Source organism: Crocodylus siamensis, chromosome 2 (assembly GCF_052110815.1).
Source record: "Crocodylus siamensis isolate JL-2025a chromosome 2, ASM5211081v1, whole genome shotgun sequence".
NCBI classification, from domain to species: domain Eukaryota; kingdom Metazoa; phylum Chordata; order Crocodylia; family Crocodylidae; genus Crocodylus; species Crocodylus siamensis.
The window spans coordinates 266,741,919-266,886,097 of record NC_143396.1 but is presented as its reverse complement, the minus strand read 5'-3'; the positions used below and the strand labels follow the sequence as shown (position 1 = coordinate 266,886,097).

The window sequence follows — 144,179 nt, the reverse complement described above, 5'->3', positions numbered from 1 at the left end:
GAGCTGGGTAGACTGTGATCCGCTGCATGCATGTCCTGGGCAGGGGCATGCAGGCAGCAGATCATGGCTCTGCCCCAGCTCTGGACCATGCTGTTACCACCGCAGGATCCCAGTCCCAGCCCTGGAACAGCTCCCTGCCCAGCCATGTGCCCTGCCAGCGCTGCTGGGCCCAATCTCCATGAAAACCCAGGCCCTGCACTGTCACAGCCCCACCGCTGCTGGGGTCTCTGTGGAAACCACCTGCAGCATGGAGGCTGCTGGGAAATGGAGTGTGGCTGCTGGCCGGATCTGACATCTTGCCCGCCCTTGTTCTAAGCAGGACTGCTCTATGAGCTGAAAAGGATGAAGTAGTTGGCACAAATACATTTGAAAATACTGCTGTGATTGCAAAAATCAGTTGTCCTAAGGCACTTGTAAGACACTGGGTATGTCTACATGTGCATTAAGACACTTTTTCTAATGCACATTTAGTACCTCCAATGTGAGGTACTACAGAAATGTGTGTTAGGCTGCCTTCATGTACAGTAACAAATGTGCATGCTTTTAAGTGATGCATAATGCATAGTATCCTATTTTACTGTACATTAGCCTAATTACATGATTTTTTACATGACCCTTTAATGCACAGTAAAATAGGCTACTACACATTAAAGTGCATGTGCAGATGCACCCACTGACTTCACTCCATTTACATCAATAGAGCTACTCTGGCTTTGCACCTGCTGCATGAGAGCAGACTAAAGCCCCAGAAACCATTATGATTTAGAAAAACTTCCCTTTAATGACCTCAGAGACTTGCAAATGCAGTCCTAATTCTCCTCCTTTGAGTAGCCAGTTAAAGTCTATTGGCCTGATCCTCTGCTTTAGTCCAGTTTCATCCAAACATTACTTCACTGAAATCAGTGTAGTTACACTGGTAGAAACATAGAATAACAAGTGATGAATCGGACTTTAGAAGTTGTTCAAAAACTTACTGCTAGATATAGTACCTTTTACTGTATGTACTGTATGTTACAAGCAGTGAGAGTCAGTGAAGCTACACATGGTAATAAACATAAGATCTAGTAGCATGTGTTTTCAGACTGGGGCTGTGAGCCTCATATTCAGATACATGGAAATATAAAGCAATTTTAATTTTTATAAATGAAATTAAATATTATACTTTCCAGTATCAGGAGATAACATGTACAGCAAATTGGTTTCAGAGAGATAGAATATTTAAGATGGAAATTCTGCTGAGCATGAAGGCAAGATAAAAAATTACAGCTGATGCCTGAAAACCTGGGAAGGGTGGCAAAATAAGGGTGTATAAATAAGTCTCAGGGCTGTCAGCATAAACACGAATCAAGTCAACTATTAAAGTAGCGAGCAGTAAAGTAGTTAAATGCCAGTTGCTAGTGTAAAGTCTTAAGAAACAGCCAAAAAAATGAACCAGTTGAGGCTTTTATAATGCAATAGGAATGAGCCAAATTCCTGAACAAAGTGTGGGTTAAAACACTCAGTATCATGGAGCTAAATTTATACAAGGAAGGCAAAATTTTAGTATTCCCACAATAGTTTCAAGCTCAGTTCCCTCTAGTATCTCTGTCTCTTGAAATGTAAATTAAAAAGCAAGCTGAGTTTGTTGATGCAGACCTGACTGCAGCAGGTATAAATAGAAGAAAATATAAAAGCTGTACAGAAAACAGGGATTTCCATTAGCTGTCCTGTTAGGCCAGATTTATAGTCCTTTGCACCATGCTGGCAATTTAATAAAACAAAATCAGGGTTTAGAATATGGCCCTTTGCTTTAAAAAAGCACACATAACACTAGTAACCTAATGACAATTCTACTTTTCAGACACTTTTTCATCTGTGATTCTCTGAGTGCTTTCAAACATTAATAAATTCAACCCCCATGAGAGCTCTGGTAGGTACTCCATTTCACAAATGGAGAAAAACAGACTTCCTCAGGGTCAGAGCAAACCAGGCTCAAGACTCAGGAGGAACCGTTGGTCCTAATCACCACCTTTAAGCTACAGGCTACACAGAAGTGTCTTCACAATATCATGAAATGGTCTCTTGATAATAAATGTAATTTGTAAACTATACAGCCTGTGTGTGCTTGGGCGCTTCTGAAGCAAGTCATTAAATAATATGTGTTTTCAGTGAGAAATTTAAATGAGTTCATCATTTATAACATTACATCATTGTGAGACTTTTTAAAAGTTAAATTTAATGAAATTACTGTCAATTTCAAGCAAGAGGTTGAGCCTGTGATTCATCAAAGGGCATATCTCTGTCAGATTTACAGTTCTATGTATTAAAAATTGATCTACTTACATGTATTTTGCTGTAGTTGAAGTTATCAAGGTTATAAATTCTGTAACCCAGCCAGGCATGTGACATAGTCATACCTATTTAAGAATGTCAGTACTTTGGCTGACTCTTCTTTTTAAGTGGTCATGAATGTATTTGTTCCTGGGATATTTCAGCTTTAACCTATGAGCTTTTCTCTTCACAAAACATGAGCTCTTGTATTTAATAGATCATGAAGAGATTGTTGAACAAGCTATTCTTTTTTTTTAAAATGAATGAACGTCTTTGAAATCACTTTAGCTGCCTGGTATGAAATGCCTCTGGGCACTGGTGGTGTTTCCTAATGAATTTAGTCTTAAGGAAATAGCAGAAATTCTAGTGCAAGATTTTTGAGTTGTCTTGAAGAGATCTAATTCAGATGACAAGTGCTCAACAAGCTACACATACCTATACACAGACAGATACAAACACGTGAGTTACGGTCAGAACTGAAGTAAAATCCCAGGATCAAACGCATCAAAATTTTGTGTGGTTTCATAGACTTCATAGACATTAGGGCTGGAAGGGACCTCAGATCATCGAGTCCAGCCACGTACCCAAAGGGCTGCAAGCCAGCTGGGGTCATAGGATCCCAGCAAGACAAGCATCCAATTTACTCTTGAAGGTGTTCAATGTAGGTGCTTGAACCACCACTGGTGGCAGGCTGTTCCAGACCTTGGGGGCTCGGACAGTAAATAAATTCTTCCTTATGTCCAGCCTGAAATGGTCTTGCAGGAGTTTGTGACCGTTCGATCTTGTTATCCCTTGGGGCGCTCTGGTGAACAGACGTTCCCCCAGATCCTGGTGGCCACCAGATCGCCCCTGAACCTGCGTTTTTCCAAGCTAAAGAGCCCCGTGGCTCTCAGCCTGTCGTCATAAGGTCTGTTTTCCTGACCTCTGATCATGCATGCGGCTCTTCTCTGGACTCTCTTAAGCTTCTCCACATCCTTTTTGAATTGTGGAGCCCAAAACTGGACACACTACTCCAGCTGCAGCCTCACCAAGGCTGAGTACAAGGGGAGAGTGATGTCCCGGGATTTGTTTGAGAAGCATCTATGGATGCAAGCCAGCATTTTTGTCGCTTTACTTGTCGTAGCATCACATTTAAGGCTTATGTTCATCTTGTGGTTAATGACGACCCCCAAGTCTCTTTCTTCCATAGTGTTAGCTAGTGTAGCACTGTCAAGCCTAAAAGGATGCTGCAGGTTTTTCCTCCCAAGGTGGAGAACCTTGCATTTTTTAGTGTTAAACACCATCAGGCTCTCATCCGCTCATTTGCTGAGCCTGTCCAGGTCAGCCTGGATCACCCAACTGTCTTCTGGTGTGGATGCTTTGCCCTAAAGTTTGGTGTCATCGGCCAACTTGGCCAGTCTGTTTCTGACTCCAATGTCCACATCATTAATGAAGATGTTGAGCACTATGGGTTCAAGAACAGAGCCTTGGGAGACCCCACTGGTCACAGGACACCATGATGAGTGACTTCCATCAATTACTACCCTCTGGGTCCGACCACGGAGCCAATTTCCAAGCCAGGGGATCGTGATGGACCCAAGGCCACAATTGGCCAGTTTCACCAAGAGGTGATCGTGGCATACCAGATCAAAGACTTTTTTGAAGTCAAGATATACGACATCAATGTCTTCTCCCTTGTCCAGGTGTTAGGTCACCCGGTTGTAGGAGGAAATGAGATTGGTCACGCGAGACCTACCTGCAACAAACCCATGTTGGCTATCCCTCAGGATGTTGGCGTCCACCGGTCCATTATGGATGGCCTCTTTAATAAACTTTTCTAAGATCTTCCCCAGGATAGAAGTCAGGCTGATGGGCCTACAGTTTGCAGGATCCACTTTCCTTCCTTTCTTGAAGATCGGCACCACATTGGCCTTTTTCCAGTCTGCGGGCACTACACCAGAGTGCCAGGAGTTCTCAAAGATCCATGCCAGAGGCTGGGCTATGATGTTCATCAGCTCCTTGAGTACCCTCAGGTGTAGATTGTCAGGGCCAGCTGACTTGAAGGTATCCAGCCTCTCAAGATGTTCCTTCACGAGGTCAGCATTGATGGAGGGCAGGGGATCTCCCTCACCCAGACCCCTCTGTCCCATAGCAGGCATGGGTGTCCCATGGGACTGATGAAAGACCAACGCAAAGTACTCATTTAATAGGTTGGCTTTTTCCTGGGCATCATTTGTCAGTTGTCCCATCTGGTTCAGCAGGGGTGCAATGTTGCCCTTGTTTTTCCTCCAGCTCCCCACATATCTAAAAAAGGACTTTTTATTGTCCTTGATGCTCGAAGCTAGTTGGGGTTCAGTTGCAGCCTTGGTTTTCCTGGTTTGCTCCCTGAAGGACTGGACCAGTGCAGAATATTTCTCCTTGGTCCCAGAATATGAATCTGGATCCTGAGTCAACTACTACATCTGTTCTCATTTTTAAATTGAACTGAGCAAAAACAGCCTTAAACTTTGGCAAGGACTGAAATATGGATCTGCATTTCCATCTTTTCCAATAATTATTATCTCCAGTAACCTTAGTGGTTTCCTAGGAAATTATTTCACTTCTGACACAGAAACCTTCTGCATTGCCCTGACTTTTCCATACAGTACTGTCATGCAGTACTTATCAAGCCTTGCTTACTCTGTCAAGTATATCAGGATCTTATCACAGAAGAAAGCAATATTGCTGCAAATTGTGTATGTGTTGGTTGTATAATTCTGAGGTCATGTGTTACCAGACTGGTGTGTTCTTTTAAAATTAAGTTGATTCCATATTTCTGGTGACACACTGGAAAGTGGTGTAGGGACAGAAATTAGGTTGTTAGTATGCAGTTGAAAACAGTTCTCTGGTCCATCCAAGCTATGCTGAGTAAGAACTGGTGGGCCAAGGGACATCAGACTTGATTTTATACCACTTCTATATTTTTCCCATTCTATGCTTGCCCTCTAGCAAAGGCCACATCAAGGCTGCTGTATCTTATGCTTAAATAACTACAGTTTCAAGGGACAATTCCAGACCTATACCTTCCTCCAAAACTAACTTCCTATGCCAGGCATTTTAAAGAGGATAGCATCCTAGAGTCATGATTTTACTTCTATGTTACTATTTATGTCAGAAACATTTGGGGGTTGGTGGAGTGGGTGCAGATCTCTTGGATATCAGATAATTGAGCCCTTTAAGTAGAATCTCTAAACCTTGAATGTGCAGGAAACAGTTTGATTTTTGAAGGAAGCTACAGGTTTCTTTTAAGTGTTTTTCATAGAGTGATAGGTTTTTTCATCCATAGGTCCACTTTAACGAAATTTCTTCCCTATGGTGTATAATCAGTGCCCTTTTGATAAGAGTACACTCCAGAATTATAAGAAAGCTGCTTTAAGGCCACATGATGATAAATTCTCCATAATCTTGACTATATACTAGGCATAGAACACAGCCCTCAAGAAGTGTTATGGACAGCATTAGTGTCAACAGTCTGAAGAGAACTAGAAAGAAAAAATGAAGTCCCATCAGTGAATAACATTCCAAATTGTGCATAAGACTGAAAGAAACATTTCTAGGGTGGGAGGGGTGCATGTGAAATATGGCAAAAAAAAGACTGATAAACATAGAACCTGTTCAATGTTAAAGGCTTTAAACGGGTAATATTGATTAAAGAATAGTCTTTAAAAATGTCTGCATCCAAAGATAAGCTCAAGCGAAATCCAGTAATGAAATTAAAACAGGACGGGAGGAAGGAAGGAAGGACTTTTTGACTTTTTAACTACTTTATTCAGGGGTTCCGGGTACAAAAAGTTGGCCCCTCCAGGCTCCAGGTCCAAAATACAAAGCAGAGACAAACAAATTACCATCAAACCAAGAGCACCATGGCATTACATTCATAACGTTCATAACGCTGTGACAGACACCTTCATTGTATTGCATGTTGTGCCTAACCTGCCATTATGCGGTCAGGACACTGGCCACACGGTCGTATAGACCACAGCTCTCTATAAACAAACTATTCCTACCCTGCTGTATCCAATCATGCACGTGACAACACCTTCAACTTCCCACACAAAGAAAAAAGAAAAAAACAGCCTGGTGAGGGCCCAGGGTCCCGCATGAGCTGGGAGTTGCAGTCTAATCTGTATGGTCACCCAGACCGGTTATGACATCAGAGCACGTATTGAAGACGGCTGTCCTCCATGTGGCACAGTGCTCCCTCAAAGGCCTAGTGTGCCTCAAAGGCAGGCAGTGCCCGCCACAGCACAGCGTGCTCAAACTCCAGCAAAAGGCATGCTTGTACCAGAAGGCTGAAAAGCCACAGGGTATTGTCTGAGCTGGTCCCGGCAAGCCATTTGCAGTGGCTCTGGAGAACAGCCATCTTGGCCTGACCCAATAGAAAGTTGGCCAGGTAGATAATGCACCACTTGGCCACCCAGTACAGATAGGAGTACACATAGGTGGTTTCTGAGAGGCTTCTGCCCAGAGCCCGCATCAGTGGCTCGTGGGCAACAAAGAGTGGCCGCAGGCGAGGACAGTCAAGGATAGCATGAAAGAAATTCTCCTCATGACCCCAGGGCAGAAGGGGCAGGCTGTCAAGGCAGTGGGTCAAAGTGGGATACAAACATGCCAATGGCTAGGATGCCCTGCAGCAACAGCCACTGCAGGGTGCCAGTCTTCTTGGTGGTCAGTGACTTATACAATGTATGCCAAGCCGGGTGGGATGGTGGGGAATCTGATGGCCCCAGGTGCCGTCGTCATGCTGTATCGGGGCGGCCCACCAGCACCTGGGCATGGTGGATGTGAGCCACTCAGGCATATAGGTTTCTATGTGACAGAAAAGCAAATGGGCGACCCATGTCACTGTCAGGAGACACAGGGAGCATCAGCAGGGTGCCAGGCCCACTGGCCAGCTCACCGGCCATGGCCAGGGTGACTGGCAGCATGGGAAAAGCCTCACTCAGGGCATCCATGGTGCAGGGGACGTGGCATGCCCAGAGATGGTCATCCAGGATGGCTGCTGCCTCCAGTGGGAGGGCAGCCTGGATGTCATACAGGAGATGGCCTACACTGCAGATGGAGCACATGTCTAGCCAGGAGGTCAGGGCCTTGGGTGAGAGCCAGGCCACCTGATCGGGGTCAAGGAGATAGCTCTGGTGGAGGACACATGCCTGGATGAGAGCTGCCATGAGGCTGGTGGAGGCCAGGCTCAGCATGGGGCACCTCAGGGCTGGGTGGTGCACCAGGGGCTCCTTGAGCAGCTGTGGGGACTGCACGTGCTGGGCCTGGGGATGGAGATGGAAGGTAGCCTACCAGGCTCATACCACACCACAGCAGAAAGCCAGAAGCCCCATCCAGAGGTCCAGCAGGAAGAGGTTCCAGTTGAAGCTTAGGGCTCCCACCCTCTACAGGGACCAGCACACCAGTTGTTGCCAGGGTAGGTGCTCCTCATCGTATAGGAGTCACTGAAGGGCTTGCAGGCATAAGGTGGCCACCTTGCTCGCCATGTTGACCAGGTACTGGCTCCCCTCAGTGACAGGTAGGTACAGGACAGCTCTTGCGAGCCAGTGGCACCCATCCCAGAAAAAACCTACCAAGAGGCGCTAGAGCCTCTCGAGTAGGTCCTGTGGTGGGTTGAGTACGATGCACCAATGCCATAGGTTCACTGCCACCAGGTTGTTTGCGATGACGACACATCCACAGTAGAAGAATCTGGGTAAGTGCCAGCATCACCATTGTAGGCAGGCCTCCACCCCTTCCTCAAGGCCATCCCAGTTATGCACCATGACGGTCGGTGGCCCCAGGAACATGCCCAGGACCTTGAGGCCTTCATGGCACCAGGTGAGGCCCCCTGGCAAATCCAGGGGGGTCGTGCTGATCCACACGCCAAACAGCAGGGTATCACTCTTGGCCCAGTTGATATGAGGCAAGGAGGTGCATTCATAGGCTTGCTGGCAGTCTGTCAGGGCCCACACGTCTTCCTGGGTATTAAGGAAGATGGACACATCATCTGCATACGCTGACAGCTAGAGCGGAGGGCCAATGGATGGGCTTGTGGCCGATGGCAAGGCCACACCACTCAGGCAGTGCCACAGCACATGCAGCAGCAGTTTGATGGCCAGGGCATAGAGCATGCCCAACACGGTGCAGCCCTGACAGATGTCCCTGTGCATGGGGAATGGGGCGCAGCACACGCTGTTCACCTTGAGCAAGTTAGAGGTGTCTTGATACAAGACTCAGAAGGCCCTGGTGAAGAGGGACCCAAAGCCAAAGGTCTCCAGGGTGTAGAAGAGGTTGGCACAGCCCACCCAATCAAAGACCTTCTCCCGGTACAGAGAAATGAAGCCAATGTCTAGGCAGAAGAGTTCACTGGCTGTGAGTAGGTCACACAGTAGGAACAGGTTGTCTTAAATGGTCCTGCCCAGCCCACAGTAGCTCTGCTCAGGCCTAATGACAGAGGCCATGACAGTGTGGAAGCAGGTCGCCAGCACTTTGGCCAGAATCTTGTAGGCTGCACACAGCAGAGAGACTGGCCACCAGTTAATGCAGCCAAGGTCTCCCTCCTTGGGCTGCAGCGTAAGCACCGCTCAGTAGCAGCTGATTGGCCTTACCTTGTCAGCAAGGCTCTCCTGGAAAACGCACAGGAGGCAGGGGCTGAGGAGAGGCCAGAAGGTCTTGTAAAACTCAGCAGATAACCTGTCGAGGCCTGGGGCTTTCCGGAGGCGAGGCCAGCTGTGGCAGCTGCCAGCTCCTCCAGAGACAATTCCTGCTCAACCTCACTGGCCTCCAGGGCACAGAGATGTAGCAGGCCCTCGTGGAGTTCCTGCATGGCTTCAGGGCAGGACGGCTCATCTGCAAACAGGTCATGATAGAAGGCGATGGCATGCTCATATACTTCACGCAGGACTGTGATTACCCAGCCCTCAGGGGTCTTGATGTGATCTAAGACTTTGTTTGCTGCCTGCTGCTGCTCCAGGTTGAAGAAGAAGCAGGTTGGGGTGTTGGTTTCTGCCAGTTTTTGGCAGTGGGCGGGGAGTCTCACTCCATGGGCCACGCTCTCTGCCAAGCCGTGCAGACATTTTCTGCAGAATCGGAGGCTCTTGTGCAGCACTGCATTACTGCTGGCAGCCAGCAGGGTAGTCTCAAGCTCTGCCACATCTTCTTCCAGTTCTCAGATATGGTGGCACGGTTTATTTGTGGCCAGCTGGGTGTACTGCTGGCAAAAGGCCTTGATCTGTACCTTGCCCACTTACCACCATAGCTTCCAGGAGGAGTAGCTCAGTCTCATGGCCACCCAGCGCTGCCAAAAGTTGGTAAAGCAGTCCAGGAAGTAGGAGTCTTGAAGCATGCTGACTCTGAAGCACCAATAGTACGCCCACGCACAGGTTCTCCCCAGCAGGCTCAGTTCACAGCAGGCTAGGCCATGATCTGACAGGCGCAAGGGAATGATGTGGCAGATGGTGCCTGGTGACAAAGGTGGTCAAGGTGAGCTATGGTGAGACCACTGGCACTCATCCTGCCCCAGGTGTACTGGCATGCATCAGGATGCAGGGCTCACCAGACATCAACAAGACCTGCTGTCTCCAAGGCAGACTGCAGCTTGTGGGCTGAGGGCAGGTGAGGCTCAGGCCCCATGGAATCGAGCAAGGCTTCAGTGGTGCAATTAAAGTCCCTGCCTACGAGGAGCAGGTCATCATCTCATTAGTGTTGTGCAGGAGGGCGGCCAAGGTCTCAAAGAAAGCGACCCTCTCCTGGCCATCAGTGGTTGTGTAGATGTTGACGAGTAGCAGGTGGTGTTGTGCTAGGGTAATGTGGACAGTCAGCAGGTGGCTGGGGATGTCCTCCCATGCCACCACATCATACTGTGGTTGTGGTGATAGAGTCATGACCCTGGCACTAAGGTTGGTGCCATGGCTCAGGAACAAGTGGCCTTGCCAGGCAGCGTGCCAAGCCACCTGGTTGAACCCATCAGAATGTGTCTCCTGGAGGAAGGCAATGGCCAGCCGCTTGTGGCGCAGGAGCTCCAGGACAGCCTCCCATTTTACTGGCTCTCGAAAGCCGTTGATGTTAAAAGTGCCAATGGTAATGGCTGCCATGGGTGTGGGTGTGGGAGAGGAAGAGCGAGGTAAGGTGTAGGTGAAAGAGTGAACACCCAGGAGTAGAGCAAAATAGCAGAGACAGGTCAGGGAAGGCCTATCATGCCTTATTCTACTCCAGAGATCCGCCCCCCCCCAGGCCCCACTCATCTCTCACCCACTGTGCGAGCTTCTCCAGACAGTAAGCCATCTGCCAAGCGCCTAGATCTTGTTGCATAAGTTTGGATGCAGCTCTGGCAGCCTTGACAAAGAGTTTAGGATCTGTGCACCACTGGGTGATGCACCCTGCTACATTCTTCTGTCCTTTGGTCTGCTTCAAAAAGGCCAGGAGACCCCCCATAGTCAGGCCTGACCCAGGGCGGGGTCTGTCAACATGGGCTGGACATTTCTGACAGAAGTACAGTGAGGCTGCACCCCAGGTGGGAGCTTCTACACAAATGCTGTGTCTACACCCTCGGTGTCTAGACACATCAGCCTCCTCTCATCGTCCAGGTTGAGGACTGACTCCAAGAGATCGATCCCTGACTTCTTGTGGGGAGAGAGGCCATCCTGCTCTTGAGGTCACTTGCGACAGTCAGAAAAATGGATCTCCGTCTCACTAGCCTCCTCATCCAATTTGGTAGGCAGGGATGTGAGGTTAGAGACTCCTCTGCAGCCCCCTGGGTCGAGCCTCCAGAAGAGAGGCATTCTGTGTTCCTTTTACTTCAACCAACTCCAGTGTCACAGGCCAGCTGGGCAGTGTGAGTGTATCAATTTTATCACAGGCCAGCTTAGCTGTTGGATTCAATTTCAGATCGAGGAGGCAACGTTGGGAGTGAAGTAAAGGCAAAGTTATTATAGCTTACACACACACAACAGTTAACAGAAAGATAAATGCAATAGGCAGATAATGCAGTATTAAAGAGCTAATAGTAAATAACAAATAATAACAACAGATAGATAGATCAATTCTGTCACAGGTCAACTGCGCGCTGAGAGGGTATTAGCCACTAGGCTGTTCAAAACTACAGATAGACAGACATGGGCTGGCAACTTATCGATAGTCTCTCAATGCCAGGTATGTGTCAAGTGATTCCAGCGAAGTCAAACATCCCCGATCAACGCTGTCAGAGGGATTACCAGGGAAGATCCCTTGATCAGGATCCGATCCTCATTCACACCGGGAGTCCAGGGTTCAGGCGTGGAGCAGAAATGACTGCTCTGTTTCCTCCTTCCTGCTGGTTACCTGATGCACGTGCTTTTTATACCTAGTCTTATGCTAATCTGTTGGCGTTAGAGCCACTCACAATGTTGCCCTATAGCTGTTACCCTATGGGATTGAAAGGTGTTAAAAATTATCATAAAAGGTTACTACCCAGACTCGGGTTTATCCAATAAGCAAATTATAATGCAACACCTTTAGGTTTGAAATTGAAATTGTCTGCCTAAGCCCCAACCCCTTTTAGGTTTTATTTGAATATGCTTTCTTGGGATGTGCTTTCCTGGAATGTGTTGGGTGTGCTAGGCAGTTGGATCCAGTTTTTTTATTGTCAAAGCTGAACCCTGAGCAGAAACTGTTAGGTCAGCTAATCTCACAGCTACAGCTTTGCCTATGGGACCCAGTCAGTTCCACGAACAGTTAATTTTATCATTTTAGTTAAACTTATGACAGACAACTTACATTTGCAGTTTACAAACTTTATATTAACTAATATTACCTGTTTAGGCAAAATACCAAATGTCTCTAAGAAGCACATATTTATTGCTTATTAATCCCTCTGGTTCTGACCGTCACACTCCAGGAGCTAGGAGACAGGCAAGGGGTTGGTGACCCCCACCGTCACCTCTCCTGCCTCCAAGTCATCCCTATCTGCAGTCAAATGCAACAGGGTCACTGGCATAACAGCCGGAGCAGGGTTAGACTCCCTAGCAGCAACCAACTGAGGAGGGTCCCCATGGGGATGGGGTGTTCTGAGAGGCCCCCTTCACCTTCCTGTCTTTGTTCATCTTCTTCCTAGTGGCAGGCAGCCCACCCTTCATGGGGATGGGCAGAACTGCTCCTGGCCCACCCCACTAGGGCCAGCCAGCTCAGACAAGGCCGTGGGGGAAGGCAGCCAGGAGAAGGCCCGAGCTCCATTGTTCAACAGGGCCTTGGTGCTACAGTCACCTGCCACCCCAGCCGCCTCCGCCAGGGTGGTAGGGGCAGGCAGGGGGCAAGTGGAGACATCAGCCCCTCCACCTGGTGGGGTCTCTGCACTGTGGGGGGAGGCACCATAGGTGGAATGGGTGGGGGAGAGGGCTGAGCTTGTCTGCTGGATGATGCTCTCACACCAGAGACTCCAGCCCCCTCAGATAGAAGAGGGGTGAAAGGAGTTCAGGACTAGTTCCCAGACTCACTCAGTGGAGCCTATGTCTCATCAGTCACTGATGTTCCAGCTGCTTTCCCCCACGGGCACTGGGCTGCCAGGTGGGAAGAACTACCACACTGGAAATACGTGTTCTCCCCTAAGGAAAAATAAATCACAAATCTCCTCCCATCATGCATGAGGTTTAAGGAGTGAGGTAGAGACCGAGGGCCCTCCCTGAGGAGCATGAAAACCTGCCTTTGAAAAGACAGGACATGCTTCAGCTTTGGGTCCTTGCTTCTCATTGTCAGCTGGAGAAAGGGACTCATAGGAACCCCATAGGGCTCGAGTCCCTTGGCCAGCTCCTGGTTGGTCACTTGTAGGGGCACGCTGGAAATCACCACCCTCACTGCCTGGGTGTCTAGGGGCGTGCCAAGATAGTGTACACCCGCGATGTCTAGGCCCTCCGCACACACCCTGTTGACCAGGGTGGAAGCATTCCGGTAAATCACTGGGACCGTGTTAACATGACCCGTGGAACATACGTTACGCTGTCCCAGGAGACCAGCTAGGGCACCTACGCAGACCTCAACCCCGACATAGGAAGGGGTGGGAACCCTCAAGCCATGGTTAAAAGGGAGGTCTTGAGAGGCATCCCCATGCCAACTGCTGGGTGTAGGAGCAGCCATTCCTGCTAGGACAGGGTTAATTTCAAAACTAAAGCTAAGGGAACGAAAAATGAAGATGTGTGTATTAGCTACAAAGATAAGTGTCTGGGAATGCAGCCATAAAAAACCGGGGGGGAAAATGTAAAGTGCCTGGAGGGGGGTGGGGAAGGGAAGGGGCAGAGTGAAAAGAGTTGTGGGGGGAGCTTATGGGGTTTAGGAATAAACCAGAAACAGAAAAATAAGGAAAAAAAAGAAAAGGGGGGGTTAAGAGCACCCCTTGAAGGGCAAGATATAGAAAAAGATAACTCTTCGCAACAAACAAGCAAACAAGAAACAGTAAGGAAAACAAACTCTGAAAGTAGCAACTTGCAGACAAAGAAACCAGAAGTAAAGGGAGAGGGGACAGAGAACAGCGAAAAAGAAGGAAAAACTGCAAAAATGCAAGAAAAAATCAGAAAGGGAGATAAACAGAAACAAGAGACTTTTAGACAATTGGGAGTCAGAAAAGTAAAGAGATAGGAAGTCGGGGAGTCTTACACTCAGGATAACCCCATGCAGCTCCAAGCGAGCCTAGACTGAAGCATCCAAAGTGGAAGGAAGGAAGGGAAATCTATCTTTCCTTCTGCAACAATTATTTGTAACATGAATCTACAGAGGTAGCTAGCTAGCTAGCTAGCTAGAACAGAATGTTAGGCCAAGCCTATGCATGAGCATTGTTATATGGAAGCAGTCAGCTCACAAATTTTCACAACTATGATAATATATATATATTATTGTAGTTGTATAATACATATATTACACAACTACAATAATACATATTATCATAGTTGTGAAAATTTGTGAGCTGACTTTGGTTCCATATAACAATGCTCTTGCACAGACTTTGCCTAACATTCTGCCTTGTAAGCAGCTTATTAACCAACAATTTTGCACAGATTCTCTTGTGCCATTTTCAAAAGGATTTGATTAACCACAAGGCCCTTGTAGATTGCTTCCTGTATTCTTGCCGATGAGCAGAGTGTTAATAAGCTGCCAGGTGAGATTGCTAAACCTCCTGTTGAGCAACTGAATGGAAACTGAGCATGCTAAAAATATTTGGAGAGATTGGTTTGATTTCTCCCCACGACATCCTCTATAATTTATCGTTTCAGCTCATGCTTATTCTGTTTTCCTCATTTTATTGTGGAAGAAGCCTTTTTCTCTTGCCTTTTACTCTAACCACATCATGGAGGTGGATCCAACCTGAATCCCTTGATGTTTGTCAAAGTTTATTAGGCCATATGTTTAGCAGTCTCTTTTTGCCATCTGATGATCCAGGAGATGTTGCTGAATATTCTGCTGAACACCATACATTGGTATTCAATACATCACAAATTGCTGGGTTAATGAACAAGTAACCTTACAATTTTTGTTTTGAGAGTTTGTGTGTAATTTGCATATGCAACCACACCTCTGGCAAATGGAAGGTTTCTGTCTTTATGAGTGCAGAAGAAGACTTTTCTGCTTTGCTAAACTGCAGTGAAGCAAACCCTACATTGAATGGCTAATTAACTTAACTTCGGCAGATTATCTGGACCAGACAATTTTCTATGTGAAGACGCTGAAAATAAAATCTAACATGACATTTTGAAGTATTCATCAAGAGTAGAGATAGAGACCAACATTTCAATATTCAAGAAGGGAGACAGGACATATTTAGGAAATTATAAATCTGTCAAGTTTTACGTTGTAACTTGATGACAAATGGAAGGGATAAGAATATGTACAAAGTGCTGCACCTGGGCAGAAAAAATCACCAATACACCTATAGACTGGGAAGTACCATTCTATTTACCACATCAGTGGAAAGGGATCTCAGAGTCGTAGTCGACACAAAAATGAACATGAGTCACCAATGTGATAAGGTAATAAATAAGGCTAACTGCACTCTGTCTTGCATTAGCAGGTGCATCATGAGCAGGTCTAGGGAGGTGATACTTCCCCTCTATGCGGCATTGGTGAGGCCGCAACTGGAGTACTGCATCCAGTTTTGGGCGTCGAACTTCAAGAGGGATGTGGATAACCTGGAAAGGGTTCAGAGAAGGGCTACTCACATGGTTGAGGGCCTATAGTAAGATCCTATGAAGACAGACTGAGGGACCTGAATCTTTTCAGCCTCAGCAAGAGAAGGCTGAGAGGTGATCTTGTGGCTGTCTACAAACTCATCAGGAGGGGTCATCAGGGAATAGGGGATACTCTGTTTACCAGGGCACCCCTTGGGGTTGCTAGAAACAATGGCCATAAACTGAAGGAGAATAGATTTAGATTGGACATCAGGAAAAAATTCTTTATGGTGAGGGTTGTCAACGTATGGAATGGACTTCCAAGGGAGGTGGCGCTTTCTCCTAGCTTGGAGGTGTTCAAGAGGAGATTAGACAAGCACCTGGCTGGGGTCACTTGACCCCAGCACTCTTTGCTGCCCAGAGCAGGGGTCAGACTCAATGATCTAACTGGTCCTTTCTGATCCTTGAAATCTATGAAATTTATAAAAGAATATTTGAAATTTAGTTTCTACAAAACAGTCTAGAGAAAGCAGCAACAGTTAGAAGTTGCTGATAACTTTAAGCTCTTCAGCTTTTGTACACAGATTTGTATATTAGATATACCACGGCCACTGCAGTTAGCAGCTCTCGGATATAATAAAAGCAACCATTTTGGACACAAAAGTGCGTCACTGGCCACAAATTGCAAAGAAATGCAATGGTAAAATACATGACTGAATGTACCATTAGAGGACAAAGCTCTGATGATGATGAAGAAGCAGAACTTTTTGTTGAGTCTCTTACTAAATCTGCAAAGCAAGGTTTACAATAGATTTCCTTGTGCCACACAGTGATTTTCAAAACAGAAACATTGAAACATGAAGATTCATCTAGGACTATATTGCAGAACAAGCAGCAAATGCAAATGATCAAGCAGCTATGTAACTTGTCTACTGAACAGAGTATAAAAGATATCCTTAAAGAATTTTTATGCATGATTTAATGGACTAATATGCATTAAGGATACATCATATTATAGAGCTCATCAACTTCAGTGAAACCACTTGTAGAGAAATAATAAAACACATGTATAATAATAAAAAGCAGGGAGGAGAATATTATCTTGTGGCAGTGCACTTGCAGTGTCTGCCACTTCAAGGGCTGAGTCAAGCAGTCAGCAGGTGCTTGAGTGCAGCAGTCATTTTAAAACACTGGCTGCCTATATAAATACAGCAGTTCGTTGCTGGCTGCCCAGGTAGAAACATTGCCTGGCTGAAAGGCTGTATGAAACATCTTGTAGGTAAGAGCAGGAGGCTCTTGGTCCTGGGCATGACCTAAAACTGCACCCTGCTGAGGATGGGCGGCCTGGTGAGGTTCTTGGTGGTGTGGGCGCCCCCAGGAAATGCCAGGCCACTTACCACTCCAGGGACAGGTGGGTCAGGGCACCTTAACCCCTAGCCCCCACAACACTGTGGGTACAAGGAGGCCAGGCATGGCTATGGCGACCTGAGACCAAAGAGGTTGTAAGACCCAGGTGGGGTCAGGCATGGCTGTGGCCACTTGAGCCTCCACGGGGGGGGGAAACCCCAGAGTCCCAAAGGAAGGGATAGATGTGTAACCCCAGAGAGGGGGTGGTAGTGAGGGCCCAGACGAGGGTTGAGTAGGGCTGAGGGTCAGCCTGAAGCGCAGCACATGGGCCAGCCCCCTGGAGAGCAAGTTGAGGGAAGCATGGAGCCCCAGTGATGGGGAACAGAGGCCTGGGGGCCAAGTACATGGGGCCAGGGGCCCAGTGTGTATTTGTGTATGTTTATGTAAAGCTGCCCCAGGAGGGGCCAGGGCAAGCTTGGGCCAGGTCAGGAACTTGGCTGGCCACTATCCAGGTGAGGGTCGTGGGAGAGGCCCAAGAGACTGTACATCTGCCACCCAATGCATGATCCAGAGAAAGCCTATGACCACTCCAAGAGGGAGCAGGGCTGAACAAGTTGTCGATGTGAGAAAGAGACCCTGTGAGAGGGGGTGGAGTGGAAGAGGCCCTAGTGAGAGGAGGGTGGAATGAATATGTGTGTGTGAAAGAGGCCTGAGAGTGAGGGCTAAGCTTGGCCTGGCTCTAGGCCAGGAACATAATGTCACCATGGATGCCATCTGCAAGGCATGGGCTGTGGTGTAGGGAAGGTTCAGAGCCGCAGATAATGTCCCCTGGCATCAGGGCATGTAATGGGCAGTCTCCTGCATTTTCCACCAGGTTATGGGAACAGCAAAGTCATGGCAGGAGAGACTGGGCAGACTGCCCCATAGAGACAGGTGGGTAGGCTGGTGTGAGCCCTGGCCCTGAGAGCAGCCCCCTGTCACATAGCTATATATCAATTTATTCATAGTACATAGGTGCCTAAGCACTTTTATACTAGATGGTTGAAGTGACTCATCCATTAAGTTTAAAATGTGTTTGTATTAAAATCTAGAGGTACACATCCTAAGCTCTTGTGTTTTGTGAGAAGATAATCGTATAAGATTGCAAGAATCAAGGACCAAGCATGTGTGCTACCAATGAGAAATAAAGGTGGCTCTAACTTTGTTTGCAACTGAAGTTGGTCTCACTGTATTATGCAACTAATAATGTATTCAGAGATTATTTCTTTTTATAGGCTCGACTTTGAAGATTGCGCCTGGGACATAAAAAGCTCTGGTAAAATTATGCATAAACTAATATTTTTCATACTGACTAAAGGTTTTGTTGCCTCTGTTTTTGGGTGCTCAGACTGGGCCTGCTTTTCAGAGGATAAGTTCTCAAACCTTTCTGATAATCAGGCACCAATACGTTGTCTCAGTTTAGGCATAAAAAATGGAGACACCCAAAATCGCTAGCTGCTTTTTTACAACTTTGGTGCTTATGGCTGTGTGTAGACAAATTGAGGGGCACGCGGTTGCGCGACACTTTAAAGTGGGTTAAATGCTTTTGCGCCACTTCAGTGGTGTTGGTGTTTGCACGTGTTGGCGGCATATTGCGCTCTAATTCCAGCTACTATAGAAAATTCGGCAGCGTAATGCACCTTAAATGACTTGGGGTGCAGCAAATTAAAACTCCTTTGAGGAGTTTTAGTTTGCTTCCCTACAGCCATGGAGTGAAGCACTGGGCTCTGTTCAGCTCAGGGGCTCTGCAGGAAGCCCATGCAGGCAGCCTGGCAGCATTCTGGGAAGGCTGGCTCCACCCAAGAAAAGCAGCAAGACTGATCCTTTTTTATTATTGTTATTCCCTGAAGCCTGCCTGAGCTGTGTGGGGGCCTAGTGCTTCCCTCCATGGCTGTGGTGCCCTCTGGAACCGTCCAAACCAGGTGCCTATAGGCAGGTGCTGCCTGGTGGGGGCTGCTGCTGCTGCAGAGGAAAGCACACCACCCCCCTCCCTCTGCATCCCAGGGACTCTGCCTGCCAGCAGCTTGTCTTCCCCTCCCCACCACAGAGAGGGAGGTAAATTGGGGTGTGTGCATGACATGGGGGTTTAAAGGCCACTAAATTGAAGCAGTATTTTTAAAAAACTACCACTTCAATTTAGGGCCCCCGTTTCGTCTACACGCATCCCATATCTTGGATGGAGGCCTATGGACAGGGGCAGCTCCAGGAGTGGGGGGAGGGTTGGGGTGCACAGCCACACCCTTCTTTGGTTCATGCTCCACTTAGCATTTAAAACAAATTGCCCAGTAGGGACAGCCATGCTTCTATTCAGGTAGAGCTGAGGGAATCAATTCACTTCATGGCTCATTATTATATACTTGATTTCTGCTAACTGCTTCACTACATAGGTCTTAGTAACCCAGATTTTCCTTTAATCAAGCCAGCCTTTCTTCTATAATTATTCTGTCTGTCATCCTCTCCTGGTAAAGTTTCTTTGCTCACTCCTCATGGGAATCTGTACTGGATAGCTTTGTTTCTAGGTGTCCCAGGAAGGGACGTGCAAAAGATAACAAGCACTTACCCACAGCAGAAGGCACAGCACACCAGGGGTGGAAGGAAGAGCCTGTGTGGCTCATCAGCCGCATATTTATCCAATTAAGGCTGGCCAGTGATGTCAGCCATGAGTGCCAGCCAGCGATGATAAAAATGGCGGCTGATGCCGCGGAGGAGGGAGGAGAGAGGGGCGGGGAAAAAGGACCCCAGCCAGCCTGAGGAAGAGAGGAGACCCCTGCTATGGTTCTTGCAGAACCTGGTGAACCGGGAGGAGGCTGGAGCAGGGCAGCCCACCAAGAGCCAGGGATGGGAGTCCGTCAGGCAGCAGGAACCCCGGACCTGAACAGGGGCCTAGGGATGAACCGAAGACTCGGCAGGATCCCAGGTGGGAGTGTTGGAGCGGCCAGGGTGAGAGGGGAACCACACCAGAGGGAAGGACCCAGAGGAAGCCCCAGAGTGGTCACAATTGGGGCGGGTATCGCTGCCATTTTTGGCCAAGTCAGCAGCAGCGCAGGAAGAAATCTCAGGGACGACTGATGACAGGAGGAACATCCCCGAGCTAAAGTAGGGGTGGAGAGAAGTGTAGAAGTGGGGTGTGGTCATGTCAAAGAGTGGCCCTGTGTTTAAGGTTCCATTAATGAGTTGTTTTTCTGTTTCCCTGAGTGAAGGGGTTGAGGAGGGGAGGACCTTTTGAGTTTCCCCCAGTATCAGGGCTGAGGGGAGAGCCTCGGAGATTTTCTTTATGTTTCCCTGGGAGAAGGGGCTAGAGAGAAGGAGGAAGGCAGAGTAGGGTCAGAGCTGATGGAATAGGCCCCACGTTGGCCAACAGTCAAAGCAGGCGGCCGCAGAAGGGCGCGACTCCACAGAAGGGGCCAAGGCCAATGGGAAACAATGCACACAAGGTGGAGTGAGGCCAGGGTATAGGGGTGACGGAGACCCGTGAATGACCACCGGGTGAACCGTGGGCCACCAAGCGAACCAGACGACCGACCCTGTCCACTGAGGAACCAACGAGTTGTGGCAGATAGAGCAGGGCTGGCGAGTCATGGAGGGGACACCTGCTATGCCATGGCACAGCAGTCAGATGCAGGAGGGAGTTGCCAAGGTGAAGTGAAGAAGTAAGTTACTGCAGGGACCCTTGGCAGTTATTCATTGCAGCAAATGATAGAGGTTATGGGTGGCTGAATCAGCAATGCAACCAGGGCAGCAAACAGATAGTCATGGCTGGATGAGACGGGTTGGTCTCTCTGAGGAAGAGTGTTATCTGCAGCTGAAGTGACTCTCAAATTATTTGTTCCTGTATGTGAAGGGTGGAAGGCAGTAAAGGGCAGCTAAGGGCAGTGGTGAGGTGGTGAGGAGAAGTGAAGGAATCATTTACAGTTGTGTCCCATGTTTGAGGGCTGAGGTGGTGGAACTATTTGGGAGATATTTTGAGGAGGAGTAGGCTAGAAACTTTCACAGATGCTGCCCTTCAAATGCAGTGTTGGTGATACACACACAAGGCCTTGCACACATACAGTTTAGTTTGCTAATAAAAGCCCTGGATTCTGAGGTGAAAAGCAGTTGATAAGGGGGCCTCATGATCTGGTTTCTGGCACTATGGGGCATTCATGTACAATGCACAATGCATTTTACTTCCAAGTTATAGGAATTGATGCCAGGAAGAGATTAAATAAGAACTTTTTTGAGTGTTTAGACAAACTTAATGAGCACAAAGCAAGCACTAGGCCATTTTGTTTCAAGAAAGATTTATCACTGCTGTGGAGCTGAGGCAATAAATACCCTGCAAATGAACTTTATACTCACTTATAAAATAAAATCCCCATTAATCTCAACTATAAGAGACAACTGTAAATTCAATGAAAGTGAATCAGAGCAAAGACTTTGAAAACAGAGCACAGGCACCTGGGCAAATGTCAGGACAATGTTGATCATACTCAATAATCAAAACACCCCTGGAAATATTCTCAGATAGGTCACATTTGACCAGCGAGTCATGAAACTTCAGTGTCTGCCCTGAAAACAACTGGGGAGAGAATAGCTATCAACAGCATCCATTCTGAAGAATTCTGTAGTACAGTTCAAGTATTTTGTTACTGGGGGCACGAAAGTCAGTCACTGCAAGAGGAACATGTGGAAATGAGCAGCAGATTTAAATTTTAATTCAAGCTACTATAGGCCCTCACAGGTCAATAGAACCAAGTAAGTTCATGCAGTGACTGTTTGACGTGTGTGAGTCATGGATGTGGATATTGTAAGCATGAGTTATGTTAGTTCCATCTCTCGGCAGGCAGCCTTTTGGGGGAATTATATTATTTAAGCCTTCTATAAATAACTGGCATTAAATCTCCTTTGTTGGGTAAAAGGTCAATACTGTTCTTGTCAAGCTGACTCTTCAGTTTAGCTTGAAGAACCATCAGCGTAACTAGCTACCTTACGCTACATACAACTTTCTTTAAAACCAATGCAACCCTACTGAAGTCAATAGGAGAGCACTGAGAACTCAATTTCTCTCTAAGATTGTGGAAGGGGGAGAGTGTAATCTTCTGTGCCATTCACCAGTGTGCCTTGTTTGTATTTTTTTTCAGACTTCGCTGTCGCTTGGGGAATGGACAGCTTGCTGCTGGGTTAGATTTCTTGTAAGGTCCTCAGGGATTCTATCCTCCCATGTCTTGCTGGAATAAGCTTGTTTAATTGGGAGGAAAATGGTACGTCCCACCTTTTCTGGCACCCTCCTTCAATCTTCCCATCTGTCTTCCCATTTTGGGGCTCTGCCTCTCCTACACCCCATCTAGCACCATCCAAGGATCTTATTTCCCAATTCTCTAGGGCTGGTCACAGTATAGCCTTTTTTTATTTTGGCTTTTTGAGTTATAATAGTCATGTTTGGACAGCATCTCATCCAGCTTGTTTTAGGCCGTATTGGAACTGGTCTAGACTCTTTCCTGACCCTGGAGTACCTTGCTTCCCAATGTATTTTTCCCTCTCTCCGGTTTGTCCAAGCGTCCATCTCTCCCTCTCTCCTCAGGTTCCTGGTTGGTCCACTCCTGTCTGCAGAGGTCTGGAATCCATGGCACCATCTCAGGTAAGTAGTTTAGCTCTCTTGAGCTTAGCTTATTTTCAGAGTCCCATTCCTGGTGCTGCCACCACTTTCTCTCAGTGGGGCTATACTCTGCCCCAAGCTACCCTGGGCCGACCGGGGAACCCATTTCTGGTTCCTCCTGCCCCCAGTCCATCGGGGGGTTTATTCCATTTTCAGGGAGCCAGCTGGAGAATTGATGCCAGCATGCCACCATAAAGCATGTTCAGGCTGGTGTGGGAGCTGGTTCTGGCTCCTCCCAGAACCGTTGCTCTTTTTATTTCTTCTTTCTCTGGCGTGGCAGTTTTTCCTGCTGCACTTCCAGCTTGGCACAGTGTCCTGCTGGCTCCACTCATCTCTCTTCAGGTGAGCTGTTCTCCATGGCCTCATCCCTGCCACAGAGAGGAAAAAGAGAAGGAATGAAGAACACATATATGTTTTTAACTTTTAGTAACTCTTTCCTATTAGATTAGAAAAAGTGGATAGTTAGAACTGCTGTGGTGGGGGGACATCAGGGGTTATCCAAGCCCCCACACAAATGCAGGATTCACTGTTCCTAAACCATTCCAGATAGATGTTCATCTAGACTTTTCTTGGAAACCACTGTGAAAGATGATTCTACATCTTCCCTACACAGGTTTTTTCAGTGTCCTACTGTTCTACAGTTAGGATATTTTTGCTGAAATTTAATATAAACTTGATTTGCTTTGCTTCACCTCTAAACTAAATATACCCGTGAAAAGGTGAAGAAAAGCCCCTTTTAAACCCACAGCCACAGAGGGAAACAACTGACCTACCCCACCAGAGCTGGCAATAACAAGGGACTGGAAGTCACTGTGGGAGACCCACTTTACTAGCAGCTTCTTCATCTGGATTGGATCTCTCTGCAGCTGTGCTGGTATTTCTGGCCCGCTGCCAAGACCAGAGAGGGGGCAAGATGGACTCTAGAGGGGAACTCAAATGCTGGAGTGTTGGGACACTAGAGCAGAAACCCTAGAAGATGGGGAGAGGGCTGATTCTCAGCCCAGGATCTCAGAGGAGCTCTGATAACCTGGGACACCAATGCTGAGCCTGAAGCAGTGAGAGTGGCAAGGAGAGCCTATAGAAAGCTGACCCAAGAGAATGAGGCTGCCATGAGAGAGCTGGCAGCACTCCTGTTTGCATTTCTATTTACTTTCCTTTCAGACCAGGTGGAGTCTATTAGGCTGAGTCCCCACCAGCTGGAGAAAGGAGAAAGAAAACCCAGCGACAGTCCTGGGCCAGAGAGACACTCGGGTAAGAACTGTATTCCTTACTTGAGCAAAGTAGAGTTAATAAAGGGACAGTAAAAGGGGCTATCCCTCATCGGGAACTGACCTGTGCCGTAGAGGCACTAGGGACCGATGCCAAGGTGTCTAAGGCCAAGATAGAGGCCCAAACATGGAGGCAACTGTGCACATCTAGCATCAAACAACTACTCCCAAGCAGCTCAGGGCTGGGTGACCTTGCTCAGGCTTGGTCTTTCTCTGGCACTTGCTGCCACCATTTGCCGCCCCCAATACTCACGTGCCACATCTTGCTCGTAAGTTAAGATATGAGAGGTTCTCATCAGACTTGGACTTGCTTGGAAGTATAGCATATAGGCGCTCTTGAGGCTCCACCTTCCCTACACCCCATCCATGTACCAACCTGATGGTCTTGGCCATACAGATGATGACTCCAGCTTCCTTGGGCACTGATGTGTGTTGTCACCCCAGCTGGCTCTCTAGTGGATTTTGGTATGTACAGCTTCTGTCCACATGCTTGCCACTGGCCATTTAGTCTTCCTGCCATGTTTGTCTATAAAATGCTCAGAAAACATGGGAGAACAATCCTTCTTACAACCATTTTCTCTTGGGTTGGGCAGGCTAGCCTTCCTAGCTAATCCAGTCTTCTGCCCCAGAGTCTCAGAAGGCTCCTGGTCCCTTAGCCTGGGGGGGATATCAATTAAATGTGGCCCCAGTCTCTGGCCCCAGAAGCTATGTAAAAATTACAAAGAAAATCAAAAATCAGAAAACCCCCCCAGGGATGCAGTGGTCTTTCCTCCAAACTATGGGTATATTTAGTTTAGAGGTGAGACACAGTAGTCATGCGTCTCTGTGCATCACTGTGCCATCCATCCCTTGACATCCTTCTCTTGTCTTGTGCTGGACGTTATTCCTCAGGGAGGCAGGCTTCTCTTTGGGACTGTCCCTGATGTCTCTGGCTTGTAGAACAGCTGGGTATGCCAGCCGGGAGCACCCAGCTGCAGTGTTGCTGTTGCTCCCCAACTACTCCCTGGCAGCCAGCTTTTGTAGCTGACAGCTGGTGCTGATTGATGATGATCTTCTCTCATCAACCCAGTGCCTACACCCAGTATATCTTCCTGTGGTTCCCTGCTCCTTACCACCATGCCTGCATCCAGTAAGTTTTCTTGGCTCATGTGACTTTAAGGGTTGTTTTCCTGCTGCTTCTCTGCCCCCAAGAAAAGACCCTCCACCAAGGTTCCCTCTAATGTGCCTGCGTGTGCAGCCACACACAACTGAAAGTCTGGCCATGCACAGACTTTTCAAGGCCGTGCACTGGGAGAGGAGCTGAAGGTCAGCTCCTAGGCAAGGTAAGGGTGGGAGCCTGGGGCAGGCTCCGCCAGCTCCGGAGAACTGCTCCACTCCCCCGCTTCACCTGTGTATGAAGCATGTGGCATGAGGGCTCGGGAGTGGAGCACTTCCCTGGAGCCAGTGGAGCCCACGCTAGCCCCCCGCTCCAGCCTCCATCCCTGCCTTGCCACACCTCGGGAAAGAGCTGCTGCCTGCCCCAAGTGAGGCTCTGCTGGCTCTGGGATACTGCTCCGCTCTCCGGCCCTGACACCACATGCCTCCTCCTCACTCCCTGAGGCAATGCAGGGGAGTGGAGCAGTGTCCCAGAGCTGGTGAAGCCTCACTTGGAGCAGGCAGCAGCTCCTCCCTGAGGTGAGGCAAGGCAGGGATGGAGGCTGGAGCTGGGAGCCCCCACTCCCTGGCCCTGATGCGGGGAAGTGGAGCACTTCCCCGGAGCCTGTGGAGTATGCTCCAGCCTCTGGCCCCCAGCCTCTCGGCTCCAGCCTCTGGCCTCCAACCCCAGCTCTAGCTTCTCAGCTCCATCCCCTGGCCCGCAGCCTCCAGCCCCCAGCCTCTCACCTCCGGCCCAGCTGTGGCCCCCAGCCCTAGCCTCCGACCCCAAGCCTCTCAGCTCCAGGCTCCGGCCCAAGCCTCCAGCCCTCAGCCCCCTTCAGTAAGTGTCCCACACCAGACCAAGGCAGCATGCTCACAGACCGAGGTGGCATGCTCATGGACCGCTACTCCTTAGAGGAAGCATTGGTCTTCACCCCCTCAGGACTAACTTGCATTGTTGCAGGAGGTTGCTGCCAGTGGCCATAATGGCCCTATGGGTTGGAAGACTTACCCGAGTTCCAGTTTCCTGCTTTGTGGTGTTCTTCATTTCTCTTCTATTTACCAAGCCTTGATAGAATGACCATTGGGGCCGGCTTAGCTGCCATATCAGGCCTGAGACAACCACAGGTCTAAGGGATTGAAGAATAAAAAGAGAACACCCATTGGGAACCAAGGGCATGACTGATGCTTTAACAGCTGGGTGGTGCTTGGATGGGATGTAAGGGAGGTAGGAGCCCCCAAAAAGATTTGGACCTGGCATATCTGGATCAACAAGCAGCAGATTAGACCACCTCTGACAAACAAACTTTCAACACCAAGGCATGACAAGCGAGAATCAGGTGACTTTCTGAGTGTTTGAACTGGGTGAAAATAAACATCTGTGTGTTGTCTTAACCAGACATTTACATCTCATGGCAGGGTCTTCTGCATGCTCACACTTATGACTGGACAGTTTGACCGCAGGTGTTAAATGCTTATGGCGCAAACCCTCTTTTTCTCCTGCCACGCTTGATGTTTATGAACTGAAGAGAAAGACATTTTCCAATTCCTCTGCACCATGATTTGCTCAGTCGAATGATATTCCTTGATATCATTTAGATATATAGAGATATATCATTTGGGGAGTTTTTCATAGAATCATAGAATCAATGAGTGGGAAGGGACCTAGACAGATCATCAAATCTGACACCCTGCCATGGGCAGGAAGGAGCACTGGGGGTGGCAGGGGTCATAAGACCCCAGCCAGGTGCCTATCCAGTCTCCTCTTGAAAATCTCCAGGGAAGGTGAGAGCACCACCTCTCTAGGAAGCCTATTGCAGGCTCTGGCCACCCTTACTGTGAAGTAGTTCTTCCTACTATCTAACCTAAACCTATCCACCCTCAGCTTGTGGCCATTGTTCCTGGTGACTCCAAGGAGGGCCCTGGTGAACAGACTTTCCCCAAGTCCCTGCTGGTGGCCCCTGATAAAGTTGTAGGCAGCCACAAAATCCCCCCTCAGTCTCCTCTTGCGGAGACTGAAGAGATTCAGGTCCCTCAGCCTCTCCTCATAGGGCTGGCCACAGAGGCCCTCAACCATATGAGTGGCCCTCCTCTGGACCCTCTCCAGGTTCTCCACGTCCTTCTTGAAGTGCAGCGCCCAGAACTGGACACAGGGCTCCAGCTGCGGCCTGACCAGCACCGCATAGAAGGGGAGCAAGACCTCTCGGGACCTGTTAGTGATGCCCCTGTTGATGCAGGACAGGGTGCGGTTGGCTCTGCCTATTGCTTCATCGCATTGGCAACTCATATTCATCCTGGAGTCAATCCTGACTCCAAGATCCCTCTCTGCCTCTGTGCTGCTGAGAGGGTCAGCCCCTAACCTATAACCATAATGCTGGTTCCCTCTCCCCAGGTGCAGCACCCTGCACTTGTCCTTGTTGAACCGTGTCCTTTTCAGATCCGCCCACTTCTCTAATCTATCCAGGTCTGCCTGGATGCAGTCCCTGCCTGCCGGTGTATTCACTTTATCCCACAGCCTGGTGTCATTTGCGAACTTGAACAGGGTGCTCTCCACACCCTCGTCCAGGTTGCTAATGAAAATGTTGAACAGCATTGGCCCAAGGACCGAGCCCTGGGGGACTCTACTGCCCACACCCTCCCAGGTTGACATTGACCCATCCACCACCACTCTCTGGGTGTGCCCCTGGAGCCAGTTTGCCACCCATGTGACCGTACGTTCATCAATGCCGCAGTCCCTCAGCTCGCCCACCAGAATTGGGTGGGACACTGTGCCGAAGGCCTTCTGGAAGTCCAAGAAGATGACATCGACTTCCTCCTTCCCATCTAAGCTCTTTGTTACCTGGTCATAGAAAGAGACCAGGTTAGTCAGGCAGGATCGGCCTGGCACAAACCCATGTTGGTTACCCCTCAACATCACTTCCCCTGCAGGGCTCTCACAAATGTGGCCCTTGATAATTTTTTCAAAGACCTTCCCCAGGATAGAAGTGAGGCTGACTGGCCTGTAGTTGCCAGGCTCTTCCTTCCTCCCCTTCTTGAAAATAGGACCACATTGGCCCTTTTCCATTTCTCAGGGACTTGGCTGGAGCACCAGGAGTCCTCGAACAGCCGTGCCAATGGCTCCACAATGACACCAGCCAATTCCCTCAGCACCCGTGGATGAAGGTAATCCTGCCAATTTTGACACAAATTTTTGTTACTTTTATATCTTACTTAATATTTTATCTGCTCTTAAAAGTTTTTTGTTTTTATGTTGTAAGCTGCTGAGTTTTTTTTTGAGAAGTGTGACATATAAATGAAATAAATACATATGAGCAGCCTTATAGTAGTTAATGGGAATAGTCTACAAGGAAAGTAATGCACCTAGTTAAATGTTTGCAAGATCAGGGACTTAAGTCAGCAGTAAAAAAAAAAAGAAGACAGAATACATTAAAAATTTGAAAGACAGCACAAAAAGAGGTTAAAACATTCACCACATCACAAAATAGAAAAGTAATACAGCAATAAAAGCTGTACATTAAAGCATATTTATAGCTGAATTGGGGAAAAAAATAACTTCAAATTTTCCCCTGCCTAGGAACAGATCGCACAAACTCAGATTAGTGATGCATATGCTATTGCAGATGAAAAAAATACAGGGCCCAATTATATCTCATGTCAATGAAAATCTGGAGTGACTTCAGTGAAATCAGATGCATGTAAAACTGGTATAAGTTATGAGATAATCAGACCCCTTTTTATCCCCATGAGTATGTTAGCAAGAGACTAAAGATGAGCCCAAAATGCTAAAATTAATCAATAAGGGCAACGGCAGATGCAGTACTGCAACACTTATCTGCACACACATCTATCAGACATGAGATTTTCACCTGATGAGATGTGCAGTTAACCATAGTGGGATCGTTCCTGTGTAAAACTACTCACATGCATAAGTATTTGCAGACTCAAAGGAGGAAATAATCAGTCTTATTATAACTATCCTATTTCTCCAGCAGGACAGTGGATTCTTTTCGGTATCTGGCAATAGTACTTTTCGTTTCCTAACACATACAGACACATGGGAGGTGGCAACCATTTGAGATATTTGGAGAGAAGATTGCTAATTATATTAGTTTTGAAGTAAGAGAAAGTTCAAATCTTGAATTTATGTGATGGGTAATCATGGTCCAGAACCATAAAAAGAAAGGACAAGATCATTTCCTACAGAGAAAGTCTCTCCACAATTTCTGTAGTTCACAGAGGCAAGTGTAGCTGATACAGCTGACCAGTAATAAGATTGACTCTGAACATTAGCTTCATTTGAGTGTTGTAGGTCAGGTCTAATGCTAATCATGTAACCAGCGCAATTTCATAAAGCATTGGAGAAATCAGTTTTGATTACATAACCTGATTTTTTAAATCTCCTACACCAGATTTACAATGATGGAGTTGAATTTGCATAAATATGATGCAATAAATGCCCTGGGTGCTTTGTATTTCTAATATATCAAATAAAGTTGCTAGAGTCTTGAATACATTGCATTTAGTTGCATCAAAACCTGGAAGACAATGCTGTTACTCATTATCAGTCTATTTACTTAATGAAAGAGAACTGTAAAATAACAGCTAAATAGATTGGTAGGCAAGAAACATAATGCCGCCAAAGCAAATTATGCCGTCATTTCCAAGGAAAGTTATTCCAATGGCAAAAACTGTTTTAAATGCTATGACTACTAATTATTATTGTTTGCATATTATATCTCTTTTCCCTATCAATGCTTTGTTCATGTACACAGTAAGGTCTTTGGGGCTCAGGCTGCTTACTGCTCTACCTTGGTATGGTACCTGATAGACTGGGACCCTGATTTGGGGCAAATAAAGTTGTCATGTTAACTCTGGATGCTGATAAAGCAACTGGTTGCCAAAGGGGAAGAACTGGTTTGGTTGTGTCTATCTCAGAAAAATACACATTTGGGGTGCGTCCTGATGAGCATGCATGTGAGGTTTGTGGAGCCTCAAAGTAGCTTGAGATGCTGCAACCCACATGTGGTACACATCCACCCATTCACCGTGCTGCAAATTTGCAGCCTGGCACTTTTTTCGACACTGGGAGATCCTGATATAAAAAAAAGCTACCACTAAAAAAAATGGGGCAAGACAGAAAGGGAGCCTGGCCAGTCAGAGCCATGCTCTGGCTGACAGCCAGGATCTGAGCGGCTGGTTCAGTCCAGGAGGCCCCCAGGACTGTAAGTGCTGGCCTCAATCTCCCCTACCTCACCTGGGTCACTTTGTGACACACCAGACTGCATGTGCTGCAGCTTTTTGTCCCATGGGAAATGCAAGTCCCTGCATATGCATGCTCATTGAGACACAGCACTGTAGGGCAGAATGGAAGAGTGGGTCTCTCTTCTACCCCAGAAGCATAAGGCCAAGCCTTACTCTAGATTTGTGCCAAATGTTGCTTACAGTTGGCTCGGTGGTAAATGAGTTCCTAGTCATTTGACTTGAAGAGGCAGGAGTGGCCAGCTATGATTACAGCCACATCACACCTTTGTGTATTGGCTACAGAAACCAGTGAGTTTTAACCATGTTAGCCTGATGGGCTGTGAGGCTCAGGCGGACCTTTAATGCATGTGTATATATGCATCCACATACATGCCATGGATTACTTGGCAAGGTGGTCCATAATTGCTTCTATAATTTAGCTTTAGAATCCATTTTCATCAGCAAAACTAAAAAAAAAGGATTAAATCAGAGGGATATAAGTTGAATGCAGAAAAGCATTATATGCGAATGGTGGTTATTCATGACTGAGTCACAAAAATATGTATTCAAATTCCAAACCTGAAAAATCTTTTATAATTTAAAGTTCTAACAACATAATGTTTCCTATCTCATATAATGGCAATCATCAAAAAATCTCACAGTGCTTAAAGATACTGAAGTGGATCCAAAATTATGCCAGTTACAAAAAAGTGGAGGCCGAGGATGGGGTGATACAGCGGGAATTAAATTAAAGAATAATTTAATGAATATAGCAAAAGTAAACCTAGATCTGGTGATCAATAAGATTGGACCTTGAAAGATGGGAACTGATTCAACTCTCTGCAAGTGTAGGGAAACAGTATAAGGATGAGCACTTTGCAAGAGCTGCTGTCAATTGCTGTCTCCTTACTAGCAAGCAGTCCAGTATAACACATCAGATTCTGGGTGTGTTTCAGGTGGTACTAGGCCAGAATGAGATATAACATATCATCATTAGTAAAAGCCTGGTTCTGCTGCCTTCATTGTCTTTGGGCCTCTCTACACGTGCAGGTAAAGGTGCAATAGGATCTAACACATGATCTATACTGTTGTGCCTCCTGCAATGCCACACGTGCATACCAGGAGGTGCAATTGTGGGATTGCACATTAGATACCACCAAGCTTATCACTGGTGCCCCTGATATAAGCATCCTTGGTTGCATTAGCGGTGCGTAGGGGATGTGCACAGGTGCACGTGCACCCTGAGATTGGCCGCGCATTCCCTGGAAGCACCAGTCACGAAACCAGAAGTGCCGGTAGAAGTGCTAGGGGACCCCCCCCCCCCCAGTCGGTGATTGGCCACTGGGGACCCCCTCCCCATCAGTGATCTGGGGGCCCCCCAGACTCAGGAGGCACCAGTCGCCCATGCTCAGTTGCAGGGCTTACAGCACGGGCAGTGGGGAGAACGCAGCTGCCACTGCAAAACTCCTGAGATGTGGGGCTTACGGCAGGGGCAGTGTTCTCCCCATTGCAAGTCCTGCAGCTGACAGTGTTGCCACCACTGTGAGCTTCCTCAGCTGTGGGGCTAGCAACAGGTAACCCTGTGCCTGGGAGCCCCTCAGTTGATGGGGGTCCCAGCCACAGGGGAGCACTTGTCCACATGTTCAATTAATGGCGTGATTAGAACAAGCTACAAAGTTATTGCACATTTTTGTGGAATACCTTTGTAGCTTATTGTTTGTTTTATTGCTTGTTTCACATCATTAATTAGTTGAACATGTAGCTAGGTCACAACTTAAGGTGTGATTACCTGGTTAATCATGCCTTAAGTGTAATGTGTAGAGGGGACCTTAGTGGCTCCTTACTCCACAAACGGTCTGTCATGGGCATGACTCTAAGACCCAGTTCTGACACTTTGACCTTCTTATTCTTTTTATTTATTTGCATTTTTATATATTTGTATTTTTATTTATTTGTAACAGCTAGACATACAAGCTGGACTGAATTATTATGAACCCCTAATGCTGATGACCAGTTACTTAGTCCAGCTACTGGAATTGTTCGTGTGAGTAACTTCTCACCACCATGTGCAAGGGACTTACAGTCTGGACTTCAGGAAAAGGCAGTCCCTCCCCAAAAGAGTTTACAGTTTAGGTATTAGATTGTTCCCCTTTTACTCATTGCCTTTTCTTAGGTTTATCCCCACAGGCTCAAGCTAACTTTAACCCTAACTAGTTACACTTTATACCAAACATGCAAACTTCTTAATATAAATCAGAAAAAGGAACAGAACAAAGAGCTTACGTTAAGAGGAAGAGAGGTCAAGCTTCTTTTAGTAGAAGATGGATCCCATCTCCTGTGACTGGCACAAGGTTCAAGGCCACTGATGTGTTGAAATGATAGGGTGATAAATGACTGTTGACGTAAAGGGTCTTGGTATGGGGAGGGTCTATTATTTATATACATTCTTGCAAACCGGATTGCATGGAAAGTGATTTTGAGCTATTGTGACAATCTGTGAAATAAATAATGTTACAGTCTGGGTAATTTATGTCCTGTTGTATGTGAACATCCAGAGCAGAAACTCAGTGTAAAGCATTTCAGCACCTTTCTTTTTTTATTACATTGATATGTTACCAAACGTACTGCTGTCACACTTCATCAGGACCATAATTTGTGATGAAGACACTGTGTAATATGGCCATGCACTAGGGAGTACATTGATCTGGAGAAGAAAAGGTAAACCTAGATTCACTGTAAAACCTTAATAATATATAAGATATGACTCATACATTCAATGCACAGCCTGGGAGTGTCCTCATGAGTGCACGCATTCAGTTTGCAGCAATGCATGTGCATGCATTCACCATGCTACTAATTTCCAGCAGGGTGTGGGGGGGTTTTGACACTGGAAGATCCTGGTGTCAATAAATACTGCCAAAAAAAAATGATGTGCTGCATGAGGCAGCAGCATGCTCTGCCAGAAAGTAGACTGGCTGGCCAGAGTCATGCTCTGGCTGCTGGCCAGGCTCTGAATGCCCAGATTGCCACCACTGCTGCCCCAGGAGGCCCACAGGGCCCAGGTAAAGCTGTTTGTACCCTGGGAAATGCACATGCATGTTCATGGGGATGCGCCCGCTGAATCCATTTTCTTCAATGGGCTTCAGATCAGAATTACTCTGTACTGATGTATAAGACTGATTTGCAGATTCCTATTGTACAGATGTGTGAAGCAGGGAAAAGGAAACATTCACTTCCCCATCATGAGATAAATATTTAGACTATTTTATGACAACAATATTTTGAACTTCTATAGTAGCTTTCATTGAGGAACCTCAGAGTTCCTTACAAACAGTGAAAGAAGAAGCCATGTCTTAAGAAGGCAAGTATTTAGCCCTCTATCATAGACAAGGAAAAAAGTAGTGAAAGGTTCTGTGATCTGATGTGTATTAGACAGTGTGAGTACGGGTCTGTGTGAGTGGGGGTGTGAGTGCACACGTAAGCATCATCTATCAAATTAGTTCATAAAGAGTTCTGAAATGTTACTGATTGGCTTCAACTAAGTGAAGCAATAGGGATGGAGTTTTGGATAGTAACTGCAATGTAACAAATTAGACAGTGCCCACAATCTTCTATATGCAGAGAGAAGGGGAAGAACAAAAAGGAATGACTAAAACATGACCGAGTACAGCCTTCTACATGCTGAAAAACCTATCTATCTGCTTTGTTATCTTTCTCTTCTGTTTTGAGATAAACCCAGAGTCTGGAGAAATAACCTTGAAATGATGACAGTGGCTAACTGGATCTAAATACATTCTGTTGTGTCAACTTCAGCACCTCCAACCATAGATCACTGAGTGACTAATAGAGAGGTAACCCCTTGTGACAGCTTGAAAACAACAGGAAAACGGATGGGTCTCTGTTCCAGGGTGCAGACAACTGTAATATATTTTCTGAATGGAACAAGAGTGTTTGATATTTCTGGAACAAAACAAAGGAAAAGCAGCACAAAGGATGATATTAAGCTTGGCTGGAATAACTGGGTGCAACTAAAACCAGTGGGAGCTCTGTCTACTTACAGTAGGGCTAAAGTTGGTTTTAGGAAGCTTGTGATGGCTCATCACAGGGCATCAGGGGAAGGCAAGAAAGAGACTAAGTACATTTTGTGTGATTCCAAGTGCATGTATGTCTCTGTGGAAGGGGTCATATGAAGAAACGTATTAGAGCAGTAAAAATGTGGTTCTGGCCTGCTAACCAGGTGGAGACTGAAGTTTCATGGTGTAGTGATGATCACTGGGTTCAGTAAATACAAGCATGTAACACATGAGAAGGACCAAACAGTGAACTGTATTGTGAAGCAGTAGATAACCTCTGCACCCTTGGTCTCGCTAGATAACTAACAGCTACTACCTAACTGAGGGACCATCTCCCAATTTCCAGCTCTTCTAAATTAAGGAGTGTCTCTAAATTATAACTGTTATCACTACATCTTCTCTCTTAACAACAACTACAAAAATCAGTCAACCCCAAAATCCATTAATGTCCATCTACAGAGGAAAGTTTACTAGCACATCACTCTGAAGTGAGTCTTTACCATTCACTTTCTTATCCCCCCTTTTCTGTAGCACTTTTAACAGTTCTGTTAGTTTTTCAGGAGGCTTCATTTTTGTCTCAGATCAATGAAGTATCAGATCCAATTTGTTTTTGGTGGGGTGTTTTTCTTCTAAGTCTTGCTAGACTTAAGTCTTTATACTGTTATACAATTGATTTGCACTTCTGGCACCTGTGCCTCTGCATATGGCACCAGGTTCATTAGCTAAAGAGCACTGAGACTGATTCCTTCTTTCATAGTTTCATAGTTGGTAGGGTCGGAAGGGACCTGAGCAGATCATCAAGTCCAACCCCCTGCCATGGCAGGAAAAAGTACTGAGGTCAAACAACCCCAGCAAGGTGTTCGTCTAGCCTTGTCTTAAAGACCCCCAAGGTAGGAGCCAGCACCACTTCGCTTGGAAGTTGGTTCCAGGCCCTAGCCAACCTGACCGTGAAGTAGCGCCTCCTGATGTTTGGTCTGAATCTACCCTCTGCCAACTTGTGACCGTTATTCCTGGTCACTCCTGGTAGTGCTCGGGGGAACAGGGACTCCCCCAGTGCCAGTTGGTCCCCTCTGACTAGTTTGTAACAGGCCACTAGATCCCCCCTCAGCCTTCTCTTCTGGAGGTTGAATAGGTCCCATAGCCTCTCCTCATAGGGCCTGCCCTGCTGCCCCCTCATCATACGAGTGGCCTCCTCTGGACCCTCTCCATGTTGTCCACATCCCTCTTGAAGTGCGGCCCCCAGAACTGACGCAGTACTCCAGCTGCAGCCTGACCAGTGCTGCGTAGAGGGGGAGGATCACCTCCTTGGACCTGCTTGAGATGCATCCGTGGATGCATGACAAGGTGAGGTTGGCCTTCCTGACTGCATCCCCACACTGCCAGCCCATGTTCATCTTGGCATCATTGATGACTCCAAGATCCTTTTCTGCCTCTGCACTGATGAGAAGGGAGTTCCCCAGCCTGTAGGTATGGTGCCAGTTCTTCCTCCCCAGGTGTATCACCTTGCACTTGTCGGTGTTGAAACCCATCCTATTCTCAGCTGCCCACCCCTGTAACCTGTCTAGGTCTGATTGCAGCCTATTCCTCCCTTCTAACATACCCACATACCCCCACATCTTGGTGTCATCAGAAAATTTGAGCAGGGTGCTTTTTACCCCCTTGTCCAAGTCACTGATGAAGATGTTGAACAGTGCAGGCCCGAGGACCGAGCCCTGTGGAAGCCCACTGCCCACATCCCTCCGGGTTGAAAATGACCAGTCCACCACCACTCTCTGATCACTCCAGCCAGTTAGTGACCCATTTGACTGTGTAGATGTCGACACCACAGTCCCCCAGTTATTTAATGAGAATGGGGTGAGAGACAGTGTAAAAGGCCTTGCTAAAGTCCAGAAAGACTATGTCCACTGCTACCCCTGCATCTAAGGCTTTTGTGACCTGGTCATAGAAGGCCACCAGGTTGGTCTGACAGGATCTGCCTCTAATGAACCCGTGTTGGTTGCCCCTAAGCATAAGCTCCCCCGCTGGCCCATCATGGACATGTGCAAGGATAATTCTCTCAAAAAGCTTACCCAGGATTAAGGTAAGACTAACTGGCCTATAGTTCCCTAGGTCCTCCTTCCTCCCTTTTTTGAAGATGGGAACCACGTTGGCCCTCTTCCAGTCCTCTGGCACCACACCAGAGCACCACAAGTGCTCATACAGCCATGCCAGGGGTCCTGCAATGACCTCGGCTAATTCCCTCAGCACTCTGGGGTGGAGATCATCCAGACCAGCTGATTTAAATATGTCCAGTCCCTCCAGCAGTTCCCTGACTAGATCCTCACTGGCCCTTGCCCTAGGTGCGCCTCCCCTGCAGCCTGAGGGTGTCCCGGTGGTGGGGCTGATCTGGTCCCTGGTCAGGAAAATGGAGCCAAAGAAATTGTTAAATAGGTTAGCTTTGTTGTCTAGCGTGATGACCAGATTTCATAGCGTGTCTTGCAGGGCCCCACGCGTTACCCGGTACCTTCTTTTTTCTCCCTTTGTATTTAAAAAAGGACTTATTGTTGTCCTTGATCCAGGTAGCTAGTCCCAGTTCCATCTCTGCCATGGTCTTCCTGACTGCCCCCTTTCTGCATGATAGTATTTGTATTTGTGTCCATAGGTATAGTTCCTCCTGTATAGACAATTAGTTTCATCCTAAGAAAATTGTCTGCATTTGGGCCATGACAACCAAGAGGACCATCAGGAGGCATCAATTTTGTGCCTTTTTGTATTGAAAGTGCACAAGTTGCCAGACCCAAAACTGGTGTCACTTTCCAAGGTACCACAATGAAAGAGAGTTTGTAGATTCTGTTCTTATATTGGAGGCTAGCAGTGTACCACCCTTTGATTGGTACATTTGTTGCTGAAAAATCCGTTATTTTGAAGTTTGTTGGATTCACTTCTGGTCTCAGTTTTAATTTTCAACAGCCTTGTTCAGTTAAAATATTAACCAGAGCTCCAGTGTCCAATTTAAATGAAACCATTGTCCATAGCATTTCCACTGGAAAAATCTGGTTGTCTCCCTCCACCCCCACCATTGATTCTGGCTTGATTCTACCATATCTATAAAAAAGTCCTCTTCCATAATTTGCTCAACTGTGTGCACTTAGTTTTATGTGCTTTGGGATCTGCAGCACTTGGCAAAATGGTTCCTCTTGTTACGGTTAAAACAGCTTTCCAAATGCAGAACATTTGAGGCCATGTTGTCTTCCATACTTGGTACACATCTGCTTGTTTGCTTTCTGTCTCTTAGAACAGTGTTTCCCAACCTTTTCTAGCCCAAGGCGCACTTACATTAATAAAAATGTTCTGCAGCACACCTGTTAAGTGTGGCCGGGCACTGGTGGTGCCTGCCTGCCACTTTATGGGCTGGAGCAGGCAGCAGCCAGATGCTTGATTGTGGTGGCCATTTTGAGACCAGGCTATATAGAGTGGAGCGGCAGTTTGCTGCTGGCCCCACCATGAGAGAGACATCAGTCAGCTGAGCTGAGGCTCAGGAACATCTTGGAGGTCTATGACATGGGGCTATGGGGATAGACGAGGCTTCAGGTCCTGGACATGCCCCAAAACTGCACCCTGCCAGGGTCAGGAAGCGTGGTGGGACTGCTGGTGGGGCGGCAGCCCTGTGAAATACCAAGACTGTGAACCGCACTAGTGAAAGCTGGGTCGGGGGTGCATAATAATCTTCAGCCCCCACATTGTCCTAGCTGGGGAAAGCCCAGACCTGGAAGAGCTTGGAGAGGCCTGCGGCTCAGTTGTTCCAGCAGAGTTGTAAGGCTGAAGACAGGCATGCAGCTTAGACTTGTCCTGAGTGACCTTGACTTGTCCATGCTGGGCTCAGAGAGGGGTTATAGGGCCAGGGGCCCACCACAAGGGATGCCCAGAGAGCAAGAGGCTCAGGATTCCAACTGGCCTGAGGTGGGGCCAGGGCCTAAGCAGGAGCTGAAGGTCCCAGAGAGGGGACCACAGCTAATGGGGTGAAGGGTACAGCCGAATGTAGCTGCCTGGGATGCCATCTACAAGGCTTGGGCCACAGTGTAGGGGCAGAATTGAGCTGCAGATATTCTCCTTAACATCAGGGTTCAAAATGGACAGCCTCCCACCTGAGTAACATTGTAACCATTAATCATCAAGGCATGGCAGGTGAGGGAGGCGGGTGGTTAGCCAAGAGACAGGTGAGCAGGCCAACATCAAACTGATTCCAAGAAGGCCTCCCCAGCCTCATACCTATTGTAGCTCATTGCCATGGCAAAATTCTGTGGCATACCTGTTCATTTCTGATTGCACACTTGTGCCGCAGCACACTGGTTCAGAAACACTGTTCTGGATCCCATGACAAGACTCACATTCTAAGCCTGTTGCTGAGACATAGATTTTACAGCCTAATCTAATGCTGAAATCTTTCCATTGACTTCTTTAAGAATTAACTCAAGGCCCAGATTCTTAGGATTTGATTCTGTCAGCTGGAATACAACACATCATTGATGAAAAAGGTCCAGGTGATACCCCATCCTCCCCAAGAAGAGACCATCTCGCCCGGTACTCTGTACTCCCATCATATAGGGCACTTGGTTTAACCACATTGTAAACGTACTGCTGCAAAAATGACCTCAGTCTTTGAAAAAGTAGGTGGGGTCAGACTATTCTGACCCCACCTATTCCATCATACTCTTTTCGGCAATGGGGCAATGGGCAAAAAGGGAACAACTTGTTCCTAACACAATTCTGTCTTTTCAGGAGAGGCTGGCTTTTTGTCAGTTTTGCAGTCAATCCATTTAACCTTTCCCTTTTTGTCCAAAACTGTCTCTACAACTTACTTTTATTTTTAATAGAGATGGTATCTAAAGCTTTACAGTTGGGACCCAGATATTTAAAAGCCTTCCACTCTTCAGAGCTCTGAGGCTTCTGCTTTAGTGTCTTATTGTGATTGGACTCTTGGTAATATGTGGATTCATAGCAGGATTCAAAATGTGGACATATTTGCATTTTGTCACTCGTGCAGATGGAAGAAGAACAAGGCACAAAAATACAGATACAGAGAAAAAGAAAGGGAGGGAGGAACTAGTTTGTATCTAGATACACATACCACACAGTTAGAAAAGCTACTGAAAGACTTGTTCAGATAGGCTTGCTTCACACATGAGTCTACCAGAAAAAATAGCAACAAGCAGATTAGAGGTTCAGATAGGCTCCCTTTCCACCTTTATGGAAACACACCATTTACACAGAGGCAGGAACACAATGTGGCATCTGATTGATTCCACCACTTAAGGGCTTTTGATGATACTATAAACTGCAGGAAAAGCTTGAATAATTTATTAAATTATTCAATAATTAATAAAAGTCATCAGAAACACTCAATTGAAATACAGCTTTGTAAATAATTTCTTACTACATTTTTGTTTTACTTTGTTTCACAACATATGCTTGAAAGCAGATGACAACAATCCTTTCATTTTGTTTCAGCAGCTATCAGTATTTGTATATGTGCATGTGTGTGTCTTGGGGAACAGGTGGGAGGGCTTCCTTTATTGCTGGGAAGTTGTTTTGTCTAACACAAGTGTACAGAAAGCAATTGAAAGTATTGCAAAAAACAGACAACTTGGAGAAGGAGCCATCTGCTATGGGGTAAAAGAAGAAGAGGACTATTGTTTTCACTGGGAATTGCTGAGTGATAACACGTCACAATATGAACCACCTTAAGGTAAAGCTTAAGGAAAAAGGGATAGAATATTGCTTTGTATCTGTCTTGCAATCATCTCTATGCTGTTTTCTGCACTTCGTCTTGTGGGACATTTATGTCAGGGGGAGATTCACTCCACTATGAATATACCGTTCAAAGACTTCTGTCCTGAAAGCCCTAAGAGTTGCCTACTGTGTGGTGAGGATGCAACAAGAAGAGCCAGAGAGCCTTGTGCACTAGGAAGCTTGGACAGTACCCGAGAAAAGGGCAGAAGGGCAACAACAGACATCTGTGATTTGATATGGTCTGTCTGTTAGATGTCAAGTATGAGATTGGGATCTGAGCTCACAGCAGCCTTAGCCCTTGAATGAGACCTGTGTGCTCTATTACATTACACCAGGTAAATGATAATGATGATGGTAAATATGAGAAAAGTAAAACATCACTCTCCAAGCAGAATTCAGACTTCAGACTAGCAACAGCAGAACCTGGAAGTAAACAATAAGAAGCTTTGTTTGCATAGATCACAGGAGTTATGGATAGAAAAGATCCACCATCCCCTGTTGACATAGCTCTGTCTCTCCAATGCATTCTTGAGTGTTGTGTCTGGGTAATTTAAACATCTCAAGTGAAAGATCTCCCCCAAGTTGTTAGTTATTATAGTCCAGAGGAAAATGATTTTCTTGTCATTAACCCTAAGTTTTACTTTTCTGAGACTTATCCCACAATTTTATTACTAGTGATGCCGCAGAACAACAAGTCGCCCTTCTCAGGGCTCACCACTATCAGTCTTCAGTTTGAGCAGTACATCAGTGAAATCTTTTTTTTTCATAGATTTTTTTTTTCATAGATATTAGGGCTGGAAGGGACCTCAAAAGATCATCGAGTCCAGCCCCCTACCCCAGGGGCAGAAAGTCAAAGGATCCCAGCAAGATAAATGTCCAAATGTCGAACCTGTCCTAGCTCGGCTGGTAGAGGGAATTTTATCAGGCCATTCTCCAGGTGTTAATACTAGCCTAGCACAGGTACCATATCCTCTCTATACTTTCAGATTGCTGTTGTATCCCAAGTACATTCTAGTTTGTCCTTTGTCCAAGATATACATGCTGAGGGCCGTATTCTGTTACCATTACCCATGCTGAACAGCATCTTACTTTGTGAGCACCACCTCACATTTCAGTGGGACAGCTCAGGAAGAGAGGTACAGTATTTTTCAATGTGACTAAATAGGAAGCAGATTCAAGGACTTCACTTGTCTTAGTTTTTCTTCATAACATCCCCAAATATGTGTTATATTTTAGTATAACTATTGGCATCAGCTCCCGTTATGTTACTTTGGCCCAACCAAAACTGTGGTCAGTGGTGATACAATATACTGCAATGCAGCTTGATGTTTGTTAAAAAAAGAAACAAAAATAACAAATTTTGATACAGTGCCTAAATCAGAATTTTGGTGAATATTTTACATTGATCGAGGTTAAGAGCTAAGAGCCAGCTATCCAAACAGCTGTGATTTTAATGGGACCATCTGTCTGACTACAAGCTCCTAAAGAGCTATTGATCCATTACTACAGCATATGTAATAGGATGATATTACAAACCCAGCACTAGGCCACCATTGACAGCGGAGCTCATTATTGTGCCATGCTGCAAGGAGACCTGGGTAGGAGCAATGAGGAGTGAACCAATACAACATTTGGAATTCCCAAGATCCTGGGGTTAGGACTGGCATGTCCCATGTGTAGTGACCAGAGTTATAATTTAGAGGCACTCCCTAATTTGTAAAGAGCTTGGGAGGTGGTCCCTCAGTTATGTAGTCGCTGTTAGTTAGAGCAGTGATTCCCAATAGGTGTGCTGTGGCACAAAAACAATGGAAATGCACTATGAGATCCCTTTGTGCAAGAAGAAAAATATTCTCCTCCCCTGCCCCAGCTATTCCAGTGGCATCTGCAGCTACACCTCTGGGAATTGCTGCCTTCTCCCACTTTTTCCTGCCCCCAGGCAGCCCCTGTGCCAGCTCCCTGCAGCACTCCCAGCAGTGCATTCTACTATGAGCAGGTGGGTGGGAAGATGCAGTGATGAAGCCACAGTTTGTACTCCAGCTCATTCATTCCACTCCTCCCACGCTCCTGGAGTGGGCAGGAGGGGCCACAGGGGTGGCTGACAGCATGTCAGATCCTGCTGGAGCAGGCTTAGCAGTGGGAGTGTAAACTGGGAGGCAGGAAGGGACAGACAGTGGAGAGAATAGGACATAGCAGGGTGAGGTCCTGCCCCAACTTCCTTCAAGCGGCACCAGCTAGATCAGTGATTCTCAACTTCTTTGGCCTCAAAGCCCCACCTCCAGGTCTTTGCTGAATTTTGATATAATCTCAGTGATTTTCAACTGGTGTTCTGCGAAATTCAGAAAAGTGTGCTGCCAATTTTAATCCAGAAAAAAGTGTGCCTCAGGTGTAAAAAGTTTGGGAAAAACTGACCCAGAGCAACCACTGATACTAATATGGAGGACACACCTCAAGCACCTCAGTCATGTGTAAGATGGTGACAGGAGTCCCCAGGGTCATTGTTTTAGAGAGTTATGGCCCCTTGGGGTTCAGTGAAGATAGAGCCAGTAAAAGTATTTCACTAAATGGCAAAAATGGAGACTTTTATTTCTTTTTAATGCAGAACCTGTAACACCCTAAATGAAATGTACAGGGAGTTTATGCATGTGGGAACAATGAACAAAGAGGAGCCAATACAGAGACTTTTCTCTGAGGAAGGCGATTTGCTGGTAATGCTGATGTCTGGAAACCAGAAGAACATTTCTACTGATAACCTTACAAGCTTATTTTGATTTGCCTATGACCATTTCTGTAACAAAATAGATACTGACCATCTGTACCAGCACCCCTGCCCCATTCCTGAGTGGGAGAGGGAGCCCAGGGCCAGCTGACTGGCCCTAGAATCTGGAATAGGCTCACTGTGGCAAAGGGACCTTAAATAAAATGGCCACCTGCCCAGGTGCAGGAGGTGATTGGTAGTCTTAGGGCAGAAGTAGAGGGTCAGGTAACCCAGGAAGAGACTCATAAGCCCAGGGTCTGATGCAGAAGGGGGATCTGGCCATAGAAGCTGCAGAAAGCAAGGCTCCAAGGAAGAGCCAGTTCAAGCTGCCTACAGAGGAAAGACTGTATCACAGGAGGGTTACAAGAACCTTGTATCCCAAGCAGCAAGAGATAAGCGCCTCAAGTCTTTATGGTAATGTTACTCCAGGGTGAGATTAACCCAAGGAGGGGAAACTGCTTTGGAAGCAGATGCTCATGTTTTTGGTTTGCATTTAAACCGGAGGACTGAACGTGCCTGTCTGGGGAGGACTGGAGGCTACAGGGGTGCTTCAGAGGCACCCAGCACAGAGCACTTTGAGAGCCTGAAACCTGGTGGGTGGTGTGGGAAAGAAATATAAATATTTTGGAAGCAGGACTGTGGCGTGTTGGAGGACTGAGTACCTGCCAACAAGGACTGAGGGGCTGGGGGGGCCCAGAGTCCACAGAAAGCAAGACCAGAGGTTGGGGACCCCAGAGCCTAAGGTCCTGATGCAGTGGACCCAGGGCTGAGGGACCCATCTAGAGTGAAGTGGGCTAAGGTGCCTCAGCCCAGACAAGAATCTATCACCCTAAACCCTCTTTGCCATCTAGGGGCAGTGTCCCTCTCAAATAACATCAAGGTATGGCAGGTATTAATAGCATGGGACCCTGAGGGGCCAGAGGGAGGTCCAGGCCAGGAAGCGTGACTTTAATGCTCCAGTTCTGGGGCACGCTACAGCATCCTGATTTTATTTTGTTTGAACTTTTCATCTATAACGTTGAGTATCACATAAAAGTACAGGTTTTACTTGAGATGCAGAATAAACAAATAGCTATTTTTCCTAGGGCTGAGGCAGGTTTAACTTGCTCACGATTGATAAATTGTTATCAGCTAATTACAGAACTTTCATAGGCTACAGAGGTAACAGTGGGACACAATGTACTGCCACTTTTTAAAGCAGAAATCTGAAGTGTAATTGATTAGTTGTGCATGAAAATAAATGGCATAGTATAGCCCTGCATTACTCTATTTCTGGTGTATCTGAGAGGCAACTACAGATGGTGTGTGTGTGTGTATGCTTGTGAATACAATGTATGAGGGCATGGGCAGACAAGGTTTGGGTAAATCCAATATATTTTATTAGACCAACTCAAATAGCTGGAAAAAAAACTTTTAGCAAGTTTTTGTACACAAACACCCTTAGCTAGGCTGAGGAAGCATCTGAAGTCTGTGCTTTTCCTGGATGGAATAGTAAAGCAGCCAGAGGTCACTACATATGCAAGAAAGCCAGTCACTTAAAATGTAAGTTGAGGTGGTCAGTAGCTGAAAGACAGGTGGGGGGAGGGGAGCGGGGGCAGGGAGGCGGGCTTCCAGGCCAATCAGTTTGACCTCAATCCCTGGAAAAATCCTTCAAAAATTATCAAGAATCCATGAGTGATAGGCTAACTGAAGGTAGCATTCTAAAAGATAGCCAAGATGGCTTTAGGTAGGTCATACACGACCAACGTCATTTCCTTGTATGATCAGGTAACACCCCACCTGGATAAGGGAGATGAGGTTGATGTCATATACTTGGATTTCAAAAAGGCCTTTGACTTGGTCTCCTACGACGTCCTCATGTTAAAATTGGGGAACTGTGGCCTTGACAACTTAATAGTTCAGTGGCTAGGTAAGTGGCTCTGAGGCAGGACCCAGAAAGTATTAATAGACGAAACTGAGTCAACATGGCACATGGCGACCAGTGGCATCCCTCAGGGTTCAGTACTTGGACCAGTGCTTTTCAACTTATTCATTAATGATTTGGATTCAGCTGTGAAAAGTATACTGGCAAAGTTTGCAAATGACACCAAATTATGGGGGAGTGCAGTCACCCCGGAGGATATCTTGGGGATACTGGCTGACCTGGACAGGCTTGCAAGCTGGGTAGATGTAAACCTGATGATATTTAACATTGAGAAATGTAAAGTGCTCCATCTGGGAAGAAACAACTCACAACACACTTACAGGCTTGACAACACTGCACTTGCTAGCACCGCAACTCAAAGGGACCTGGGGGTTGTAATCGACCACAGAATAAACACAAGCCACCAATGAAATTCTGTAGCTAGCAAAATGAATAAGACACTGGCATGCATCTACCAATGCATGTGAAGCAAGACAAAGGATGTCTCTACTTGGCTTTGGTGAGGCTACAACTGGAGTACTGTGTCCAGTTCTGGATGCTGCATTCCAAGAGGGATGTGGAAAAGCTTGAGAGAGTCCAAAGGAGAGCTATACGTATGATCAGAGGTCTAGAGAGCAGGGCATATGTGGAGAGGCTGAAAGACATGGGACTGTTCAGCCTGGAGAAGAGAAGGCTTAGAGGGGACTTGGTGGCAGCCTATAAGTATCTAAGCACATCATGGCCTGGGGGAGCAACTGTTTGCCAAGGCCCTCCAGGGGAAGGCAAGAAATAATGGTAATAAACTCCTAGGCTAGGGACAGACATTCCAAAAGCCTAAGCCTAAATTGATTCAATATTTGCAGGTTGGCCTAACCTGGCTGGGCTGAACCGGTTTTTAGTTGCACAGACATTCCCTCTACACCAGAGGTTCCCAACTGGGCTGTGAAGGGTTGGCTGCCAGGCTGTGGCACAGGCCCCCTGCTCAGAGCCCTGTCTCTTCACCCAGGTAAGCAGTCTCCACCACCAACAATGACATGCAGGGTTAAAGCTGGGTGGTCCCAAGAGGGAGGCAGCCAGCTGCATGCACCCTGTCCCACTCCTGTGCCAGTCTGCAGTATAAAAAAGGTTGGGAACTCTGGACTGAGGAAATGCAGGCATGTGCCTGCAGTGGCTCAGGCCAGAAGCGGTGGGGACACTAGAGCAGCTCTCCCTTCCCTTCTATAGTGCTGAGCTGCGGTGATTTGTGGCCAGGCCCTGGCAGGACACTCTGATTAGAGAGGGGTTCACCCCCACCCACCAACCCAACAGCGAGTTGATAACACAATGTTTATTACCCCTAACTCAGTGTTCATCAGCCCATTAAGAAAACAAAAGCCTCTCTCCTTAGTTCAAGCTCTTCTTAAACAACTTTTTCCAAGGAAGGAACAGAGAGGCATTACCAGCTGACCTGTTGATTAGCTCCAAGAAGCCCTAAGCAGACACTGTCCTGTCTGCATTTGTCCTGTCTGCCTTACACAGACACGTCTCAGCATTAGTTAAAATATTACATGCTGGCTATGGTCCATGCTCTGGGAGAGGGGAGGGAGGAATCCCTGCTTGAGCAGGGAGGGGTGGTGGGGGTGGGGGCAGGAGGAAGCCAGGAAGATGCCACTGCCCCTGCCAGAGCTCCAGCTAGGGAGCAGAGGGGAGGGGCCAGCCCTGCTCTCTGGAGCACACAGTGCCACCCAGGACTGCAAAACATCTGGGATGCTGGAGGACTCTGGTTTAAGTTAAACCAGGAGGAGGTCTGGGACTGACATTGCATAAACCTATTTGACCAAAATCAGTTAAGTCTGATACTACACTGAGCCAAATTTATCTCAAACTGGATTCAGCCATTTTCAAACTGGTTTATGTGCACTGAATATCTGTTTTGTTATAGGTTTAAACCAGTTTCTGATCACTTAAACCTGTTTATGTGTAATGTGTGTCCCTAGATTGCTTTAGATTGGGTTAAGGGAAAACTTCTTTACAGTATGAGTGTCCAGGGTCTGGAACAGACTCCCTCCAGAGGAGGTACAATTACCTACTCTGGAAATCTTCAAAAAACGTCTGAAAGCTCACCTTGCTGGGGTCATCTGATGGAGGGGGAATGAATGTAGCTTTAGTCAAAGGATGAAAGACAGGCAAGTGGGTGGGAAGGGAATGAGAATAGCTGGTAAAAAGTGGAGAGTTTACCTGGGGAGTCAGATGTCAGGCAGGTTATAATGTGTCCTAAATCCAATGGTTATACTTAGTCCATGATTTTTTGTATCTAGTAAGTTGATGATGTGAAGCTCATAGGCTCATCAGTGAAAGGTATTTTGGAAATTCCCTTTTGAGGATTAGAACTTAGAGACTGGAGAAAATAGTTTTCTTGTAAGAAATGTGTCCCCACAGGTACTTGGGTATTCTTGTCTTTGTTAGGTTTTCAGTGTGCATTCATTCTCATGTGCAGCTGTTGTTTGGTCTCTCCTACATATTTTCCATCAGGGCATTTCTGGAGGTGCAGGTGTAAGGTCCTGGCATGTTGATGGTTCTGTTGTCAGGTATAGTAATTGTGGTGGTGGTGAAGATGTGTTGGCAGGCTTTACATTTCTTGTCCCAGCATGGTCTGGATCCATTCAGTGCATTTTGGGCCATAGGAACTTTGCTTCTGGTGATGAAGTTGGTGAGGTTCAGTGTTTGTTTAAAGAATAGGATGGATGGAATAGGAGGAAGATCTCTTTGAGAATTGGGTCTCCTGCTAGTATGGGTTGCAATTGTTTGAGGATTTTTCATATAGGTTCCAGGGAGGGATGATATGTCATAACTAATGGTGTGTGATTTGTGTGGGGGTTTCTTCTGTACTAAAGTAATTCTTCACATGGTATCTAGGTGGTTCTTTTAAAAGTGCAATCTAGCTCTCTGGAGGAGTGTCCTTGTTGAGTAAAGGGCAGTCTTTTACATGTCCAGGTGATGGGTATTAAATCCTTAAAAGTAAAAATATTTGAAAGCTGAGCAGTAACTAATACCCAGCCAAAAGGTAATATAATATTATACGAGACGCCCCTCTCTGAAAGCGAGACCTCTTTTTACGTCTATAAGTAAAGAACAGTGATGCTGTTGAGCTGGTCCATTTCCACTTTGGAAGTCTTATCTCTGTATCTGGAGTCAAGGGAAACTACTGAATGAAAATCAGACATCTTCTTTAGGTGCCTAATATATTTCAGGAACTTAATTTTATGCATCCTTTATACATTTTCAACACAGTCTATAAAATATTTTGGGATGCCCTTAAATGAAAACCCTCAACAATCACAGCATCATGGTGTTTTCAGACCTGCAAACACCTTAACTGAAAGAGGAATAGAACCATTTCAATTATAATAATAACAGTAATGTATTCTTTGCAATTGAAAAGGTAAAATAACAATGATGATGTATGTATACAGTTCTTCTGAGAGTATTCCTGATGGAAAATAGTTATGAGACTGATGGAGAATATGCTACTGAACGAACAAAGCTTGGAAATTTCTGCCATAAAACATTTTTGTATTACCTTTAATAAAAAATATTTTTACTTCATTTCCCTGAAATAGACACAACTTATTTCCAACCAATTCTATGTCTAATGCAAGCTCTTGCAGTATGCAGTTCTGCAACATTTTCTATCATCAGTGCACTGTAATCATTTGATCCTAAAGTTAAGAATGTACCCTAGCTGGGGATCTGCTCCCAAGTTACAGAGAAACTTGTCAGACTGGGACTTACAACTCAAGTGTTCTTCATTACTAGGTCTGGGCCACTAAACCATGCTTGTCTCAGTGCACACCTATGAGCAGATTCTTTTCTACCTTTTATGCATCTAAGTGAATTTAGGCACTGAAATGTGATTCTATTTCATTCTGTTTAAGTTCCTTAAGTCATGCATCTACTTTTGCAATGTGCCATCATCTTACCCTTAATATTGAGTTACGAAAAAGCAGTGAGGAGAAGTAGGACCCACCTTCCTTTTAACTGTTTTTCAGGGACTCGAGCAAGGCAAAACAGAATCACATTTAGATGCCTAAGTCTACTTACTTATGTACAGGTTTCCCTTGCTTTATGTGGGTTCTGTATGTGTGAATTCACTCTTATGTGATAACCATTTTTATACCAAACATGTGTTATGTGTGAGGTAAGTTCACTCTCTTTACGTGATCTGTGCGGTGGAAGCCCGCATTTAGCTGCTTTGTACGGTGCATTGTGGGAATGATGAGCACCCAGAATATAGTCTTTTTTTTTTAGTTTATTGCACCACTCCTGGAAGCACTGCAATACCAGGCCGAGTCTCCTGTATGGATCTGTGCTCCTTGTCTGTGACATGTTTCTATAGGTGCCATCCCCATTATGATAGTGCCCTGTGCCTGCGTATACTGTCTGCTGCTGGTGAGTAACAAATTTGTCTTGTAAAACTGGGAGAACTGGGTCTGGGGGTCAGTACAGTCGAGGTCTTGAAACATATCCCTATTTGTTACATTGTAAAGTGGGTTCCCTTTATGTGAATTTGAGTTATGTGCTGTTTTCTAGGAATGCATGCACAGCATAAAGCAATGGAAACCTGTACCTAAATAGGTGGAATAGATTCTGGCCCAGTGTCTCCAGACTAGAATATCATATCCCCTCATACTAATTTTGGCTGTGATTCAGCGAAGCACTTAAACATATACTTAAAACCAATTTAACTCTGCTTTAGCTCTGAACTTGAGTCCCCTTTTGAAGCCACAATTCAGCAAAGCATTTAAGTATGTACTTAACTGTAAACCCAGTGCTCAAAGTTAGGAATGTGCCCTTTCTTGGAACTTTAATTCTTTTAAATATGAAATAATATTGTTTATTCTGTCCACAAAGGGGAAATTGAATTCTGTAGAAAACTTTAAAGTTAATGAAGGGCCTGATGTGTTAACTGGAGGAGAACAGGGTACTTATGCAGTACTTACACAATACTATTTACTTTAACAAGAAATGTGCCTCTGCGTGGACTGCAGGATTTGACCCATAGCTGATATTTGATTTACAGTGTCTGAAGTATCATTAAGGGATATGGCAGTTATCATCCCAAAGCAAAGAGGATGCAGATTACTCCCACCAAATTTTGCTCTTATTTACTTACTAATGCAGCCTTATGGACTGCATTTGCTCCTGTATAACAGGATAGAGGTTGGGCCCCTGTGTCCTCAGTTCCCTGGTGTGTCTTTGAACCAAAGGAACAACACTTAGACACGGGTGCCTGGACAGTTGCTAATGGCAGCAAAGTCTACAGTTCTTTTGACATTAAGTCACTGTAAACACTGAAAGAAAAGAAATCTGTGTTGTATTTTTTTTGGCTTACAATGCCTAGAGCCTTATCTCTCATTCTGTCAGGAACCAAGAACTATGTATACAGATGGTGCAATTTGTTATGTTCTGTACTATGACCGAGTGCTGAAATACCTTAAGGAAATCACCAGAAAGCCTGAAAAGCTTGCAGTCTCTTGTGACTCTAGCTCAGTAAAAGTATAATTGAACAAGTACAATATATTAAGCACTGTATGTTACATAGTAGACTTATGGAAATGGAGTTCAGCTTTTTCAGCAAGATCGAAGAATATATATTTATTGTATGATTACCAGCTGTATCCAAAGTCATAATCTCTGTGTCTGTCTATTCTATTCAAACATGCACACACAATATATAGGAACGTACAAATAAATACTTAGGTGTGCTGTGCCCAATTCAACCCAAACTCCATTAGTCCCACTGCATTGTGAGTCTTAATAAGATATTGTGGGCCCGATTTTCCTCACATTTCCAACACTGTAAATCAGGAGTTACTTCTGCGAAGTCAGTGGAGCCATAGAGGTGTAAAAGCAGTGTAAGAAGAGAATGCGAGCCAATTATTGGCAGAAGTGTTAACATATTTTCATTCTTGCTTCACAAAGCAGATTTATGAAACAGTTTTGCTTAACTAGGCTGAGTTTGTGCCAGAAATTTGAAGGAAAAATTAATTCAGCATCTTCATAGTCATCTATAGTCTAAAATATAAAGCTAGAGCTGGGCTCAGGACCTCATAAGGGGATTCCAAGAACTGCAAAGTTGGGAATGGGCAGCACCAAGATTTTGCTGTGGCCCTCCACTGAGATAAGAAGCATTTGCAAGATTTGGCTCTGAATCCCGGTTTGGATTTCAAACTCCCTCACAGTTTGGAAGGGAGGTTATGACACCTGATGTGATTTAGTTGTCTCACTATGCTTTATTATAAACAGCACGTGACAGTAAAAATATGACTTGAGCCTTTGGTGTGGCAAAAAATATTTTCTAGCATTTTGACAGAAGATAAGTCTAAATATCAGCAACAGCTGTCATTCACAGAGGGGCTTCCTGCAGTTATACTCATTAACAGGCTCAGTAAAAACTAAACCCATTTTCCTTTTTTCCCTCCACTCTATTTCTGCTTTGTAAAGAAGCAACACTGTGGCACCCTTACAATAAAGGATCCTTTATCCACTTCCCTGTGAGGGCTGCTAAATGTTCCAATGTGCTTCATTATCAGACAGAAACACAATAGATATGAGTGTCACAAAGCCTCCTTCATTATTACATCTCACGAAACATTGAAAAAAAATCATATAGCAAGTAACTTGTTCCCACGGCAGGCTAATCCCACACACCAGGCTGAGGTAAATTTCGCTTCCTAGAAGAAAACACTTGACTTTGCCAGGCTTGTAGCCCTTTAGACCCTCAGGGCCCAAAGTCCTTCTTATCTTATGGTTTGTTTGACTTGGGTATTTCCTCTTCCTCTTTGCGACCATGTTTTAAACTTTTCTGTGGACAGAATGGGTAGGGGGCCCAGTCCTCGGGCCTTTTGCCGTGCCGTTTGAGAACATGGGCTCAAGCCCAACAAGTAGAGCTATAAGCCCGCTTCGATGAGGGGGCCAATAAGGGCACATTAGTGATGGCTTGAGACAACAAAAAGACAAAATAGGGATGGGAGTGAAGGTCCTAGGTTCAAAACAAGTGCACCAGGAAGGGACACCAAGCAGAGCACACCAGACCACTCACGAGTCAAACCTATTTGATGTACCATATAATCATCGGCTTAGGCCCATCATGAATTATTGCAAGTCTCCCTTAGTAAGAGAGGCCAGTGAGGACACGTCAACTGATTGCTTGGGACAAATTAAAAAAAAAAAAATAGGAACAGGAGTGAGGGTTACAGGTTTGAAACAAGGGGTCCAGAAGGGGACACTGAGCAGAGCAGTGGCGCATGGGGGTGCCCGTGCACCCCTTGAGAGTGCTGGTGCCCACCCCCAACAGCAGCCTTCCCACGTAGGCGATGGGCAAGGGGGGCAGGTGTGAGCGCCGGCCGGGGAGCGGGGGCACCAGGAGAAGCAATCCCCGCAGTCCCCCCAGTCTTGCTGACTGAGGGGGTGGGGGGGAGGTCAATTGCACCGGTTGCCAGTCCCCCCAAGGCCAGTTGCACCAGTCGCTGACTGGCCGCTGGGGGGCCAAGTGCTCCCCCTGACTCATGAGCCAGCACCCAGGGCCCCCCTGACTAGTCAAGGGAGCCTGTGGGCGCTGACCAGCACAATGGCACAGGTCCAGGAAGACAGCCCCACACTCGCTCGGGTTCCCCCCCTGGCCAGAGCTTCTTTCCCGGTCTTGCAGCCAACTTCCCAGACCCAGGCAGAGACTGGCCAGGAGGTCCCAGGCCTTGGTGGGGCCACGGACCCGGGGGGCATAACAAACGCGGTGCGGGAAGACGCGCAGCCAGAGCGGCGGCCGTGCGGGAGGCGGCAGAAGAGGGGCTGCCCCCGGCAGGCTCCACGCGGGTGCGCGCCAGCGCCTCCCTCCGCCGGCAGAAGGGGCAGGGGGTGTCCGAGGTGTCCGTAAAGTAAGCCGGAGAGTCCCCCAGGCGGGAAACGCGCCCTACAGCCCTCACCTCCTGGCCCTGCCTAGGTGACCTTCAGCCCGCCGCTTGTGGCCTGATCTGCGGGAGCGCTGAGCTCCCTCTGACCAGCCCCGGAGCAGCAGGTGCGGAGCCCTCGCCCCGCTGCTGCCCTCTGCGTCCAACGGAGCGAGGGAGAGGCCTTTCCAGCCCCGCCGCCCGCGGGCAGGCTGCGAGCCGGCGCCGCTGACAGGGCGCAACAGGAGCGGAGCGGAGCGGAGCGGAGCGTGGCACGGCCCGCCGGCCCCCCTGGCGCGGGGCGACGACGCGGGTGTCCCGCCTGGGGGCGACTCCGCCGAGGCCGGGGCAGCACCGGCGCCGCGCACCCCCGGCCTGGCTGCATGGGCGTGAAAAAGCACTGCGGCGGCGGCGGGAGGCCGGAGGCCGGGCACGGCTGAGGCGAGCCGGGCGCCTCCGGCTCTGCCCCCTCGCACGTGCCTCGCGCCGGCGGGGAGCGGCTCCGGGGCCGGTGCCTGGCGCGGGGGGCGCGAGCAGGAGCCTCCCCTTCCCCCATGAGAGCCGGGGGGCGCGGGGAGGCGGGGCCGGGGCAGCGGCTCGTGCTCCCGCTGCAAACTTTTGCAGCTGCCCCCGGCACGCCAGCCCGGAGCCCGCAGCCTCCGCCCGAGCCGCGGTAAGCGCGGGGCTGCAGCGCCCGCCGTGCCCGGGGCGGGGGGAGGGGTTGTGCGCGGGCCCCGGGGAAGCCCCCTCCCCTGGCGGCGGGACGGAGCTGGGAGGCGCCGCGCTCTGGGCATGGGTGCGAGCGGCGCTGCGCTGGGCGCTCTCTGTTCAGTGTCGCAGGTGCGGAGCGCCGGGCGCCCTCGGCCCGCCGGCGGGATGCTGCTCCGGGAGCTGCTGCTGCTGCTGCTCCCCCACTGCTGCTGGCCTCCCCTGCCGCTGGCGCTCCACCCCCTGCGGGGCTTCGTCCAGGTAAGGCGCCCCCCGCCCAGCCCCTCGCAACTCGGGAGAAGTTGGGCCGGGGACGGGAGCCGGGCTCGGGACCCTCCTGCTGGGACCGGGGCAGTGCCTGGAGCCAGCCGCTCGAGGGGACCGGGAAGGCTCCCCAGGAGCCCCCCACACAGCCCTGCAGCCTCCCTTCCCGGCTGGAGATGCTCCCCAGCCCTGAAGGGGAAGGGGGGGGGGCACCGCCGGTGCTGCAGGGTAAAGGAGCAACCCTGAGGTTTTTAAAAGGCTTATTGCTGTTGCTATTTTTTTAAAACAGTTTGGACACCTCTGAGGGATCCACAGCTTTTTAAAATCATTTCCACCTTTTCACGTGGCTTTGAGTATTTTTTCCGTACCGCAGGGAACTTGGGCAATCTCGGGCAGACAGTTTGATTGTTTTCCACAGCATGCACACACACAGTCCTAGGGCACTATATACAAATGCTAAATGACAGGGCCGTTATTCAGTGCTGGCAGTGACTGTAATCTCATCGGGGGGCACATCTTGTCTCCATCGCCGTCTGCCACAGCGTGGATGCGTTTGCAATAAGTAATCTATATGCGTTTTTAGACAGAGCCCAAGAGCTGAGATGCACGTGGATATATTATATGTGAGGGGTGGAATCACGACCTTACTGAATTCAGTAGAAAAACTCCCATTGATTTCAGTGGGGCTAGGATTTTATCTGGTGAATATGATGTGGGGGGGAGGAGTGCTTGTGGTATTGACATTTACACAGGGAGAAACATTCAGCATTTAATGTTTGCAAATTGGTGACTTTCAAAACCGATAGCCCTCCAGAGAACATTAAAGAATAGCACTGTATCCATAGCTGTTGCTTCCTGACATGTATTTCCACTTATTTCTGATCACTGGATGAAAGCTTCTGTAGAGTGTTTAAAAGATCAGTACCCTGCTGAGTCTTGTGCTCGAGGAATGAGACTTGGTCTTTCTGAGTGAGATGTTGTTGACCTTCTGTAACACATTGACAGTGAGACGATTGGAAGAGTAATTACTGTAGATGGCAATATGAACAGAGCAAGAATCCCGTTAGGAAAAGCTCTGAAAGTCTAATTCTGGTAATGTTTGGGCATGGTGTCTGACGTTGACTATGTAATGAGAATTTGCTGGGTAAAAGCTGATTCAGCGTTGTCCATTCTCCAACTCTGACTGTTATGTGCTGTGACCTTGATTATAATACAGGATGACCAGTAACCCTCATGCAGAAGGACTGAGAGCGAATACCAGGCTAGAAGGGATAGTGGTTGTCCAGCTGAAACAACCAAAACAGCAGGAAAGCTGACCCAAAATGCATCGTTTTGATATTTTACACTCTATTTATCATATCTGTCTTCAAAGGAGTGATTGATGGGCTAGTTCTGTTTTGGTACTGAACAATTACAGTTCTTTCTGGAAGACAACAGAGTGGTATTTCCCTTTATTCTCTGTTCTAAATTTTGTACATTCCAAAAGATTAACCTGGGATTGTTTGTTTGTTTAACATTTTGTCCAGGATTATAAAATTTGGAACTCCCCAACTACAAAACGAAACAGAAGCACACACAAATCAAAACCAAGAAAGCCACCAACTCTCCCGTTCATTCTGTTGACTGCCCTGCTCTAAAATTCAGGTGCTTAAACTAACTTCTGGAATGTGCCAGTTTAAGGAAAAGGTAATCACATCAAGAAAGAGACATTTTGAAAACAGCTCTTTCTTTCATTTAATGATTAAATCTGGTAATCGTTGATTGTGCATAAACATCTCTCCCGAAAACTGCTCAGGTGATTTTTTTTTTTTCTTGAAAATGAAAGAATTAAATCAAGAATAATTGAAATGAGCTATACAAAGGCAAAACTGGTTTGCTCAGCCTTCCCCTCAGTGGCTTAGAAATTCTCTTGGCTTGATTTAATGCATAATTGCAGGGGCCAGTAACATTTTACAGTGTTGCGGGTCAGAACAACTCGGCTCCAGTCCAACCTGGGCATTTGGTGGTACATCAGCAGCAGGGGGCTTTCCTTGTACCTGTCCTGGAGCAGGGCAGTTGGGAGCTGTGCCTGCACTACTACCCTTCTCCCAGTCCCCCGCTCCTCAGCTTTCCAACTGGTGGGGAGCTGCAAACTGTGTCTGTGCTGCCACCCAGCCCGAGTGTAGCTCCCTATTGGTTGGAAGCTGCGCCCATGCTGCAGCTCTGGGGAGAAGCAGTGGCAGCATGGGCACAGATGCCCGGCCCTGGCTCAGCTCCTCATTAGCTGGAAACTGCACCTGTCCCGCAGCTGGGGAGCAGGAGGCTGGGCAAAGCGTCAATGGCACAGTTGCTGCTCCCCACTGCTTGGTTCTGTGGGCATAAGCAAAGCCCCTTCCCACTGACATGCCACCGAAAGTACCTAGCCTGTATCAGACCAGAGTTGGGAGGGTGAAGAGAAGCAGGAGCAGCTGGAAGCAGCCTGGCCCAACCACAGCTCTTTTCTGCCTGGTGTCAGTGTGGTCATGGGAGCAAAAACAGGAAAAACCCTCTAGCACCAAGGGCTGGAGACCCAGTGGCTCTGCAGGCTAGATCTGGTCTGCGGGCCATATGTTGCCAACCCTTGCATAGCAGCACCTTTTTTTATGTATTTTCCTTTTTATAAATCTAATCAATAAATCTCCTTAGACTAGAGCTTCTATTAGCCTCCCCCTAGACCACCAGAAGTGTAAGTGCCACGTGCACATATTGAGACAAAGGTCAGGCACAGAATATCCATGAGTGTCTAGGATATAAACCTTGCATATTCCTTGTATTTAATCTTCCATGGATCCTTGCATATCCATACGCAGTTCCAGCACTTGTATCAGTACAAGCTTCTTTGCAGCACAGATTAGGGATTCGTAGGGAAAAATCATCCCAGGTGCAATCTCATCAAAGAAAATGGGCCAAGCTTTTGGGTCAGGTTCAACCTTACTGTAACCTAGTTTATTCTCATATAATAGAATTGAGCTCCAAAGCCATGGTCCAAAATAATCCTGTTTTGCGGTGAGCTGGAGAAACATCTTCAGGGAGACAAAGTTTGGCATGCTCAGAAGGCCTGGGTTCCACAATAGTTTGTTTTAGCTTATCCAAAGCTGAGGGAAGTGACAGTCGTAACCACAAAGATAACAAATCTCAGTAGTCTCAGCACAGAGCATACAGGCCACATTCAAATTCTGCTTTTTTTCCTCAACATCATTTTCAGACCTAATTTTTTCATTTAATCCAGAAAGCTAAAACTCTGATCCATGCCCCCATCCCGTTCCATATTCTTACAGTATCCTCCTCCTTTCTGGCCTTCCAGACACAGTGTAGCTGATCTGCTGTCTTGGGGTTGCCCTTGTCTTTGAATGTCTTCTCTCCTTCCATAACATCCCTCTTTCCATAACATGAAGTTCAGGCTCCTTGTCTTCATCTTCAAGGTGCATTTCATAGCTCTACCTCTCCCTGCTTACCCATTGTTGTCTCACAGTGCTGCTCTTTACCCACTTTGCTCCATTAGTGAAAACTGTCTCCTTTCCCACAATTACTTTCACTCTTGCTTCCATCCTGCCCTGTATGCATAGAACACCCTCCCTAACACAGGCAACTGGTAGGAGGAGCCTGGGGGTGGAGGGGGCTATGTGCCCCCCCTGAGATTGGGGATGCATCCTGCCTCAGGATGGGGCAGTTTTTTTATACTTTTTTTAATGATCCACATAGCATAAATCATTACTAGACAACTGTCATGAAGAAAGTTATTGCTATATCACCAGGCAGTCAGAGTTCTCAAATACCCACCAATCAGCAGAAAACTTTTCTTTTTCAATTACCATCCTTCCTCTGGATCCAGACTTTCCCTTGGAGACCAGCAGCTAGAGTTTGTGATGTAATCCTCTATTCCCAGATATGGAGCCCAGTCTCCATGTTGTAATATACCCCTGGACTGCTCTGATTGCATGGATCCCTACTGAAGTCAGTGAGGCTTTGTACAAGTGTAGCCTTGCTTCCTGCATGCTGTGCAGCATAGAAAGGAATCTCAGTTTGTCTTGAAAAACCCTGATTAAAAAGAAATTATCTCCCAAATGGGAGCTTTATATGGCTAGCTTTCCAGTTCTGTTCAGACAAGTTCACAGCACTTTTTGTTTGTTTCTCCATTAATATTTGTGAAAGCAGATTTTCATCTACCAAACTATTAAGAAATGTCTGCCCTTTATGTAAAACATGTTTACATAAATTGTTAGAACCATATATTGTTTGTTGGTAGACTAAAAACAGAGGAACAGTCTTTACTACTAATAGTTTGCCTAGCCTTAAACTCTGACAGGCAGAGTTTGCAAGCTGATATATTGCTAAGAATATTGAGAATTCTAGGTTGAAACAAAAGAACTATATTTTAGATAGGTAAATGAAATAGAAGTGCCTGGGCATGGCGAACAGTAGGAAATGTAACTGAAAGCTGGTTGCTCAGTGGAGCAATGTAGAGAGCAAACCCTACTTGCTTGATATCCAGAGATCCCTAATGACCCCAGTGAAGAGTAAACTGAAGGGAAGCCAAATCAGTAACTGATGCTGCATCATCTGTGAAATGCTTCTGAAGTCTTTATGTAACTAGCATTTAACAAAAAGAACAAATGCCCAAGTTTGAGGCCTGTGTGTTAGTAGTGGAATCTTTCATAGAAAGGCCAGGTTTTTTCAATATGCCGTTTACTTCTACTATCCATTATAAAGGCACCTTATGTTGAATTTTAAACATTAGAAAAGCAATGTTAGGTCATTTATTTCATCATCCTCTGCTAGAGGATGTTTTTTTTGTGATTTGTTCTGTTTACATTTAAAAGACTTAAGTAATGACCTTCCATTCCTTTTACTGGAAGGCTAACAGACATCACCAGTAGAAAGTTTTTCTTGAGAATGAGCCCAAATTGGTTGCATTCCTTTTCTTAATTCTATTTCATTACTCCTACTTAATCCACTCATGAAAATGCTTAAGAGTGCTTCTCCATCTTGGAGAGCTTCATCTTTCATGTAAAAATTCAGTCCTCCTTCATCTAAATGTACATCTTCAGTTCTTTTAAATTTACATGTTAGGAGAACATGGGGAGGGGAATTTGGCAATGGGCATGACCAACAGCAAGCCATGTTACTGAAAGATGCTCTGTAGAGCAATGTAGAGAACATAGAAATCACTTTACATTTCTGAATACTTTTTACTGAGTGACAAAATAGTAAATAAAACAAATAAGAGATTAAGCCCACCCTTTTACATTTCAATCATTTTCCAAGAATAAATCAGCTGGGGCTATTAATCTTAGCTAGTGGGTAGACTAAGCATGCAAAACCCCCCCGAAGTAGTCCCTTTAGATACAGAAATAGGATGCAAGCCTGGGATATGGCTGGAGATATATAAGGTTAATCTTTTGGCAAAATTGAGAAAAATAGCCCATGATTTGCTATTACCAGCCCATAGCAAGAGAGTCTCTGGGGATTTAAAAGCCGGTCAATAGTTCTAAAAAAAGGACAGAACAAACCTTTTGGCCTTGGCTGATATTAAAGTAGAACAATAAGTCAGTATAGCTTTCCCATACCATCAGTATCATCACATGTATACACCAAGCTCCTTCTATTCTACAGATAAAAAGTTGACTTCAAAATCTATGTAGTGTTATTCCATCTCATGATCAATCACCTCCATTTTTCTTGGCTCCCATGTAATTTTAGTAACCTGAAGCATATACCAAAGTGGATATCATGTCAAGGGATGTGGACTGACAGTTCCTCCTTGGTTATCTACAAAGCAATAATCTACCATCCTATATCCTCCCTGAAAAGTATAAATGTCACCACTACTGGCCAAAGCCAGGAAAGCTTTAAGATCAATGGGTTGGGTATTGTAGGAAGTAGTGTCTTATCTATTGGGTCCATGAAACTGTCATTAACACACTACTATATATAAACAGTTTAAGAGTAGAAGTTCTTCTTCAGCTTGTGAACTCTAAGAATGTATTTTACAGAAAAAGAAACCTACTTAGCAGACAGATTTATCACCATCTGTGGAAGATTATAAAGCTGCGTCATTAGAGTTCAAAGAGTCCATGTAGTTCTTGGAAACTTTTTGCCATGGTCTATAACTATCTCCTTATTGTTACCTAATTGTAAAGGGAAAAGTTCATAGGTTCACAGGAAAATAGGACCTCATGGGTCATCTAGTCTACCCCTGCTCAAGGCAGGATCATTCCTGACTAAACCATACTAGTCAAGTGTTTTTTTTAACTTCTGTTAAAAAGTTGGAAAGTATATGTGATTAAATTTGATTTTTCCTATATCTGGAATGTGACAAGCAGTTCAAAGTACTGGACCTTCTGATATGTGCTGTTTAGAGCTTTTCTTCCAGCTCAGCTAATCATAGCTTTTGCTTATCCCCTTTTCTTTCTTTTTTTCTTTCTGTTTCGACTACAAAATATTATCTCTAAATAGTCAAAGAAGTATACTATATCTTTCTGTATTTAGGCATACCATGCATATGAGCAGTTACATGTGTGCTGGTTTTAGCTGGCACTGTAATATAATATTTGATCATAAATAGGTGAATATAAAGCTGTGTAACATCTGTAAGAGGAGGGGATGCAAGAATCAACATATTTTATAGCAGTTAAAGGGAAGATAGTAAATAATTACTGGATAGACCTTTGCTAATACTATTTTCATTGTGTCTCTTCTGAGGGTCTTGATCAATACAGTACCCTTATTCAAGACAGCACTTCAGCACATAGTTAAGCCCCAGTGACTTCATCTGCGCATAAAGCTATGCTATGATGCCATCCTAAACCATAGCTAAAATACAAGTTTGGAAATTGTAGTTATTAATTTATAGTATCACTTCTTTAAAATAGGATTTGGCATTTGAAATCTGATTCAGAAGGAGTCTGTTTAGAGACCCATGGACCTGAGTACCCATTAGAAGCTATTGAGACCTTTGTAAAAAATCATTTTTATAAGGTTAACTTTTCTTCTTTAATTTTATTTTGTGTCAGGTTTGTTGTGTTATGATCCTCCAATATTCTCTAGGTTGATCAATATGTTAATATTACAAATATTTTGCTAGAAACATACTGTAAAAGCTACTTGTTGTGACTACTGAGCTGTTAAGTGTTGTATACAAGGGATGACAAAAATATAGTCAAAGTGCCAAATGATGCCTCCAGGGTTCTGTAATTCCCCATAATTACCTTTCTTGTTAACATTATATATATAATCAGAGAGATTAATGGCATAGCATGGAGTATACAGTCTAGACTGGAATGTGTGTATGGTGTATGCAGTCCTCAGATGAGCAAAATTTGGGCCTTCTTCATTCTCTCTTATTAGGGCAAAGAGCAAAGTTTGACAAAAATAGACTGTAAACACATGGAAAAGGTAATTTGGCAGAACAGGACGAAGACCTAATCTGGTCCTCACGTCAGTCCTTAAGGAAAGGAATCTAAACAACTTGTAATGTTTATTAGCTCTCTTTAGCTTGAGGCAGGTTACCAGTAAATAACTCATATTTTTTTTATTACAGATCACTCAGGGTGAACCCCAGAAGTCATGTTCCAAAGCTGTAGCAGAGAAAGTTACGGAGAGTTGTCAACAAATTTGCCAGTGTAGACCACCTCCTCCTTTACCACCCCCTCCACCACCTCCACCACCACCAAGGTTGCTTGTAGTCCCAAGTAAGTAGAGACACCTATTATTGTGTATGTTGGATAAAGGAGAGAGTTGTAGGGGACATTTGAACAGATGGGAAGTGAAAGAGTGTGGGAGAGGGCAAAACTGCCTTGCTTGTAGTTTTCCACTTAGAAATGAAATAATGCTGTTAGTGAAATGGAAATACATCTTCTGAGCAATTAATAATGTCTTGTTTTTGTAGAAGAGCCAGAGAAATGCCCACTTCTCATTAAGTTTTTAAGTTCTAAATGACTCAATAGTATCCTAGTCTCAGGATTTCTCACCTTGCCTTCTATAATATTTGTCATTTTCATAAACATCTAAAATATATTTTATTCCCCCCCCCACACTCCTGTTTGTCTGGGCAGGCAATTTGGAAATCTTTGGGTAGCTTCCCTTACATACCGAACAAACAATTCAGGCTCTGTGGATAGGCCAGAAGTCAAACAATATGACTGGAGAATACAGATCTTCAGTTTTGATTCCCCTTGATATCAGTAGAGCTATCCTGATTTGTATCAGCTGGGAGTTTGACCCAGTGCTTTAAGTTTTCTTTTATCTAAAGTATAGGAAAAGTGAAAGGCATATCCAAAGGTGAAAGCCCAAGTAAGCAGTGTTCTCAACCATATACTTATGGGGTTGAGATACACATTCAGTATCTCTTAACCTGTATAGCTGCATAACTGTTGTGCAGGTTCTACTGCAAAGTGGTGGGCAGTAGTAGTTGGAGGCCACTGCTCTCACTTATGTCCAGGTTTGTGGACCACTGGATCCTTCACTGAAGGACTCTTGTTATGCTTGAAACACACCCAAACCTAATTCAATGGGCTTTGGTTCTCTCAACTGCTCTCTGGAGCCTCTTTCACAATGCAGTAGGAAACATGCTGTTGGTAAGCTTCTGGGTCTCAGATTGTCACACATGGCATGGTTGGGCAGACGGGATGACAGCTCTGTGAGTTACTGGCCATGAGAAGTCCTGCCTCTGCAAAATTATCCCGCTGGATCTCTAGATTCCCTGTGGTTGGCTGAGGGTGTAGGACAGGTGAGGCCAATAGCCAGGAGCACAGTGAACTCCTACCACTTGGAAAGGATTATACTATAAAATGTCATGGGAACTGAGTCTAATGCTTAACTGAATTAGCTTTTGTATGCATCCTTGCGGTGCTGTGGAAAGTCCCCTCGCTTGCCACATGCAGGAGTTCTAGGGCAGTTGCCAGAAGCCAAATCCACATGTACTGTATAGTTCCCCTGGAAGGTCTAGGTGAGGTTGCTTCACAGAATTGGCATGGGATGTCCTGGCTTACCTGAACAATGTAGAACTACTTTGTGACATCCACAGTCCCCTATGTATATTTTTCCTGCCCATGAACTGTTTCAGGGACTTCGTGACAGTGCTTAGATTCCTGGGAGTTACCTTACCTATACTTTTGCAGATACATTTCTCAAAAAAGGCAACATTCATTTTAAGTCCTGGCCTGCTGAAATAAATTCCCTGTGTGATCAGTATTGCAATGTATCCTTCTAAGTACTATCTCCATGCAGGGAAATGTAAGCATTTTGTTTGATCCCTTCATGCTTTATCACTTGGTAGGCCAATGCTCAAGTGGGTCGAATGCTTGAAGGAAGATGCTGCAAAATGTTCAGAATGGCAGATGTCAAAATCAAAAGTTTGAAGTGTACCTTTTGTCTGACATGCATTTGGTATCTGTGCCACACCATAGGAGTGTAAGACAAGGAACAAAATAATAGTGTTTTGAAGCACTTGGAAAAAATACTGTCTTGACAGTTTGAAAAAACAAAATCAAAGTTTTTTAATATCAGGAAGGTATTATGTCAGCATTTGAGAAGAGACATGCATTCCCCTTCACTTTTCCCCCACAGTGAAAACAAACTCTATCACTTCAGTCAGCCTCTCCCAGCCTATCAATGGCTACCCTGCCTGCCCCAGCTCCCAGCACTTGTTAAAAAAAAAAAGCCCCAGTGGTCACCGGGTGCTGCTGGGTGAGGGGCGATCCCTGCTGCCCCACACTGCATGGGGGGGCTCTACACAAGCCCCCCAACCTCCCCCTTGCTCCCCCAGCCCCACCATAGGTGCCCCACCCAGGCCAGCTCTGACCTTTAAGAAAAAAAAAATGAAAAAAACCCTACATTCATCGCTCCTGTTGGCAGGGGGTGATCCCCGCTGCCCCATATTGCCCCGTGCCATGTGAGGGGCTCTGCACAAGCCCCTGAAGCCCTGAGGCAACTGCAGGAGCAATGAGTCCCGGGGCTTTTCTTGTTTGTTTTTTTTTCTTAAAGGGCCAGAGCTGGCCTGGGCAGAGTACCTGTGGGGGGGCTAGAGGAGTAGCAGGGGTCAGGGGGCTTGTGGCAGAGCCACTTCATGTAGTGGGGGGCAGTGGGGATCTCCTCCCCGCCTGGCAGCACCTGGTGAACACCGGAGCTTTTTATTTTAAAGTACTGAGCTGGGGAAGCTATTGGAGGGTTGGGGGAGCTGGCAGGGGTCCCCCCATGGTCCCCTCCCCTGCCCCTAGTACTTAGCAGCTCAGAGTCAGCTGCAGCTCCCTGCTGCAGCCACTGAGGACTGCCTGAATCATCAAAGCTCTCTGAATCTTTTCCGAAGGTTCGGAGAGCTTTGAATTGGTCCCCTGATTCGATTCGGATTCAGAGATTTGGCCATCAAATCAGGCCAAATCTCCTCCAAATCGAATCAGCAGCCAAAGCTTCACACAGTCCTACTCTGTAGCATTTACATCAGTAACTTTGACTACCATTAAAATCAAGAGAATTAAAATGCATCAAGAGGTATATGATTCAGGACCTTTACACACAACAGATTATTTATTACACCCAGAACTTTTGTCCCAGAGCATGATGCTGTAAATTGCAAAGGGTCACCTTTACATTAAATTACATCAGTGAGCATCATGAAGGAGAGGGATGAACATGGGGGAGAGTCAAGTGTAATATGGACAGTCAAGTTTTCTGTATAGTTTTATAACTTGTATCTCAGTCCTGAATTATAGTAAGCCTGGACCAAAAGTGGATTGTTGTGCCCAGCTAGGAGGTTTGGCACTGTCCTCTGCAAAAGAAAATCAGGTGATTCCTCTCATAGATTCATAGATGCTAGGGTCGGAAGGGACCTCAATAGATCATCGAGTCCGACCCCCTGCATAAGCAGGAAAGAGTGCTGGGCCTACATTACCCCAGCTAGATACACATCCAACCTTCTCTTGAATACCCCCAGGGTAGGGGAGAGCACCACCTCCCTTGGGAGCCCGTTCCAGACCTTGGCCACTCGAACTGTGAAGAAGTTCCTCCTAATATCCAATCTAAATCTGCTCTCCTCTAGCTTGTGGCCATTATTTCTTGTAACCCCCGGGGGCGCCTTGGTGAATAAATACTCACCAATTCCCTTCTGTGCCCCCCTGACGAACTTATAGGCAGCCACCAGGTCGCCTCTCAACCTTCTCTTGCGGAGGCTGAAAAGGTCCAGTTTCTCTAATCTCTCCTCGTAGGGCCTGGCCTGCAGGCCCTTAACCATACAAGTGGCCCTTCTCTGGACCCTCTCCAGATTATCCGCATCCTTCTTGAAGTGCGGCGCCCAGAATTGCATGCAGTACTCCAGCTGCGGTCTGACCAGCGCCCGATAGAGGGGAAGTATCACCTCCTTGGACCTATTTGTCATGCATCTGCTGATGCACGATAAAGTGCCATTGGCTTTTCTGATGGTTTCGTCACACTGCCGACTCATGTTCATCTTGGAGTCCACTAGGACTCCAAGATCCCTTTCCACTTCCGTGCCACCCAGCAGGTCATTTCCTAGGCTGTAGGTGTGCTGGACATTTTTCCTCCCTAGATGCAGCACTTTGCATTTCTCCTTGTTGAACTGCATTCTGTTGTTTTCTGCCCACTTGTCTAACCTGTCCAGGTCTGCTCGCAGCTGCTCCCTGCCCTCCGGCGTGTCCACTTCGCCCCATAGCTTAGTGTCATCTGCAAACTTGGACAGAGTACATTTCACCCCCTCGTCCAAGTCGCTGATGAAGACATTAAAGAGTATCGGTCCAAGCACCGAGCCCTGCGGGACCCCACTGCCCACACTCTTCCAGGTCGAAACCGACCCATCCACCACAACTCTCTGGGTGCGACCCTCCAGCCAATTCTCCACCCACCGGACTGTGCAGTAATCCAAGTCACAGCCCCTTAACTTGTTCACCAGTATGGGGTGGGATACTGTATCAAAGGCCTTCCTGAAGTCCAAGTATACGACATCCACCCCTCCTCCTGCGTCGAGGCGTTTTGTGACCTGGTCATAAAAAGAGACTCGATTGGTCAGGCACGATCTACCTGCCACGAACCCGTGCTGGTTTCCCCTCAGCATAATTTGTCCTGCCGGGCTCTCACAAATGTGAGCCTTGATGATTTTCTCAAAGATTTTGCCAAGGATGGAGGTGAGACTGACTGGCCTATAGTTACCCGCGTCCTCCTTCCTCCCCTTCTTGAAAATGGGAACCACATTGGCCCTTTTCCAGTCCTCCGGGACTTGACCCGTGTGCCACGAGCATTCAAATATTCCCGCCAGTGGCTCTGCAATGATGTTGGCCAGTGCCTTCAGTACCCTCGGATGGAGCTCATCCGGGCCTGCCGACTTAAAGGCATCCAGTTCTTCCAAGTGACCCGGCACCACCTCAGGGTCCACGCATGGAAGTCTGGTGCCTTGCTGCTGCCTCCCTACACTCCCAGTGAGAGACTTGTCAGGCCTCTCGCTTAGGAACACTGAGGCGAAGAACTCGTTGAGGAGTTCAGCCTTGTCCCCTCTGTCAACATGTTATCACCTGAGCTATGATTTGAACCCTGATCTGATATCTTTGTATACTGAGGCCTTAATCTTGCCTATATGCAGTGGGAAGTAAGGAATATAAAAGATTCCCTCTCCCCCGAGTGTGCCCTCAGTATTGCCAGACTATGTAGCTGCTAATGTGGTGGATAGGGAGTAGGTGAAATAAATATTGGTTCTGTCTGCCAAGAGACTAGCCAAAGCCAGTCCAAGTTGATAAGAAAACTATATCCAGAAAGAAGATAGCGCAGATTACAAGGAGGAAGCGGTGTGCAAATTGTGGCTCTTGGACCTGTTGCTGTGACAGTCATACTGAGGCTAGATTTCAAAGGGCTATTTCAGCCCTAAATAATTGAACCTCATATGCCAATTTTTTTAACTAGTTATTGTGTTTTAAATAAATATATTTAAAAATTGAAAATAAATTACGCATCCTATTACCCATCAAGGTTTGGAATGGCAATGCACTGTGTCATATATGACAAGTACTATCCCCCTTTATTAAAAAAAAGACAAAAATTGTAAGCATCATGAATTAATACACATCCCCAGCAATCTCTTTTGCTACAAAATATAAGTTGTCTTGTTAAATATCGATGTTGTGGATGTTTAATTCAGGAGAAGAGGACAGGCAAGGGACAAAAAAAGCTATTATTAAATGGTTGATGCTAGAAATGCACAGTGTGCATCTGAAATCATTAAAGTTGAAGGACTAGAGAGCCTCAGCAAGAAGCATCAGCACAGGGAGTATGCACGATTTTTACCTTTACAGATGAAGTGTCTGAACCCTGAGGCATTTAGAAAAGATTTAGGACCTCACTGTCAAAGCTCATTGTCAATTTTCCTATAGAAAGGCTGCAAACTGCCAAGTACAATTTTTAAAAGCACTTTGTGGTTGAACTATTAGTTGATACAGCTCTAAATCATTCCTAAATCCTTTCATAATTGTTATTGTGGTTTGGGCCTAATTGTGGAAATTCACTAATTACTAGGTGCTTTGCACTCTTGGTTTTGTAGCCCTCATATGTCCTTTATTATGTTTAATGGTGTGAGTGTTTGAGAAGATGATTTGAGCATTAGATTGCATTTAGTGTCTGTTCGGACAGTTTTGTATCAACAAGTAGATCAATGTGTCTGAATCTGAGCTCTGCCTATCATTTCTGTATTGAATAATTGTAGTTTCTTACACTGCAGACTGCTTGTACAGAGCCTACTGTTAAATATGGTGATCAAGTCTGAGGCCTAATTACAGCCAAATGCATTTTCTCCAATAGATTGAGTAATAATCAGCTAATTTCCCCTATGAAAAAAGTCAATAGGAGCCCAAACAAATGAGCAGTGAATAAAAAAAGGAAGGAAAAAGCCCTTTGGCGTTCATCTCTCATAGGGAGATACCTAAGTACTGTACTGAAATGGTTATAAAACTAGATTGTACTGTTTTTCAGTGTATCTTGAGGATGCATCCAAATTAATTAAATTAAAACCTGAACTCTTTTTTTGGATCTGTTCCTTCAGCAATGATCTTTAGCTTTTTTTAATTCTCTGATTATTTTTTTTATACCTCCTTCCAGATGGCATTTTCCAGTTTCTCAGGACCCTTCCTAAATCTTGTGTCTCTCCTTTGTATCACATCTACCTTAAGTTTTTCTAGACAGCCTATTACTTGCCATCATATTTTATTTAATGCCATTTAGGGTTTCATGGCTCAGACCGCAGTGGCCATGTCTACACATGCATTAATGTACTGTTGGTACTGTGCATTAAGTTTAGTACCTCTAATATGATGGACTACATAAATACTCAGTAGCTGGTGCTAATATGCAATAGTAATGGCACACGGTCTTTTCATGTTGTTTAATGCACAGTAGACTAATTCTAATTCTGTTTCATGTGCAGCCATGAAGTGCAGGAGTACTTCATTCCTGGTTCATGTGAGGTTTCTCATGGGCACATAGGAGTGAAGCTGTCCCATTGGTTTCTTCTCCTACTCCTCTGAGGGCCTTGAAGGCCAGGGACTTGAATTGCGCCAGAAATACCTATGTTTTGGGTATATTAGCAGAGAATTGATATAATGCAGTCTCAGTGATTTGTGAGCTTCTGTTTTCTGCAGACTGGATTTGCTTTGCTGTTTTTACCAGATATCTCCAATACAGTAAGTTACAATAATCCAAAGTATTTAGATTTCATAGGACCCAATTGGCCCCATGTATTAAAATGGAAGCCCCCCAAATTTGTGAACACTTCTGAAATTTTAGTCCTACCACTAAATTAGTATGATGGTCTCCCCAATGTGTTATACAAACAGGGCAGAGGTCCACAATCCTGAGCAGGGATGTGAAGATAAGCAATTTTTGGATCGGCAATGAAGCCAATCCAACATTTCAGATTGAAACCAAAATTTTTTTTACTTATTACAGTAAGCCCCTCCCCCCAACACACGTGCGCGCACACCCTCTCTCTCTCTCTCTCTCTCTCAACTGAAACATTTTTGGGAAAAAAAGGAAAAGGCCTGGAGGAGACCTGCCTTTACTCAGGACTTCTCCCATGCTTAATCCATTCTTTTATCTGTGAGGGTTTGAATTCACGTCTCCCACTTCTGGAAAATTCCACAAGATGCAGACCCTGGGGTGTTTTGGGGAGATCTGTTGACACTGTTCTGCTTTCATAGTTTCATAGTTGGTAGGGTCGGAAGGGACCTGAGCAGATCATCAAGTCCAACCCCCTGCCATGGCAGGAAAGAGTACTGGGGTCAAACGACCCTGGCAAGGTGTTCATCTAGCCTCCTTTTGAAGACCCCCAGGATAGGAGTGAGCACCACTTGCCTTGGAAGTTGGTTCCAGATCCTAGCCACCCTGACCGTGAAGTAGCGCCTCCTGATCTACTAGCCTGAATCTACCCTCTGTCAATTTATGGCATTGTTCCTTGTTACTCTCAGCAGTGCTCAGGGGAACAGGGACTCTCCCATAGCCTGCTGGTCCTTCTTGGCCAGTTTACAGAGGGCCACCAGATCCCCTCTCAGCCTTCTCTTGTGGAGGCTGAACAGGTTCAGGTCCCATAGCCTCTCCTCGTAGGGCCCGCCCTGCTGCCCCCTGATCATGCAGGTGGCCCTCCTCTGGATCCCTCTCCATGTTGTCCACATCCCTCGTGAAGTGTGGTGCCCAGAACTGGATGCAGTACTCCAGCTGCAGCCTGACCAGTACCGCATAGAGGGGGAGAATCACCTCCTTGAACCTGCTTGAGATGCATCTGTGGATGCATGACGATGTGGTTAGCCTTCCTGACCGCGTCCTCACATTGGCGGCCCGTGTTCATTTTGGAATCAGTAATGACTCCAAGATCCCTTTGTATGACTTTTCAACTATTGGCAAAGTAGACGGTGGAGAAAGGCTGTGGGACTGTGGGAGCTGGGGACTATGGGGAATTGGCATTCGGGGTGTATAGGTGATGGAGTGACAGGAAGGCTGCAGGGGAAAGAAGTGGGTGGGGGGTAGAGGGCAAGGGTGCTGCCTGACCTCCCCACTTCTCAGGCACTGCTTTCCCTGATTTAGCTTTGGGGACTGGGGGAATAATTTTAAGACAACCCTCCAATAATCAGATACAGTGGCCACATCTACACAAGACACTATGGCACCGTAGCAATATACTAGAGCGCCATAGCTCCTGTTGGCAAAAACCATCATGCTGCTGCTACGTCACCATAGCAATGCACTCCCTTATTGTAGTGCATTGCTATGGCAGTGAAGCAGCCAAAAATAACCAGGTGTGGCCAGCACAGTGCAGTACAGGCTGTTACTCTGCCATCTTTTAGTATTTCCAAAGGGAAGTACTAAATGATGGTGCAGTAACAAAGGTGCCATATGGCCACAGGTAGACGTGCCCTATATGGGGCAAATTATAACACACTTACACATTTTCCATATGTACATTCTAATAATTTGGAGGCTTGCCTTATATTCAGGGTCATATTAGATTTGAGTAAATATGGTACATCAGTAGGGACTGTAATCAAGTGTGGTAACATGAGAGAGAGGCCTGCTCATCTACCTTTCAGCTGTAATATGTCATCTGGCTCATGCCATGCTCCTGCTAAGCTTTTGCAGCAGCTGGGCAGCAGAGGTGACACCCCTCCCGTGACCACTGTACTTGCAACACGTTTCAACGTGCAGCCATTTCCTTCCTCATTTTCTTTGAACAAATTCTTATTCTGTTTTGTTTCTTTGTGTGTGTTGGACCAATTTAAGCTTCACTGGCCTAAAGGCACACTATGAATGAATATTGCCCAATGCTATTTTGAAAAAAGGAAATCTTGTTAAAAAAAAAGAAGAAGAAACTGTGCCCATTTGGCCCTTCCCAGAATTCTGCAGTAGCAAAACATACGAAGTGCATTTTCCTGTGTGTCAAGGTACATTCAGTTGGGAGGCTTTTCTAATTTTTTGAAATGCCATCACAATGGTCTGAGAAAAATGGGTAGTTTGTACATCATAAATCATGAATTTTGGCAGCAGAATAAATTGTGAATGAGTTGACAAAATTAGAATCTTTCACACATGCATCCCAAATTTTGTATTGTATGCTTGGAAATTTGTCTGCACCAACATTGTCACATTAAAAGATCAGTAATGGTCAGATCATGCCTTGTGTCAATAAAACCGAAAGGTTCAGGAATCTACCTACTGCATGATGGTCATGATGATAAACGGATATGGACCTCCAATAGTTCATCTGTGCCTCCTTGTGAGAGCTGAGGAAAAAGTTGGAGGACAGACTCCACTGTGCCTGAGTGAGCAGAAATGAAGGGGCTGCACAGCCAACAGGCCTTTGGGAAGAGATCTTACTCAACAAGACTTCCTCTGAAAGAGGCTCTGAGCATATTCAGGCATGACGTTAACTTCTTTGCTCTTAGATAAGGAGTTGCCTGCTTCTCCTTGCCCAGAAAACTAGGCAGAACCACAACCCTGCCAATTGCTGTCGGATGGCTAATGCTTAACTTTTTATGCAGATGCTAGGAAGCAAGGTATGACCTCCTCATTGAGACTCTAGATAGTCTCTGAACAGAGAAAAATAGGGTCAGTAGTTCTGTAGGTGGCCAAAATCTTCTCCTAAGCTAAGATGTTTTCTATTTTTCCTCTTCTGTGTATCCCTGCATCCCTGGATTCTAGCCAAGCAGACAGGATAAAATAGCTTGATAGAGGCTGTTTATGGTAGTTTTCTAGATTTGAAGGGTTTTATAGATTTCCAGTTTTATAGATTTGAAGGGTTAAGAGAATTCAGATAATGTTCTTCACTGTCAGAAGTGAAAGCATTCCTGAAATATTTTGGGAGTGTAGAAGGGTTCTTGGTGATGCATCTCAGCAAAGACAGCACTTTACTTGAAATACTAGTGAATTAATATAAGATTAAAAATCATGGACCAAGTCCTTTCAGAAGCAAAGTGTTCTCTGAAGTCAGTAGTGGGGCTTTTGCCTGATGGTCAGATCAACATAGACTCCTGCAAGGAAGAGAAATGGGACAGTAAACGCTATTCTCTATATATGCTGTTATTAAATGGCTGTGAATATTGCCTGCCCAAGCTGCCCCTCATGAAGGGGGAGGCCCTGGTATCAACACTACTGCTGTACCAGACAATAGAGCTTGACAGCCAGGCAAGGGACTGGCTCTAATTTAGTTAAATATGCAAGTTTTAATTACAAACCACATTTAACTGAAATTGTTGTTAGAGTGAAATCTGAAACCATGTAGAGCAACATTTGACTAGTTGGACACTTGCATCAGGATATATGGTTAGCTCTTTACAGCTCATGAACTCAGTGGAAGTTGGCCCCTAGCTCTCAGTTAAGATAGCAATACACTCAAGTCAGTGCAAAGCCAAAGTGAATTACATCATTGTGTAGGACTCCATATCTCCAGGCTATAATTGTACTATTTTGTTTTTCATAGGAAAATCTTTCCCTTTTATCTCTGGAATCCTTCAGCTTGAGTTTCAGTCACAATAAAACACTTAATTTACTAATGATTTGAGCTAGTGAAATGCCAAAAAACCCCAAACTAACAAAAACCCTCATAGTAACTTTTTGGCAACTGTGTCAGCATAAACAAACTGTTCTGTTTCTGAAAGCTTGCAAGATTCATTCAGTGGCTTTTTGGGAAGGCTGAATAGATTTGTCCTTTATAGGACAAATTGCCACAATATGCATTTGCAGCTAAGTTGGGATATGGACTAGAATCCCTTAGAACTTTAGAAAAGTTTTGATTCAGATCTAGAGCTGGATTTTGGACTGCTCAAGCATTTACAGTGTATTCCATTTTACTAGTAATTTTACTGTAAGAACAGCTCTAAAATGGAATCTAAATTACCCCAGGGTTCTTGGAAGTTAAAAATATAGGGAAAAGTTTGTTTTTATTTATATTTTTCTACATCCTAAATCCTGGCAGAGGTTTCTCTGGCCAGTGACAGGGAGGTGGTAGTACCACTGCAAGTCCTTATTGGAGGACCCATTAGGGACCATTGTATCCCATAACAGGAGAAAATGCTTGGGTTAATAGCCATGATGGTCCAGGAATTATGTGAGGCAATAATTTCTTAGGTGGTATCTTTTACTGGACCAGCTACATAGTTGGAATAAAGTTAGACAAGCTTTTGAATGCAAGAGAAACACCTGAGGAAGAATGCCTTCAATAATTTTGTGAGGGAACATCTAAAGAGTCTGGATATCTACACGTCAGCAGGACCAGATGAACTGCACCTGAGAGTGCTGAAAGAATTGCCCGACATCATTGCACGACCCATGGCAAAACTATTTGACATCTCGTGGCGCTCAGGAGAGGTTCCAGAAGACTGGAAAAGGGCCAATGTGTCTATCTATAAAAAAGGAAGGAAGGAGGATCCAGAGTATTACAGGCCAGTCAGTCTGTCCTCAATCCCTGGAAAAATCCTTGAAAAAATTATCAAAAAATCCATTAGCAATAGGCTAACGGAAGGCAGCATTCTTCTAGATAGCCAACATGGCTTCATTCTGGGCAGGTCACGCCTGACCAACCTAATTTCCTTCTATGATCAGGTTACATGCTGCCTGGATATGGGGAATGAGGTTGCTGTCACTTACTTGGATTTCCAAAAAGCCTTTGACTTGATCTCCCACAACATGCTCATGCTAACATTGGGGAACTGCAGCCTCAATAACCCAATGGTCTGGTGGGTAGGTAATTAATTGGCTCTGAAGCAGGACCCAGAGAGGAATAATATATGGAACTGAGTCAACATAGTGCTTGGTGACCAGTGGCATCCCTCAGGGTTCAGTACTTGGACCAGTGCTTTTTAACATATTCATTAATAATTTGGATTTGGGTGTTAAAGGCAGACCGGCAGAGTTCTCAGATGACATCAGATTATGGGGGACTGTGGTCACATTGGACGGTAGGCTGGGGATACAGGCTGATCTGGACAGGCTTGTAAGTTGGGCAGATCAAAACCTAATGATGTTCAACACTGAGAAGAGTAAGGTGCTCCACCTGGGGAGAAACAACCCACAGCGTGCTTACAGGCTTGGCAGTGCTACACTTACTAGCACCACAGCTAAAAGAAACCTGGGAATCTTGATAGACCATAGAATGAACATGAGCCACCAATGCGATGCCATAGCCAGCAAAGCAAACAAAACACTGGCATGCATCTACCGATGCCTCTCAAACAAGACTAAGCATGTCATCCCCCAGCTTTACTCAGTCTTGATGAGGCTGCAGCTGGACTATTGTGTCCAGTTCTGGGCACCACACTTCAGGAAGGATGTGGAGAGGCTTGAGAGAATCCAAAGGAGGGCTATGCATGTGGTTAGAGATATGGAGAGTAGGCTGTACGATGAGAGGCTGAGAGACTTGGGTCTTATCATTCAGTCTGGAGAAGAGAAGGCTCAGAAGGGACTTAGTGGCAGCTTATAAGTATATAAAGAGCCCACATCAGGGACTGGCAGAACATCTGTTAATGATCTTGAAAGGTCCCTTCCAGCCTATAACATCTATGGAAAGAACAGTTTCAAGTAGTTTTGAGAGACAATCTAAATTGATGTAACAGCATGTCTCAGATTTATATTCTAGACAAGCTTAGTGTGTTAACAGAAGGGAGATGTTACACTCTTGTGCTTTGCGCCTTCCATTGTTGGGAGAAACAACTACTACATAAAAAGACTTCAGAAATTAGACTTACTGGAGCAGAACTGTAGCACTGCAGGAAGGGTGGCTCAGCCTAACTATAAGTTCATGCACACAGATGTTGGTAGTAACAACAATTACAGTGAGAGAATACACTTCGCCACAAGTCTGGTTTTACAAGATGCCCTTCTAAATATAAGGAGATGGTTGGACTAGAAAAGGTGTTTCAGTTTTCATGACACAGCTGTTGCATCTTTTGTGCAAAAGAACTGTTTGTGTGATGCAATACACAGCAAACATTAACATCTTGTTTTCTCCAGAAAATGTTTCCTTTGTATTGGTGGGTGATGATTCCAAGAACTGGTAATGAGATTGAGAGGTTGTAACATCTAATTAAGATCCAGCCCATAGCTGGTGGCCATGGACTACCATCCTAATCTGGTTTCCACCTTACACTACCCACCAAGATGACAGTAAGAGCTAGTTGCACAAAGGGCTTTAATCACCTACAGGAGAATTTACGTAGTATTTAGTCACCTAATTCTAAAAATACAGTCCTACAAACCTCTGCCTGAGACACCTGAGCTTCAACAGTAAAGTTTTCAAGGATCCTCAAGTTCTGCTACTTTTCATACTCAAAAATGTCTCATTCTATGAGTGTTGAGTGGTTCAGAGACTGTTCAATGGGTAACCCATGGATCCAGAGATTATACATTCCCCTAGCTGCCTATGTCCTCTGAGCACAAATAACACAGCACTGGGCCTTTTACAAAACGTAGCCGGGGTTTGCTACAAATCTGCATAAACTGTGGGCAATGTTGATAACTCCTTTTATATGGTTGTTAGGCAAGGTTCTTTGGGTGAATCTGATATCTTTTATTAAACCAACTTAAATAGTTGGAAAGCAATTATTAAGCAAGCTTTTGGGTTCAAAAAACCTTCGTCAGGCTAAGGAAGTTTCAGTAGTTGGTGTGTGCTCTTCCTGGATGGAATGAAAAGTAAAGGAGTCAGAGGCTGGTCTGGTCTGCATACAAGATGGGTAGACAGGTAGTAGTCTGCCTATGTCCTTAGACCAGTACGGCTACAACCTACACCCCTGTAATATGGTTATTAGAGCACTTAAGCAGGACAGGAAAGAATGAGATTCAGTTCCCTCCTGTCCCTGAAAGGTTCATACCCACATTCCCATCCCTGCTGGTATGCCATGTCCGTCACACTTGAGGGTGAAATGTTCTCAACCCCACCTGTGTAAGCTGTTTTACCAGAGCAAAAGGGAGCATGGCAACATGGATAGGACACTTACCTTGGAGGGGGCTATCTGGGACATAGGATCTTCTCCAAAGAGTGTTTATGTGTTGTAGCCAACACAAAATCTGAAAATTGCCCGCGGAATAGGGACTGAAATTCAGGTCTTTCTTCCAGTAGCCCAGATGTTGTTTCACCATCCTGACTCATTCCACCATCAGAGAAAATACTAGTGTTAGCCAATGATTTCTTACAGTAATTTTAGTATTTGGGACTGGAGAGAGTGATTAGTCCTCCTTACCTGACATTGAAGAATAAATGTGCCATATGACAAAGATAAATGTGATTGTGGACAAGGATACAGTCATAGAAGCAGTAGCAGGGCTTCAGGGAATGGTTAGGTTCCCTTTGGTACATTCTTAATCTGTGTTAAGAAATACAAGCCTGCCAAAACCTCAGCCTCTGATCTTATTGTATGTGTGATATACTATAATAATATCAAGATTTTATTACCATGGGCTGGGGTTGGACACTTCACTTATAAAGTCAGAACCAGAGAAGAATTCAAGATGTCACCTAAACTGAAGGGCTATAAAACTTGTCTGCAGATATGTATTCATGCAACAAACAAGTAAAAGAAATGCTCCTCACTCTTTTTAAAAAATGTTTTAGTGAATCCTTTTTATAAACTTATTAGTTCTAAGTTTTGATATCCCTTCAACTCAAAACCAGGCATCCTAACTACATTGAGTCCAATTGGGCAGGTTGACCCCAAAATCACTTTCTTACACAAAAAAAAAAATACCTTCAAAACCCATTATTTTAGGATCTATCAGGGCCTAAGTTGGGCCTCAGTTGGAAGGTAGGAAGTGTCTCTCTCTCTCTCTCTCTCTGCATAAGGATCCAATATCTAGCTTTCCAGGGCCATAAAATACTTGATTTAAAATCACAGCATGTTATGTATAGAATGTCTGTCTCTGGCCTAGGACTGAATGTTGTTAACCCTCCCTCTCGGGCAGGGAGCAGGATGGAACTACAAGATTTCTTAGGCAGGTGGATTAAAAATAAAAGGCATCAGGTACAAACTCTTTAGGCACTCTGGGTGTTACACTGAGTCTAGAGTTAGATTAGTGAGAAGACCGCAGATGAGTCTGTGCAAGATCCACAATAATGCACTTATGCGACTAACTAATGATGTGAGCAGCATCAGATGCAATATCTGTGCATCTCTCTCTATCATTCTGAATGACTTTTTAGGTCATATTGTCTGTTGCCTTCCTATTTCAGTATTGCTCACTACAGTAATTCTGAAATATTTTGTCTAATCTTTACTAGGTTTTAACTGGCACGTCTCCATGTCCCCTTGACTGCAGTTGGTACTGCACAGTCCTGGTAGCACACGGGCCATTTTTGACCATACTCTGCAGTAGTGGCAGCATCAGGGTTAGCACCTGCCAATGCTACATAACCGTAGCGATGAGCTAGGTTGCCGCAGCTCATCACTATGGCAGCATAGTGTCTCACTGAGTCTTCTCCTCTTTGACAGGATTTTCAGGCTTTGATATGTTTGACTAGTTTGTCTGCTGATGAATCTTTATCATCAATACATTTTGTACTTAAAAATTTAGCTTTAATACATTTTAAATAGGGGTGTACCAATAGAGATTTGGGGGGCTGATACTGATAGTCAATATTTAAGGTGGCATATTGACCAATACCAATCTGATATCCAATACAGCTGCCATCAGGAGGTCAGTCCTTTGTGGTGAAAGGGGATGGAGGAGGGAAGGGGTGTGGGGGGGCAGATCAACACCACCTGTGAGGAGGGGGCAGGGGCAGGTGCTGCCCAGCTGGGAGGGGCATGGGGTAGAGGTGAGGTTCGTGGGGTGGGGGCAGCTCCCACTGCTGCTTGCACCATGGGAGGGCGGGCAGGGGGTATGCCCCCAGATCTGCACAGCACAGGGCACGCTGCAGGTACAGGGAGGAGCTGGCGCTGCGTAGGGCTTTTCTTGCTGGGGGGTGGGCTCAGAGCGGGCCCCCCACACCCCCTCGTGCCTCCCAGATGAGCTGCTTACAGCTCCATACTGTAACTGCCCCACCCTAGCTGAGCAGTGCCTACCCCAGCCCTACTCCTTCCCTCACCCCGGGGGCCTCAGTCTACCCCTGCAACACCCCTTCCCTTCCCCTACATCAGACTTACCTGCCAGATACTGGTCTTCAAGTTGTCGGGCTCTGCTCCTGGCCCCTGCATGCTGCAGCTGTGCACGTGCATGGGACATTTATTGGTCACATTATTGGCCGCATCAGGCAAATAAAACCAATTTAAAATACTTTCAATTTTCCCTATATCAGTGCCAATCTGATATGGGACCTATGAGTCCATGCACCTCTAGTGACTGAGGCACGGGTAGGCTTCTAAAGTGCTTTAAACTTGTAAGTATATCTCAGTTGAACCCAATGTTTGATAGATACATAGATAGAGGGGAAGGGGAGGATTCATGGGTCCACAGCCAGACCCTGCGGGGGGCAGCTGCCAGGCTCTGGGCCCACCAGCACCTCCAAGCTGACCTGGCCGGTCCTTTGCTTGGCCATCTGCTGGCCACGTACACCAGACTGGGCTGGGCTGCACTTCTGGACAGGGTTCAGCGTCCCCGTCACTGAGCCACAGCTGCCACAGGTGGCCCCACCCCCATGGCTTGGCCCCGCCATGCAGCTGCCTCAACCAGGGTTGAGCGAGGCTGGCCCAGGCCCAGCGGTGGAGACACCCCCAGCAGCTGCGGCTCCGTTACAGCTGCTCCCCATGCCCCAGCCAGGCAGTGCTGCGCAGAGCACCACCTCCCCGCCCTGTGGAGGTAGGGGGTGGGGGGGAGTCCCCCTCCCAGCACTGAACAGAGTGGCAGTGGGGAGTGGGGAGGTAGGAGTGGGGGGAAAAGTCCCCCTCTGGGGCCAGTTAGCCTGGCATAGAGCCCCCCTCCCCACCCTGGGGAGGCAGCGGAGGAACAGGGGGAAGAGTCCCCTTCCTGGGCTGGGCAGCCCCTCAGAGCCCCCCTCCCCACCCCACAGTGGCTGGGGGAGGAGGTGGAAGAGTCCCCCACACTGAACAGGGCCTTGCTCCACACCCTGTGGCAGTGGAATAAGGGGAGGAAGGGGAAGAGTTCCCCTGTGAGGCCAGCAGCACTGTGTGTTGGGATGGTTCCTGGCTGTTAGGGAGCAGCTGGGGTGGGCAGAGCTCTCCCCTCCTCCTCCCCAGTTACAGTGCTCTGGCCACGCTCCCTCTTCCCCCACCCTCCAAACCCTGCAGGCCAAGGTCTGGGTTTAAACCATCTTACTCAGGCCTGCCTGGGCCTGGTCATGTTCCCCCCACCCCGCATCTTTTCAGCTCAGCTTCCCTGGAAGGGAAGGGAGGGCTGATCTAGTGCCCCTGGGCTTCTGGTCTGAGCCACCGCTGGCATATGCCTGCATTTCTGGAATGAAAAGGGAGTCTCTATCCACTTAAAGACCAGTTCAATTTCTGCAGGTTAGACTACCCTGCAAAGATTGAATCAATTCAGGCTTGGGCTTTTTGAATATCTGTCCCTAGCCTGTAGGTTCAAAAGAAAGAATAAGGGCAGGGACTGCTCTACCTTAACAACCCCAAAGCAGAGTTCCCACCAGTCTTCCAGGGTTGAAAGCTTTCTTGTATTACTTTCACTTGCCACTGAAATCAGCAGGGATTGAATGCACTCAGCATGTCAGGCAGGCATTAGACGCTAGGAGCTGAGCTACAGCGCATGCAAGGCTTGCCAAGATAAATGATGACCTGGACCTTCACTTTGCTCCACTGATATAGTCACTTCTTTGAACACAGGCTATAAAACAAAATTGAATACCACTTGCAAACTGAAGATGAAGTTAGCTTTACAACTCTGGGGATAATAAAGTAGAATCTGCTTTATTGGTTCTGTGGTAAATATCCTGCTTCATTGAGTTTTTTTCCAAGACAGGTTTAGCATAAAGCATTTCTAACCACTGAACAACTGAAACACCTGATCTATTTAAAAGTCACACTTCAAAGTTGTAAAATACTGTAGTGGATAAAGAGGAAGTGTTCATTTTTATTTGCTTCTATATATTGTTATCATGTGATATCATTTATTAATATAACTACAAAATTACTATCAATAATGATTATTGTTTTTGTCAACCGTGTTTGTTATGCTTACAATAGATCCATTTCTAGTGTGTATTTATGTTAATTATTAGTAATTATGTTCACATTTAGTAATGTATATTAATAATTATGTTAAAATTATTAATGACATTTAAAACTCCCTTATATACTATGAAGACACTGAAAACATTTTTATCCTGCTTATTGTAAAAACAAGGCAAGAAAAAATAATGAATCTGTACAAGAATGATGCATTCCTGTGGGCCTCCTATAATCAGGACAATTGCTTAGTTTTCTGTTTCTACAGTGCTTGTGCCAATTAAGAGGTGCTTACTGACTTGACAAAATGAGCGCCACTCTGTTCCTGCCACTGCCAAAAGATTGTTTGGAAAAACAGCAGCCTCTGACTCATCAATAGCTTCACTGAAGGCTTTTAACTTCTTAATCAGTGGAGCATTTACAGGCATTTACAGATAGACGAACATTCACATGAGGAACAAATGTCTCCAGTTTAGCCAAGTCATTTGATAAAGAGAAGCACCTAGACTAAGACTACAGTAGAATATTAAGGCAGAAAGAGGTTCCAGTACAGAATTAGCATAGTATCCAATACATCCTGTATCAAAAGTATATAATCTCTAATACTATAAACTTTAATCTCCAGTGGACCCGGAGCCAGCACTGCGTGGGTTTTTCATGCCGGGGGGTGGGCTCAGCGTGGGCTCAGGCAGCGCTTTTCCCGGTGCATGGATGGAAGCGGGGTGTTCATTCAGCGCTGTGCTGGGTGGTGGCACAGGGCTGGGAGTGGAGCTGCAGGATATGTGCAGCAACCCCACCTTGCAGTGCCACTGCCACGTGCCCTGAGCACAGCACAGCACAGCCCAGCCCCTGCTGGGAAGAGCTCAGCACAGCATCCAGCCCCAGCCCCCAGCAGCATCCCACCCTGCCCCACGCACAGATCTAGGGCACATGCCCCCCATGCCCTCCCGGGGTGCATGCAGTGGCAGGCGCACATGCACATAGTGCACCTGGCCTGATTGCCCTCCTCCCACTCTCCCCTGCACTTTGCAGACTTGAATTCTGCCAGCCTGCAAAGGGAAACTTGCTGTCTCCCATATTTTTCTCCTTTAAAAGAGAAAATCTGTGCGTCTCTCCTTAAAATGAGAAGAATCTGTGTTTTTCTGTGCTGAATGGAAAATCCAGATTCCTGATAATGACACCTGGGAAGAAGAGGCCATGTGACCTACTTCATAGGGAATAGACTAGAGTTGGTATATTTGGGTCCTGTTCCTGCTTCTGACTGGATGTATGGCCTTTGGCAAGTCACTTAGTCTCTGACTCAGTTCATAGATTTCATAGACATTAGGGGCTGGAAGGGACCTTGTGAGATCATCAAGTCTGGTCCCCCTGCCATAGGCAGGAAGTCTGCTGGGGTCAAGTGATCCCAGCAAGATAAACATCCAGACGCCTTTTCAATGAGTTTAGTGTAGGTGCTTGCACCACCTCTGCGGGGAGTCTGTTCCAGACCCTGGGCGCACAGAATGTAAAGAAGTTTTTTCTTACGTCCAGTCTAAAGCGGCCTTCCAGGAGTTTGTGGCCATTAGACTTTGTTATCCCTTGGGGAGCCATGGTCCTAATATACCTCCCTTATATACTTGTAGGCTGCCACCAAGTCCCCCCTGAGCCTTTTCTTCTCCAGGCTGAAGAGTCCCAAGCCCCTCAGCCTCTCATCGTAAGACTTGCCTTCTTGGCCTTTGATCATATGGGTGACTTTCCTCTGGACTTTCTCAAACTTATCCACGTCCCTCCTGAAGTGGGGGGCCCAAAACTGGACGCAGTGCTCCAGCTACAGCCTCACTAAGGATGAGTAAAGCGGGAGGATGATGACCCTGGTTTTGCTCAAGATGCATCAATGAATGCATGCCAGAGTTTGGTTTGCTTTGCTAGCTATGGCATCGCATTGATGGCTTATATTCATCTTGTGATCAGTCAAGACCCCCAAATCTTGTTCGATCGCAGTGCTAGTGAGTATAGCACTGCTGAGCCTATAAGTATGCTGCTGGTTCTTCCTCCAAAGTTGGAGGACCCTGCACTTCTCTACATTGAAGGCCACAAAATAGACTTTCATATCCACTCTTGCAAATGTTTGCCTTACTGGCAAGTAGTAAGGATTATTATCAGGAGGCTCAATTCAGCTCTTTTACCAAAAAAAATTGTAATTGCTAGACAGTTCAGAAGCTATCCTGTGGTGTGTTTATCATGGAAGTCCAGCCGAGACAGACATGTAACAAGGAGGAGACATTTCACTTGGTAGGAAGAAAGGCCATCAGTGGCTAGTAATGGCCAGCTCCTGCTTATGCTGCTGAGGGAATCATCACTTGGCTGTTGTTTGCACAGGAACTCTGTGTATGTAACAGTGGCTTTGGCAACAATCTTAGGCAGTGCCATGTACTTTTATCATGGAAGGTACATCTTCCCACAGCACCTGGCTTACAGAGAAGCATGCATGAGAAGGATTAGAAAATCTGAAGGGATATCACTTAGTGCTGGGTAGATGACATGATTATACTTTTTGATGTTGGTTGTAGCTGTATTGGTCTAAGGACATAGGCAAACAAGGTTCTTTGGATAAACGTGATATTTTTTATTAGACCAACTAAATAGTTGGAAAAATTGTTCTTTGCAAGCTTAGAGGTACAAACACCCTTCTTCAGGCACAGGGAGAGTATGTTGTTCCTTTGGGTGCTCTCCTGAGTGGAGTGGAAGCCAGTATGCAAAATACAGGTCTGGGGTTATCAGATGAGAGGCAGGTTATAATGTGCCATAAATCCAATGTCTATAATGATCTTTTCATGCATTCCAAGTGGACAGCCTCATCAGTCCTTGCCACTGAAATGAGCTTCACTTTTAGACCAAGGAAAAGAATGAAGGGTTGAAGTCTATTGGTGTAAATTATGCAAATTTAGGTTTAATTTGTCCACGCCCACCCTCATATGGCCACTTGCTAAAATAAAAAGCAGTTATTGCTCCCCTGGCATCTCTGAGGTTCAGCAATAACCACTGACTGTGTGCAGCTACCCTACAATAATGGCATATCTGTCTGTTCCTGATCCCAGGAATTTATTCTTGGATACAAAAGTGCTGTAAATTATACCAGGGTATGTGTGTGTACATCTGTCCATGCCCTATGTTTATCTAAGGTACTTTTATGGGTCCCAGTAGGACAGTTTCTTAGTGCCTTACAATCTTGAATGTACTGATCTTCACAACACATTTGTAAGTGGGAAAGTATTATCATCATTTTACAGATTACAAATGGAGATTATTAAAATTAGTTAGGTACCTAACAATGCAAGTAGCTATCAAGAAAGGTTGTCAAAAGTGTTTAGGTGCCTAGCTCCCACTGGAACCTGGATTTCCTGTGTCCCTAGTTAGCAAATGATGGGCCACAATGTTTTTTTCTGGAGGGGGAGGATGTTTTATTGTACTCTTTATTGAACAGTACCTATTACTGCAGCCCAGTGTCTGGAGCAGTCATTCTTGAGTCAAGCCCCCTCTCTGAAAATCTGACTGCAGACAAGGCAGTGAGTCCAAAGAAGGCCTTCTCTGTCCTTTTCTCCCTGCACACCAACACTCAGGTGCTCCTCAGGAGTGAGTACAGCACTTGACTTCACGCATTTGCCAGAGTAAATTGTATATGGCGTGCTACCCCATTCTGCAGTTCCCCTCTGATGTATAATCAGGCATTGAAGTGGATCCACAGGGTGAATGCTGGTTGCTGGCAGAATCTAGGTTTGGATCTTGTATTCACTGCAAAAAACCCACAGAAATCCTTGCTCTATGCAGGTCTCACTTGACTTCCACTGGTCTTGCAAAAATGGATGCAGCAAGTATTCAAGGATGCATGAGAAAATGGGAGAGATCTTCAGGATACAGTATCTTCTTTCATCCACCATCTCTGATTTAGAGATGAGCTTCTACCTTTTCCATTATTGCTATTATTTTGTAGTGCTAAGTGCCTAGTGCTGTACACAGCACAAATAAAGGCAGTCCCATCCCTAAGGACCTTAAGAGTCTGAAAATGTCTCTGCACATTTGATTCATATCAGTGAGCCTACTTCTAAGAAGTTACTGCCTGTGTTAAAATTATTCCTATGTATATTGTATTATGTGTAGGTACCAGGCTCTAAATCCCAGTGGGCAGACAGCATGCCCTGGAAACCACCAAACTATACACCTCTCATGTTTCCCTTATTAGTAGTTACAGCAGAAGAGCTCAGAACTTGAAATAGCAAGAGAGAGAGTTGTTCTTTCCTGATGTAATTCCTCGCAGAAGGGGTTGGGGCATGTTGGCAGGGCACTATACGAGAATCTCCAGTACCTGTTCTGTAAAGGTACAGTCAAGCAGGCCGTCGGTCTGGCACCTTTTGCAAGTGTTAAATTTATCTTTTTTAAAATTGTGAGTGCACCTTGCTGTATTGTTCTGGGCTTATTCTTGGATCTGGCCTACAGTTTTTTGCTGATGAAAATAGAACAGGGTAGGGGAAGAGGGGCTTTAAAATAAAACCATTTGCTGAAGAATTACATTATGACATGATATTAACACAATTTTTAGGAAGCAAAGAGCTAATATTACAAGAGCATGCTTCACTGGAGTGCTTTGTATTTTAAAGTCTCTTTTTCAGTATTTATCTCTGTGTACTGTGGCATGAATGATACCCATGGTTTGCTGTGCATTGATTTTTATTACTGAGGAGAGGCATGTGAGCTTTCTGAGTGTGTGATTTGCCATATGAGTGTGAGGCTGTGTATATGTGCAATGAAGTGGATGGTACTGTATGTGCAGGCTCATACTGTATCTCAGCTATTCAACTATTAGCACTGAGAATTGTTGCCCCTTGGCCAATTCTGCATTGTTGCTGTTCCATATGTACTATGTTTCTCCAATTGCTGTATTTAGTTAGTTGATAGGAAAATAAAAAAATAAAAATTGGGTTTATTAAGTAAAATAACATTTAATCCACATAGAAACATAAAATGTTCTTCCATAACAGGGTGAAAACTTTTTCTTCTTATTTTAGAGATAGAGAAACAAAGAATAACAATAATAGTAATAATAATGAAGTTGAATCACTGTTTATGAAAAATGATACTATGTACTTCTGATTTAGTTTATAAGGTGCAAATATACCTTGCCTTCTGCCTGACTTCAGACTAATATGGCTAACTACCTCTCTTTTATACAATACTTGTCATTTCTAGGTCTTTCAGTGCTTTACAGTGGAAGTCAGTGCCATTAACTCCATTTTACAACTGGAGAGGCTGAGGCACAGAGAGCTGAAGTGACATACCTACAGCCATCTGGCATGTTGATGAGGAGCTGGGACCAGATTCAAATTCTTCTGGTCCCAGACTGGGTTTTAATTCATGAGGCATCACTGTCTAATCATCAAAGAACTATTAAGACCTACATTTTAAAATCTGGAAGCCTCTTCTATTCCTAGCCTGGTACCAAAATAAAAGTGTCCTGAATTTTTCAGTTTGCTGAGTGTGCTACAGCCTCTGAAAATCAGGCCACTTTTATATAGCTTCTTGAATACTAATTTAAAAGCAAATCTTCAGGCATTTGTGGTCTGCTTTTTAGAAGCCCTAGATACCTGCAGATCTGATTGACTTCTGTGGGAACTGTTGACTTTGGACCACTTCAGGAAATCAGCCGCCATGCTTGGATATACTGGCTTGACTGACTTAATCACAGAGCAGGTCAGTGACAGGGCAGATGACAGAAGCCAGATCTCTCAGTTACCAAATGCCTGCCTCCTCCCCTGAACCAAACTGTACCCTTTCTGTTACTTTACATCCCAAACATGGGGTCTCATGAACCACTGCATTTCTCTAGTTTTGTACAGATTCAGCTAGTGGAAAATTAAGTAATGCAATGGCATACTGGTCTATTGAGTGGCTGTCAAGGTTTTAGACTCAAGGCAACCCTTAGAAAGTGCCAGCTCTTAGCTTCCACTCACTTTTTTTTACTGTGGAAAAATAGAATGACACCCTGGTTGAGAATCACTGGTCTACTTGTGTTCATGAGGTTTCTAAAGCTATTGTGCTTCTGTAAGGAGGCAACTGAATTTCAGCTGTAAACTTCACTGAAGTCAATTCTAATTTGTTCAGGACAAAAATCAATGGAGTTGGATTTAATCAGAATAAAAGAGAGAATCAGATGGATAAGTAGCATACTTTTCTTAGTGGAAGACTGCTACTTAGCAAAGTGGTGTGACAGAATCGTCTGAGGATGATAGCTGATCATGAGCTGAGCATGTGTGTTACTGTAAATGTCATAGTTGGATGTTAATGCAGAGCTATAGCATTATGTTATCATTCATTTATTAACAATCCCTGGGAGTTGAGGATGATTGTCTTCTATGATTGTCTTATTTGTGGGTCTGAAGGTGGCTGACAAGACCGATCTGGGATCAACAGGGTCTTATTGGAACTCAAGTTCTACTACAATCATGCCTGTGCATGATTTTTCTTATTGTGGAGAAGCTGCTGCACCTCAGTAGAGTGGGGGTAATGACATTTAGCCTTCATTCTTAAAAGGGTTTAGGGATCTACAAATGAAATCGCCATAGAAGAGCTAATGATGTAGTAGAGAAACTTAATTTTGCAACTGAATTTTAACTCAGATGTGCAGATCCCTCAACCTTCAGAATATAGAATCATAGAAAAATAGGGCTGGTAGGAATCAGGGGGTCATCTAGTCCAATCCCCACTAAAGGTAGGATCTACACCATCTTCTCCAAGTGTCCATTTGATTTGTATAGTTTACTTGTACTCCCAATCCACCATCTTTCACTTAATAAATGCAGTCTCCAAATGCATACCAGGAACAAGCCCCCTTCTTCTACTGTGCCATTCACCACCTTCCATTAGCCATGCCAGTTAGAACATTTCTGCAAAATGACTCCCTTCATATGTCTTGCAAGCTCCACTTCCTGTAACTAAGCACGTTTCTCACTTTAAAAAGAAAATATTTTTAGAATGAAAAAAAAAGTCAAGGAGAAAAGGAAAAAGTGACAGTGTAGAAAAACAATGTCTACAGTTTAAAAGCTGTGGGGGAAGGAATTTCTCCAGCATCATCCCACACATGTTTTCATTATAGCATAAGTTTCCTCCGCAGAGGGATTGCAGTATCCCTTTAAAACAGTAGTAGAACATATGGTGCAGAGCAACTGCAGGGTTTAGCAGTACTGGGAGCACTGTGTAACAAACAAAAGCACCAGATGCCATATGAACAACCAATATCTGCCAGTTTTAGTTTAACAAACCTTGCCTGGACATTTATTCATCAAGAAATTAATTATTAACCAGGACAGACTTTACAGTGAATTTGTCCTTCTTCCCTGATTTATAGTTGGGCAGAGTATGTGCCATGAACAAGTCAGCATCGTGGTATTTCTGGTATAGCTGTAGTGCAAATCTGTGGGAAGTGTTGAAGTATGTGTTAACAAAAAAAGAAAGCAAACTGACACAAAGGTTTTTTGGCTTTGGTTTGGTTTAAATGTTGGAGTAAATTTAGGTGGCTTATTATTTCATCAGAACCTGTACATTGCTCAGGTTTCCCAGTGGCATCCCTACACCAGAGATAAGCGTAACCAGTATAGCCTTGTCCCTGGTTTGAAGAACTCCCCTGGGCTGACAGCTCCTCAACTGCTCCGCATGATGGGATTTTACTTTTTTGAGTACAGTAGTGGGTTCAGATGGAGCAAGGTTATGATGTGATACTATTGAGGACTCATGAGTACCCAAAGCAATCCGGGGATGTTTGGATTAAGTTCATTGGTTATGACCCAGCCTGATGTAAATGTTGTCTTTTATTGAGCTATTTAACTCTAATTTATATTTCTGTACTGGGAGCTTCAAATCAGCTCCTGTGTGTTAATTGAAGTGTGGCTTTTTGTATGTTCTTCACCCCTTGTACCATTCAGTTCAGAAGAGCTGATTCTCTTACAATTCAAGATCTTGCAGAAATTTTTTATGTGCAGAGCTTACTTTTGCTTTGATCCTATTTCTGAAAAAGAAGAGTAGCCTTAGCACAGGACTGAGCAAAGCTGAGAGCTAATCCTGCCTCTTGATACTCCTGAATCCTGGTTGCCACCATTTCTTCTATACCTTTGGACTCATCATTTAAATATTTGTGCCTCAGTTTTCCCACCTGTAAAATGAATATAATGCTACCTGCTTCAGACTGGTGGTGTTATGATTAATTAGTAGGCCTGTGTGAAGCGGCCAGTATTTGCTTCAGATTCACATTTGGCCAATTGGGGGACAGTGATTCAATTTGGTGATTCCAATCACTGTCCTGAATCGATTTGGCCAAATCTGATTTCAGGATTCAGCTGCTGCCGAATCAACCAAATCTCCAAATCACACAGGCCCCATCCCTCACCCGCTCTCCCAGCCCCAGCAATGGCTGCCCTGCTTGCCCCAGCTCCCAGCACTCACTGGCTGCTGCCAGGCAGGAGGCCATCCTTGCTGCCCCCACTGCCCCGCACTACATGGGGGGCTCTGCCACAAACCCACTGACCCCTGCCCACTCTCCCAGCCCCTCCCTCCCCCTATGGCTGCCCTGCCTGGTACAGCTCTTGGCCCTTTAAGCAAAAACAAAAACAAAAACAAAAACAAAAAAAGCCCCGACTCACTGGCTGCTGCCCAGTCACGTGGTGGCTGTACACAAGCCCCCAGAAGCCCTGAGGCCGCTGCAGGAGCCAGTGAGTTCAGAGTTTAAAAAAAAAAAATTCTTAAAGGGCCAGAGCTGGGGCGGGTGGGACAGCCATGGGAGAGCGGGGGGGAAAGGGAGGGGGGCCGGGGGGTTCATGACAGAACCCCCCACGCAGCATGGAGCAGTGGGGATCGCCCCACTGCTGGACAGCAGCCGGTAGGGCTGCAAGGGACCTCACGAGGTCATCTAGTCCACTCCCCTGCTTAAGGCAGAATTGTTCCAGACTAAACCATCCCGAACAAGTGTCTGTCCAACCTGCTCATGAAAATTTCCAAGTATAGAAATAGTCTTTCTCAACGATACCAATATTTTCAAGGAAATGTTTGAAATCTTTCATTTTTGTTGAAGCAGTAGTATCAGGAGCTTAGGAAGATAAATTCATTACATTATTACTGCCATTTGCAAGTCATTTCCAAGGCTTTCCTGAAAAGGACTAGAGTCTTAGGAACCTGTGTCATTATCAACATCACCTGTGCTGTTCAATTTGATAGGACACTGAATGTCTCTCTTTGCAGGTCAGGCCTGCTACATTTTCTTCTCTGCCCTGCTTTGGTTTGAAAGTGAATGCTTTCTTGATTTTTGATTTAGCCAAGTACAGTACAATCCTTTCTTTGAAGGACTGTTTAGACGCGTGGCTTGCAAAGGAAAACATGGGTCTTGTTCCCACCAACAGAAACAATTGTAAAACGTAACCATGGAAGATCTATATTTGCACTGAAGTCTGAGCAACAAATTTCTTCATAGCGCACTTTGTGAGAAGGTGTGTATGTTTTTTTCCATGTTGGCTAGCTTTGTCTGTCAGAGCAGCCTTGAGTACATACAGCATGTTCTTATGACGTGGATTATCCAAACACATCTGTAAATGTTCCCTTGTAATAAAAGACAATAAACAAGCAGAGAACTCTTGAACTAATGCTGACTCACACATATTACAACACTGCTATTATAACAAAAGACTAGATAGGCCCCAAACAGAAACCTGGACCTGAAGAGCCCAAAACCTCAGGGACGTTTTAAATTTAGATCCCAGTTTGAACTCTTCAGTTTTCCAAGTGATTATCTGCCACCCAGACAAATAGTAAATACTTTGGGTTGGATCCTTAACCATGCTGATTTAGTCCAACTGATGGGGATCAGCCAGGTTATATTAGCCTAGGCTCTGACCCTTGACTATTAAGACATCCAAGGCCTGATTCTCATTTACAGGTAAGCTAACTGATGCACTTCAAGGCTACTTTGTACTGGGAATCAGGCCCTCAGATATGGACCTGAATTCAGCTTCTTTAAAAGAAGAACTTCAATGGCAAACACCTACCCCAAGAAGCTCTGCTTTTCTGTGGTCTCTTAAACATCAATACCTTACAGGAAACCCCTGCTTAACACTCTTAATTGGTTCCCTAAAAACCGGGAGTTGGATGAGGGGGTAAAAAGCACCCTGTTCAAATTTGCTGATGACACTAAGATGTGGGGGGACGTGGGCACACTGGAAGGATGCAACAGGCTACAATCAGACCTAGACAGGTTACAAGGGTGGGCAGACGAGAATAGGATGGGTTTCAACACAGACAAGTGCAAGGTGATGCACCTCGGGAGGAACAACCGGCACCATACCTACAGGTTGGGGAACTCCCCTCTTGTCAGCACGGAGGTGGAAAAGGGATCTGGGGGTCATCATTGACTCCAAGATGAACATGGGCCGGCAGTGTGGAGAGGCAGTAAGGAAGGCCAACTGCACCTTGGCATGCAGCCACAGATGCATCTCAAGCAGGTCCAAAGAGGTGATCCTCCCCCTCTATGCGGCACTGGTCAGGTTGCAGCTGGAGGACTGCGTCCAGTTCTGGGCGCCACACTTCAAGAGGGATGTGGACAGCATGGAGAGGGTCCAGAGAAGGCCACTCGTATGATCAGGGGACAGCAGGGCAGGCCCTATGAGGAGAGGCTATGGGACCTGAACCTGTTCAGCCTCCAAAAGAGAAGGCTGAGGGAGGATCTTGTGGCCTGTTATAAACTAGTCGGGGGGGACCAGCAGGCATTGGGGGAGTCCCGGTTCCCCCAAGCACTACCAGAAGTGACCAGAAATAACAGTCACAAGCTGGCAGAGGGTAGGTTTAGGTTAGCTATCAGGAGGCGCTACTTCACGGTCAGGGCGGCTAGGGTCTGGAACCAGGTGCAGGCTCCTACCCTGGGGGTTTTTAAGAAGAGGTTAGATGCACATCTTGCTGGAGTCATTTGACCCCAGTACTCTTTCCTGCCATGGCAGGGGGTCAGACTAGATGATCTGCTCATGTCCCTTCCGACCCTAGAAAACTATGAAACTATGAAATAGCATTAAGCGAAACCAAATTTTTTTGACGAACTAAGATGGCGGCACAAATGCTCCCTGCTGTCAGCTGTATGATGCTTGTGAGCATTATAAAGAAAGTCACTGAGCACTAAGTGGAATTAGGTATAAATGTAAAATGAGTGTTATAGCAAAATACTGGTAAGCAAAACAGCGTTAAGCGGGGGTTGCCTGTGCTTTCATTGGACCAGCTCACAATGCCCACTGAGGTGCATGAGAATGTGATTGACAAAGAGCCTGTAAGGTAAGATTCTTTATTTGCATATGTAGTTAGGACTGACTATCCTACATAGTTTTATTTTAAGCAGCTAAAACTCAGTGGCTGGACTAAGACTTAAGCCCGTTGTTTAACTAGGATCCAGAGCAAGGGGGAATTTGCTAGGGACTTTGCTTGGCAACTCTTTTATATTCTTTTGCTGTAAACTTGGTGAGAGGAAAGTGCAGGGAAAAGGGAATGCTTCAGAATCAAGGAACAGCAGCCAGGCCAGCTACAGAGGAGTTTCCTAGGGAAGGCCTGCTTGGAAACAGAAGTAGGAAATGAGAGGCAGATTAGAAGACCCAGAGAGATGGCTGGAGGACGTCAAAATCCCAGAGTCACTGCCATTTCCAGCTTTTCCTTTGCTTCCATCTGTGAGGTGCCTGTCCAGGCAGGATTGCACACCATCAAAGCTTCCACCCAGGTCCAGGTTTGGTGCTGTGCAGAATGCATCTCGCAGGTTCCTTCCAGTGCCTGTGATGCGAGTGGTGCCTCCTGGTGGTGTTCCTCAGAGAGAAGGCAAGAGAGCTACAGGAGGACATAGCAAGTCTCCAAAGCATCCTTCCCCATGAGGACTTGATCAGTTCCATGCTAGAGGAAACCTCTAGGACTGTAGAGGAAGGACTGCTAGAGGCGTTTCTACAGGCTTGGTGGCACCACACTGACTAGAAGCACAAATTTGTGGCACCCCCACAAATGGACCTGGGGGTAAGAATAGACCATAGCATGAATATGAGCCGGCAGTGCGATGCTGTAGCCAGTACGGCAAGTAATACTCTGGCATGCATCAATCGATTCATATCCAGCAAAACCAAGGAGGTGATTCGTCCGCTCTACTCAGCACTCGTGAGACTGCAGCCTGACCGCTGCGTCCAGTTTTGGGCACCACACTTTAACAAGAACGTGGACAAGCTTGAGAGAGTCCAAAGAAGAGCCACAGAGGCTCAGAGTTTTGAAGGGCAAGCTGTACAAGGACAGGCTGAGGGATCTGGGACTCTTCAGCCTGACAAAAAGAAGGCTGAGAGGGGACCTGGTAGCAGCTTACTGCTACACTAAGGGAGTACATCAAGAGCTTGGTGAGCAACTGTTCACCAGGGCACCCAAGAGGCAAACCAAGAGTAATGGCCGCTAACTCCTGTAAGATCAGTTTAGGCTCTACATTAGGAAAAACTTCTTCACAGTCAGCACATCCAGACTGTGGAATAAGCTCCCTCCAGAGCTGGTGCAATCGCCTACCCTGGAAATCTTCTAGACAGTCACCTTGCTGGGGTCACCTGACCCCCAGTTATCTTTCCTGCTTGGTGCAGGGGGCTGGACCCGATGAGCTTCCAATGTCCCTTCTGGCTGCACAGTCTATGAATCTATGAAAAGGAAGAGGGCATGGACTCCCAGGATGGTGGAAGCTTGTGACCTCTGGCAGCAAAAGGAAGTTGTCATTCCCACCTGCTGTGGTTTGCCTGAAGAACAGATATGGAGCACTAGCAACAGAGGAGGAGGGGCTCATTCCATTGGTGGAAAAGGCCGGGCCAGGAATCCCCCAGGTGGGGACGATCGAGACCACTTCCACAAAGAGGAAGTGACCAGTGGTGGTGGTTGGAGACTGCCTTCTGTCAGGGACGGAGGGATTCATCTGCCAGCCAGACCTGTTGTCCCAAGAGGTCTGCTGCTTGCCTGGAGCCTGGATCTTTGTTATCCCGGTAAGATTGCTAAGACTTGTCTGACCCTCATATTACTGTCTCATGATGCTCATTCATGTAGGCACCAATGATACTGCCAGGGGTGACCCTGACCAGATCAAAAGTGACTACAGGGCTCTGGGTGCAAGGGTAAAGCGGATGGGGGCACAAGTGGCATTTATGATCTTTCTGGTTAAGGGGGAGGTCCCTGGCAGGAGCAGACACATCCTGCAGATCAATGCATGGCTGTGCAGGTGGTGTCACCAGCAGGAATTCAGCTTCTTTGACCATAGGCTGTTGTTCCAAGAAGAAGAATTGCTAGGAAAAGATGGAGTCCACCTGACAAAGAGAGGGAAGAGCACTTGTAGATAGGCTTGATAACCTAGAGGAGAAGGCTTTAAACTAGGTTTGCCAGGGGATGGAGGCCAAAGCCCTGAGGTAAGTGGGAAGGAAAAGACCTGGAGGAAGCAAAAGAAGGAGGCTGCAACAGGGGAGGCCTCCTTATTCTTGCTGACAAAGTAGGGCAGTCAGCTAGTTACCTCAGGTGCATGTACATGAATGCATGGAGCCTGGGAAACAAGCAGGCAGAATTGGAAGTCCTCACACGATCAAGGACCTGTGATGTAATTGCAGTAACAGAGACTTGGTGGGATAGCTCGCGTGACTGGAGCACTGTCATGGATAAGTACAAATTTCTGGAATGACAGGCAGGAGAGAAGAGGAGGAGTTGTGCTGTATATAAAAGTGCCGCATGGTTGCTCAGAGCTCCAGTATGAAACTGGAGATAGGCCTTTTGAAAGTTTCTGGGTTAAGGTTAGATGGGAGAGCAACAATGGTGATGTCGCCACCAGACCAGGAGGATGAAGTAGATGAGACAACTAATGGAAATTTCCCAATCACGGGCCCTGATTCGCATGGGAACTTTGACATCTACTGGGTGGGCAATACAGCAGGACACAGAAAACCCAGGAAGTTTTGACAAGCTTTGGGGACAACTTCCTGGTGCAAGTGCTGGAGTCTGTGCTCTTCTTGACCTGCTGCTCACAAACAGGGAAGAACTGGTGAGTGGTGTGGTAGTGGATGGCAGCTTGGGCAGCCCAGCTTGGGCAGATTGGGTAATTCAATCACCAATGACGTGATTGAGTTCTAATGAAAGGAAGAAAGGAGCACAGCAGAGTAAGGATCCTGGACTTCAGAAAAGCAGACTTTGAGTTACCCAGGTAATTGATGGACAAGATCCCCTGGGGGGCCCAACTGAAGGGGAAAGGAGTACAGGAGAACTGGTTGTATTAAAAAAAAACCTTACTGAAGGCACAAGAACAAACCATATGCAGGAAAAATAACAAATATGGTAGGCTACCAGCATGGCTTAGCAGAGAACTTTTCAGTGAGCTTAAACACAAAAAGAAAGCTTACAAGAAGTGGAAGCTTGGATAGATGTCTAAGGAGGAATATAAGAATATTGCTTGGGCATGCAGGGATGAAATCAGGAAGGCAAAAATGCAATTGGAGTTGCAGCTAGCAAGGACTTAAAGAGTAACAAGAAGGGTTTCTATAAGCATATTAGCAACAAGAGGAAGGTCCCTTACTGAATGGGAGAGACAACCTAGTGACAGATGATGAAGAAAAGGCTGACATGCTCAATGCCATTTTTACCTTGGTCTTCACAGGCAAGGTCAGCTTCCAGACTACTGCACAGGGCAACACAGTTGGGAAAGAGATGAGCAGCCCTTAATGGTGAAAGAACAGATTGGGGACTGCTTAGGATTGGGGACAGATTAGGAAAACTGGACATATACAAGTCCATGGGGCTGGATGCAATGCATCTGAGGGTGTTGACTGATGTGATTGCAGGGCATTACCTTGGAAAACTCATGGCAATCAGGGGAGGTCCTGGCTGGGCAATTGGAAAAGGGCAAATATAATGTCCATCTTTAAGAAAGAGAAGGAGGATCCAGGGAATTACAGACGAGTCAGCTCCACCTCTTTCTCTGGAAAAATCATGGAGCAGGTCCTTAAAGAATCCATTTCTAAGCACTTGGAGGAGAAGAAGGTGATTAGGAAGAGTCAGCATGGATTCACCAAGAGCAAGTCATGCCTGACCAACCTGATTGCCTTCTGTGATGAGATAACTGGTTTTGTGGATCATTAACAGTCTGGAAGATGAGATGGATTGTACCTTAAGCTAGTTCACAGATGACACTAAGCTGGGGGTTGTGGAAGATACACTGGAGGGTAGTACTGAGATTCAGAGTGACCTAGACAAATTGGAGGATTGGGCCAAAAGAAATCTCATGAGGTTCACTAGGGACAAGTGCACTTAGGATGAAAGAATCCCATGCTTGGGACCAACTGGCTAAGTAGCAGCTCTGCAGAAAAGGACCTATGGGTTAAAGTGGATAATAAGCTGGGTATGAGTCCACAATGTGCCCTTGTTGTCAAGAAGGCTAATTGTATGCTGGGCTGCATTAGTAGGCGTGTTGCCAGCAAATCAAGGGAAGTAATTATTTGCCCTTGTTCAGCACTGGTGAGGCCATATCTGGAGTGCTGTGTTTAGTTTTGGGCCCCCCACTATAGAAAGGATGTCGACAAGTTGGAGACAGTCCAGTGGAGGGCAGTGAAAATGGTTAGGGGTCCTGGGGCACATGACTTATAAGGACAGGCTGAGGGAACTGGGCTTATTTAGTTGGCAGAATAGAAGATGCAGGGGTGGGGGGGAGGATTTGATATAGCAGCCTTTAACTACCTGAAGGGGGGTTTAGAAGAGGATGGAACTAGATTGTTCCCAGTGGTGACAGATGACAAACAAGGAGCAAGTCTCAAGTCTGCAAGGGAGGTTTAGGTTGGATATTAGGAAAAACTTTCTTATTAAGAGGGTGGTGAAGCACTGGAATTGGTTACCTGAAGAGGTGGTGGAATCTGCATCCTTGGAGGTTTTTAAGGTCCAATTCAACAAAGCCCTGGCTGGAATGATCTAGTTGAGGGTGTTCTGCAGGGGGTTGGACTGATGACAACCTGAGGTCTCTCCCAGTCCTAATTTTCTATGATTCTGTATTTCCATTATGTTCAATGGTGTCTGGAGCAGGCATGTGCTGTCTGATTCAGATTATAGACAAGTTTTGCTGGGTATGAAACCTCTAAGACAAATTCTATGTATACATTTTCACAACAACATATATCCAGAATAATCCTCCAGGTATTAATGGAATCTTTAGGAGCGTGCTGTGTTACCAAGAATCAAATTCAGCCTAGTAATGTCTGAATGATTTCTTAATAAAACCAGCATATCTAGCAGCACAATCAGGAAGGAGTGTCTAGAAAGTACAGAACAAACATTGTGGTTGACATCTTCAGCCTTGCTTTGTGATTATTATGTGATTAGTTTTTTGCATGTACAGATCAAAACACAACAGGACATTTGGATGAGCCAAGCAATCTGCTTTTACACATACAGTGATTACACTCATACTGAATGGTGTGTGTCTACTTTGTCTGGGGCAGTTTCACATAGAAATAGGATCACATAACTGAGATCCAGTTCATGACTGTCTGACAAGGATGCTTTTGAAAATGACTAGTCGTTAAACACAGCTATAACCCAAGTGCAGGCATCCTGGATGTTCCTTTAGTTTTAAACTTATTTTAGAATATCAACATCATTTGAACCTCTTGAAAGCTTTTAGGAAGTTATTATCAATAAACAGGGAGCAGCCTAACAGAACAGTATGGTGTTTACCACTGTGTAATTATAACCCAGCCAGATTTACAAAGCAATAGATTATGGCGTTTTTAACCATGTAGGGTATTTGAAGAAAGAAGAATGTTTATAGTGTGTTTGAGTGTCTGTTCAAAAAACTCAAGGTCAGTAAATGTCTCTTCCAGTTGATTCAAAATAAACTTCACAAGAAGTCATCCAATGAAGTTTTGAATGAGATTGATACATGGAGCCATCTAGGAATATCTGTCAAGAGGGACACAAATGGCCGCCCTTCCATAAATGGAATTCTTTGAGATAATGTGTTTAAAAGTTTAAAAATGACAGTAATTCAGCCTTGAAAAAGCAAGGGCACTTCTGAGGGAAGCAAAATCATTCTCCCCAAGCAGCTGTGTCAGCCTGGCAATATTTTGTAAATTAGCTAGAGTACTACATAAGTAACAGAACCAAAAAGCGAGGCACACGTTCATCAGTCAATCAAATGATGAGAAAGCACCCATAGTTTAATATCCTAATGATATTCAACAGGGTCTAAATTAATCACTGCTATAACAGCAAGAATGGGTATTAGCTTGCTGTCTGTGGTACCTATACACATTACTTTGCTCTTTTCTGGCTCACGTTGTTAAAAGCCAAATTGAATCACACAGTTCACCTTCACAACAAGAAATGCCTGAACTAGGACCTTGGACTTCCCTCCCCCTTAAATTATCCCGGATTTCAGATTCTGATTTTGAGAGTTATATCGTCACAGCTTTAAACAGTCACAGTGTCTTAGAGCAGTAGGCAAATACAAGAGAGAGGCTTGAGCCTGAGCTAAATCTAAGACCCAGGCTTCTTCTGGTGCCTTGGGTGGGAGAGGTGGGCTCTGGATTCAAACCACGACTCCAGTTGCATAATAGTCCCCTTTCACAATATGGAGCTGAAAGAGATGTGCCAGTGTGAACAGCCCTATGTTGGAGTGTGTCAGAATCCAGTTCAACGGTTATCAGTACCTCAGTATATCTTTCCTAATATCCCTATTGTTTGAATCAGGGCCTTATACCCCAGCATTTATCAGTCACATTTTAAAATCCCCCCAGTTATCAAAACACTTCAGTTATCTGACCTTATTCAGTCCATCAAGTTAAGATAGTTGCTGTTGTGCTGTATTATTTATGCCCACTTTACAGATGGCACAGACAGGTTCTGTGAGTTTACTAAGGCCATATGGCAAGTAAACAGCAGAGCCAAGAATAGAACAGAACCCAAAACTCTGTTCTAAGCATTAGACTGATGCTCTTCAATATACTATAACTATCTTAGTCCTTATGTATTTCTGCAGGCAACTGGAGAGAAGTATCCTCCACACATGTCACTAATTCACTGTCTGTTCTAACCACACCTGTGAGAACATGCAGTTCCTTGAAAAGTGAGACTGCTTTCCAAACAAAGTAGAGTATACAAAGATAAATTCCAGGTTTCCTACTTAAAAGTATGTGGTCAATCCTAGCTGTCCTTACACTGCCGATAGAAGTTCTGCCTGCGTACAGAACTGGAATTTGGTTTGAAGTGAATACCCAGTACTAAAACCATGCAAACTTCCTTAACGCTTCTAGAAGAGCACAATAAAAGCAAGAGTGAAAACAGTGGCCAGTCAGCTCTGATTTATCTTGAAAGCATTATTCCCTTTCTTACATATGAAGTGGTTTTTGTTGTAAAGAGGTGAGAGAAGCTACAGTCCTTGTACGTCATGTCACTGCACAGTTGCCAGCTGCTTAGGTCTGATCCTATAAACAGATCTGTACACACAGAACGGTTGTCCTGAGAGACTTCTCGTGGGGACACTGTGTGGGTGTAAGGGTCAATGCCTGCTGATCTGTTTTCCGAATCAACCCATATTTAGTTTTATTGGGATGGCTGTTGGAATATAGTTCTGACAGGCAGAGAATAAGCAGTGTTCTGACTCAGAGCTCTCCTCTGTTAGCTTTGCTTATGAACAGACTGTTGACAGTTGTGAAGTCCTGGAAAGCAGCATCGTTTAAATCCATAATCTTCTCTGCAACAGAATCACATGGAAAATCCCTGCTTTAAAAGTTCCAGTTCCATTAAAATGTAGTACCTGCTTCCTCACTGAAACAATGAACCTACAGTAAAGGTTGAAGCAAGGAATGAAGTATTATTCTAATCAATATAAACAAGAGCATTAGGTTTACAAAATCTAATCAATACAAGGTGCAATAATCAAAAGTAATGTATTCAAATATTCTTTTATCATGATAATTTCTAGATTCTATTAGGGGCATTTTTGGCATATACAATTTTTCATGACATATATACATAATAACCTTAACTCTGACTGAGAATACATGCCCATAAACTGCTTCAACATGACAGCATGGCTATGGTTCTAACAGGTCAGGAAGATTTCAGGTTTGATCGCTGAAGGTCAAAAGTCAACACTGAGATTTGTTAAGCAGAATTTGAGATTTCACTGTGATTCTATTGCGACACTAACTTCCCACTAACACAACCTTCAGTTTGTATTAGTCAGGGAAGAGTTTGAGTTTGATCACTCACATAAACACTCAGTAGCTGGGTTATTATTTTATGGTACGTGGATGTTTTGGCCAGAGCAGATGACTACAGATACTCACAGGCTACAGTATAAAATTAGAATTGTAATTGAGGTTTGGAATGTTTCTTTGCAGCAGTGAGAGTTGCTAGGATAAATTGGTTGAGGAAAAAACTCGTAAATGATTTTTCTAGTGTTGAAATATTTCACAGAATTTCTTTGATCTAAATGTATATGCTTTCATAAGCCTGTTTGCAGCAGATTAGATCCAGTTACCTAACATATATCTGAAATGATTCCATCAATCCATTGCATTTATTTTGGCTTTATGCTGCTCTAATTGCAATTAGAATTTGCCCTGTTAAGAATAAATTTAACAATGGTTTGTGCTTCATAATTTTGTAGATTTAAGGGCAAAAAGGGCTGTTGGCTATAGGATGTCCTTGATTTAATTCTTCCTTTAAGTCTTGTAGAAAAAGCACCTGGGCTTAATTTTAAAATTTCCAATGATGGAGAGTCTGCAACAATCATTTAGATCTTGAAAGGCTCAAGAAATCGCCGGATGAGAACCTGATGGTGTTTAACACTGAAAAATGAAAGGTTCTCCACCTTGGGAGGAAAAACCTGCAGCATGCTTATAGGCTCAGCAGTACTACGCTGGTCAGCACTACAGATGAAAGGGACTTGGGGGTCATGGTTGACCACAAAATGAATATGAGCCTTCAATGTGATGCTGCGGCTAGTAAAGTGAGCAAAACGCTGGCTTGCATCCACAGATGCTTCTCAAGCGAATCCCAGGACGTCGTTCTCCCTTTGTACTCGGCCTTGGTGAGGCCACAGCTGGAGTACTGCGTCCAGTTTTGGGCTCCACAATTCAAAAAGGATGTGGAGAAGCTTGAGAGAGTGCAGAGGAGAGCCACGCGCATGATCAGAGGTCAAGAAAACAGACCTTATGATGAGAGGCTGAGAGCCATGGGACTCTTCAGCCTGGAAGAGCGCAGGCTCAGGGGCGATCTGGTGGCTACCTAAAAGTTTATCGGGGTGTTCACCAGAGCACCCCAAGGGATGACAAGATTGAACGGTTGCAAACTCCACCACAACCAATTCAGCCTGGACATAAGGAAGAACTTTATTGTCTGAGCCCCCAAGGTTTGAAATAGATTGCTGCCGGAGGTGGTTCAAGAACCCACTTTGAGCACCTTCGAGAGACATTTGGATGTTTATCTTTCTGGAATCCTATGATCCCTGCTGACTTCCTGCCCCTGGGGCCGGGGGATGGACTTGATGATCCTTCAGGGTCCCTTCCGGCCCGAATATCTATGAAATCTATGAATTTAGCTACTTAATTACCTGGAGGCTAGGGATAGAAGTTACACATAGACCGATTTCAGTGATCAGAAACTGGTTTAAACCTGTAACAGAACAGAAGTTTAGTGCACATAAACCAGTTTCAAAATGGCTGAAACTGGTTTAAGATAAACCTGGTTGAATGTAGTATCAGACTTAACTGATTTGGGTCAAACTAGTTTATGAAACTTCTGTCTCAGACCCCTTCCTGGTTCAAGTTAAATAACAGTCCACCAGCATCCCAGCATACTTTATAGCCCTGGGCTGGGCTATGCTGTCTGCTTCAGAGAGCAGGTCTGGCTCAGCCCCTCTGCTTCCTAGCTGGGGCAGTGAAGGCTGGCTGACAAGGGGGAGGACACGGTAAGCCCGGCTGAGGGTGCAGCTCTGTTTTCAGATGCGGGGAACTACCCCCCCAGACAAGCCTCAGTTGGGGCCTGGGGCCAGGGCGGGGGATTAAGCATCCCTTCCTCCGCTGAAACGTACTGCTGGCTATGACTGTGGACTACAAATCCCAGAGGCACCTGGAAGCAGGAAGAGGAAATGATGAGCAACCCTGCAGAGTCCTGCTGCTGTAATTTTGGACTGCAAATCCCAGAGACCCTGGGGACAGCAGGAAGAGGAAGCAAACACAGAGCCCATGCTGGCTCTGTGCTAGAGAGCTGTTCTCTTGTGTCCCTGGCTTCTGGCCTGAGCCACTGGAGGGATGTGTCTGCATTTCCTGAATGAAAGGTGAATGCCTGTTCACTTCTGTTTCAATTTAATCTGTACAGCTTAAATTAACCTGCAAAGACTGAATCAGTTCAGCCTCGGGTGTTTTACCTGTCTGTACCTAGCCTTAGCATTAAAATATAACGCTTATTTCTAGTCTAATTTTGTTAAACTTTACCTTTAAGTAATTGGACCTTATTATAATTGCCTGCTGGGTGGAAGAGCCCTCTTTTATCCATTTCCATTGATACTTCCACTGATACATTGTGGTTAGTCCCTTTAATCTTGTCTTTGACAAGCTAAATAGATTGAGCCCCTTTTGTTTTTTAGTGTAAGGGTATGTTTTCTAACTATTTAGTCATTCATACGGCATTTCTTGGAGCCTTTTCTATATTTTCTCAACATTCTTCTTGAAGTGTGAAGATTAGAAATGGGCAAAGTGATCAAGTAGTAGTTACATCAGTGCCAATTATAGAAGTGATATATTTCCCACCTCCCCCCCTCAAAATTGACCCTCGCTGGCTGGGGAGTGGGGAGTGCTGGCTGGTGTGCTCACCCCTCCCCGCCCCCCCGAAGTGCAGGCGGCACTTCCGATTTTGCTGCCAGTGCTTCCAGGGTCAGTGATTGGCCACTAGGGGACCCCCCTACTCTCCCAGTCGGCGATTGGCCACAGGTGCCCCACCAGAGTCAGGAGACACCAGTTGTCCATGTTCTTAAGTCTTCTTAGGATCAGTGCTACCCATGAAATTCCATATCCTGTAAAGACAATTTACAATCCCTGAACATGGATGTAACCATACATTGAAAAAGAACCAGTTAACCATGTTAGTCTGAAGTCAGGCAGAAGGCAGGGTAGATTTGCACCTTATAGACTAACTAAATCAGAGCATAAGCTTTTGTGGCCAGCATCTGATGAAATGAGCTTGAGCCCATGAAAACTATGCTGTATACATCTCTGATTTAGTCAGTCTATAAGATGCATACTTAGCCTGCCTTCTGCCATACGTTAAAGCCTGTATTGGGTTTTTTGCATTCAGTTTACTAACTAGTGCAGTAAAATCCCTGTTATCCAGCATGAGTAGGGAATGGGGGTGCTGGATATCTAAAAATGCTGGTTACCTGAGGAGCCTGGGTTTCTAGACAGATGTGGAGTGGGGAGGGCAGAGGAGGGGAGAGTGGAGGTAGCCAAAGGTAGAGCAGGGTGTGGGGGCTAGCGGCCGCACATGGAGCAACAACCTTGAAGGGTGGTAGGTGGCGGTGGCAGCTACTGCATGTGAGCTCTCCCCTCCCCCCGTGTCCAGCCTGCCAGTTGGAAATTCAAGTTAGTAGAGTGTTCTGGTTGGAGAGTGCCAGATAACAGGAATTTTACTGTATAGAGCATTGACCCACCGACTTCATTATTTACCGCTATCAATCTTTCTATCATTTAATATCTTTATTAGCAATTATTTTGTATTTTTCCAAGGACTTTGATAAAACCATTAAATTATTCCAAGGGCAAGAACAAGATTTCTATGGGAAATACAGTCCTTCCTTTTGCGGTTACATCTCTAGATCTATTAAATAATCAGTTTTCAATCCATTTAATGTATGCCATGTTGATTTTGTATCATTCTGGTTTCTTAAACAAAATGTTTTCTGAGGCCTAGTCATATGCCTTATGAAGTCTCTTACACCAAGACTGTTATTTTCATCAGCCAAACTTGTAATTTCATTAAAAAGTGGTTTCAAGTTATTTTGACAAGATTTATTTTTTTAAAAGCCATGTTAAATTGCATCAATTAATCTCTTTTAACTCTTTATTTATTAAGTCCTATATCAGCTCTTCTAATATTTTGCCAGGAATAATGTCATGCTGACTTGCCATAATTACTTGGATCTTCCCATGTACCTTTTTAAAACATATTTTCAGTTTTCTAATGCTTTTCATCCTATGCTTTGTGCTGCAGTTGAGAAGGTAGATGAAAGATGGATGGAGGGCATGTCTACACTTGCTATTTATCTGATATAGGCTTATTGCACAATAAAATGCTGCCCAGGAAGCTTTCCTAAGAGCGTGTCTACAAATGTACCCTGTTGAGAGCAAATCTACCCTCAATGTTTGGTTCCCTGGAGACAAGTAGCAACAGTGTGCATTGGCACCCTGGCCCTGCAAACATGTTTGCAGCACCACATACTGCACAGCCATGTTCATCTGGACATACCCAATGAGCTGGCAGGGGGCCCTGGCTGGAAAGATATTGTTGGGTATGGTCCTGCTTTGACCAGGGGGTTAGACTAGATGACCTCCTGAAGTCCCTTTCAACCCTAATTTTCTATGATTCTAAGTTAGTATAAGGTGGTTAATTATACATTATGCTGTATCCATGATGGTCCAGAAACTATGTGAGAGGCAAGATTTTTTTATCAGACAAGTATGGTTGGAACGAAGTTAGACAAACTTCCAAATGCAGAACATCCTGTATCAGGTCTGAGAAGGGAAGCAAGCAAACACAGGCAAGAGTAGATTGAGGCAGTTGTAATCTCCATCTGCATATCAGACCCACATATGATTGGTCTGATTCCTTACTTGCACCTATTTTACACCTACATAGCATCAAAGACTTAATTTAAACTGGTGGAGCTTTGTGAAAAACTGGGTCCAATGTACAGAATGATTGAATGTCATTTGGAAGAGACATCCTTTGATTCATTGGTGAATGGCACTGTTTATTTGCTTATTTAATTCTGGAAAGAGTGAACTGTAATAAAAATATTCTCTCTAACTATGGAGTCAAGTGTATCCTTGTGGTTTTGAGCCAAAAGTTGAGATCCAAATTATAAGACCTTTTGACTGAGTTTGCTGGTAACAAATTTGTGTGTGATTAAGGGTTTTTACTGTGCAGTAAGCATGCATGTGTAGATGTGTGCGCTTACTGCACAGTAAACTAGGCTACTGTGTAGTTAGGTGTCTCATAGCTCCAAAAGTACTTCTGAGTTAAATGCCTCTTAATATTATTTCTAGGGCAAGTTATTTCTTACTCTGGGTAGTGCCTATAGGCAGAATCTAGTCCTTTAACAATAACCTTACGTCTCTTGTAGTTTATGTTTTTATAAACAACACAGCAATGCATGTACACAGACCAAAAGTCTCAAAGTGAAATGCAGTAGAACTAAAAAGCTTGGCAAATCAAGTCCTCCAAAAGCAATTAATAAATGTAATAGAACTCTTGTTCTTTTTAAAACCAATACCCTGCCCTCCATCCAAGGTTAATAATGATGATAACAGCTCTAACTTTGGCTGGAAGTCGTGTCACTTCTCCTAGATAAACCTTCTCTAATTTTTTTAAAAGCCTACACTTATCAGCATGATGCCTCTCTGTAAAATGAAAGCCTTTGCTGCAAGAGATGGCAATCGCTCACAGAAAAGAGATTATGGCTAGCAGCAAATCTGTGCCTTCCCCCTTCTCTCTGAGCACAAGGTGTTGCATGATGGAGTGGCATGAAGTGTCATCGCCAGCACTCGATTACCTGCTGTACTATGTAGTACTCAAAACACATTGAGTACAAGGTCCTGTATGTAAAATAATTTCTTTGTTTATGTCTAAGATCTTGATGTAATAATGCTGTATTCCAGGTGAATAAAGCATATCTGATTATAAAATACATACTTAAGAGAACTCATATATGTATTTCATGTTATCTTTTACAGCTACAAAGTCTACCTACTGCCCACCTGAGGGGACCTGGTGGCCAGGCCTGATTATTATCATTGCAGTATGCTGCGCCACGCTAGTGTTCCTCACTGTAGTTGTCATCATTTGCTACAAAGCCATAAAAAGGTAAGTTTGGACAAATCACCTCCTCAAATATGAGTAAGTATCTGGCTGCCATGTTGGGTTCCAGTTGCCTTTCCCTAATGCTTCCTGCAACATCCCAGCCATCAATAACTTGTCTGTGCTTTTGTTATAAAACCAGTCTTTATAACATGACTTCTTTACTGCCTAAAGGATTAGGCTCAGTGCACAAGTACTCAGATTTGATGACAATTCAAGATGAGCCTTAGCACAAAGTTAAGAATGTAATGGATACTTTCCCCAAGGTGGAGGTGCTCAGAGTGCTGGCATATGTATCCAGGTTTTTGTTTAGTCCAGTATAGAAGTAGGAACCATTGGTAATGTTCAGATTTGGTCCCAATCTGATTTAACCCAGAATTCAAAAGTAATGAGTTAGGTGTTTTTTTGTTCAAGCTCGTCACTAATAATTACCCCTTAGATTGATTGAGCCTTCAGCCACCCAAACCATAGAATACATAACCAAATTCTTTATTTGGGGACTATAACTGACCCAGTCTAGGTTCCAAATTGTTTTCTTGAGACCCAAATGCAGAGCTGGATGTCCTCATTCCACTGGGGGACTAATGTCTAGACTGTGTCTAGCAACCTGGGTTCAGCTGCAAAACTACAGCCTGCCTCTGCTTTATCAACAATGGTGCAGGCTAGAGATAGTTATAAAATATAGACAGAGGTGTATATAAATAAACCTGCAGTGATGGGACTGGTCATTGCAAAGAATCTTGTGAGTGGAGGGCTATGGAGCCATGTTCTGGCTGTGGGTAGCCAACTTAAAGAAAAAAATGGAAGTACAAGGTATCCAACTTACAGTTCCTATGCAGTTAACAGTCTACAGTAGCAGTGACATTTATGAAACCACACTACCAAATTGCCTATCAAGCATGACAGGGGGGTGGGTGGTGGGAGGGGGCAGGGACAGAAGCCTGTGTTGCCCCCACCTTCCAGTTCAGGTCTGGGGCTGTTCCTCCCCCGATTCCTCTCCCTTCCCCCCCACCACCTTGGGTTGGGGTCTGGCTTCACCCCCTTCTCCCCCCCACCACCACTTCAGGCCCGGACCCATTGCCCCCCTCCCCCCCGCCACCATGTCCTAGGACCACACTTGCACGTGGAGGCAAGCTGCCACAGTAACACCCTCTCCCCTTCCTGCTCCCCTCCCTCCCTTCCCTGTTCCCTGCCAACTCCCGCTCCCTCCTGGCTGTAGTTGGGGGTGGGGGGACACTCTGGCCACCGCCTCCTGTCCGGAATGCTCTTGGAGCACGCTGGTTGTTTCAGACAATGAATCAGAGTGCAAATAAAGTGTGACAGACAGACAGAGTAAGGCAGGGGTGGGCAAAATATGGCCCATGGGCTGGATCTGGCCCATAAGGCCATTCTATCTGGCCCATGGGGCCCCTAAAAAAATTTGGAAAATTAATATTTCTCTGCCCTTGGTTCCTGTCAAAAATGACAGGAACCAAGGGCAGTAGGACCCAGGGGAAGCCCAGCAGGCTCCAACAACAGTGGGGCCTACCTGCCCTGCCCCCCAGCTGGAAGCCCCAGGTTTCTGGGCTGGGAGCACATGGCTGCCCCGGCGCAGGAAGCTCAGGTAAGTGGCAGGGGGGACCCCAGGTATGGAAGGGCGGTGGGGGGAAGTGGCCCCTCTCTGCCCATGCCTGGTGCCCCACGCTATAGATGCTTGCAGCCCAAGTGGGGCTGTCTGTGCCCGCTCCGGACAGCCCCGTGTGGGCTGTGAGCACCTGCAGTACAGGGTACTGGCCATGGGGTGGGTGAGGGACCACTTTTCCCCACACTCAGCACCAGCTTCTGCTCTGCTGGTGAGCAGCGTGTCGGGGCTGTGCGCTGCCCCACGCCTGTACCATGGAGCTGGGGAGCGCTGGCTCTGAGCAGGCAGGGAGCCAGTGGACTTGCACCAGTGTCCCAGGGCCAGTGCCAGTAGAGCCCAGAGCAGGGTGGCAGGAGTGTGAGTCCCAGCCAGCAGGGGCTGTATGGAGCTGGGCCAGCTCCCCTCTCCCTGCTGGTGCAGCCCAGCCCAGCTCCACAGACCCCTGCCAGCCTGTGCCCTGCTCTGGGCCCCACTGGTGCAGGGCACCTGTCAAGGGTCGGGGCTACCCATGCGGCCCTCTACAGCCTGCCAAAACTTGGTAAGCAGCCCTCTGCTCAAAATAATTGCCCACCTCTGGACTAAGGCTTTTATAATATTAGACATTTTGGGGGAGTACTGCCCCAAAACTAAATGTTGGATGTTTTAAATAAAAATGTAGAGATTTTCAGCACAAGGAAGACAGTTTTATGAAAATGTTTATGTTGTTAGAAACCTGATTTTCTATCAAAAACAGATGCAAAACTGTTGATAAGCCCTATTAGAGGAATCTGAACCATAGAATATTGCTTGTGTGTGTTACCAGTGTCTGCAAAACAGATTCAACCTGAAGTTTGTATCTAGTTGTAACCAGAAGGACTACTCAAGGGCATTCATGGAGGGAGCGACAGTCAGTTCTACAGGTCCCAAGCAAGGAATCACTCTTCAGAGCAGTAACCCCAGGAACATTCCTCTACAGGCAAGACAGACAATTTCTAGAGGCTGCCATTTGCTTAGGAGTCATGCAAAGATCAGATTTTGCACACTGTGCAAGGTGCTCCTCATCCCGTTTGAACTTATTTCCAGTAGCAATTATCAGTTTCTTTTCTTATTTTCATTGAGAATGCGCTCTATTTGTTGAAAGTCTCCATAACATGTAAGCTGCCTTTTGCAATACTGAAATCAGCTCCTATTGCACAGAATTATATATTTTTAAAAGTTAATAGCAGTGGGGGTGGTAGAGCTGTGCACTTTGGAGTTTCAAGAAGTTCAGGTCCTGGCTGCAGTCCTGATGTTTTTAGGAAGAACATCCTGACAAGGAGGATGGTCAAGCATTGGAACAGGCTACCTAGAGAAACTGTGGATTCTCCATCCCTGAAAATTTTCAAGAGCAGGTTAGATAGACAGGTAGCTGGGATGGTTTAGTCAGGGATGATACTGCCTTAAGGAGAGGGCTGGACTAGATCCTCTCAGTAGGTCCCTTCCAGCCCTGATTTCTTAGGATCTTATAAACAATATTAGCTGGATAATCAACATGCAAAATAAAAAGTCCCTTTTGCTTTTGCTTGCTGGACAGCATGGCAGACACACCATGTCTGACATCATATGCAGCAAAAGCAGCAGAATGCGATGCTGCAGCCAGCAAAGCAAACAAAACTCTGGCTTGCATCTATTGATGCAGCTCAAGCAAGACCCAGGAAGTCATCCTCCCGCTGTATTCAGGCTTGGTGAGGCCACAGCTGGAGTGCTGCATCGGATTCTGGGCTCTGCACTTTAGGAAGCTTGAAGAGAAGCTTGAAAGAGTTCAGAGGAGAGCCACACGCATGATTAGAGGACAAGAGAACGAGTCTTATGAGGAAAGGCTGAGAGGCATGGGACTTTTCAGCCTGGAAAAGTGAAGGCTCAGGGGGGACTTGGTGGCAGCCTATAAGTATACTAGGGGTGTGCACCAGGCATTGGGAGAACAGCTGTTCACCAGGCCACCCCAAGAGAAGAAAAGGTCTAATGGTCATAAACTCCAGGAAGACCATTTTCAGCTGGACATAAGAAAAAACTTCTTTACCATCCGAGTCCCCAGAGTCAGGAATAGACTCCCCTCCCCCAAAGTGGTGCAAGCACCTACTCTGGACACCTTTAAAACACAGTTGGATATTTATCTTGCTGGGATCATTTGACCCCAGCAGACTTTGCCCCTTGGGCAGGGGGCTCCGTGTGATGATCTTGCGAGATCCCTTTCAGCCCTACTGTCTATGAAATCTATGAGAACCAGTAATGTCTTGCTGTTACAGTGTTCTGTATCCACCTATTGACATCAAAATTATCCCTACTTCTTCAAGTCAGGTTGTTTTCCAAGAAATTATGTTTGGGCTTGGTGAAAATGCATCTTATTACGCAAAGCACAATGAACGGGATAAATAGCTTATGGCCATCATGGAAAATACCTCAGACATCGGGCGGGGGGGTTTGGGTTTTTTTGCATCAGCATCTAAATCAGCTGAAGAAAATATATTAGAGAGGGCTAAAAATGATATTGCTTCTGCAAAGTTAATCCAAAGCATTTATGTTGCCTAGAGACATTGTGGGTTCTCCTTCCTTAGAAGTTTCCTAGAAGAGGCTAGATAAGTATTTGGGATAGTATAGAAATAACACATCCTGCATTTGTGCAGGCAGTTAGATAAGATGATCCTTGAGGTTACTCCCAACCTTATGATTCTGTCTTTCGCTGAAGCAGGCCAAGGAACTGATGAACTAGAGATCTGGCCACTTCAAAATAAAGCCAATCAAAAATGATCCTTAGTTGGTAAGAATACCAAAGGTATCAGTAATTCAGAAGAAAATGATTGTGTCAAATCCACTGAATCCATAGTTATAAGTTAAATTTCAAGCAATGATGCAAGGTCACCAATATCCCAGTGAATGCTCAAAATGCTCAGATTGCTCCTGTGATATGGGAAACTATTGTCAAATAAGGGTTTTGTCAGCTAATTCAATAGGTGCTCATTTCATTCCAAAATCAACATATGAAGTTGACTAAGTTTTCTACATCAAAATGTTGCATATGTTTGCTTCTGTTGCTGAATGTTTCTTCAACATGCATCTGAAACCCATTATATTAAGTACTGGTGCAAAGATTTCTGGCCAGATTGAGAAAAGGTTAAGATGAAAGAACCCTGAGAGCACCCTGACACAGTCTGTCTTTTTGGTATGATCTGAGCTTTTTGGTATGATATATGCACAAAACACAGCTAAGAAATATATTTATGCTTCTCTGAAATAAAAAAAGCAACAACTGATCTGTTCCTAGAAAAGCTTAAAGTTCTTTGGGTTGAACATAGTCTGAATTCTGCAAATATTTGGGGTCAAGCAATGGATGGATGATGTTCTCCAATGACTGAATGACTTGGAGGACTCTGAAGTTTGGTCAGAGGAACCAGACTGACAGCAGAGCAAAGCATCTCAATCTGATTTTGGTTCAGATAGCATCATCCTCTTGAGAAGTAAAACATTTTTCCAGAATTTTGGACAAACTTTATGCCATTCTTGCTACAAGCCCGAAGTGCATAATGGCATTTTATAAGATGTCTTGCTGAGAAGATAACTAAATTGCAATTATACCCATTCTGGGCATCAAAGAGCAAAACTGGGTGTCAAGAAAGATTTTAAAGCCCCTCTTACTGCCATAGAAAATTAGATTTATGTTGAAGAACTGGATGCACGTGGGGTCACTGATACTCACAGAGTGCAGTGCTGTGTGCTTCAAGTTACTTATGATGTTCTGTTTATAACCTGATGTTTTGACAATCACTCGGGCTACTGTGGATACAGTCCAGACAAGAAACTTCAATATGTACTTAGCCACAGTACTATTCAATACAGCAGTAAGTTAGTTTGAAAGAATATGAGACATGGCAATGAACACTTTTACTCTATTCTGAGCAAAACAAGGATAATCTGCAAAGGCTCTAACATTTAATCTGTTCTTTCTTGACTGACAGGCTTCTCAGGATTCAGTTTCTGTTACATAAATTAAATTTAGGGTTGAAGGGTGTGATGTAGTCCTCAACATATGTTATCAAACTTGAAAACAAGGTGCAGTGATGAAGCAGTGGAAATACCGAAAGGTTCTGAGGGCTGAATTCCAAAATATATCAGCTATGAAGACTGCCCTTTGAAAGTGAAATGGTGAAGTTTAAGCAGCTGTATGAATTTTACTCCTCTGCCATAAACAGTATGTGTATGTTAAAATGCAGTTTTGCTGTTTGTGTACTGTCTTGAATTCTTGGAGAACGTAACCCAGTTCTACAGGACACCAGGAGGTTTCCACAAGAGACTACTTATCTTACTATGGTGTTGTAATATTGCATTGGAAAATAATTTGGTTCATCTCCAGATTGCATTAGATCTGCCAATTCCTTCAGTACACAATGATTGTGCTTTTAGTTCTTTGGAAACAATGACAAATGTGCTTTTCTTAACACTGCAGGAAAAGTGTTGATAAGATTTGGCACATACATCCAAGAACAGGATCTTTGCTTCTAGTATGTCATCTGAAGAGTCAGAAAGGCATTTAGGAGGCCAAAACCATAATTGTAATCTAAACCAGATTATTTCCTTGTTACTTGGCAGTACAGTAAAAGTTTTATTATCATTTATATAGCTTACATTTGTTACAAAAACGTAAGGGAGCCAACTCACAATTCTGTCTTTTTTCTAGAGAAATATCTATACTGTTGGTTACCTCCTAGTAGGTGGGACAGCATGCAAAAAATATAGCTGAGTTTAGAGCTACCTTAAGAAGGCCATTAGAGACTTCAAACATAATGTTTTGGTGTTTTCTGTTGCAACAAGGAGCAATATAGGTGCCAGGCAAAGGCAACCTGGTTAGGAAGATCTAAGAAAAATTTTCACTTCTCTGAACCTAATGTCAGCTTAACTGCTGAGTTGTGTGTTGAGGATTACATTATTGACAAATGCTAACCTGAGAACAGCTCAGATGAGGGATAAGTGTCTATAAAAGAGAATCTCATTAAGTGAAATTGGTTTTCAGAGTAACTAGAGTATTTCTCCTTTGCAGTGAATCCTTTCAGTACAAGTTTTGTTAAACGGATGCCCAAGAGCTGTTGGCAGCATCCCCCAATAGTTTAGATTCCTGGATTCTTTTTAAAGTATATTTATTGACAAACCCTGGCAAATGAAATAAAATATATCATTCTGAAGCACAACTGCTTTCAACATAGACGGTTGTTTGGTTTTATTGAGCAGTTGTGTTTTGGATAGGCTGAGAAATTCCCAACCAGCTCCTACTTCCAATGTTGTCAGGAAGTAAACCTATCTAGAAAAAGATAGAAGAAACTTATCGTGAAGAATGAATCTAGGTGGCCCTCTGAGCAAAGTTCCATTCTAGTATAGTCTTTCCTCCTGGCAAAGGCTTCTCATTCTTTGGGACATATTTGTAAATGTGCTTTTTCTTGGTTTTTATGTCACTTGCCCTTCTAGAGGGACTGCCTAAATGGCTGATCTTTTCAACACTCCTGTCTGACTCCATATTAGTATTCAGCTCCTTTGGGCATGTCTACATGTCACCCTATGGTAATGTAACAATGTACTACAGTGCACTACAGCAACGTATCACCTGCTACGTCCCTGCAGCAGCATGCTCCCCGGGTATAGCATGCTGCTATGGTGACACAGTGGCAAAATTTAACCATGTGCCCTGTGCACAATGCAGTAATCACCTCTACTGCGCCATGCCTTAGTATACTTACAAAAGGATGTACTAAAGCACAGAGCCCCATAGCAACATTGCCATATAGCGATGTGTAGATGTGCCCTTTTACTCTGGACTTGGCATCTTCTGTAACACTAACCATTAGGCCTGCAAACTGGCTCCCACATCTTGTGCACCAAACAGTATCTGTCCCTACAATCTAACCACCCTTCTGAAGGCTTCCAACTTTGGTGCAGCCTGCATCCTTTCACAGTTTGTCATGATCAGTGCTGTGGCAAGGAAGTTTGGTGCCTGGGAAAAGCCCACAGTGGCAGCCCACCCTCAACCCGCGCACAGATCCAGGGGGCACATGCTTCCCTGGGAGCGTACACAACAGCAGGAGCCATCCTTCCCCATCCTTGCACCCCCCCAAATGAGCTGCTCACAGTGCCATCTCACTCCCCACCCCAACTGGGCAGCACCTGTTGGCATCCTTTGCTTCAGCACCTGAGGCAGATACCCTGCTCGCCCCCCCCCACGGCACTGGCCATGATCAAGTGTATCTGATATTTCTGTGTTTATGTTTTACTGCAAGCCCATCAGTTACGATAGAGCCATAGTCTGGTATGCTACAAAAATCGGAACAGTTTGAGAGCCAGCCATGGTTCTTCTATAGCAGGGGTTCTTATCCTTTTTAGGCTCAAGACATCCCTTGTTATACTCAAGGCACCACTCAGAAAGTGTCAGATTTTACTTTTCACTCATTTTTTACTGCAAAATTATAGTAGAGCAATTATTCAGTTGCAAAGAACTCAGAAAACCCATATCAGGTCAAAATGCTTGACACCATGGATTCCTATTTGAGATACCTGGGTTTATCTTGTGGATTATGTCTGCACACCTAACAGCACTAACATTATTTGTTCTATTCTAAATGGCAGGGGTAGATTTTCAAAAACACACAAGGGAGTGGCACCCTTGAAAGGATCTCAAGGTACCCCAGGGTGCCACAACACCATCATTAAGAATCACTGCTCTGTAGCCTTGTGTAACTAACAAGAATCTTACGATGCTCTTTCCCTTTGAATTGACCTGGAATGGATGCAGAGTAGATGCGTCATAGCCCAGTACACCTGAACAGAGAAGTAGATTTTTCAAAGACCCTTCAGTTTTCTAAGGCATCCATGTAGTTTCAGTAACTATTCCATCTCTGCAGGGGGTGCAGCATGTTCTCTATTTCATGTCTGGCTGGTGCCAAGGATATCAGGGCTGTGGCTTTGTCTTTAGACCTTGAAATGAAAGCTGCCATTGCAAGCATTTAGAGCCTACTGAAACCTTTGTTCTTCACCACAGTGTGGACCACCCTTGTACAAGCATGGGCAGGGCAGGAGTCCTTATACTCTTTCCCCTTGTACAGTTAAGTAGGGACAAGCAATAACCCAACCCTTAACATCTCTCCTTCTCAGTGTCCTTGCCTATAAAATTGATGTAATAAAGTTTTCGTATGTCCCAGGGGCATCAGGGGGCTCATTATTTGTTCCTTCAGCAAGTTAAAAGCTATACGTGTTAAAAATTAAAAATGATGTCATACGTCCCTTAAAGTCTGGCACCTGGATATGACACCCCAGAATTCTTAGACTGTAACTGTCTGGGAAGAGGGGCATATCTTCATGTTTGTGCAGCATGTAAAAGAGTAGGATCTTGGTCTTCACTGAAGTTTTTGGGCGTTATTATGATGGAAATATGAAATATTACTACTAATAAATTCTAAGGATGCTTGCCATCATCCCAAAGCCCTTGTTTTGTTTTATACAAGTGTGCACAGCATTAAAAAATTCTAGCCATCTGTAGCAGGTTGGTCTTGCAGGGCTGGGTCTCTGCCAGCTGCTCGCCTGTTCAGGGCTAAACCCCCACCTCGTTCTCCTGCCATGGCTTGATGAAAATAAATATGAAGGTGGGAGGCTGCCCATTGCTTGCCCTCCGGATGACAAGGGCCTTAGTACACACTCCAACCTCCCTGTTCATCATGTGTTTCATGCCTCACAGATGACAGTTTCAGCTGACGAATAATTCTGGCGTCAGGTCAGGCCAAATTCTGCCTATATAGCATCCACCACACATACTGTTCCTTTGGGCCTCTCATGTATCACCCTCTCTCACAGGGCCTCTTGTACTCCTCCTGCTCTCACCAGGCCTCTTATGTACTGTCCACTTCCCAGACCACTGTCAACCTGCCTTACTCTATGCAGTACTTCGGGTCTGCTTGCCTGGCCCCACTCCAGTGTTATAACCCACCTGCAGATGGGGACTGGGATTTTCAGGTGCCCCTCCTTGCCTTTCACCAGGGAGGTAACTGGCCTGGCATTTCTTGGGGGCTCCCCCACCACAGGGAGTCCCACCAGGCCACCCTTCCCCCGTGCAGTTTTATATCATACCCAGGACTAGGAGTCTCCAACCAACCCCCATAGCACGTGCCCTTATCTCCAAGGTCTTTTCTGAGCAGCCGCTCGGCCAGTTTTGTCACTCTGGTCTCCCCCACCAGACTACTGCTTTCCTCTGTGCAGCCTGGGCTAAAATGGAGGTTGCTCCACCCACTCAGCCAATCTCAGGACCCTCCTGGGGTCATGTGCTAGCCTTGATGAGGCTAGCACCCATCTGCCAGCTGTTCCACTACCAAATTCAAACCTTAAATTGGCAGACATGCAGGTGCTCTGCCACACCATCTCATTAACTACAAGCAAATAAAAACAGCTTTGTTACCAGAAGACCGGAGGATTGCCAAAGTGATTCCCATATTTTAAAAAGGTGCTAGAGGAGACCTAGGAAACTACAGGCCAGTGAATCTAACTTCTGTTCCTGGAAAAAGGGTAGAAACACTAATAATTTTTAAAAAAAGAATTGTTCAGCACATGGATGGACATGAGTTGCTGGGGAGGAATCAACATGGCTATGTTAAAGGAAAATTACGCCTCACCAACCTAGTAGTGTTCTCTGAGGGTGTCAAAAAGCAAGCAGATCTGGGGATCCAGTTGACATAGAATATCTGGATTTCCAAATGGCCATTCTATCCGGCCCACAGGGCCCCTAAAAAACTTAGAAAATTAATATTTATCTGCCTCTGGCTGCCTGTCATGCGGCCCTTGATGGCTTGCCAAAACCCAGTAAGTGGCCGTCCGCCCAAAATAATTGCCAGCCCCTGGATTGGACACATTCTTGGAGGAAAGATGCATTAATAGGTATTAAGCATGAGAGTTAGGGGCACCACCTCTGAATCAGAACTTCCTGGATCCTAATGCTGGAGGCTGCAAGTATTTGAATGCAAGACGTGATAAGAATGTTTTGCATGTCTTGTCTGACTCTAGCCTAACTATACAGTTGGTCCAATAAAAGATATCGCCCTAAGAAATCACTGCTTCTCAAATAAAATTAAGGACAGTGCTAAGGCTCTTTGCCCTAGTACTCCTCCTGGACATTTGGGCTTACATTTGTTTAAGGTTTACAGGTAAAATGAGTTTTGCAGCCTTCACCCTCAATGATTGCTATTAGGGCTGTGTGAAGTTTTGGTCCCTGATTAAATTCGGCAGAGATTTGGCCCAATTCGGTGGCCGAAACTCTGAGTTCAAATTGAATCAGAGGACCCTTTAATCTCTCTAAATTGAATTGGAACCCTCTGAATCAACTCAGAGAGATTCGGAAAGATTCAGCAATTTGGACATAGACACAGCTTTAAATGTTTTTTCTGCATACTTTGAGGTAGCAGGCAGCTTGTGAATGCTGCTATGCTGGGGCAGATGGAGCGTCCCACAGAAATGCAGGGGGGCTCCTCAACACGCTTGGCAGCAGACCGGGAAGTGGACCAGAAGCACTTCTGGGTCTGCCAGGGAGAGCACCGCTCCTCCTCCCCCGGCTTGGCAATTGGTACCTCCTGGGTCTGGTGGGGCACCCAGGGCCAGTCACCAAGCTGGGGGCACCCAGGGCCGATCACCGACTGATTGCTGAGCTGGGGGGGGCAGTGCAGAGAGCCCCCCAGCACACTCCCTGGTGGACCCGGAACCGGGCCAGAAGTACTTCCACTCCACATCTGGGTTCACTGCTGAGCATGTGGGGGGCCCCCATGCTCCTGTGGGATGCTCCATCTGCCCCTGCATTGCACTGTTCATGAGCCGCACCTGGTACCTTGAGGTATGTAGGAAAAACATTTAAACCTGGGTCTATGTCCGAATCACTGATTCCCCGAGTCAGCGTCAAAGCTTCAGGCTTGGATTCGGCCAAATCGAATCAGGGACAGTGATCTGAATCAATGAATTGAATCACTGTCCCCAATTTGGGCCGAATCCGAATCGAATAGGGCCCGTTTCGCATACCCTTAGTTGCCATCTACTGTGTGTCTGTCCTATGCTGTTTGGTGCAGTTTGTGCTGTTAGTGCCAAAAGGAACCTGAACAATGATGTAATAAGAGTCAGCAAGAGTTGGTGCACTAAGAGTTAAAAGACATAAAAGGAAAATGTGGACAGGGATTTATTCGCACTATACTTGGATCTACTGTGTTCATCCCTCTCTTTCAGAAATTTAAAACAGAAAAAAGGTGAAAAAATCTTATTGTATTTAGGTTTACTTCTCTTTTAGTGGTTTCAAAAAACCAGATTCAATCACAGTCAATTTGGTGCATCCCTCAAGATGTTCTTTTATACTAGGCGTTCAGAAGATTTCCACCTTTTGACCTCAGGTTGACCATGTGTGAAATGCAATCTAGTGTACTAGTGCTTTTATGTGTAATACTATGGCGAGAGCCAAATATTTCTCAATCTCTGGGTCTCCACGGAAGTCATTGGTGCTGTACCACTGTAAACCTGCCAATAGGAAGACTAAACTCCAATCCCTCTATTTTCAATGTCCATATGGGATTGAATACTAAAATTTATCCATTACCTTTAATGCTTAGAACATTGGCATGATGCCTCAGACACATTATATATGCACTGAAAAGGAGAAGCCAGATATATTAAGTGCTCAGTAGATATATACAAGACAGTTTTGTCAAAGGAACCTGAAACAAAGCCTCTAACATTGTGAGTGGAGATTGTTAATGCACCATCTTTATATGCTCATACTATTACATGCCCAGAGCATTAAGGGAGCATGCACATTGTGTGTGTCACGCTGGCAGCATGGTTTATATGTTGTGACACTCCCCTCCTATGTTGCTCAGCAAGGACAAAAATATGGAAGTACCTTGAGTAACTCTGTTTATATTTTATATTCTTGATAGCAGAGAAGTAAATTTAAAAAAAATACCATACAGGTTTGGCATATTGCAGTAAGGACAGATTATCTTTGAGGGCTTTAATACCTATCTCTACCATGACCATATTTTGCACCTTTGATGAAAGCATTTCTAAGAAATGCAAAGAGTTCACTAAGTAGAACTCCAAACTCTGTATAGTAGCCATTTTGCAGGCAGGAAAACTGAGACACAGAACATTTAAGATGCTGGCTGATCACACAGCCAGTGTTCATTATAACAGCCATTGTGTCTGAGTGAGTAAAGAGTTCAGCACTGAAAACATTTTAGCTGTTTTTTCTAGTATGTCAGTGTTAAATGCCTGTAACTCCTACCCTTTTCTGTGAGTGGGTGCATTTTGATTAGTAAATGCAGATGCTCCAAAAATAGTTTAAGATGGGAGGTAGGTAGAAACTGAGATTTGACCCTCCCACTATTACACTGGTTGCTGATTGTGCTCAAGGGATCACCATATGGACTTGGCATCTTAGTAGCACTCATGTAGTACAACTGTCTTCTGTTGTAAAGTAGTGTGGTTTCAAGGAATTCAGTGGAATTATACCCATTTAAATTGTCTCTTTTCTGTATCTCTGCCATTTAAGCGCCTAGGTCATAGCTAGACAATAAGAATTGACAGAACGAGAAGCAGTGGTCTCAAGTTACAGCAAGGGAAGGATATTACGAAAAACTTTCTCACTAAGAGGGTGGTGAAGCACTGGAACAGGTTACCTAGAGAGGTGGTGGAAACTCCATGCTTGGAGGTTTTTAAAACCCAACTAGACAAAGCCCTGGCTGGAAAGATCTAGTTGGAGATGGTCTTGCTTTGAGCAGGGGGTTGAACTAGATGACCTCCTGAGGTCCCTTCCAACCCTAATTGTCTATTATTCTAAGATTTAAGGCAGAAAGAAGATACAGTAAAAAAGATTATTAAGCTTGTTTGGTAAAGAAACAGATACAGTGAGGAAGAGCAGGCTGTGTGTTGTATTACCCTTTTTCTATAACTCAGGCTCCCTTTATATGTTACATTTGTGCTGTAATTAATACATTAATCATGGCATAAATGGCAAAGGTACTACACATGCACCCAATTTAAAGTGCCATATGGTTTGTATGGTTCCATAAATTGAATTCATGATGGGGCCAGGGCCAACAATCAGGTGATTGTCAGCCCAAGCCTGGCCTTCTGGGCACCCAGCTTTCAACTTGCCAGCATAGGCAATGCCCAAGATCATAATCCCAGGCTTTTGCTGCACTTGCAAGTAGAAAGTAGGAAGGATATTTCTCACAGTGGAGAAATTATCCTTGGGATATGTCTGAAAGGATGTAAATATTCTCCTGGTCATAAGTCGAACCAGGAAATATTCTGGTCTGGCAAAAAAAACACCTGGCGGACGAGAATAGGATGGGTTTCAACACAGACAAGTGCAAAGTGATGCACCTCGAGAGGAACAACCGGCACCATACCTACAGGTTAGGGAACTCCCCTCTTGTTAGCACGGAGATGGAAAAGGATCTTGGGGTCATCATTGACTCCAAGATGAACATGGGCCGGCAGTGTGGGGAGGCAGTTAGGAAGGCCAACCGCACCTTGGCATGCATCCACAGATGCATCTCGAGCAGGTCCAAAGAGGTGATCCTCCCCCTCTATGCGGCACTGGTCAGGCCGCAGCTGGAGTATTGCGTCCAGTTCTGGGTGCCACACTTCAAGAGGGATGTGGACAGCATGGAGAGGGTCCAGAGGAGGGCCACTCGTATGATCAGGGGACAGCAGGGCAGGCCCTATGAGGAGTGGCTATGGGACCTGAACCTGTTCAGCCTCCACAAGAGAGGGCTGAGGGGGGATCTAGTGGCCTGTTATAAACTAGTCGGGGGGGACCAGCAGGCAATGGGGGGGTCCCTGTTCCCCCGAGCACTGCCAGGAGTGACCAGGAATAACGGTCACAAGCTGGCAGAGGGTAGGTTTAGGTTAGACATCAGGAGGTGCGACTTCACAGTCAGGGTGGCTAGGATCTGGAACCAACTTCCAAGAGAAGTGGTGCAGGCTCCTACCGTGGGGGTGTTTAAGAGGAGGTTAGATGTACACCTTGCTGGGGTCGTTTGACCCCAGTACTCTTTCCTGCCATGGCAGGGGGTCGGCTAGATGATCTGCTCAGGTCCCTTCTGACCTATGAAACTATGAAACCCTGGGGGGTGGGGGGCAGAAAGTTATATGTGTAGTATGAGCTCCCTATGAATCCAATAGATATTGTATATACATAGACAGAAAAGAAACCACACTTAAGCCTTGCCATGAGGGCAAGTGTTTGTCTTGAATTTTCCTGGACATAGGGAATGAATTTAAGCCATCAACAAGCAAGCAAAGTGAAATAGGCTGACAGGAGAATTTGCAGGAAGGTCAGAGGCAGCAGTTGCTTTCTGACCTGTTGTGTTGATTAAAAGCTGCATTCTTAAGTTAAAGGTGCTAGGTAACATCCTGTGTTTGCTCTGATATTTCCTTTTGTTTGTTTATCCTTCTATCTCTGAACAGTACAGTAACATACAGTTACTGATTTCTTATGATTTCTTATCATTTTCATAATCTTTTTATCTTTTATAACTTACTCGTCAGTGGTAAAGATGATTTCAGAGGATTTGACCATATAGGTTCACCTCTTCCAAGAAAGTGTGGATCTGTCATTTCTGACCCACATGACTAAACAAGAGTGTGATTCTTCTAGCTGGCAAAATCCACTTTGCCAAGAGCTGACAAGACTTGGGTGAGATGGGGAAAACGGAAGCATCATTGGTCAAGGAGATAACCTTTGGGGAATCTCTGTTCTCAGTGTTCAAGCAGCAGATGGCAGAGTGCTTTGGGGCTGAAGGGCACTAGAAGGTGCGAAAAGCCCCTTTAAAACACTCCTGGATTTATCCAGCCAAATCTGGGGTCAGATTGCTGAAGCACCTAAGTCCACCTGTGTGCCTAGGTGAAGTAGGATCTGGCCTTGTATGTCAGGGAACTGGAGTTATGCACTAGATCATGCAGGACAGGACTGGGGAGTATTACCATGAAAACATGCCATACCCATTCAGTCCCACTCCATAAGGACTAAGGACACCCCAAAAATGTATCTTATAACCACCGTTTGAGCTGTGCTGGGAAACTCTAGCACCACTTACGTGATCCAGCCTGAGACAGCAGTACTGGGCACATGCTAAATATGCCATGTTTTGGCAATTGGCATGTGCAGAGTAAGACCCAGTGGGCAAGAAATGCTTTGAATGTGGTGCTCTGGTGTGGTGTAGATATGCCCTGGAGGTCTCAAAGGTCTGCTGATAATATAAATACCTTTCATTTCTAGGTTGTAAATTATGGTTCAGCCTAAGGCCCAGTTTTGCACTGGCGTCCATGGGACTATTTGTAAGTGTTGCAGAACTGAGTGCTTAAGGCCTGATCCAAGTCCCATTGCAGTCAACTAAACCAACTCTTCTCCCAGCTCCCCACCCCCACTATGGCCAAATGTACACATGCTAGGGTGGCCATTTTGGCAGGGAGGACATTTCGGTTTTGTGCTACTTTGTCCTCTGTTGATATGAAACTGAACACCTTTATGAACTGGACATAAAGGCGTCCAGTTTCATATCAATAGAGGACAGAGGACAACTAGACTGTCCTCTATGATGGCCACCCTAACACATGCACACACACAGGCACACACAGTTGCAGGCATACATACTCTGCTCTCACTCTCTGCACATGAACACACACACACACACACACACACACTTTTCTCTCACAGGACCTCCCCCACTGTCGATCAAACGTAGGCAGCCCTCCACCATCCTCCCCGCTCCCCTGTGCAAGCTGCCTGCAGCTCAGTCTCACTCCCTGCCCAGCCCAGCCCCATTACACTGACCTGCAGGGAGCTGCTGTCCTGTGCAGCCACATATGTGGCCCCCAGGCCTCCCTGGGCTGTGTGCAGCGGTGGGAGCCCTCCCACATGCCTGGACGAGTGGCCTGGGCTCTAACCCTCCTTCGGCCCAGCTATGGCCCCACCACCCGGTGGCAGGGGGCACGGAGGCGGATCATTCCGTTCCCCTGGCCCAGCCTCAGCGGCAGGGGGTGCAGCGCAGCCCAGTCATGTGCATCCCACCACTCCCCATGTGCGTCCTGCCACTCCTGATTGCAGAGCCTCTGACGATCAATCTCAGTCTGGCAGGGCTGAGACTGTCCAGTCTGTTTCGGATTGTCATTCCCCACCCCCCTCCTACTGAGATCAACTGTCAATCATGATTGACCAGTTGGTGACCACTGCATTATAGTCATTTATACCAACAGATGAATGCTCCAAATGTTGCTTTAATGATTTTCCATTAAAGTGTCATCCACTTTTTCACTTCTAATTTGTAGAGAATTGACAAGGAATCCATTAGAACATAATAGTCAGTTCTGTGATCCATTCATTTGGTATCAGTAGCACTAAAAACTATACCATTTTTCACTGTGTTTTTTACTTCAGATGAGGATACAGTATAGAAAGTCCAGAATTTTCTATGTACCATGAGCTCTCCATCCATATAAAAATGCTGCATCTCAACTTGGACTAGTTTTATGCTGGCATTGGCTTCAGTGGAGTCATTTTGGATTTAAACTATCGTAGTTAAAAGGAGATGCAGGCTCATTCTGACATTTTAAAGTGGAGAGGGTTTGTTGCTGAATCTCACATAACCAAGAGAGCCGTAATTCTCTGCATTTATCTTAAAGTTCCAGCTCCCGCAGTCACCTAAGTAAATAAGAATCTCGCCTTTTATTTATAATTATGATCCCGGACTGAAAAACCAGAAGACAAGAACTAAGATAGCACAGTCTTATTTTTAATCTCCTTATTTTTAAGCCATGTTCAGGAGATTTGTGGGTTTGGGCATCTTTTAAACACTTAGATTGAGAAGACTGCTTGAAATATACTAAGCACAGTCTCTAGGAAGACTCAAAGAGAGCTCTTAACCTGATCACTCCATGATTCTGGTTTCAGTCCATTTTTGGATATTGTTTGGAGTAGCTTCAAAACTGCAGCAGGGCAGGTCCTATGAGGATAGTCTACGGGATCTGATCCTGTTCAGCCTCCACAAGAGAAGGCTGAGAGAGGATCTGGTGACCATCTATAAACTGGCCAAGGAAGACCAGCAGGCAATGGGAGAGTCTCTGTTCCCCCGAGTACTACTGGGAGTAACAAGGAACAACGGCCATAAGCTGACAGACAGCAGATTCAGGCTGGACATCAGGAGGCACTACTTCACAGTCAGAGCGGCTAGGATCTGGAACCGACTTCCAAGAGAGGTGGTGCTCGCTCATACCCTGGGGGTCTTTAAGAGGAGACTGGATAGACACCTTGCCGGTGCCATTTGACCCCAGCACTCTTTCCTCCCCATGGCAGGGGGTCAGACTTAATGATCTGCTCAGGTCCCTTCTGACCCGACCAACTATGAACTATGCCTTTTGCTACAGGCAGGATCCAATGGCTGCAAGATGCACTTCAGCAGTGACATCACTAGGGTGTTGGGACATCCTAAAGCATACTTTATTTCCTGCAGGAATATTCTTTGCACTGGGATCTAGGAGGAAGGTAATCTGGAGCAATTTGGCTCTGCATCACCCAGGGATTGTGTCCTACATAGTCCTCAGGGAGCCAGTTAAATTAATTTGATTTTTTTTCTGCTGAAGATGTGCAGAGCAGCTGGAGCAGACCCAATAGTTTTGATCACTTAGGTTGCTGAGCAACTGCAGCTTCCATCTGTTTTAGCTGAAACTGTAGGTGCCCAGAGCTTCAGGGTCACACTACTGAACACTACAGGCTAATTGGTCCTCCTCTGAGCAACCATGCTTTTACATCTTTGCAGTTCTGTTGACTACATTTTGGCCCTAGGCTTTTTTAGAAAGGACAAGAATATGGCCACCTTTTCAAAGGGTCTGTGCTGCTTTTAGGGTTAGCCTATATGTGGACACTCAGGAAAGTGTACTTGGAGTAAGTAATTAACTTCACACCTTTAGTTAGTTTACCCCAATTCCATGTGCAGAAAAAAATCTATTTACATATTTTCTACTTTAATCAGAAATATCCCGATGGAGCTGTTGTGTAGGTATACTGCTTTGTAAAGGGTAGTGTAGTGCTTTGTAAAGGGTACTGGACTGGACTGCACTTGGGAGGAAACATAATCTTTGTATGCCTTGCTCTACCCCTTGGTAGACTCATCTTACTTCACTATCCCCTGAACAGCTGACCAGCTATTCTGGCTAGCATATAATGAATATAGGGCTTTAAGGCAACTTTATGCCCACCACTTCAATAGGCACATTGCATGCTGCAGCCCTTGTATTGCCCCAAGCATGGAATCTGAAATTCTGTCTGGCCTTAGTTACAATGATTTTGAATTATCAAAACCCTTCAAACTGTAGTATCCTCACTGCCTTATTTGTATTATCTTTGTCCTTCCTCCCCATTTATAATGCTGTATCATTATTAAGCATACAGCCATCTGTTTGGGAGAGATCCCAGGCAAGAAGAGGTCATGCGTAACAGATCTAGTATTAGCAGAGCTGTAGCTGGATGCTGGCCTTGGTTCTCCAGACTCTTTTCCTCATTCTTCAATGATTTATTTGTATTGGCCCCAAAACTATACTCTGGATGTGAGTAGACCAGGGGTGGCTAACCCGCAGTCTGAGTGCCACAAGTGGCATGGGTAGTTTCTGCATGTGGCACCGTGGCAGATAGGGTAGGGGGCAGAACAACAGATCAGGCAGCAAGCACAGGACAGGAAGCAGAAACTAGAGCAGCAGGTTGGACAGGGGAAGGGGAGTGGACTGCTACACTTGCCAAAAAAAGTCCCCCCCCCCCCGGACTAGGCAATCAGGCCATTTTTGTCCAGCTCTCAGAACTGAGTGTTAAACAGCAATGTCAGGAAGCATTTCTAACAGTTCTAACCTAACAGGCACACTTAAAGCTACTTCCTGGTGATAAGGAAAGAGTATTAATAGGAAGAAATAAAAACCTGGACCCAATTGTGTGTTAGCCAGAAAAAGTCTGGCTAACTTTAGAGATACACCAGTCAGGGGAGGAAACTCAGACAGGAGAATAACACAGTTCCTTTCTTTGATACCTGCGTCATGAAGCAGTATGAAAGATGGTCATTTTCTTGAGGAGCAATTACAAAAAGCTAACCTGAATTTGCCCTTCATTAGCTGTGGCCCTCCCTATATGCATACAGTAGTATCATGACCACCAAGTCCTTCCTCACACATCATTTCCCATGCTTGCCTACAAAAATGTTAAATAAGTTCAGTCCTGGTGAAGGATGCTGGACCATTTGGTCTGAAGCTTCATCCATTCTCAGAAAGAACATAGCAGATTATAAACTGTTCTGGAGGATGACTCTTTTGTTCTGCATAAGTAATCTAATTAATACACTCTGGCTCCTAGGTGTTATGTGATACAAAATAAGTAAGCATGTAAACTTATTATTATCTATAATAATAATTAGGTCTCTAGTATGGCAAAGTTTCCATCTTCACTTCTATACCTCTCTGCTCAGGCTGCCAGCAGAGCTTTCAAAAAATGAAGCAGGACTGTGAGACAGACAGAGAAGCATGATAAAGGCAGCTTATCTTTACAGGTCCCTGAACAGGTGCCAAACTACCAGCCTCAACTGAACTAGATATCAACCTGAACTAGATTCATATTAAGACCTGGAAGTTAATAGGTTCTATAACTGAGTTTTAATCCTTCAGACACTCCATAATGTTTCTTTGCTGTGGGATACCTTGGAAACTTAGTTACAGCAGGGTAAATCCAAAGTAACTTCTCTAGCTCCATTTGAATTTAACTAGATCTCAATCCAACTAGTGAAGGGTGGAGCTGGACCTGTAGGCTTGGGTCTCCTCTTCTGCCCATGTCAGTGAGAAGTAACTCCAAGGAAGTGAAAGGAGTTACACTGCGATAAACCTGGTTTGTCTAAAATGCAATGCAGAAAGGTTGACTTATTTTACATGTCTCCTTCCACATGCCTTTTCAAAATTCTCTTGCAGATTAGAATTGATACCTACAATAAGCCAAATCCTGAGGTTCTTGTTCAGTCCTACCTAGAGAAAACTATTGATTTAACTGGGAGATTTGTTCAAGTAAAGACTAAGTAAAACCTGGGCTGTTATGTTATTTTGTTTCTTTATGGACAGAACATTATTTTCTTTTTAAATTTTTATAGTGATGGAAACTACAGCAGCTGTGTTTTTTCTGTAGAAAAAATAGTCATTGGAATTCTGGAGGCTTCCTCTGCCTTACTCAGTGTCTCATTCAGACTGTTACTCAGGTTTACTAGGATATATCAGGGTATGCCAAATCCCTGTCTCCTGCTATCTCAGTGATGTCTTCATGGCAGGGCCTTGCTATATCTCTGTGCCCTTCCAGTTCTGGCAGTGGCAGCAACACTATTAGAACTAGAATACTAGGAACTACGTTGTGGACACCTGGTCCCAAATCTTATTTTGTTTGGAGGCACATAAGTACTACTTGCACCTCTATGTTTAGTTGTATGAGTCACATTGCATCATTTCAACATATTTTAGATCCTTTTTTCTGCTGCTTAACTAGACTTGTCCTTCTGTGCATGCTCAGAAGGAATCTACTATGGCCAGTTCTGCTCTGTGATGATCCTAGCCTACCTGGGAGGGCACTTAATTCTATGCACATCCCTAAAAAGTTTGGTCAGAAAAAAAAAATAGAGCAGTGGTTTGGAGGAAGATGGCAAACCTCCCAGGAAGGTTGGTAGTAGTAAGGCCAGTACGGTTTCTAATGGCCCAGTAACGCTGGGAGCAGCTGGTTTATGGCTTAGATGTGAATTTCATGTTCTGCGCTGGCTTCGAGTTTATTCCCAGATTGAATTTATTGAATTGGTTTGCAGTTACAAGGTCCCAACTGATATGAATACCATTTACACAGATCCTGCCCCTCCCTATGTGATACAGTGATGGCCCATCATCCTGAAATTATAGGGGAGGAAATTGACAGAATAAGGGACTGGCGAAGGAAGGATGTATGTGTTTCCTGCACAGTGCACAGGAAATGTGGGTTGAATACCCAACTTCCTGTGTGACCTGGTGCAAATCCCTGAATCCTCCGTAAAAATCAAAATAGAAATTTCTCCCACTCCTGGTCTGCTGCACCTACGGATATTTCAATTGAATGCTGTTTAGGAAAGGGGCTGCCTTTTACTAGGTTGTATACTGTGCCTTGTGCAATGTGCCCTAATTTAAGGTACTGCTGTATATTAATAATAACAAGGGCTTCCCAAAATCACACCTGGAGTCTGTGGGACAGCTAAGAATAGAACCCATGACCAGGCACCCGATGCATAGAATCATTGTCCCTCCCGTCCTGTTCTATAAAGCAGGCGTCTGAAGTGCTATATCACTGTGGAATCACTGTGGGATATGGTGTCTTGTTTATGCTGCTGATATTTCAGAGAGGCTGACTTCTTATACCCGAAATGCACTACAATTCACTGCTGAAGCTCATTTCATACAAGCCTCCTTAGCTGAGCATGCTAATTCCTTTTATTTTATTAGGTGGTTTTTCACTGGGTGGAAAGGTCAGCAATCTGAGTTCATTTTTGACCTTGGACCCATTCAGTTTTTCCCTATTGACATCAAAATCTATCAAAGATGTTTTCTGCAGTGGAGGTAGCTGGGATATAATACCATAGATCAAATCTCTGTAGCCAGAAAAAGACTTTTAGAGTTCTCTTTGCAGTCTTGATTAGGAAATGTGAGGGCTTGGGTAGGACAGGGTTGAGTTGCTGCTAGTACTTCGTTAAAGAAATTAGCTTTTTTGTAAGAAAGCCTCATCTCTCACTCAAGGTTGGTGGCCTGTGGCCAGTAGGTAAGGAGTGTTAAAATGCCTTTAATTAGTAGACTAGAAGGAAATGTGACTATCTCCAGCATTCTGGAGCAGGAGAAATCGTGATTGACTCCACTGAAGTCTGGATTTACAAAGCTATAAGTAAGAAAAGAATAAACACCATCTGCCCTTAGTTTCGTGTATCTCAGAAATGTTATTTGCACTATTAGCACATGTGCACCAAAGTAGGAGTATGTGATGGAAAAGCAGAGTGTATCAAATCTGCTCTCTCCAACATACTGAGCGCACAACTTGGAGAACTTGCAGATCAGTGAGAAATATATTGTACCCCAAGAGGAGCCCTGGCCAAAGGCAGTATATTTGATCCACATACAGGAAAGGGGATTTGGCCATTTCTGAGGAAGGTGAAGGACCCAAATGTGGAAATAACCCACAAGCTCACTAAAATTTATCCTAGAACTTGCCTGGGTAAGAGCAGCTTTTGGAGACAGCTGTGAATTAAACATTGAAAATGAGTGGATAAGGCTCTGGAGTTCAGATGGGATAGAGCCTAACCTCAGAAGTAGGGTGGTTTGGGACCTGATCCAAAGCCCATTACAATCAGTAGTGCAGTGTGACTTGCACTAAAAATGCTTTCTTTTCGTTTCCCAGTAGAACAGGTACATACTCTTCTGAGCCCTTTTTCCTACCTGTGTGAGAGAGAAAACACTGGAAGGTTTTCCAGTCAGCCAGCATGGTATAGAAATTCTGCAAGGCTATTCACAGCACGGTGGTCTTTAACACTGTGGATGTTCGATAGCTAACAGTGGAAGATTGATTGATTTCTTCAAATGAGGAGTGGTTGGGACAAACTATTTAAGAAAAAGAGAACTCAAGCCATAAGGTCCAAGCAAGGATGTAGCTGAAATGTATACCATTCTGCATTATTCAGGCAATGCCATCCATTAATTACTGCTCATTTTTCAATGAAAAGGGCAGACAAGGCCATGTATCATAGTGACAATCAATCATAACTACTGGAACAATGTAATTTTTGTACATGTAGTATCCTAAATCTTTGGAATATTTTGATGAGCAAAATTAGGAAGCTGAATAAGAGAATCGTTCATTAACAAAAGCAGTGGGAGATTCAAAAGATTGGGCACTGGCAAAAAATTGAATTCTTCTGAACTTGTGGCAAAATCTTGGCTAGATGGAGCTGATTTTTATGGTAGCCATTGAGCATTTACGTTGGAAGTGGGAGGTAGCTCAGCTATTAATCTCTTCCTTTGAGTAATCAATTGTATGTCACTTGTTCTCTGAACTCAAATTGGTGGCACCTATGGGGCTACTAGCATTTACAGACGTGTTAGGGTGTCACATAATCTTCACACTAAAGATATCTCCCTCTAGATATTTGCAAAATCTGCAACAACCTGTGTATGTGAGCTATCCTATTCTTATATAGTGGAAAGATTTAGTCAGGGATGGTCCTGTCTTGAGCAGGGGGTTGGACTAGAAAATGACCTTGTGAGGTCTTTTCCAGCCTTACTTTCCTATGATCCTATATTAACACTGTAATAGCAACCAACATTGATTTGTATGATTGCATATTGTGTATGCATCAAAATCCCATAGAATTCTCTCTACACAAATGTCCTCTGGTGCCACACCTGTGTAATGGCCATATTTTTGGCCTGCAACTAAGACACGTCAAAAATTTCTTAGGCTTGCCTCCAAAATCTGAGGAATTTCTGTGCCATCACTACTGCCTAGCAGTCTAGTTATCACAAAAACAGAAAGAAGTAAACAAGGGAGACAGGAGGAGAGGTCAGTTTTTCTTGGATTTGTTCCATTTCTCCAGATGGAGTTTTTCTTACTCATGTGAAACAAATCCAAGGAAAAAAACAGAATACAGATCACTTGAGTATTTCACAGTCTTGCAAAATGTTGTCAGAAAAGTATCCTGTCTGTCTGTTTTGAAATATGGTTGTCTTACATATGAGCTACTCTGAGACTTTCTGGATAGAGAGAGATATGTATCTAAATAAGAATAATAGTGATAAAGCCTAGTCCCACAATACCTGGAGGAGGTCCCATTAGCTGAAATGGTAGAGGTCAGGGGCTAAAGGTTGGGTAGATCACAACTGAAGAGCCTGAGCTCTACTGTTCCCGATACTTTTGGTGCATTAAATTTCTCCGAGTAGATGATAATCTTCCTAATGGCCATTTTTAGAAAGCAGATTAATTTTTCTTCATTGCTTGTTGTCAGGCTTCTTGGGTGGAGTTTCTCCAGTACTCCTTGTCTTCGTTAAAATTTAAATGGCTTCATTTCATTTTCCATTGACTTCCTGTAAATGTACAAGTCACTGATGGGTAATGAGAGGTCCTGCCTGCTAATGTCATTAAATAATACAGAACTCGTTCCTCCATCCCTTCCTGCATCTGTTAAGTAAGGATGTGTATAGCATGATTTTAACCAAATTGTCAGCTTGTTTAGGTTTGCAGCATACCAGTGGAAGGGTACGTGTAGGTAAGCTCCAGCTAGCTTTAAACTATCTTGTGTATTGGTCGCAGCTTACCCACAGTAGCACAGGCTGGTTGACCAAGTAACTAGCCAGATTCATGGAAGTATTTTACAGCTTGCACTGAGCTCTGAACTATTGCTGCAAGTCAAGGACTAGAACCAAGGTAGGTAGGCTAGCACTAAGACAGTTATTTGTGTGTTGTGTTGCAGTCACAAACCAAATGAGAGGATTTTATTATGCATAGTTTCAATGAGAGCCATTTATTTCTGTTCTTTTCACTCTAAATCCTGAAAGTTTTAATTAAAATATAGTTAGCTAAGAATGTCTTTGAAGTGTTTGTATATAAATGGTGCTTATTTAAGTTCCTGACACTGTCACTTCGCTTCCTGTGTCATTTGATGAATGACAAATAAGTAGACATGTCCCTTAAAAAAACATAACTGAGAACATAGAAGGAACAGTCTTGTTTATAAGGTTTCCAGTAAAACAGTTCTTTTGATGTATATACTTATCTGCTGTATTTGTCTTTTTCTTCTTCCTGTGTCACAACATTCTACGTAAAGGAGTGCTGAAAAATAATAAGGATAGACCTGTAATTATACCAATATATATGTTGGTAATAACTTCACTGAAGTTATCAGCTACCTCAGTATAAAACTGATGGAAAGGGAATTAAGTCCTTTATATGTGACTAGTAACATCTTCATATTGAAAGAAATTCAAAATTCTCATTTAAACATGAGTATTTGCTCTCTTTGACTTTTGCATACATTTACCTTAGCCACTGAAAGAAAAGTGGTTATTTGGCATATCCATGTCACTGTCTAGTGTCTCTCTGCTGGCACAATATGCTTCTATACTATGGGATTCTAATACTGAAGTTGAACTTGAAAACCTTGTCCTAGGTGGATGCCAGCGCTGTTCCATCTCTTTGGTCACGTTAACCTGATTCTTTTCAGCCAAGAGAAAGGATCAACCAGAAAAGTGCCCACCCTTGACTGCTACCTCTCCTGAGAATTGAGAGATGTAGGTTTAAATCTTCACAGGCTTAAGAGGGCATTGAACACAACTCCCATTTCCTGGGTAAATGGGTAACCACTGCCATACTGGATTAAGGGGACATTCTTTGCCTCCAGCTATAACAGCTGGAAATGACCTTATACTTTTTAAAGGTAAGGGCCTAGGGGAGAGTTCTGTCTCAGGAGAGCCGTGAATACCAGATGGAAAGAAGTGCCTCCTGGTAGAGCCAAGACAGGCATCTAAGCCTCAGAAGGAAGTAGGATTTGAGACATACCTTTGTTCTTAGCTTTTATCTGCTGATGGTCCCCCACACAAACTAGTAGTTTTGTGGATCTCGCTGAGAGGTACCTACTTGTCTCATTGCAATGGATAGGGAGGGACTCTGGGTATCCAGCAGGGAAGTTACAGAATTTTCCTGCAATGTGAAAATGAGGCATTATAGTGCTTGGCACTGTGACATGTATGTCCAATTTTGGATCTCACCCTTAGCACAAGGATACAAGGTGCAGGGAAACTTAAGGAAACTGATCACCCTACAGGATTGGGCCGTGAATTTTATCTTTCTAAACTAAACTTTTATTACAATTTTAGGTGGTCTCATGCTCTTGAAACTTCAGTAAACTTACATGTAATAATGATTGAAAGGCATAATAATAATAATTTAATTTAATAACCCACTTTGATAGGTCGGGTTTTACCTGGCTGGGCATCCATGCATTTTTAAAATATTATATCCAAATTGGGACAAATTGGGACCTTCAATGTTGTGGAGCCAATCAAATGCTCAAAATGACTTTTCTTTAAGAAATTTACTGGAGAAAGAACATAATCTGTTTAGATACACTGTTACATTTACCACTTGGTGTTACACAGAGCCCAGCAGACTGCTAGCCTGGACGATGTAAAATTTTAAGAACTTAAGCTTACATTAAAGCTTACTATGTTAAGTATGTCCATTAAATGTTGTGCTACTTTCTTGGTTTTAGGATTCACACAGATTAATGTGTACATGGTGGCAAGGTAATTATGGACTCTGAAGCATCATTTCACGCATGCACTGGGAGCCACATTAAGTTATGCAGAGATGCATACACATTTCGTTTGAAACAGCTCTGTATGGAGTACCTTGATCAATTTGCTGCTCTACATCAAAGCAATGTGTGTAGCAAATCATAGCTAGCGAACCAACCACCTGTTTCTCCTGCTAAGTGAGTATATCTTGCATGTGAAGAGTTCCTTGCATATAACTTCCCTACTAATGTAAAACTTACCATGACCATCAGTGGGAGCATACAAACAACAAGCTCTTCCTCTTAATGATAGTTCAAAGGGTTCTATATATAGCAGGGTTAGGGACAGATGATATTTCTGGACACTAAATGGGATAGGTATAGTATAGCATAGTATAACTATAGAGGAGTATTGCAAGTATAAAACACTAGATCTTATTGAATACTTAGATTTAAGTTACATTAATAGTGAAACAAGAAGAGAGCAACCTTAGGCTTCATATATAATAGCAATTTAAATGTTGTGTATTTAAATACACAGATTCACATTTAATTGCTTGAATAGAATATAGAACTCCATTCCATTGAAAGAGTAACTCACAGGAGAGCTTTACGCACAAACTCCACTGGACTGTCAGAGATTTGGTTAACCAGAGCACTCTTCCAGATCTAGGAAAGACAAAAACCAAAAACAAGTATGGAATCTGTATATCTCCAGGGAACTACAGGCCAGTCAGCTTTACCTCAGTCTCTGGAAAAATCATGGAGCAGATCCTCAAGGAATCCATTTCTAAGCACTTGGAGGAGAAGATGGTGATTAGCATGGATTCACCAAGGACAAGTCATGTCTGACCAACCTGATTGCCTTCTACAATGAGATGACTGGCTCTGTGAATGGGGGGAGACCTATGGATGTGGTGTATCTTGATTTTAGCTAGGCTTTTGCTATAGTCTTCCACAACATTTTTCAGGCAAGCTAAGGAAGGAGGGGCTGGATGAATGGACTGTTAGGTAGATAGAAAACTGGCTCAAGCTTCAGGTTTGCAGATGACACCAAGTTGGGGGAGCAGTAGACATGCTGGAGGGTAGGGCTAGGATTCAGAATGACCTAGACAAATTGGAGGATTGGGCCAAAAGGAATCTCATGAGGTTCAACAAGGACAAGTGCAAAGTCCTGCACTTAGGAGGGAACAATCCCATGCACCAGTACAGACTGGGCATCAGCTCTGCAGAAAAGGACCTGGGGGTTACAGTGGACAAGAAACTGAGTATGAGCCAGCCCTTGTTGTAAAGAAGGCTAATGGCATACTGGGCTGCATGGGTAGGTGTATTGCCAGTAGATCAAGGGAAGTGATTATTCCCCTCTATTCAGCACTGGTGAGGCCACACCTGGACTACTGTTTCCAGTTTTGGGCCCCCTGCTACCGAAAGGATGTGGAAAAATTGGAGGGAGTCCAGCAAGGGCAGCAAAAATGGTTTGGGGACTGGGGCACATGACTTCTGAAGAGAGGCTGAGGGATGGCAGTGGTGGCAGATGACAGAACAAGGAGCAATGGTCTGAAGTTGCAGCAAGGGAAGTTTAGGTAAGTTATTAGGAAGAATTTTCTCATAAGGAGGGTAATTAAAACACTGGAAAAGGTTACCCAGACAGGTGGTGGCATTTCTGTCCTTGGATGTTTTTAAGTCCAAGCTAGACAAAACTTTGGCTGGGATGATCTAGTTGGGCAGATTCATAGATTCATAGATGCTAGGGTCGGAAGGGACCTCAATAGATCATCAAGTCTGACCCCCTGCATAAGCAGGAAAGAGTGCTGGGCCTACATTACCCCAGCTAGATACACATCTAGCCTTCGCTTGAAGACGCCCAGGGTAGGGGAGAGCACCACCTCCCTTGGGAGCCCGTTCCAGACCTTGGCCACTCGAACTGTGAAGAAGTTCCTCCTAATATCCAATCTAAATCTGCTCTCCTCTAGCTTGTGGCCATTATTTCTTGTAACCCCCGGGGGGGCCTTGGTGAATAAATACTCACCAATTCCCTTCTGTGCCCCCCTGATGAACTTATAGGCAGCCACCAGGTCGCCTCTCAACCTTCTCTTGCGGAGGCTGAAAAGGTCCAGTTTCTTTAGTCTCTCCTCGTAGGGCTTGGCCTGCAGGCCCTTAACCATACGAGTGGCCCTTCTCTGGACCCTCTCCAGATTATCCACATCCTTCGTGAAGTGCGGCGCCCAGAATTGCACGCAGTACTCCAGCTGCGGTCTGACCAGCGCCTGATAGAGGGGAAGTATCACCTCCTTGGACCTATTTGTCATGCATCTACTGATGCACGATAAAGTGCCATTGGCTTTTCTGATGGTTTCGTCACACTGCCGACTCATGTTCATCTTGGAGTCCACTAGGACTCCAAGATCCCTTTCCACTTCCGTGCCACCCAGCAGGTCATTTCCTAGGCTGTAGGTGTGCTGGACATTTTTCCTCCCTAGATGCAGCACTTTGCATTTCTCCTTGTTGAACTGCATTCTGTTGTTTTCTGCCCACTTGTCTAACCTGTCCAGGTCTGCTTGCAGCTGCTCCCTGCCCTCCGGCGTGTCCACTTCGCCCCATAGCTTAGTGTCATCTGCAAACTTGGACAGAGTACATTTCACTCCCTCATCCAAGTCGCTGATGAAGACGTTAAAGAGTATCGGTCCAAGGACCGAGCCCTGCGGGACCCCACTGCCCACACTCTTCCAGGTCGAAACCGACCCATCCACCACGACTCTCTGGGTGCGACCCTCCAGCCAATTCTCCACCCACCGGACTGTGCAGTAATCCAAGTCACAGCCCCTTAACTTGTTCCCCAGTATGGGGTGGGATACCGTATCAAAGGCCTTCCTGAAGTCCAAGTATACGACATCCACCCCTCCTCCTGCGTCGAGGCGTTTTGTAACCTGGTCATAAAAAGAGACTAGATTGGTCAGGCACGATCTGCCTGCCACGAACCCATGCTGGTTTCCCCTCAGCATAACTTGCCCTGCCGGGCTCTCACAAATGTGAGCCTTGATAATTTTTTCAAAGACTTTGCCAAGGATGGAGGTGAGACTAACTGGCCTATAGTTGCCCGGGTCCTCCTTCCTCCCCTTCTTGAAAATGGGAACCACATTGGCCCTTTTCCAGTCCTCCGGGACTTGACCCGTGCACCACGAGCGTTCAAATATTCCCGCCAGTGGCTCTGCAATGATGTTGGCCAGTGCCTTCAGTACCCTCGGATGGAGCTCATCCGGGCCTGCCGACTTAAAGGCATCCAGTTCTTCCAAGTGACCCTGCACCACCTCAGGGTCCACGCATGGAAGTCTGGTGCCTTGCTGCTGCCTCCCTACACTCCCAGTGAGAGACTTGTCATGCCTCTCGCTTAGGAACACTGAGGCGAAGAACTCGTTGAGGAGTTCAGCCTTGTCCCCTCTGTCCGTCACCAATTGTTTCTGCCCATTTAGCAGAGGTCCTATTCCTCCTTGGGCCTTCCTTTTACTCCCTATATATCTAAAAAACAATTTCTTATTGTCTTTTACTTGGGTTGCCATCCTCAGCTCCATGGTAGCTTTGGCCTGTCTAACTGCCTCCCTACAAGCACGAGCAGAAGAGGTATATTCCTCTTTGGTGATCTCTCCCTGTTTCCACTTTTTATGTGCTCCCCTTTTGGCCCTTAGTCTGCCCTGGATTTCTCTGGTCAGCCAGGGAAGCCTCCTGGCCCCTTTCCCTCTTTTACCTCTCACAGGGATCGTCTCGCTTTGTGCTCGAAGGATAGTTTCCTTAAGGCACAGCCACCCTTCTTGGGCTCCCATCATTTCAAAACTACTACTCTGTAGTGCGTCCTTCACTAATCGCCTGAGTTCACTGAAATCAACTTTCCTAAAGTCCAGCACGTTCACCCTACTAGTTACCTTACCCACTCAACGCCTTATGTTGAATTGTATTTTTAGGTGATCACTGTCCCCCAGATGGCTACCGATCTGTAGGTCCCCTACTATGTCATCCCCCATTGCCCATACCAGATCCAGTAAGGCATTCCCCCTAGTGGGACCATGTACCTCCTGCGTCAGGTGGAGGTCCTGTACACAGGTTAGAAACCTGCGTGAGCGGTGGGACTTTGCTGTCTGTGTCTCCCAACAGATGTCCGGGTAGTTTAGGTCCCCCATGACCACCGCCTCTTTAGCTTTTATGGTCTCCGAGAGTTGCCTCAGGAGCCCCAAATCTATTTCTTCCCCTTGATGTGGGGGTCTGTAGCAGACCCCTACCACCAAATCCTTTTCTCCTTGCCCCCCATTTAGCCTAACCCACAGTCCTTCTACTTCCTCATCCTTTGATTCTGTCTTGATGAGGGTTGATGTATATTGCTCCTTAACATAGATGGTCCTGCTTTGAGCAGAGGGATTTGGGAGCATGTGCTATTAGGGAAATGAGCAAAAGCAACAATATGGGAATAAAGAGAGAAATGGGGGAAAGGATCAGGAGAAAGAAATAGGGGGAAACAGACTGAAATAAGAGTAATACAAAAACCAGAATGATAAATAGGGGGAAGAAATGGTGGAGAAAAGTGAGGGGAGAGGACTTGTAATGAAGCATAGAAGAAAGAGAGGAGCAGAAAGAGAGAAAATAGAACTGAATATAAGATGAATAAAAGAGTGAGAGAAAGAGAAGACGTGTAACAGAAAAAATAGAAAATAGAGATGGTCAAACTTTTCTCATTTTCTGTTAACCTTTGAACCAAACTTCACATTCTAAAAAGGAAAAAAAAAGTAATTTAGGGAACCAATGGAGAGGTTTTTAAAAATACTTATTTACCACATTGTTATTCTATATCAAAGAAGAGGAAGAGAGAAAAGGCCTGTCACTATCAAGGTCTTTGTTTCTGTAGTCAGAAGAGTAGCAGATGAATTGGATGAGTTGTAATGTAATTAAGTACACAGCCAGAGGTAAATATTACATTTGTAGCATGTAATATTAGTTACATAAGTAACAAAGTACTCAACAAAGCTCTGTGGTCTTCTCTTCCAGGACCGCTCTAATTCACTAACTATTAGAACCACTATTAGAACTTAGATTAACAAGCTTAACTTCTAGCAGCTGGAAAATTCAAGATGTTGTGAAGAAAGAAGTTTAGTAGATGGGTGTCCTGACTGGAACAAGTTTGCCTTCATGTAATTGGATACCGTAAACCCTCCAACTAATATCACTTTTCCTGCGGATGCAACTCTGTCATATTGAATGTCTTGAATTGTTAGAATTTATTTTGGGAAGGGGGAGGGGGAAGAAGTTGATTTACTAAACTACTTAAAAACAACACCAGAGACTTTAATGGTGGTTTATGCTTGCTTATCCTCGCTATTATTTTTGGCTATAGGAAATGAGTAGAAATGCCTTATGCTAGAGGCTACAATCTGTATGTAAACCAACATGTCAAACTTGACATTACTTTTACATTCATGTTTATATGAAGGGTACACTGTAAGGAGAGAATTCATGGGAGAGATAGGAAACCATGACAATATTTATTTGACATAAGAGGAAGCGTTCAGCTATGACATTTATACTGGTGTCTCTTTCCTCAGGGACCCTTTAAAATGTTGAACAAACACCATACTTTTGTAGGGTGGCTGCTGTAGTACTTGGTAGAGTTTTCTAAGCCTGCTGCACATTTCTGGAACTGCATGTCCACCAGAGTTGTGGTACCTGGTGGTGACACGGTGACTTGAAAAGTGGGGGAGGAGATTCAACTGTTGGCCTGAGACTGGGCACAGTGTAACAAAGACAACTTCTCACCCCCAAGTCACTGGTTCTGGTTGTTACATTACAATGACTCTTAATTATTTTTTTTATATGGGTTGGCGAGCTCAATTCAGTCCTTAGCGGACAGATGTCTTCATTATCACAGTTTGCACTACTTGGTACTCTCAGTACAGAGTCCAAGGACTACGCAGACATGAAAACCGAACCAGGTACTTTACGTGCACTCACTCCAGCTCAGGTTTGAAGCACAAGGGTGTAGGTGGCATAAGGAAGCTTGCATTGCCCCAGCCCTTGAAGAACCTGGTCTTCTGCTAAAGCTTGTTTTCCCCCCCATCCCTTTCCCCCACCATAATCCTTCCATCTAATCCAAATTCATTCATACTGGCTATCACTGAAAAAACAGAGTATAATGTAATATTATTAACTTAATCACGATGTTGTAGGGACAGCAAGAGGCTGGGGAAAACCAACTGTTGTTTTGATCTTTGTCCAGAAAAAGTTAAAAAACAAGGACATGTTTTGATGTCCAGAACAACTTTTGAATTGTGAACCTAGGACATTTATGAAATGTCCTTGTTTTCAGTCCATGTTGGTAATGTAGATGTTTATTTCTCTGCTTTCTTCTCCTCTCCTCCCTCCATTTATCACCTATCCCATGATCACCCAAGGAAACCACTGAGAAAAGAAGAGAATGGAACAAATCGAGCTGAATATGCAATGACCTCCTCCCAAAACAACAAAACAGTTGATAATAATGCAGTTGTATAATCTTTGAGACCCACCCCCCCACAATGCTGGAGGTGTTAAACTTTCAAAGCACACGCGCAAGTATGCAAGGTGGGTGAAATAAGGAAATGAAAGGCGCTCTGTGGCCAAGGACTTCATTTCAGATATAGTGCACGCATCAGTTATTCAGAGAAGAAAAGGAGACTGCTCTTCAGACTTGCTGATTGTCAAAGGGAGGATAAACTTGCCAATCAGGGCTATCCAGAGAAAAGACCTCACAAAGGCATAATCATTGCATGCTGCAGCTGTTGAAAGCAACATCACGATGCCTCCAGGTTCCTCCTCTTCTTTTTTTTCCTCTTTATTTTTGATTGACTGTCCACAAAGAGCTGCTTAAGTAGAATCCTTTGATGTGAAGGTGATCTGCCAGAGTGGCAGCAACTTATTATAAATGGGTCTGAGGTTCAGAGAGTGGAAGTCACCACCTGCATGCTTCTCTGGCTTGCACAGCATTTTCATTTACAAGCTCCCAGCTTTGTATGCTTAAATAACAATTATTATTTTGTTATGAAAAAGGGAAAAAGGGGTTTGTTAATCCACCAAGCAACCAAAAACTGCATGAACTTGTGAATTAACCCAGGAAATAAATCTGCAGTCTGGTGACTATGCAATTTCCATGGCTGAAGACTTTTCAGGCAAAAGAAATCCAAGTAGGATCATTAGCGATTAGCATTGCTAATGAAAGATAGAGGTAATATTTAAAAGGTGCTTTGAACACTGTTATTTCATAATCAGCCTCTTTTTTTACTGCATAGCTTTTATTTCTTAGCTTTACAAAAAGTTCTAGATCTCTTGTCCTCTGTGAAGTTCTGCACATTTACTGTATTTGCACCACACAGATCTGTCAGAGAATCCCTTTAGAAAGGATTTTGTTTACATTTTGGAGTGAATATATGGGCTCAGTTGTGATAAAAGGACTAGCAGCAGTGGAAACTGAAGCCCTCCTTATCCTCTGATTAGCTGCTGGGCAGGAGGAGGAAAAAAGGGTGTCAAGGTGTTAAGTTTCCAAGTTGTCCCGCTAAGGACTTCATAGACCTGACATAGAGAGCCATTTACCAGGGACTGTTAAATCGATGTGCCCATGTTAGCTCAGTTCTCTGCCTTTCCTGAGCAGAGACTGCCAACTGTGCCAAATTATATGTGATAGCTTTGTGATGTGTCTTTTTGTGATGTGGATTGCAGACAACTTGAAGCAAAGCTGAATCCACCAAACTCATTTCACTTAGGATCTCAGGTTAGACTCAGTCAGTAATCCCCTAGAATAAAGGCCAATGTTTAATCTACAGTGCCCTGCCTTCCTGAAGTAGGATGTTTAACATTTTCGTTTCTGTCACACATTTATTCTGTAAGTCTCCATTTATCACTGTGCTGAAAATGCAATTCAGTGAAAAAAATATGAACCGCACTCTGGCTTGTTGTCTTTCTGTCAGACTTCAATAATACTCCGTCTCTCTGTCTTTGAGCAACTCAAGCAAGCCATTGCAGCCTCACTGCATAAATGACTGCACCTTGGCATTTGAGTATTTCAGTACTGAAATACACTGATACTTAAATATTATATGAAGATGTGTCTGAGCAGCAAAATGTGCATCTGAATTTTGAATCCTCCAGAGCATGTGGTTTTTCGAGATCTGGTGTTCAACATTTGGGCCATTACAGATAAGGAGAAGCTGTAATATTCGGACTCTGAAGCTCTTTCCCCCCATACAGTTTGAGACATTCAGATCAGCAGTTTTTGCTCAGACCCATATTTGGTTTTCTATTACCCGATGAACAGATAGGGGATAGGTAAATATCTGTATCCTCTCACTGACAAAACAGTGCTGCTATATACTTTTGTGAAGGAATCTAAGGAGTTATTTATTTAGCTTTTTAGCCTGTATACCCCTATGTAGAAATTTAGCTACATGAATATTATTTTTTAAAAATCAAGATGTTTTTGAGATGGAGCAAATTTTTAAACATATGTGAAAGGGAGTAAAGAACCCTTCACCCCAAGAATATGATCATGTATCTCACTGCAGTATTTATAATGTATGTTTGCACAAAATACAGTGATATGTTTTTAGATGCAGGTGGGATCAACAATAATTTAATTTACTCTGTAAATCTTGTATCCCAAATGTTCATTGCCTGAGGCACATATTGCCAAAATACTACCATAAAAACATTTTAAATATCTTTCTAAGGGTTTTTTTAAGCCATACATTTATTTTTGGTGCATTTCCTTCAGGTTTTTCTTTTGTTTTTTCTGTATAATTGTGCCATTGTTTGAGACTGGTTGCATGCTGAACTGAGACTATACAATAGAAATCCAGATAGGTTTAGCATGATTCAGGCTCAGGATTACTGGTCCTTGATTTTCTTTATCTCCTAGCAAAGCTTTAAAGGGATGTTCTGTAAGGCCAAGGTCACAAAAGGTTTTGCAGATCATTAAGTCCATCAAAATGTGTCTGTTTTTGTAAGATGTCTAAGGAAAGGTCATGGGGCTCAGCCTCACTCTCACTGATGTCACTAGCAAAAATCATATTGTCCTCAATGGGAAGAGAATCCAACCCTTATATAAGCTATAAACAGAGTGAAACGTAAAGCTTCAGCAGTGAACACTGGGTAGGCAGCATGTTTCAATGAACACTGGAGATGGGATTCTTGCAACAATGGTTTTATTCCCAGTTTTGCTACTGGCCTCCTGGGTGACTTTTGATGAATCATTTTGTTACTCTGTGCCTCAGTTTCCCCATCTATGTAAGAAGGAAAACAAGACTTACATTCCTTATGGCAGCAGGTTTAGCTCTACAAATGAAGAGCAAAGTGTCAGTGGTATAACGAGAAAGTTTAGATCTGAGGATACATTGAATTCCTATGGAATAAGTGTGCTTAGGCATGTGAAGCTTTATTAATTTTCATCTGGCTATTCTTGCTGAATATGCAGTCCCAGCATTTAAAAAGGTAATGGCACTCCAGATTCTTCTCTGATCCATTGGCCAAATCCAGGAGCTGCCAATGCCAGACCGCAGCCAGCAAGGCCAGCCATACCTTGTCATGCATCCAAAGATGCATCTCAAGCTGGTCCAGAGAGGTGATACTCCTCCTCTATGTGACTTTGGTCAGGCCGCAGTTGGAGTACTGCATCCAGTACTGGGCGCCGCACTTTAAAAAGGACGTGGCCAGCCTGGAGAGGGTTCAGAGGAGGGCCACGCTTGGTGATAGGAAAGCAGGACAGGCCCTATAAGGAGAGACTGTGGGACCTGAACCTGTTCAGCCTCAGCAAGAGGAGGCTGAGGGGGGACCTGGTGGCTGCCTACAAACTCATCAGGTGAGATCAACAGCAAATAGGTAGAGCCCTTTTCTCCCCAGCACCACCTGGGGTGACGAGGAACAATGGTAATAAGCTGATGGAGAATAGGTTTAGGTTAGAGATCAGAAAGAAATTTTTTACAGTTAGGGTGGCCAAAATCTGGAACCAACTTCCCAGGGAAGTGGTCCTCACGCCTACCTTGGGCAAATTCAAGAGGAGGTTGGATGATCACCTGTCTGGGGTCTTGTGAACCCAGCACTCATTCCTGCCTGTGGCAGGGGGTCAGGCTAGATGATCTGTTCAGGACCCTCCTGACCCTAGCAACTATGAAACTATGAAGAACTTTTCTCTCCTTTACCAAAGAGCCATTACTCTGAAAATTCTGGTTAATTCATTGCACCAAAATTTAAAGTGAGAGGTGTACTGGATAAAGAAGCAGATTTCAGTCTTTAGAAAAGACAGACCAATGAGGTTGTGCTTTGGGGGATTATTTCTGAAGCTTTCTGATGTGGCTCAGGGTTTTGTTTAAGGCTTTCCAGGTTATTTGCAACATTTATTATACATTTAAATAAATGCAAAGGAAATAATACAAAGAAAATATACCAATTGTGCTGAATAAAGGCTTCACTGGCATAATGATCCCTTAGCGCAAGAACTGGCAATTCATAATAGAGGTCTAGAGGCATTTAGGAACATGTTTATATGTGCTCCAGGTTGGGGGTCCTTTAATTAGAACTGCTCTTGGGAGGTACTCTAATTAAAGTGCCCACAGCATCATGTGTATTCAGCATCCCATGCTTCAAAATGGCAGTGGGGGTGCTTTAGCTAAAGCTTATTTAGTGTTCAACGAATGTTCAACATAAAACACATCCACCACTACCCATCCCTCCCCCCATCCCTCCCCTCCCCAACCATTTTGAAGCACAGGGATGGTGAATGCACATGACACGGAGACTGTGCAAACTCAGTTAATTGAGTCTGCTCTGATGCATGCTAATTAGCATGCATTGGAGCTGACATCCAGCACATATATAGATGCACTTAAAGTTTATTTCTATCCTCCCTTATGGTAAGATGTTGAAAGGCCCTGTAATAGCTCAGTGCACCTAATTGGACAGATGCTCACAGTAGCATAATTAGAAGTGGGCGAGCAGGGCATTGACTTAGAGGGGGCACAAAATGGAAGATGCCGCTACTGCCACCCAGAACACCTCTGACTCCTTAACAGATAGAAAATGACTTGTCTGTATTGAACTCAAACTGACTGACCTACTAAATTTGGGGCTTCAGTTAGTTTTTTTTTAGATGTACCTAGTTCTGTTATTGGAGTAGGACTTTATTTAGAAACCACAGCTCTACCCCTTAATCACAGTCAGACATACAGGTGAAGCATGCAAATGTTTTGTTAAGTTTGAAGACAGAGAATTAGCTGAATTTTCTTTAAACACTCATTTTAATTAAAGAAATGTTTGCAATCTGAAGTCCTGTATCTGAGACCAGCACTTTAAAGAACCTAATCCTGTAAAGTGCTGAACTCCTTCAAGACTTGGTGAAGTTAAAGACAGTTGAAGGAGCTCACCACTTTGCTAGAGGTACTCAGAACCTCCTGCCTCGGGCCCACCACAAACACATGGCCGGTGTGGATTCCAGACCTTCCATAGTACCTGCAAAAACAGACTTTAAAAGAAAAGACAGCGTAAGTTTCAGATAGAAGCATACATATATATGCATACATAGCCCTAATTCTCCACCGCGTTGGTGTTCTTGTTTACACCGTGCCAAGGGAATATAAATTGTTCTAACGTGATAGCATTTTACACCTAATTTGCATTCAATTTTTCCAGGTGTAAAAGACTGCACATGTCACAAAACAGTGGAGACTGGGGACTGGTATAATTATACATATATATGCATCCATTCACAATACTTCCTGCATCTGTACAAACACAATATATGATTTTAAACTCAAAGATAGTGTGTTAAAACTAATGCATGAATGTAAATATTCTAAGATCTGCCTTCTTGACTGTGTACCACATGTACAGATGAAAACAAATCTTGTTTATAGGAAAATCTGTATCAGTGGTTAAATGACTAAAGAGAAAAATATCAGAATTAATGTTGTCATGTTTCTTAAACAAGCCATTAATGTATATTTAGCATTTAAGGATATTGCTCAATAAGTATATTCTGTACCAAAAACTGTGTTGCATATACAGATTGTGCAGTACCCTATTTTAAAAAGGCACCATAATTAATTTTTATTTTAAATAAAAATGTACTTGTAAAAAGTTTCCTGTGTCTTGTCATCTCTGTAGCTAAGAATATAGATATGTATTCATGGGAAATACTGAAAGGCAAAACAAACTAAGCACTTTTCATGTACTTTTCTAAGACTGCCTGTATTAAGTTCGCTGTACAACCTCATTATGACCACTCCACTTTTAATAATTCCAACAGCAGGAACATTTTTCTTCCATGATTATGATGCAACAGATTGACTAACCCTGTTATAGCAAACACCCTCTTTTCATGAGCTCTTCTCCTGAT

General features: G+C 45.0%; 1 protein-coding gene and 1 long non-coding RNA gene across 3 annotated transcripts; both read left to right on the top strand.

Annotated features, from left to right (window-relative positions):
- Window positions 1-22,384: 22,384 nt before the first annotated feature.
- On the top strand, window positions 22,385-28,049 carry LOC149872144 (uncharacterized). The gene is made up of 3 exons (XR_016440634.1): window positions 22,385-22,443; window positions 23,623-23,712; window positions 27,935-28,049. It is a non-coding gene; the product is annotated as an uncharacterized LOC149872144 (long non-coding RNA).
- A 25,117-nt stretch (window positions 28,050-53,166) lies between these two features.
- Window positions 53,167-143,876, top strand: PRIMA1 (proline rich membrane anchor 1). Of its 2 annotated transcripts, XM_090033914.1 has the most exons (5): window positions 53,167-53,202; window positions 53,362-53,498; window positions 61,060-61,210; window positions 104,653-104,782; window positions 138,214-143,876. In XM_090033914.1, the coding sequence occupies exons 2-5, from the start codon at window positions 53,406-53,408 to the stop codon at window positions 138,311-138,313; spliced, it is 474 nt and encodes a 157-aa protein (XP_089890040.1). In that variant the 5' UTR covers window positions 53,167-53,202; window positions 53,362-53,405; the 3' UTR covers window positions 138,314-143,876. The 2 variants fall into 2 exon arrangements, with proteins under 2 accessions (XP_089890040.1, XP_089890041.1); XM_090033915.1 differs by lacking the exons at window positions 53,167-53,202; window positions 53,362-53,498 and adding an exon at window positions 55,076-55,187.
- The last annotated feature ends 303 nt before the right edge of the window (window positions 143,877-144,179 follow it).

Bases quoted from the DNA above. Each gene is read 5' to 3' on its own strand.
- PRIMA1 (XM_090033914.1), top strand. From the start codon at position 53,406: ATGCTGCTCCGGGAGCTGCTGCTGCTGCTGCTCCCCCACTGCTGCTGG. The intron at 61,211-104,652 runs GTAAGTAGAGAC...TATCTTTTACAG, and splicing joins AAGGTTGCTTGTAGTCCCAA to CTACAAAGTCTACCTACTGC. The intron at 104,783-138,213 runs GTAAGTTTGGAC...TGATCACCCAAG, and splicing joins TGCTACAAAGCCATAAAAAG to GAAACCACTGAGAAAAGAAG.